This window comes from Poecilia reticulata, chromosome 18 (genome assembly GCF_904066995.2).
Source record: "Poecilia reticulata chromosome 18, P_reticulata-male-v2, whole genome shotgun sequence".
Taxonomy (NCBI): domain Eukaryota; kingdom Metazoa; phylum Chordata; class Actinopteri; order Cyprinodontiformes; family Poeciliidae; genus Poecilia; species Poecilia reticulata.
Window position 1 is genome coordinate 11572549 of NC_088847.1, and position 105432 is coordinate 11677980.

Sequence of the window (105432 nt, forward strand, 5' to 3'; positions counted from 1 at the left end):
TTGTTTTGTTTTGTTGATGTCATAAGCAAATTAGGTTTATGTAATGCAAAACTTTACTTTTACTGTAGAGGACAAGATCATACAAAACCTCACTTAAATCAGAACTTAACCTGACTTTGGAAACAACTGTCTTCCTCTAGATCAGTGAAAAATAAAGACACATTGTTTTCAAACTGTGAAGCATTAATACAGCAGAAAACAGCCAACATTTTTCATAATCATAATGTGTGTAAGAAAAAAATAATTTAGCATTTATGACAGAGAAACAGAAAAACACAATACAATGTATAATGTCTTATTCACATGTAAACAAAAGATACAAATCTTTTGTATAAAAGCCAAAATATTTGTTTCTGTCCTTAAACATGATGTTGCCCCCTTATGCAACATCATAAGGGGGCAAAGTGATTACTTGGATCTGTTGATTCTACATACAGTCAAACAAGAAGAAATTAGAAGAAACAACAGCAGTCATAACTTAGAGGAGCAGTATTGTGTATTTTCCAGGCACATAGTGTCATTTCATAGCACAATCAAATAACTATGTTACCTTTAGTTGTTAAACATGCTATAAATATAAATATGACTTAAAAGAAAACAAACTTTTCAATTCAATGCCTTGAAATTGCGTTTCTGTTTCTCTAGAAAGTGATCACAACACTCTATTAAGGTTGTGAAAGTGATCATAACCTCTATTAACCATTTAACAATGTTTTTAAAAGTGTTTTTCTGAGAAGAGGCTCATATAATGAGCTCAGCTGATGCTCATTATGAGATGCTTGCTAATTACTGCTAGCTAGTTTGAAGGAGCTGACTGAGGGGAGTGAGAGGAAAGAGTTTCTCTGTGAGGTGGAAACTCAGAAACTGCAGCTCAAAGGTGGAGCTGCACCTTAATGGCGGTGCTCGATCCAACCAGGTGTTTTGCAAAGCTGAAAGGTTGCCATGGAGATTAAAGGATTCCCAAAATGAAGAAAGACTCCAGGCATGTTTTGATGAAGGAATGACATTATAACACGATGTAAAGTTCAAAAAAGTCCATTCTACATAATGTTGCACTTTAAATTTTTGTTCTGTTAAAATGTAACATTTTTTAATGGATTTGTTCTCAGGTGTTTGTGAGCTAATTAAATTTGATATTCATTAACTTGATAGATTAATTCTATGACGAATCATGATTTAGTCATTTCTGACTAGCAAGTGGGCAAACATGGTGGCCACATTGTGACAAAACGAATCTTTTGTCTTTTTTCATACATTTCCACCAAAGTAAGAAGGCTAACCCTAAAAGAAAGATTAAACCAAAGAGAATAAATTCATTCGGAAGGACCTTCATGGCAATAATGACAATCCAGAGAATTGCAAATACAAAAAGTAACAGAGCTAACAAAGGAAAATACAAATGATTGTGATTTTTATCACAGTCTGAAGTCATTTTCCCTGTATTGTCGTTTTCTCTCTCGTTTTCTCTCTCGTTTTCTCTCTCGTTTTCTCTTTCGTCATCGTCTCTCAGTATTTTCTGGTCGTCTTCTCCGTCTGTTCCTTCATCTTCCTCTTCAGTATCTGAAATTTATATTAGAAAATTATGACCAAATGAACTTAATATAAATTATTGTAAAATGCATTTCATCTCACTTCTCTTTCTGTAAAACAGGAGATGGGCGCTTCGGGATCTGGTGTATAAAGAACATAAATTTTGGTTATGATAAACAGTAAATATAAACAGACGAACAAAACGAAGGACAATTACTTACCTCTCAAACTTTTTCTGGAATCTCTGGTTACCAACCTGTTAATAAAAGGAACAATGTCAAACTTGCCCTGCGCTATAAAAAGGTGAAATATTGATTGTTAATGTCAAAACCATCCATGGTTGTAGGATAATCATCTCACCAGCGTCACACTGGAGTCATTGAACTCGTACCATCTGTCTTCATCCTCAGGTTTGATTGTTGCTGTGTAATGCCCACCTCTCAGAGTCTCAAAGTGATCCACCAAGGCGTACAGTTCATAAGTCTGGTTCTGATCAACAAAACACACATTAATCTGGACACTGGAAAGAAAATGTACAACAATCACAATATACTGAAATATACCTCAGGTAAGTTGATGGTGTAACAAACATCCACAGCACGGATGTCTTTAGTGTACGACATGCGGTTGTAGTTGTATTCAAATCTCTTCAGCAGCAAAATCAAAACCTCTGGATGACGCTTTAGTTCATATTTCTACATAAAAAAACAACATTATCAATGCAGTTAAAAGCTGATATCTATATTAACTGTATATAAAGACACACAACCTTTTTTACTGCCTGATATTAACTCAAACTAAGACTTTCTGTTCCAGGTGTGCTAGGATCACTAATATTTATTTACTTATTTTTAATTTTTGGATTAGCGTCATATTGTTGCACTTTAAAAGACTGATGGCATCATGAGGAGAGAACATATAATGGAAATATTTAAGCAACATCCTAAGAAATCGGCCTGGTAGTTATAGCTTTAGCATAGATTAGTCTTCCAAAATGGACAATAACTCTAATTATCCTGTCCAATTAATTAGGAATAACAAAGTCAGTATTTTGAGAGGTCATCACAAACTCTTGAGCAAGGCAGCCTGCAAAAAAACTGATTTAAAAGACAGTTCTTTCAGGAGAAATGGGTCAAAAATTTGATAAATTAATATGAGAAACTTGTGGATCCAAAACATTTGACTCAGGTCATGACGTCTTAAATGCTGCCAAACTCTAATAAAATATAAACTTCAGAACTTTTATTTTAGCTTCTTTTTCATTATTTGCGTCTTTAGCTAACAGCTAATCAGTGCATTCTTAGTACTGTTAAAATATCTGTTTTGTTTTTGTTGTTGTTTAATCACACACTTAAAACAAGTTTCCCTTTACTTACAACAATAGTGTCCCGTTTGTCTTCACACTCATCACAGTACATCTGGTCTTCTCCATAAAACTCTACGTCCTTTAAAAACTCCTGAATCCCGTCCTCCTGGAAACACACTTTGTGTTACTTGCACAAACCTTCACTAGGTACTTTCCAGCACTCTGCCAACACAGTAATAAGTAATAATCGTAAATCATTGACTATTCCAGATGACTTTTATGAATTTTGTGTGGCACACACAATGGTTTCCATTTTGCAGGTTGTTTCTTACCACATTGTAGTTTCCATTTTTAGAATCCATCAGTGGGAGAGAAAGAAAGAAAAATGGCACTTTGTCTTCAGTGTGTGAGCCACATTCAACACAAACAGTCCTGTGAATCAGCTCTCCTTTGAATATCTGAAAATACAATCTGATTTAAAATCTAGCAGCTTTTATTTTTCATTCACACTCTGTAGCTCCCTCTCCATACCGATCCCAAAGTGATTTCATGTAATTTACCTCTGACGCTTCAACACTGACATCAGATCAAATCTTCTCCAGGTACTGACCAGCATCCTGCTGTTCATACACTGGGACAATGAAGGAGGAATGATACATAAAATTATGTATTTTTATGTTTACATTTAATGCTTAAGCTCATATTTCATGTTCATCCATGTTTCTTCTAAAGTTTGTCAAGACTTATGTTGAAGATAAAGCATTCACAACATCTTCCTTTATTCAGAAACAAGCTAACAGTTGATAAATGCATCTGATTACGTACCGTTTTCAATTCTCAGCGTCTTTGTAACTTCTGTGGTTTCTGGTGTTTTTTCTTTTAAACTCTCAAACAAAGTATGGAGTTGAACATTGATGTTGTCTTCATGGTGTTTTGGACAACTGTTTATAGGATATTGTCAGAGATACAGAATATATATTGAAAAAAAACACACCAAATATTCTTCCTACACAAAAAATGCTTTTTGATTTACTCACTAACCTTTTAACAGCCTCTCTGAACTCTCTGGTCATGAACAGAGCCTGCAGAATGCTGTTCAGGTAACATGTTGCTCCTTGGTTTCTCAACCCGTGGTACTTAATGTCTGTGGGACGATTTGTTATGGAACAACATTAATAAAAGACATTTAAACAAATAAATATTAGCAGCTCAGCATGGAGGCCTTACCTTCCTTCATAATGAATCACTAACGACTGATACGGCTTTTCTTCACCTTGCCGTCGTAGAAATGATTGCTGAGCCATCGCTGAAATAAACAAACAGTTAGAGGCACTCCTATGAGCGCAGAGAGAGGGAGTCAGAAAACAGCAGCTTTCTCTTTCACTTTGCAACTAAAACATTTCATTCAGCTGATAAACACTGATAAAGTCATGAATGTTCACAAGTTAGAATCCAGTTCATATTCTCTTAAATGAGTTATGACAGCTACAAGGTTTGGGGATGTTGGGATTTCAGGGGGACGAATGACCAGACAATTTTTTCTTCCATAAGAAATTGTCAAAATTTGCTGTTAACAAAACTGAGATTAATTATCTATTGTTCTTTCTTTTCTCTTCTTTTTTTACATTAGTGTTTCAAGAAGAGTCTGTCAGAGTCTTGAATATCTCTTTTTTAAAACCCACCTGTTTAGAGTTGCTTATGGAACATAAACAATAATACTGTTTAGCCAATGTTGCATGACTCTGTGTTTTTGTGTTTAATGATTTAAAGTACTTTGAAGTGCCTTGCTGCTGAAATGTGTTATACAAATAAAATTTAATTTGATTTTGATTTGATTCAAGAGTTTGTGAAAGAGATATTCAAGGATGTCTCTTTGAGGGCAAAAGAAAGAGAAAAACTAAAATGCACATTAAAACTGCAATGACACACACAAATAGAGATTTCAAATGCCAAGAGATTTACAACCCCTGTCGTAACAGTGAAGGCAAAAGAAAGAAAAAGAATGAGATACAAATGTTTTTACAACAAACAAACAAAATTAAAGCTGGAAAGTACCTGAAAATACTTGACCCTTGTCTCTACTGGGGTCAGGACCGTTGCTGGTGCTTATCGCCACAATTCGGGCGAGAGGCGGGGTCACCCTGGACAGGTCGCTGGTCTGTTGTAGGACAACACAGAGACACACAGGACAAACAACCATGCACACACACTCATAGGGAGAATTTAGGTAGACCAATTAACCTGACAATCATGTTTTATACATAATGTAACCATTATTAGTAACCCACACATGCACAGGGAGAACATGCAAACGTCATGCAGAAAGACCACAGGCTGGGAATCAAACCCGGAACCTGAAGGAAACACTTGGTTCGGTGCAAATCTTTGAAAAATAAGATGGTTTATTACACACAGATGAATGTCCAAAAGCCTACATTTCTGTTAATTATGATAATTTTCCACTTCCAGGTGACAAAAAAATTACATTTAAAATTTGAATATTACACCAGACCTTAAAAAAAATTACTAAACATAACACAAAAATGTTGGCTTGATGAAAAGTATGTTTAATACCTACTTAATGGTTATTTTTAAAAGGTACTTTCAGTCTCACAAAGAGTCCTCATCTGTACACAGGTTATAATTTAATGAATATGACTATAAATAAGAGTAGAGTCAATCAATAACGTGGCAGCAGCTTTGTATGAAACAGTGACCTGGGTGCATTTAAGGTGAACTGATAAAGTTCCCAGTCATCATCAGAATGAGGAAGAGTTATTTTCAGCGACCTTGAACATGGCTTCTTGATGCCAGACTGACTGGAACGAGTATTTCAAAAGCTACTGAGGTTTTCATGCACACTTTCCTCCCTGTTTAGAGAGAATGACTTCAAATAAGAGAACAGCAGCTGTGGATAAAAAAGCCTCAATGATGTTAGAAGAGAGTGCACAGACTGGTTTCAGATTTAAAAACGGAAACAGCAGCTCACGTCAAATTTGTGCAGAACATCGTCTTAGAATGCACTAGATGTTGAAGCAGAAAAAAATCACATGGAGGTTTTACTACAATCAGGAAGGTTTGACCAGTTTACAGTTTTGGTTCTCCAAAATTAAACATTGACAGATCTGAAGAATGTTACCTGTATCCTCTAGTGACCTTCACTTCAGAAGAATCAGAGTTTGACATAAATAATATTAAAAGCATGGCGGCATCTTTGTCTTCTTTAGTGGTTCAAACTAAATGTTGAGTGATGATTATGCTTCCTTCCACATCATTAGCTTTTGCCAGTAGAATGAAGAAAAGCAGGTTCAGGGGAGACTGTGGAGTCAGTGCTTATTAATCTGATTACTTTAATTAAGTTGGACCCAAAACCAAATCTGTGTGATGTAAAGAAAATATATTCTCACTCCATCTTATCAAAATCTTTTTCCCTGCTCAGTGATGTGGTTGTTTCTGGGACCTTTTTGTCCAGTTGGGTGTAAGTTATACTAAACAAACATATCAAGGACAATTAATTTTGAACATATTGATTGTTGCAATTTATCAAACTGATTACCAAGTTTGTATAACGGCATTCTGGTCTTTTAAGTTGTTGGATCTGGTGACGTTTTTTCTCGACTACCATAAATTTGCTATCAAGTTTAGGTCAGGTCAGTTATCTAACCACTCCAGAACAGTGATACTATTGTATCACTGTTACCAGAACCGTTATACTACGGTAATTAAAACCAGTAGGTTTTATTTTGACAGCGTGGGCAGGTGCCAGGTCCTGCTGGGAAATTAAATAATCAGCATCTCCATAAAGTTTATCACCAGAGAGTCCTCTAAAAATTCCTGTTAGAAGATTGAACTGAATTTGAACTTGATATAACACAGATAAACACCGGTAGGCAGGGGCGCTGCCAGGAATCTTGGGCCCCCTGACAAAAAATTTGTTTGGGCCCCCCTGCGCAGCTGCTGTTACAATTTTTTGAGTCTATTTGTGAAGCGTCACAATTGTAAAGGTTGGCAACTGCCTTGCTATCTTTGGTCCAATATTTACTGCTCATGAATTTACATCCAACAGTCCACATTCAGTATGCAAGTAGGTTGCTTAAATTTTTTCTTAATGTCTCTCCCCAGGAGCAACAGTCAAAAGCAATGTGCAAAATATGCATAAAGCAATCCAAACTTCTTAAAAATGCTATGTAGTTGCATTTTATTCAAGCTGCAGTACATAACTTTAATAAAAAATATATTTTCTCCATATTTGTTAAAGCTGTCACCATCTCGTAGCAGTTTGTTATGAGACAGATAATCTGTGAAAACAATCAATCTCCTCCATCTCCTTCCTGAACTACTATTGCTAGCTAAAGTAATGCAACATTCTGTTTGTGATTGACAGCACTAAAACTCTCCTGCCTCTGATTGGTTGTTTTTACAGAGCACTGGGAGAAGGCAGAGGAAATAGATTTTTCACAGATTACTTCTCATGCCATACTGTCACAACATGACAGTTTTAAAAAAATATGTGAAAAAAATATGTTTATAAAAGTTACATACTTTACAGCTTTAATTTCACTCAGGAGAGGACGGGTCAGGAGGGACGTGGGTTAGAGCTGCTGACTGACTCGTCTGTTGTTAAGTGGTAAAAGGTACAAGGGACAAGTTGAATATGCTGGTAATTTTTTTTCCTTAATTCATTATATGCTAGCCTTTTTCTCTCCCTCTGTCTCTCTCTTTTTTGAAAACCTGATTTTATAACTTTTCTTAGCAGCATAGTAACTGCCACAATCGTTCGTGTCTTCCACTGTCTGCTGCTAACAGTGTCACAGTGAAGCGCTCCAAGCAGGAACGAACCATTTAATGCGGACGGTTAAACAATATTTGAAAATACAATATGATTAATTTTGTAATTGACAGGGCCCGATTTTTTTTTCTATGAACAAAAAGTAAATAATTAAATTGTGGAGGGCCCTGTTGGTCAGGGCCCCTAGAATTGTCATCACTTTCCCCCCCTATACCCCACCCCTGCCAGTAGTTCACGATCACTGACTGTGGAAACGTCACAATTCATGTCAAGAAACTTATCGACTTCCTCAGTACCTTGATTTCCAAATGAAATGCAAAATTTGCTTCATGTGAAAACAAGACTTTAAGCCTATAAGTGAGCCCCTATAAGCCACTGAATAATATTCTAGTTGTCTTTTCCCTTCACCCATGTAAGACATGTCTGCAGTTTTCTTTGGTGCAGAAGTCACAAGGAACACAACAGTTGTGGCCCATGTCCTGGATACATTTTGTGTTATGGCTCTTTGAACACTGACTTGGACTTCACTCTACATCCTGTGAATCTGTTGTTATCCCTGCTGCTTGTGTGTGTTTTTTTCTATCACTCTTTATCTGTCCACTAAACTTCCCATCAAAATACTTGAACATAGCAGTCTGTGAACAGCCAGCCTCTTTAGTAAAAACCTTTCGTGGCACTCTTCGCTGACAGCCAAGTGAAGGCTGCCACAACTCAGAATACTTCCCCATAGCAGTGTACCATAACATGACCATACCATAATATTTCTCAATTAAAATATATTCCTGAGGTCTCATTTAAAAATTTCAAGTGATTTTCAAGTGATTTTTAAATCTACAAAATTACCAAAAAAATAAAGGTTTCTGCATGTAATAAAACTATGTATGTAGAGAATTTCAGATTTAGGACTAATTTACTGAAATAATTTATGTGGTAATAAAATTAAATGCATGTGTGGTCTGCTTTGATATCATGTGGCGATCAGAGAGTGAAACCTGAGAAAGGGGAAGCCGAGAGGAGAGACAAGTCATCAATACAGAAATTAAACTTCGCTTATAACCACATAAACACAAGATATTCTTAAGATTATAACTTAAATTTGTTTGAGTTTGCTAGTGTCACGAATTGGTTGGTTGCGGTGATGAAGTGGACGCAGGTAGACCCAGGATGTAGTGAAAAATGATAAATTTAATGATAAGCCACACGAGGAACAACAGGGAACAACAAGGGGAAACAGGCAACATAGTATGACGAGGATCCGACGAAGAACAGAGACAACAGGTGAGACTAAATACACACGGGGTAATCAAGGGAACGAGACACACCTGGGAGACAATCAACGGGGGAAGACGCAGAGACGGGACTCACAGGGAACAGGATCACACAGAAACGCAAAAATAAACACATAGAAACACGGATCACGACAGCTAGACCAAATGAAGTCTTAGATTATCACTTCTTACACATCAATATACATAATTTATGCAATAACCTTTGACACTTCTTTACATTTATTTTTCAAACATTTATTATTCAAACTGAATAATTGAAAATGATTTAACCAACCTGTTTAGAGTTGCTTATGGCTAAATTAGGGTTAGAGTGCGGGTTTTTGATGTCTTTGATGTTTTTAATGTTTTTCTTTACTTTTTATCTATTTATGTAAAAGTGGCGAGTGATTGAGGGTCATCGATCGCACAGAAAAACCCTGTAAATTTTAGACTAACAAAATCAGTGCACAAAAATCCGTGTAGGACAGCAAAGTCCTAGCGCAAAAATTCGCGTGACAGGTGGACGGAGCCTGGTGCTGCAAGTTTGGAGACCTTGTCCTGTTAGGCGACGGGGGCCTGGATAATACACGGACGGCGGAGTCCGGTGACAACAGGCGCTTAAATTCCGTAACAAAAGTCTGTTTTTATCTCTTTTTAAAAATCTTTTTTTTTTTTTTTCAAAAATCTCTTTCTCTTTCTTACTGTTTATTCAATGTCACATGCTGTTTTTATTTTGTTTTTTAATTACGTAAAGCATCTTGAAATGCCTTGCTGCTGAAATGTACTATACAAATAAAATTTGTTTGATTGATTGATTTGGATTAAGTTTAACTCTTTATTTAGCCAAACAATAGCAAAATTTTTATTTGTTCAACAATTCCTGATTTTGAGTTTGCACTATCGCAAAAATACAATCAAATGACAAAGATTGCTTAATGAAGAATACATAAGAGTCATACAATGTGATATGATTACTTGATGCAAATACAATAATAGAGACGTCAAACAGCACAAAAAGCTACATATTCTTGTGGACATCCTTTAATGGGTGTTTCATCTGTTGTAGTTTCATAATAATACATTTCACAACATGACAAGATTTATTTGGAAGCTACTTTGTAGTAAGCAGAGTACAAAGATTGTTCAAATTGTTGCAAATGTTGGATTTTAAAGAATATACATGAGTAGCAAGAACAACCAGGTAAATAACAAACAGTGGTAGCTTATGAATCACATCATTTCCTCTGCCACACAGGAATAAACGTCTGCCTAGGAGTAATGCCACCGGAACAAATATCAGAAATACCACAGTAACCACTCTTTAGGCAGCCAAAACAAAACGACATCTTACATCGGGGACATATAACGGTTTTGCATCCTATCCCAGTGTGTTGGATCAGTGAGCCGCAGGTGGGGCAGGCACGGACCGACGGACAGCCTTTGACTTTGTCAATTTTAACTTCTGGACACTCTCTCAGCGTCTTCAGGGCAGAATTGTGGCAGTCGTCGTTTTCGCAGCGGTCGGATCGAGGCTGTTGACCTTTCCACTCCCTCAGACACTGCCAGCAGAACCCAAAGCTGTGTCCGGTCTTTGCTGAGCACACTTGGCAGCAGACATAGAGGTTTGAGCTGCTCCCTCTGGTCACAGGAGTCATGCAGCCTGGACACTGTCAGGAGTGTGATGAGAGAGGGGGGACAGAAGGATTTGAGTCAGATTCAAGCCTGTGTGCAGTTATCAAAACGTCATTAATAAAATACTTACAAACTTTGTGTTAGGATTTCCAGCGGCAGCATTCAGGGCCATCAGCGTCTCAAAGTTCTTCATTTCTTCAGGGGTCAGCAGGGCCATTTTGCAAACCTCCTGATAAGACCACTCAGCATTACAGCCAGACTGACCGCACACAAATCTGGATTTTCCCTTTATTTACACAATCACAGAAATAATCAGGATTAAAGGTAAAAACACTGTAAGTTCAACAATAAGTGATAAGCATATTCTTCACTTCCTTTTAACCAGTTGTCAATATTCTGCCAATGTTACTCCATCAAAACACACTGCTAAAATGTTTTATGTCAACACAGAAAATACTGTGATAATTAATGGCACGGTGTTTTAAATTTCACAAATCATAACTTGTTTTTGGAAAGTTAACTTTCATTTTTTTAACAGTGAATCTGTTGAAGATAAATAAGCTAAACATATTTTGACTGATTTACACATCAGAGTAAAATATTTCACATTTTACATTCACAATAAAAGCAAAAATTATGAATTTTATTAGAATTACAGTCCTAAATATATGTCAAAATATATAATTAAAAGATTTGCGCAGGTTTTGTTTTTGGTTATTCTCTGTTTTTGTACGTTGGACGTCGGGTATCTACAACTCAAATAAAGCAAACAATATCTTAATGAAGAAAATTTAAAAAGAGGATATATACATTTTCTTCAATAAGATTTTAATATTTGTGGAAAATTAGATTTAAAAAGGATTTAATGACCAGAAAACTAGATCCGAAAAAAAATAGCTGCCGGCATCATTCTGTTCTGGAATATATATGTGGAAAATAAACATCAGGAAACACGAAACCTAATTACTTTTCATCTGACTCAGAATAAGATAGTTCCACGAAACTGGCTTACAACTGTCTCTCTCTCTTTTTTTTTTTTTTTCTATTTTCGGGCTGAATGTGAGGTCACGGTCATATTCCACCTGTTTGAGCAACTGTTGGCACCACTTCATGAGAGACATCGGGGTCACCACATGTCCGCAGGACATCCGGGCTCTCGGGGAATCAAAACCTTCACACAGAACTGCAGAAACACATGAGATCCTCCGGCATATTTAAATACAAACTATGCATACTGTAAACAATATTACAAATTCAATGAAAACTTATAGCTACAGCGTTGATGAAACAAAACGAGCCACACACAGTCAAACTGATCCTCTTCTTCCACAAGTCGGATGGTAGAGTCGCTCAGGTTGTAGCGCTTAGTTTTAGAGTTCATCTTGAAAGATTTCTTTACTTCTCCTGCGATGCAGAAAACAATCTGCTTTATATTGTATTTGGTCTAATAGAAGGAAACTCTTTCGATTTTGACCCCGGTTATTCTTTACAAGTCATGTGACTTTCGCTTTGCAGCTGATCGCTGAAGATACGCCTACAGAGAAGAGCAGGTTAATGGATAGATGGATGGATGATATTTAATGAACAGTGGAAAAATCACTACCATAAATAGGGTAAATATTAGGTAATAACTTTTATTGATCATGCCTTAACTTCATAAAAACTAAGTAATACACAGTTTATGAAGAAGAATGAATAATCTGACAATGATCGTAATATTTGGTACAACCTTCATTTTTGAGCATCAAACATATGCAGACAAAAGCAAGCGCAAAAGCATTCAAACTGATTTACAGTTTACATGTATCATCACTTTTTATTTTACATTGAATTGATCAAAGGTTTATCTACAATAAAGGCGTGTGAAAAAAAAGTCACCAAACCTCAGTAATTATTCACTTGAGGGAATAATAGATTTATTTTCGACCAAATATCATTACGATTAATTCATTTATTCCAATAGCTTTACAAACACGCACGCACACACATAACCAAGAACAATAAGAAACAATTCAATAATGACAGATGATTATGAATAAATAAAAATAAAGGGACAAATGGTTGATGCGGGAATGCTGTGATCAGACTTCTATTGATGAGATTTTCTTCTAAGGGCTTTAGGGTGAAAAACAACAATAATGCATAAGAATGACTGGGCGTATTCATTTTTGTTTTCACTTTACAGATTTTATTTTATTTTATATTTTTTCACATTTTCACAAATAGAGATATATTATCTTTGTCTTGTCTCTGTGGTTGTAGACAGCAGCTTTCTAAACGGGTTTAACAGCGCAGAGTAACATCAAAACACTTCAAACTGATGGAAGATTTTGATAATTATTATAATCTTCACGACCATACTTCACTTATGTATTATAATGACGCATTATCTTTTCAAGAAACAGGAGGAAATTTATGCAGTGGAGGCAGATGTCCGGTTTGAGTGAATCAGAGTGGAGCTGAGTCGGGGAAGATGAGCTCCAGGCCTCCGTCACAGCGAATCACTGCGTGGATCTCAGACTTGTGCTTGATTCCGTATTCAGCCAACTTGTGCTCGTCTTCCAGGGTTTTGGTTTTGTAGATCAGACCCATTTTGTCCTTTTCTGCAAAGAAACACATGCGCACATATTAGTGGAAATTTAAAATGAAATAAATCACGTTCATTTTAAAGAAGGACCTTGGCGTAAAACAAAACCGAAAGACACAGTAAGATGATGTCCAAAACAAACAAGAGTGGATTTTGTTTCCTAAGAAAATGCCCTATAAAACCTAAAATAAATCAAATCGTTCATATTTGATGCAATCACAGCTCAAGTTACTTATACAGCCTGTCATCTCATCAGACAAATTGCACACACCTAGTATCTTAAATTGTTTAAAACTGTTTAGAACAAATAGCATCTAATGTCTCACATAAGTCATAATTGTGGATTTTAAAACTGAAAATCGTTTTTTTAAACTTCATCTCGTCACTTAATCTGCTCCACGTATCAATAAATTTGAAATGATAATTTCTCAGCAGGTGTATTTACCTGCTTCTGGGCGTCGCTCCTGTATTTTTTCCTTCAGTTTGCTCACAGGAGTGATAGCCAGATCCGCTTCTTGTTTACACACCTCAATCGGTAGTTTCCTGTTCTGTTCAAAACAGATGAGGACCTGGCAAACCATGGCTTCTTCTTTTGATGTCTTTAATCTCTACTCAGGGATTAAAGCTGTAACGTGAAGTGACTGAGCGGCAGGGAGAGCTTTTATTTATGACGACAGAGGCGTGGCTTAAAATTGCTAAACAAAAAAGTGAATGGATCTGAGCAGATATATTTTGGTAATTTAAAATTGTCTGGTTTATGACTGTATATTTTCTGATGATGATGTAATCCGTGACTGCAAAATGTTGCATATGGCTATGAGATGAGCCAGCCTGTCTTTGGCCTGATTGTTTTTTATGATTTATTTGGAATATGCAAATGAGACTCAGCTTCCCACTTATTCCAAAATAGCACAAGATTCACAATGTCAAACAAAACTCTAAATAAATGAATAAGGTATAGAAAGTCATGTAAAGAGTCCTAAATTTACGCAAGAATATAAATAATATTTTATTTATTATGTAAAAGCATGAGAGTATCATCAGCCAGTATTGACATATTGCCAAAATCATAGGAACAGATTATTGTTGCCTTTTCTGATAGAAAAGGGCAAAAAAAAATTTCCATCAGAAATGATAATATAAAATATTAAGTTAATTATTTAAATCGTTATTTAATTCAAGGCAGCAGCTAACAAGAAGACAAGATTCCTCCAGATAAATCTTGGTGTCAACATTTCAGGAAATAAGAGCTGGAATAATTAAAATGAAATTAATTTAATATTTCCTCATAAATAGGGTTTCCTCTAATGTTCTCCAGTTTAAATAGATGCATTGTTAAAGTCTTTGTCAAGATCATGTGGCAGTAAATGACTTGAAAAAACTTCCAGGTACTTTCCAGATTCACCAGGCCCAACCTCTCAGAGTATCGATCTAGTTTATTATAAACCTGGTAAAAGGATCTGCGATGTAACTTTCATTTTCACTCTGTAACATTTCCAATGTGCATTAAGATACAAGACAGACCTTTAGGAAGAAGCTCCAAGTCATCAGACATGATCATTAATGGTTTAATCCAAGTAATTAATTCTGTACTTTTTTCTTTATTAAATCAGTTTGATGAATGCAGATTAATGCATATTCCTTATCTGTCAGCACAAACAAACAGAGTAATCCTAAAACAATAAACAGTTTTAGTTATACAGAGCCTGTTAACCATTTCTAAACACTAATTTCACATGTGAATGATGTTCAGACCAATAACTTCTCGTCTCTTCTTGGAATTACAGTGTTTATAGTAATTCAGCAGAGCGCCACCCAGTGGGCTACAGTATTTAGCAATTCATCATCACTCATGGAAGGCAAACATTTTATGGTGTTGTGTGGAAAAGACTCAAATACAGACTAAATAGCTGAATTTTGTTTTAAAGGTAAGAAGAGATGCTGAGTTCAGGTAATCCAGATCAAACTTTAAAAATAAAACCCAAACTTAGAATATGAAAATAAAAACCAAAGAAACATGAGCTAAGACAGATTTTGCACAATCATCTTCAAGAACATATATTAAGAATACAAAGAGCATCCCACTACAGATATGACAGAGATTAACTGATTGAACTGTGGACTCACTTTTGGACTCCCACCTTAATCCAGCTAAGAAGAATGTTGTTTTATCTGCCACATTTCTCTGTTTTACATTTCTGTGTATTGACATTTGACTTTAAAACAATGAAAAGCCTCCTAACTTTCGGTTTCAAATATAACAGATTATACTTTTCCAAAACATTTTAACACAATGATTTTAGAGAAGCAAATTCCACATTAAGTATTTGTGCTAAAAAACAATGAATCTAAATTTAAGATGGATGCCCTTCTTTGAGACAAACACGTTTATTTAAAAAATGCATTAGTTTTATTAGGTAAAAGAAGAAAGAAAGAAGGCCAAAGAAGAAATTATTGTCAACGTCAAATATAACATGATAATAAAAATGTTGCAGATATCATTTGATGCTTAACAGATTAAAGAAGTTTCACAGTTGATGAACATGGACAAAAGGAACTGCAACATTTTTGAGATTATTTCATCTAGGTTTCAGTATAAAGAGCTCAACAGGAAGCATCTGTTTCACTTCCTGTGCCACACAGGTATGGCTGTCTGTCTGGGAGCCATACCAGCACTGCAAGGCCTAAAGTGAGTACTGGTCTTTAGACACTCAGGAGTCAGCTTCAGACACACGAAGCAGAACTCCACCTGGCAGCGAGGACAGGTGATGTTCTTGCAGCCTGTCTTGTCGTGCTCCACTCTCTGTCCACAGGTGGGACAGGCCCGGATGGAGGGACAGTTCTCGACCCCCGGGACCTCAGGGAAGGAGGTGGTCTTGCAGGTCCTGAGCAGCTCCAGGTCGTGATTTTTACAGTCATCATTGTCACAGCGATTGGAGCGTGGAGCCGGACCTTTCCACGGCTTCAAGCACTGCCAGCAGAACTGGACCTGTTTCTTCTGGTCTGCAACGCAAACTAAGCACTGAACGCAGAGATTAGTCAGGTCCTTTCTTTCAACGTAGCTCTTACACCCAGGGCACTGTAAGAGGAAGACATGATGGTTTAAGAACAGTTAAAGTCAAGACTGACCTGAAGTTAGAGACACTTACTTCTCTAAACTCCTGGTACTCTGCAGCAGCCAGGCGAGCGATGGTCTCCTCAAAGTGTTCCATTTCTTCAACGCTCAGGTCCGCCAGGCGACGCACCTCTCGATACGGCCACACAGCACCACATATCTCATGGGTGTCTTCGTCTATAGCAGGACACTTGAACTTGTATTGACCCTAAGATGGTCAGACAAAAACAACATGTAACCATAAAGACGAAGAACAACTTTGAGTGTTTGGTGTTTGAACAAATGGGTTAAACCCTGGGAATGGGGGTTTATGTCATTGTCCCATTTTAAACACATCATATGTACTTTTTAAAAAAATACTGAACTAATGTCTGGTTTTACGGAAGCAGGTCAAAAAGCCTCCAGTCTACTGATGACTCTGATGTCGGTCAACATCTGAACCTGTTTGCAGCCATTGACACCTGGTGCTTTTTTAAAGGAAGAAAGACAAAGAAATGAAAATGTACTACAAAATGAAAAACATGATGCCTTCAAGAAAGGCCAACACTTATGTATCCCTGGCTTACACCAGTACATGAGCACTGTTCACCTAAATGCATCACGGTTGCTACTGCATCCCAGATGGACACAGATAGAAAACAAGCCAACACCAAATGAAATGAAGTTCACTCTATTATTATCCTTTTATTTCCTTGTAAATTATACAGGATGGATGGATGGATGAAATAATAATAATAATAATAATAATAATAATAATAATAATAATAATAATAATAATAATAATAATAATAATAATAATAATAATAATAAATCCCAATGTTTGGACTAAATTTGACTTTGATAAGATAAGAGGAAATTTTCTCCTCTTATCTACAATGTATTTAGCTGTGCATAGGAACTATTTAAATTTCAAAATAAAAGCATGTTAGAAGGTATAACAGTGAAAAAAAATGACCAAAGAAAGAAAATGTTTCATATAAAACATATGTGGTGTCATTACGTACCTGATCCAGCAGGCTGCGACACCAGCCAGTCAGAGATTGTGGAGTGACAGCGTGACCGCAGGACATTTCAGCTCTAAGACCCTGGTCTTCATCATCATCACTGACTAATAGAGCAGACAGTAAGTTGGACACTATAATAGTGGAGATTATACTAAAAAAAGTACAAGTAAAACTTGATTCAGAAGCAGAAGCACATAAATAAATACAACAAATACTGATAAAACAGCAGCTTAGTTTTTAGTCCTTACATGGAGGGTCCAGGTCATCAGGTCTGTCCACAAAGCTCAGTGTTGTGTCGAGGGGGTCAAATCTTTTCTCGTCCTGATCTGAGCTGTTCATTTCAGACCTGCTTAGTTCTTCCAATTTGTCGGCTAAAAGTGTCTGACTTCAACCAGGAAATAATCTGAGTCTGCAGGCTGTTACGACACTCCTAAAGCAAGCTTGGTTTTTACTTTCAGTTTCTTCTTCTACAAATTTAAATGTACAGCATTCACATGAAGTCAAACTCTTTGGCTGAATCCATTCATTTTTACTCTCATATTAATGTAATGAAACTTAGAGCAAAGGGAATAAAATGAAAACATAATGTTTCAGAAAGTTATAGAGGTTTTTGGTGAAGCAGTCCTAGTGGAAAACAAAACACACCCTGGTTACAAGATCACTGCCAGAAAATACAGTTAGATCCTGTAGATGTCACTAAAGGCAAAACTATTTAAATCCTTTTTGCTTCCATTGGATTTCATGCAGAAGTGTTCAGTTTATAATCAATTTACCCTCAGTAGTTATCAAAACTCAGATTAGTCTGTCTCAATTTATGAAATTAATTCAATCTGAAACATGAAAGCTCTTCATCTTGTTAACAACTGGATTCAAAAGAAAGAGTGGACATTTATTTGATGTTCATTGTAGGAGTCATCAGTCATCATGGAATAATCTGTTTATCAAGGAACAAAATAACCTTTATTATTAACATAGACTACTGTGATTTGCACCACTGTGCTGAGACAGCAGGATGGAAGAATACCAGCAATCTTAGTAAAGCAGTTGTTACTGCCCATCAACCTGGAAAAGTTCAACCAGTTCAAACTGTTTGAGGTCTAAAAATGAGGAAGATTATTCACAAATCAAAACACTTCAAAGGTTATGAGCCTTAAACAGAAAGGGGTCTCAGGTATGTCAAGGTCAAACTAGTTCAACTGGACCCAGTCCCCAACTGGAGTCAAAGTGAAACCGAAAGTGAAAATATTCTCCCATACATGGAGATGAAAATGTTTACCAGTTAGAGGAGTTTTCATTTAAATAACTCAGTTCAGCACATCATCAACATTCAACACTGTAGATGTGTGAATGATAAACAGACACATTGAACTACTTGAGATTATTTAGTCCTGTACACTAATAAAACAATGAAACTTATCCGTAATTATAGGAACCTTTCATCATCATGTAAATATAATGCAACAGTTGTTAATGTTACACGTTAACAACCATTTTTAGATATTCTGAATAACAACTACTGGGCTTTGCCTGCTTAAAGATTAGTTTTACACCCAACTGCACTCAACAGACCAGGCGTTAAACAAAATCTGTTTAATATGAACTTTATTTGTTTTACAAAATCAGGTCACTAACATATTTGAAAGGCAAGTTGTCAGGTTGAAAACGAACAAAACCCAACTGTTAAAGGTGATGAACATGAACAAGAAGACCTGGAACATTTTTAATATTACAAAATTAACTTTGTCAAGAAACAACAACTTTTAGTTCCTGTGCCATACAGGTATGGCTGTCTGTCTGGGAGCAACACCAGCACTGCAGGGGATGAAGTAGGAGCTGGTCTTCAGACACTCAGGAGTCAGCTTCAGACACACAAAGCAGAACTCCACCTGGCACCGAGGACAGATGATGTTCTTGCAGCCCGTCTTGTCGTGCTCCACCTTATGTCCACAGGTGGGACAGGCCCTGATGGAGGGACAGTTCTCGACCCCGTCCACCTCGGGGAAGGAGGTGGTCTTGCAGGACCTGAGCAGCTGCAGGTCATGGTTGATGCAACCGTTGTTGTCACAGCGATCGGAGCGTGGAGCCGCACCTTTCCACGGCTTCAAGCACTGCCAGCAGAACTGGACCTCTGCATTCTTATCTGCTGTGCAAACTAAGCACTGAACACAGAGGTTAGTCAGGTCCTCTCTCTCAATGTAGGAGCTGCAGCCAGGACACTGCAGGGAGAAAAAGAATACAAAAGAAAAGGAAAGAAGTTATCGCATTGCAGAACATCTGTTGATGAATTCGTCTTGAGTTAACACAATACTTACGGTTTTAAAGTCACAGTACTCTGTAGCAGCCAGGCGGGCCATGTTCTCTTCAAAATGCTGCATTTCTGCAGCGGTCAGGACGGCCAGGCGACGGACCTCTTGATACGACCACAGAGCGTCACACTTGTGCAGGGTGCCGTCCTTTAGGGCTGGACACTTAAATTTATACTGGCCCTGAAATTTTATAATATTTAGAGAACGATATTATTAACTTGGAGTATATTCTTGCTATCAAGCATCATTTACATGCACGTCGCACAGCAGAACATCCTGAAAGATTAAATTGATAAGTGAAGAGTTCACAGTCCCACTGAGCAGCTCTCTGATTTTTAAGTTTATAAATTTGATTTGTGTTGTACTCAGTGACATTTGACAAAATTTACTATAAAACTATTTAAATTTACACCTGAGGTTAAAATATATTTTAATGCTGGTTGTCAAGAGCTTGCCAAGCATTCCTGTCCTGATGAGAACCTACAAAATGATGTGTGGGCATCTCTCTGGTCTTCTACAGCAGTTCTAGATTCAATTTGGGTCTCTGGCTAGTCCACTACAAAACATATTACAGTAAGAAACATGTTAAAATAAAAAACAACAACTCTATTATTATGGAATATGACTAACTTGGATTTTAACTGTAGGTTCTTCAGCACCAGCTTCTAATTCAAGGCACTATAGTTCTGCTGTTATTTATTGTTTGTTTTTACTATTTGAAATCTTCTCTCTTGTATTGTTTGCCACCAACATTAAACCACAAGCTGAATTTGATAATTAATATGAAGGTTAAGAAGAGAATTGGATTGAAGTAAATTAAGATAAAGCACTGCATTAAATTGCTGGATAATTTCAGTGGACATTTTACTTGCATTGCATCTTTCTTAGCTTTATAACATTAAATATGAGCATCCCTACTGTGTTTTGTATCGGTTATATTGTAATCAATGATGGATCATATGAACTGATTATTGTTGAAAAAACAAAGAAATGCCTAATTAAAATCATTATTTTAACGGTAAACCATACTGTCAAAATATGGTTTACTGGCCCTGTTTATACCCCACAACATAAAACTGAGCCAGATGTGTCATCTTGGACTTTATGCTGGATCTTTGCACAGAGTCTTCACTTCAACCTGATAAATGTGCTAGTGAGAAAACAAAAGTAAACGTTTAACTTTTGGAAAGTACCTGATCCAGAAGGCTGCGACACCATCCAGTGAGGGACTGCGGGGTAACAGCGTGACCGCAGGACATTTCCGCCCGAAGACCCTCATCTCCCTCGTCTGGGGCTAGAAGAGAACAGACTCAGATATTAATAATAATAATAATAAAAACATATGCCATCTTGTTTTTTTAACTGTCACGACGACACATGGTGTCCTTATGAACCCACTGACTTGCATGTACGTTTTTTTAAGGTCTCTAAAACAAAACGCTTCTTCCATTTCACTGGAAATGGAAGGAGTTATTGTGCTTCAACACCAACACAATAACAGTTTACAGTTTCTTACGCATCGGATCCAGAGCATCAGGTCTGTTGACGAACTTCAGCGTCGTGTCTCTTCGGTCGTATCTTTTCTCTTCGTGGCCCTGCGTGGTCATCTTGTTTCTGCTCTGCTCCTCGACTTGAACCAACTTCTGTCCGTCTGCAGCCAAAAGATGTGCTCTAATAGAGCTGCTGCTGCTGCGTCACTTTTAGAGCCAATAGCTGTTGTTTACTTTCAGTTTCTCCCTTTTTTTTCTTAGTGCATTTTATTTGGCACTGAAGACTAACTAGTGATGATGAAGAACAACACACAAGAAAGTTAAAACCTTTTATTAACCGAATTCATTTTATATTAACTTGTCAATACAATTTTAACATTATTGAGTTTTGTTTACCATATTTGCAGTGATTTCAGTTAAAAGTGACACATGCGGCTCAGATAACTTAAAACATCTGCTGCTTTTTCCATGTACCATAGTCGAAATTACTGTACAATATATTTTTTTTCATAGTTTGAGAAGCAACCATGTAAACCGTTTGCAAATAACCACAGCAACATCACGTGACCTCTGCCGGAAAACAAGGTGATTTCCTGCAATTAATCGTCCCTATAAAATCTGCGATGTATAATCGCAAAACATCATCACATAACACAATTATTAAGGTGTATCAATAGAAAATTTCCTGTAACTTATTTATTTATTTATTTATTTATTTATTTATTTATTTATTTATTTATTTATTTATTTATTTATCCAGATGTACGTATTTGATTTATTCAATTGTTATTATCGTGTAAATATATAGGAGATCAAAGTGCAGCACTGTGATGAATGTGCTTATTAAAATATGCCATAAACAGCCTGTTGATACCAGCAGGTCATGTGAGAGAAGATAATTATCAGAAAACTGAAAGAATAAGAACAGCAAGAGCCCTGCTTTGTGCAAAACAGAAAATAGAAAGTAAAGACTGCTCTGACGTCAGATCCTGTTGCTGTTTGCCCGCATTTCTATCAGCTGGTGGGACGGAGCGCCAGAAAGGAGTTTAGCGCAGCGCAGATTGCAGGAAGATGGGGAAAATCTACCAGGTCGTGGTTCATGGACTGAGAGGGGAGAAGCTGATGATTGACCTCTGCAACACCGAGGAGCAGATGCAGAAAATGACGGTGCGACAGCTGAAGGAAAAGATCGCCGAGAAACTTCCTCAGACTGCAGGTAACTAAAGAGAAGCTCAAAAGGCAACTTGACTCAGTAATGGCAGGAGTAATTTGGGAGGTGGAAAGCTGTTCAATATATTTGGTGTAATTTTCTCTACGTCTATCTGTCTGCCAGCAGGACGAAAGCTATTTCTTTTCAACTTCATCGACTTTTTTGATCGACAGGTTGGGTTAAGTGGCCATGAAGACAGATTAATGCTCGTTTTTGTAAAATAAAGTAGCTTGTTAAGTAAGAATATGTTTACCCAATTCAGAAGTACCTGACACTTCAATAACAAACATGTTTTTCAAGACCAAAATGTGCTTGCAAATCAAAATTGAAAGTAAATTTCATGGTGACTCATGTTTTCCCTTATTGACTTATCAGTGCTGTAATGGTAGAGATCAGTATTAACTCTACCATTAATACCCAGCAGTTCAAGACTTTCTGGTTTGTTTCAGGTAAATTAATTAATTAATTAAATAAATAAGCCAACTGATGTGTTTAAAGTGCATCTGCATTGTGTGTAATTTACTAAACCTATGTTCTATAGACAAAATCTGAACTGCTTGTGGTGACATAACAGGTTCATCTCGAGCAGGACCATTGAGCACCATTAGGTCAAAAATTAGGAGCATTGCAGCACTTGAATATTCAGACAATCAAACTAGCTGATTTTTTGAATGTAATAATTTAAAACATGAATGTAGGTCAGTAACAATATAGTCTGAGGATCAAGGTGATTTTCTATCTGACTTAAATTTCAAGTTTAAGTCAATGCTAAATGCTAGCATTTAGCATTGGTGTGTCGTCCCAAGATTATAAGCAGCCACTCATTACAAAAATATCTGTCAGGTGTTTTTTTTTAGGTAATGTGGCTTTGGAGAGATGAAAAGTAAAATATGCTGAGTCATTAACAATGTTACCATCTCAACTCTGTTGGTCCTCAGGTGTCAATACAAAGAAAAAAAAACTACAGAAGTAACTTTTTACATCAGTAACTTGATTCTTTTGAGAACGAAGATCCAGATTAATTGTTTAATAGTAAACTTTTAGGGTCCAGAAATGTGCAAACACCTGTTACGACAACAAAACAAAGATCTAAAAATCTTGCCGTCTGTTCTTCTTTCTGACCTTTTAAATTACCTTTTGATTTGAGTTTGGAAATAATGTCTCCTCTGCATATTTACTTTGTTCTTCAAACAACTGTCCAAAAATGTAGGGATTCATTTTGACTACATTATATATATATATATATATATATATATATATATATATATATATATATATATATATATATATATATATATATATATATATTTTACTGATGTAAAATATATATATATTACATCAGTAATATATATATATATATATATATATATATATATATATATATATATATATATATATATATATATATATATATATATATATATAAAGTCTATTTTGAAACCTTGTTTATATCTGGGTATTCTTTCTTTGTGTTTTTGCAGGAGAGGAAAACCTGCGGCTGATCTTTACGGACAAGCACCTGGAAGGAGACACTACGCTGCTGTCTGAGTACGGGATCCAGCACATGTCCGTCGTCCAGCTGGTGCTGAAGGTTCCTGGAGGGCAGATGGCGTAACTGGGACCTTCTGGATCTTCATCTTTCACTGTCGTTGTTGCCACAAACTGCAGGGAATCCTGTTCACTCCTGACTCTTGTTTACAAATAAAGCCATAATCACTGATGAAAAAAAAAATACTGATAATGTTTTTTGTGTATTCACTTGTAATAATCTTCAGGTGTTCAAATGTTTTCAACTGTTGCATTAAATAAACATTTTATGAAATTTTATGTCATTTTTCTTGTGCTGGTGATAGGACTCTAAACCAAACATAAGCATAGCTAAGGAAGTATTTACTGCAAGAAAACAGACTTGAGCAAGATTATCAAAATTTAGCTTTCAGTTTTATGCTGACAATATTCTGACATTCAGTGTTGGATCCAAATCTTATCAGGTGCTTTTTGAGCTCCAACATTGTGTTGAAACAGTCCAGCAGACTTTTAGTGATTTTAAATCAGTGTTCAGAAGTAAAAAACAAACCAAACTACTGAAAACAGATTTTCTTTGAGAAAACTACATGTTTCATAGATAGAACTTTGTTTATGGATGCACTTAACTAAAATAAAATGAAGTCTTTCTCTACATGCAAAAAAAGTCTTGTATCATCTATTGAGTACCACTGAGATTCATCAGAAAATCTGACCTATGACCCATGTTGCATTTTAACATTATTAGATCAAATCACTGTGATATCCACATGTTAAAATCTTTCATGCATTCAAAAACCTATGCATTGCATATTCCTCAGAAAAGTACAGGAAGTTACAATAATCTAAATATCATGTCCATCATTTAAGGATTTCCAGCAGACTCTGAATAAACTTGAGTCTTTAAGGGAGTGTAAACCAATTTTGTGATTTAACACGGTTAATATGCAATTATTCAGATGTCGATATTCTGATTTCTAAAAATGCTAAAGAGGCTAAGCTTATAAAGCATCTTAACAAACAAAATATACAGGCAGACAGTGTCTTACTCAAAGGTGCAAGAGGAGGCGTTATAAGCGAAATGCCGCTATATTACACTTGATATTTTGACTGAAATTAAAATAAAACTTGTGTTTTGCTGTAATTTTCACGTCTTTCAGTAAATGTTTATTTAGGCTGTAGCATAATCGGTGTATCAGAGCTTTAACATGAAATCAAGAAGGTTTGATAATTTTCTTTTTTTGAATTAAAAAAAAAAAGCTAAATGTCCGACTGTCCCTGAATGCAACGTCGTCCAGGCGTAATGAGAAGAGAAACAGAAAGTATTCAGAGCTTTATTTACACATTAACGTGTAAGAAATGTCCGACAGCGTCTAAAAGAAGTTGGGTTTTTTATATCCAGTGGATGTCAACAAAAGTGTGAAAATCAGGGTAAGTTCGTTGTTTTCTTCTGCGTTTGAGTTTTTGCTACCCCAAATTTGAACTGCGTTTGACTCATCGATTTTGTTGTAGCCTCCAATGCCGATGGGAGGGATCACCAGCGAGAAGAAAAAATGAGTGGCTGGTGGAATAAACCTGCAGGTAAAACCTTGATAATATCCTGAGTAATTATGACAATTACACAGGATATTGGTGAGGCTACAATATACCTCACCACTATCAGCTTATGAATGTGTGAATGACTGAATGCAGTGTGAAGCTAGATAGATAGATAGATAGATAGATAGATAGATAGATAGATAGATAGATAGATAGATAGATAGATAGATAGATAGATAGATAGATAGATAGATAGATAGATAGATAGATAGATAGATAGACAGTCTTTCATTGGAGAAATTTATCCTGGAAGCAGGGGCAAAACCAGCAGTACAGCAATAAAACATATGTGGTGCATTGTTTAAACTGGCAAACCACCAGTTAGAAATGACATTAGACTTATAGACTTAGACATATTTTATTGTCATTGGACAAAGACGCAACAGTGAAATTGGAAACTATACATACACACTTATGGAGCGCTTTTCAAGTCCCTGAGAGACGCTTTTATATGAAATCATTGCCATTCATGCACACATGCTGTATGTGGCGTCTACTATAAGCCACAGAGATAATGCTGCCATGCCACTGGGTCCTCTGACCACTACTAGCAGACAAGGTGGGTGAAGAGTCTTCCTCAAGGACACAACGACAGAGATGGATAGGGGCTCAAGCTGATGACTCACCGATTGCAGGACAAAATCCTACCATCACCAGAAGATGAATCCCAAGGTCCTGAGTTGATACCGCTCCAATTTCTGAGGTTCTCTCCTAGCAGCTGGATCTATATTAAAGTGATACAAAACTATTTGTAAGCTGGGTTACTTCTCAAGGCAGATGGTGGCACTGGATTTTATTTCTGGGTTTAAGAGTAAATATATATGCGAAATATTCTTTTCAGATTTGTAAAAAAACAAAAAAACATGCTTCATTTTAACCATTATTTCAAAACTGCTCTTTACTTAAGTAAGAGCTGGACTTCAGCTCTTACTTAAGTAAAGATAGGTCATCAGTGTGGTTATTTCTGGACGACAAGCAGTAAATCTTTTTTCATTTTTTTAATATGAAAAACATAACTGAGAATTGACCTCATTCCGATATCAAAGAGTTGTTTCACTGAAAAAAGACTGTTTTATTAACATTTAATGCAACAGAACACCTTTGAGTAATTTCTGATTATGAATTCTGACATTTCATTTACATTTTCAATCTAAATCCTCCAGATGTTAAGTACCGCGGTTTGGTCAACCATGGAGCAACATGCTACCTGAACAGTGTGCTGCAGGTTCTGTTCATGACCGAAGAATTCAGAGAGGCTGTGATCAGGTTTTTTTTTGTTTTTTTTTTTTACAGATTTGTGTATTTACAATATGCCACAGGGAAATCTTGAAGGACTCTTGTGTATTTTATATTAATTTGTATTTTTTAGACTTACCAGTCCCAGTGAGGAATACATTGATCATCTTCTAAAAGGATTATTTGGAGAATTATTGAAACGGACAGAACTGCTGTCAGTAGATCCATATAGTATATTGAAAGCTCTGGGAGTCAACAACGGTACAGTATGAGATTAATCATGATGATCCCTTTTTACATTTCATTGTAAAATTATCTGGATGTTAATTGTAGTAATTATGTAATTATGCTATTTTCAGCTGATCACAATTAATGATTATGAATTAAAAATAGAACATTGTTTTATAATTTGTGGCTTTTTTTATTACACTCAAAAACATTTTGAATGTCTTGACTTCTCCCAGTGTGTGAACAACAAGATGCAGCAGAATACTTTGAGAGGATCTTAAGGAAAACTGGTGAAAATGCAGCAAAGGTACATTACATTTACCATTTCCAAATACTGTTTATAAGGCATAAGTATTAATTTATATGCATGGTTCTAAATACATACGTATGTGGTTTCTTTGTGTTTAAGATCTTTCATGGACGGCTGAGTCACAGGACTGAGTGTTTAAACTGTAAGAAAGTGACTGACAGTGAAGGTCCATTCTGGCATCTTCCTCTTGAACTGGAGGATTCATTTGGTGGAAACTACAGCGTGGTGAGAATCTGACAAGTTAATATTTTACTGTTGCAAGGGGTTAAAGTTCAAAGAAACTGACACTGTTTTTCACAAGAACAACATAAAACAGAGGATCCTTAATTGAGTAATTTTAACACTTGAAATAGTTATAACTACTCAAACTATTGTTGAAATAATTCTGTAAGAGTTAAATTAATAAATTAATGCCAATTCTGAAAAGGACCAACTAGACTTGGCATAGTGTTGATTTAACTCTGCAGAATTTGTTGTGTCCAAAGATAAAGGAACAAATGGATTTAACTGCAAGGAAAGTACATCTGCAGTAATGTGGTGCAATGTTTCCTTATCACAAAGTTTATTATAAATCAGGGCGTTATTTTTAAACTTCCTTATTGGCTGAATAACTGAACAAAGAACAGCAGTAAATGCACCACTTTACCATCCAAATACTGGAAATCCATAAAGATGGTTTTAATGGCTATTTAGTACTGAGCTGTCATTTTTCCTATTTAGCTTACAAATCTAAGTTGAAATTAAACTTTTTTAATCCAGCCTGGCAAAATCGGTCTCTTATGAAACTTTTTAACATTTTGAGACTTTGTGAGACAGCCCATAAAAACAATGCATAACTCTGTCATGAAAAGAACATGTTTTACACAGGTTTGCATGCAGATTGTTTTGTTTCAAATACTTGTTATATTATTACAAGTTTAATGAACAAATGCTCCATGGTCTGCTTTTGAGAGAGGGTTACTGAATTTGTGTGTCTAAGAAAATAAACTACAAACTGGATTCCAAAAAAGTTGGGACACTAAACAAATTGTGAATAAAAACTGAATGCAATGATGTGGAGATGGCAAATGTCAATATTTTATTCATAATGGAACATAGATGGCAGATCAAAAGTTTAATCTGAGTAAATGTAACATTTTAAAGAAAAAATATGTTGATTCAAAATGTTACTGTGTCTACAAAGTTGGGACAAGTAGCAATAAGTGGCTGGAAAAAGGAAATGAATATATAACAAACAGCTGGAAGACCAATTAACACTAATTAGGTCAATTGACAACATGATTGGGTATAAAAAAGAGCTTCTTAGAGTGTCAGTGTCTCTCTGAAGCTAAGATGGTAAGAGCATCACCAATTCCAACATTGTTGCGCAGAAAGATGGTGCAGCAATACCAGAATGGTGTTACCCAGTGTAAAATAGCAAAGACTTTTAAGTTATCATCATTAGCCATGTATAACATCATCAAAATATTCAGAGAATCTGGAACAATCGCTGCGCGTAAGGGTCATGGCCGTAAAACTCTACTGGATGCTTGTGATCTCTGGGCCCTTAAACGTCACTGCACCTCAAACAGGAATGCCACTGTCAAGGACATAACAGCCTGGGCTCAGGAATACTTCCAGAAAGCATCGTCAGTGAACACAATCCATCCGTCGCTGCCAGCTGAAACTCTACAGTGCAAAGAGGAAGCCATTTCTAAGCTCCACCAGCTCAGCCGTTTGCACTGGTCCAGGAGACATTTAAAATGGAGTGAGGCAAAATGGACAACTGTTCTGTGGTCAAATGAGTCACGATTTGAAGTTCTTTATGGAACACTGGGACGCCATGTCATCCGGACCAGAGAGGACAAGAATAACCCAAGTTGTTATCAACGCTCCATTCAGAAGTTTCATCACTGATGGTCTGGGGTTGCATGAGTGCTTGTGGCCTGGGCAGCTTGCATGTCTGGAAAGGTTCTAGAACAACATATGCTCCCATCTAGACGTCGTCTCTTTCAGGGAAGACCCTGCATTTTTCAACAAGATGATGCCAGACCATATTCTGCAGCAATCACAACATCATGGCTACGTAGGAGAAGGATCCGGGTATGAAATGTCCAGCCTCCTGTCCAGATCTTTCAACTATAGAGAACATTTAGCGCATCATAAAGAGGAATGTGCGACAAAGAAGGCCCAAGACGATTGAACAATTAGAGGCATGTATTAGACGTGAATGGGAGAGCATTCCTATTTCTAAACCGGAGAAACTGGTCTCTGTCCCCAGACGTCTGAAGAAGAAGGGCAGATGCCACACAGTGGTAAAAATGGTCTTGTCCCAACTTTTTTGGGATTTGTTGTCATAAAATTTTGAAACAGCACATTTTTCCTTTAAAATTATACATTCTCTCAGTTTAAACTTTTTATCTGTGATTTCTGTTCTATTGTGAATAAAATATTGACATTTGCCATAACCAATCGCTTTGACTCCTTCCAGTCTGGTTTTTGTGCTCACCACAGCATGGAGACTGGCCTTGTAAAAGTGTTCAATGACATCCATATAAATACAGACTGTGGAAGAACCACAGTGCTGGTTCTGTTGGACCTCAGTGCAACTTTTGACACTGTTGACCACGACATTTTACTGAATCGACTGGAGAGTTGTGTCGGACTCTCCGGTCCAGTGCTCAACTGGTTCAAGTCTTACATAAAGAACAGGGATTTCTTTGTTTCAATTGGAAACTTATCATCAGAGAGGTCAAAGGTCAGATGTGGGGTACCCCAAGGTTCAATCCTAGGACCCCTTATATTCAATATTTATATGCTCTCACTGGCTCAGATCCCTCAAGTCTTCTGGTTCTGCTCTGCATCCTCAGAACCAGAACCAAAACGAGGAGAAGCAGCATTCAGCTTCTATTCACCACAAATTTGGAACAAACTTCCAGAAAACTGTAAAACAGTTGAAATACTGAGGGCCTTTAAATCTCGACTTAAAACCCACCTGTTCAGAGTTGTATTTGAAACATAATAAGTTACAGATTTAATGATGGCTTTTGACTTAATGTAATGTTTTTATTGTTAATTGTATGTTGATGACTTTGTATTTTTGTTTTTGTTATGATGTAGAGCACTTTGAAATGCCTTTCTGCTAAAATATGCTAGACAAATAAAATTTGATTTGATTTTGATTCATATGTAGTATAAACATAATTTCTGTTCTGTGGGTAAAATCTAGACTACATGTACATTTTACATTAAGGCTATTTTTCTGTTTTTGACAGAGGTATTAAATATTGCCATATGTGATAGATGATTGTCTCAACATATAACTTGGTGAAATCAGTTAAAAGCTATTTTTCTTGTTGAGAGTTTTGTTCTAGACATAAATTCAGTTTCATTTTTTAGGAGAACGGCATCAAGATGTTTTTTACACCAACAATATTTGATGGAGATAACCAGATGTACTGTGACAGATGTGATGATAAAGTTGATGCTGCCAGAGTGAGTGAATATTCCAAATGATCAAATTACTCAATAGATGGTGAAATAATTAAAAACAGCAATATTTTAGGAATATTTTTAATAACTATGGACATCTGTGTTGTCCTTCAGAAATATGTAATAACTCGTCATCCAGATGTTTTGCTTCTGATGCTGAAGAGGTTTGACTTCAGCTATCAGTACATGTCTTACATCAAGATCAACCATATTGCTGAGGTTCCTCACACCATAGAGATACCAGAAGTAAAAATATCCAATATATTTTATTTAGTACTAGTCATAATGAGGAATTGTTGTTTTTTCTTTATTTTGACTAATATTCTTACTTGTTTATCAGAATCAGTCATATGAGCTCTATGCAGTTGTGGAGCATTTTGGTGATCTGAGAGGAGGACATTATCAGGCAGTGATCAAGTCTAAGGATGAAGGAGGCGAATGGTTCGTCTTTAATGACAGTTCAGTCACACAGGTAAAACTAATTAAAGTTGTTCTTTTAATCAAAGAATTATGTTCAACATTCAAGTTGTCAAAAATTTATTAAAGGAAAAGTTAAAGCCATATAAATCCTTTGTTTTTTTCCTTCTATCAGCTTGGCATGAATCCTTTCCCTGACAATGTCAGCGTTGTACCGTAAGTGTTCAATAGAGATGACTGTTGTTTTTATTATACTGCAAAAAAGAGCGCATCACAGATTTTCACCTTTTCATTTTCTTGGCATTGCAACCCCTTTACAAGAAGTAAATTAAAGATCACCTGAGATCAAATTCGACTTCAACACAATTTAACTCAAGCTTCTTTCACCAACAAAATATCAAAATCTTCACAGATATTTCTTAAAAATCTCAAATACACTCAGTTATTTAAGTATGTTGTTTCTTTGACACATTTCATATTTGCTTCATTTCTTGTTTAGAGATAAAATAAGACATTGGGAAGGTCTAGAGATAAAGATTACTCTCTGTGCTGTTGACCAAAGATAGATATAAGCTACTATAATGTCCTTTCTAAAGCCACCAGGCAGCTGTCTTATCTCTCCATGACCTTCTCTTAGCACACCACACTTAATGTTTGAGGTGCTGAATAAAGCAGCACCCCAAGGTGCTGAGCAATTTTGCTCTAATCATGTGTATGGTGTCCTAATTTGTTCCTCACCTGAAATTGCCTTTTCATTTTCTGTGGTTTTGATGTCTTGTTGCTCGGATTGCTTTATAACACAGTAATAACATTTGATGCAAGATAAAGCAAAAATACTACTCCATTACACTGTGCTGCAAACACGGAGTTATTTTTGTTTATGATGAAATTGTCAAAATGTTTAATGGGATTATTACTAGGGTTGCGGGTGGATGGTTGCAATTTATTGGTTTAGTTAATTGGTTGTATATAACAGTTGTCCTTAATTTATTTTTTCTTCTAGGTCCAGCACTGCCTATCTTCTATTTTACAGAAAGAAAGGTGAGAATCAACATATTGAATAAAATTGTTCCACTTTTTAAAAAGTATATTGGATTAATTCACAAAATGTCTCAATTTAAAATGTTTTGTGTTATAGTTGCAGATTGTGTCATCAGTGGCCTGTGCTCAGTCAGAGATTCCAACCCAAACATCTTTCAGGACCAAAGTCAAAAGGAGAATCTGCAGCTGGATAACAGCACAAAAACACTTGATGAGAATATTTCTGATAAGGAGGGAAAAATTGTTCACATGTCCACTGAAGCTGAGCCTGAGGTCAGGAATCCTGAAAAGAGAGAAATAAATGAGTCAGAGGAGATCAATCCATATGAACAGAGATTACCTGAAGAACAAACAGGCAGAGAGAGACAGAGTGAAAGGTTCAGTCAGGATGAGACAAAATATCCTCCAGACATAACAATGGAGGATGCAGAGGAGCAGGAGGAAAACAGAAATCAGCTCAATAGAGAAGATCAAATTCAGGGTCTAGTTGCTGGAGAAACAGAACCAACAAAGTTTGGAAATATGCAGACAGACAATAATTATGATGATCATGTAGAAAGTGCGGAACCTGTAGCATTACAGGAAAACCTCTGGGAACATCAGATATTACCAGAGGAGGTGAAGAGGAAACACGAGACAGAAAACAGCAACACACTGATCACAACATCAGAGGAAGCAGGCACTGCTGATGAGGCAGAATACAACAAACTGTTGGCAACCAAACATTTGAGATATAATTATAATCAAGCAGAAAATGCTGCACTTAATAAACTAGAAAAAACAGAAGAAAATGAACAGATTGGTGAGGAGGCCAGTGATTTGAAAGAAAACCTTTCTACACAAGATAATGACAATATACCACAAAGTTTACTGAATCCAGATGAGAACCATCCTGATAATAAACACCAAAGGAGAAAGGAAATGACAGTCGATGTTTCTAAAACACAACCACAAGAAACAGAGGGCATTGATAAAACTCATTTTCATAAAGACAGGCCAAAGGTAGATAAAAGTGGAAAAAGCAAACAAAAGGATGAACAGAGTCAGATAAGAGGAAAGAGAAATAGATCAGATCAGGGAAAGAGAGAGAATCAAGATCACACTGACAGGACAGGAGAGAATCAAGTGGAAGCGTATTCTGACAGTCCTCAGCCTTACCATGATGAAGGTGCAGAAGTCATAAAGAAGAAACACACTAAAAAAGTCCAAACTAGTCATGATGCACAAAATGAACTTGATTTGAAAAAAAACAGAAAAAATAAAAATTATAAGATGGCAGCAACACTGATAGGAAACCAGGAGGCTGATGGAGACGAAGAAACAAGACAAGAAAACTTTCAGAGTTACAGAAATAAAGGATCAGAGGACGCTGAGGTCAGGAGACCAGGTTCAAATCAGGCTGCACTTGAGCGCAAAACCATAGAAGAAGATATTAGGGAGTTTTCTCCTAGTGGTAAAGATAAAACTAAATTAATGATAAAAACAATTACTGAGGAAACCAGAACTGTTAACAACAGCAATAACAGAAAGCAAATTAAAAATAAAAATGAAGGAAATGTTGACTTGGAGCGTGGTAATTTGCCTTCTGCAAAAGAAGAGACAACAATCCTCTCTGAGCCTCTTTTACTTGAGCAACAAAATCCCACATCAAAGAAAACCACCAGAGGGGCAAAAGAAGACGAATACAGGCTGAACATTTCCTCTGATACTGATCTTGAAGCACAACAAAAAAGGCATGACATAAAGAAGAAACGTTCATGTAGGTGCACCTGTGTACTTTTCTGAACGCAAAGCAAGGAAGCAACAAAAAAGTGACACTGTTTTTTTTTTTTTTTTTCATTCCTAGGACATGGAAAATGCAGATCAGGACTCAAATGAAAAAACATCAGAAACGTTTTAATAGCAGTCAGTATTTTCTGGTCCTTAAGTTGTGCTGTAGGCCTTTATAAGTCTGGATACATGGAATTACAAAGATTTGGTGAAAGATTGTTGTTTTTCTTACCAAATAAAAAATTAACATATCTTAAAAATAATATCAGCTAAATTTGATGTTTTTCATAAATTATTCGTTGTTGGTTTTATTTGTCAATGTTAACATCTGTGCACCATTTCCATTTTAACTTTTATTTCTAACATTGTGTTCTGTAATAAATTGTGTAACAAATGTAACAGATTACTTTCTTTTTTTTATTAACTTCCCATATTGTTTCCTACACAACAGCTACATGAGATTATTCAAAGCAATAAAAAGCATAGTAGTACAGACTACTGTTTTGATTAGCCCTTACATTTGAATAGTTGTGGACAGAAATTTTGCATTTGATGCAACACCTGCAATAATTATTTGAAAACTGATATATTGATACTATGACAACTGATAATGAACTGATAATATTTTATATTTATATTTTATTTTATTTTTTTTTCCAGTGGTGGACAAAGTACTCAGCAATAATACTTGAGTAAAAATATGGATACTTATGGTCAAATATTACTCAACTACAAGTAATAGTTGCTCATTCAAAAGTTTAATTACTTTTCAAAATACTTAAGTAGTGAAAGGTACACCCAACCAGGGTGGGGGGAGGTGCATCGAAAGGAGAGCAAAAGTTCAACGGGAACAAAACTGTATAACTCAGTCCAAAACACAAATAGTCCAAAAGGACGACCAGGGTGGAACCTGCCCCAAACAGTCTGGGAGCCAGCCACGGCGCAGCAGGCAGACCCCTAGAGGTGGGTCCGGGGGGTTCTGGTTCTGGGGATGCAGACAGTACACTTTAAATTGTGCTTTAATACAATTTAAATTAAAATACACTAAGCACAACATTTGTTGTTCCAAAATGTCACACTTTAAGTTAACTAATCCTAAGTGGACTTTAAGTATACTTATGATAGGTAGTATACTTGCTACAATTTGACAAACTTAGTATACATTTTTCACCAGGGTAGTCTTAGTTTGGGTTTTATTTTTAAAGTTTGTTCTGGATTACCTGAACTCAGCTTCTCTTCTTAGCTTTTATACAATATTCAGCTACTAAGTCTGAATTTGAGTGTTTTACACACAACATCATAAAATGTTTGTCCTCCATCGGCAATGATAAACTGCTACATATTGTTAGCCCTCTGGGTGGCGCTCTGACTCACATTGCTGAATTAATGTAAACACTAATTCCAAGGAGAGACGACATGTTTTTGGTCTCAACATCATTAACATGTACAATTACTGTTAAGAAATGGTTTAGAGGTTCTGTATGACTAAAAATTGTTTATTGTTTTAGAGTTACTTTCTTTGTTTGTGCTGACATGAGGAATATTCAATAATCTGCATTCATCAAACTGATTTTATAAATAAAAGTACAGAATTATTTACTTGGACTAAACCATAAATGATTGTGTCTGATGACTTGGAGGCTCTTTCCAAAAGCTCTATCTTGTATCAGTGTTGCAGAGTGAAAGTGAAAGTTATTCTATTTTAATTATTTCAGCTCTTATTTCCTGAATTGTTGACAGGATTATCTCAAGGAATCTTATCTTCTCATTAGCTGCTGTCTCTCTTCCAAAATCCCAAGCCTGAATTAAATAATGTTTTAAACTTTATATTTTTTATTATCATCTCTGATAGAAAGAAATGTTGTCCTGTAAGCCTATATTGTAAAGAGTCTGTTCTTAAGTGTTTTGGCAACATATTTCAGCATATCAACATACACTGACCAGATAATTAGAAATTACCATATAATTTTTAATCATACCCTGCTAAGATCCAGCAACTTTTACTTTTTTTCTTTCATTTTTAAGCCACGCCTTTAACAAAAATGAAAGTAAATAGGTTCTGTCATATATAAGTCCAGCTCCCGGCTCCTAGGTCACTTCACATTACAGCTTTAATCCCAGAGCAGAGTTTAAAGTCATCAAAAGAAGAAGCCATGGTTTGCCAGGTCATCTTATGTTTTGAACAGAACTTTAAAAAACCGATCGACGTGTGTAAAGAAGAAAAGAAACCTAAGCAAATTTTTGTGAAGTTTCTAATGGACAAAAAAGAGCAGCTACGCCGTGACAAATCCATCCATCCAGGTCGTCAGTCTGTCGCAGGGCAATACAGAGACACACAACCATGCACGCACACACACAGGGGTGTGTTTTTTCAGGTCATTTACCGCCAAGTGATCTTGACAAAGACCTTAACAATGTATCTATTTAAACTGGGGAACATTTAGGGAAAACCCTATTTATGTGGAAAGATGAAATTAGTTTTATTTTAATTCTTCCTGCTCTTATTTCCTGAAATGTTGACAGGATCATCTGGAGGAATCTGCTGCCTGTCTCCCAAAACTTCAACCCTGAATTAAATAACGTTTCAAAGAATTTACTTAATATTTGTTCCTACGTTTTTGGCAACATATTACAGTATTTCAACACACACTGACTGATGATACCTTCATACTTTTCACATTCACAGCTCAGTAGACAAATTGGGGTTAAGTACACAGGGGTACATCGACATGTGGCAGGAGGAAGCTGGAATCGAACCTACAACCTTCCAATAACAAAACAACTACTCTACCCACAGAGCCCCACAGTAGCCCCAACTGATGTGTGTATATTTCATTCAGAGACATTATAAGAGGCATTGGAAACAATGTGGTCAAATGAATTTGATAAACTACTGAATGTTGAATGAGCAACATTTTCACATTTTATAACTTAGTAGATTCTGAGGTATTTGGGCCGCGTTTTTATTGAAAGGGGTTCAGCTTTACATGTGTTATTCAAAGACGGACTCTGATGTGATAACGGCATCTGTTTGGATTTTCCATCTAGTTGGTTTCTGTGAATATTTATATTCAATAGAATGAACATAAAATAAATGCATCAGTGTGATTGGATCATGATATCCCAGCAGAGTTTGTTTACATCAGTATATGTATTTCATGTTCAGGGTCAGTTTAAGCTCCTCTTTTTCTTGGTGCTTCATCACTGGGTCTTTTTTCATTCTTCTCCTCTGTTGTTAACTAGTGTCATGGTGATGGTACAAGCAGCACTACATGTGTATGCATGGTGGGACTAACTTCTAGAAATATAAGCATCTGTCTGGTGACTGATAAAAATAGCTGGTTGTGCAACATTTTTGATCATCTTAATTAACATCTGTGAAGAATACATATGAAGACATTTAAAGGAAGAATTTAAGAAAAATATAAATGTGTTGAATTAGGGATATTTTTTTGTTTATTATTAAATAATAATTCAATACGTGATTAAATGCAGTGAATTGCAAAAAGTAAAGGTTTGCACTAATTTTACATTTTAATTATAATTTTTAGTTTTCTGATTACCAGTAATAAACTTGAATTATCAACCAAATATTTTCGAGATACGTTTCTTTTTCATTGTTTCTGGAATTGCTTTCCGAGTCATTTTCCACTACGTTTATCCAAACAGCAATTTGTGTATTCATCTGTGGTTTTATCATTTTAGACTGGATCTAATTGTTAATTTGAACACATTACATATCTGAGTTGATCTTAGTATCCATTTGCAAATAATGTGTTGGAAGTGAGCAGCACACAGAAGCTAAAGAACCTGGAGAAGTTCATTTAAAAAGATGTACTGCAAAACGAGCTTATTTACAATACTTATATGTTTTCTAACTGCGTCTATAAATATCCTGGATCACCCACAGAAGATTCTGACTGATATCTCCAGGTCCAGTGTAATAAATCTCACACCATTAAGGCAGCCGAATAATAATTATGCTATTTGTTATTATAGCAGCCTAATAACATGGCTGCTTTGCAGTAAGGCACGTTTTTATCAAAAGGACACATGTACTGTGTCACTCTGACCTGGAAAGTCAGGAAAGAATTCAGATTTGCAGAGACGTGGAAATAATAATCTAAATGTTCCAGCTCTGGACGATTCCAGCCAGGAGATCAGACAAAGAGCAAACTGGATTGTTTGAGAACTCCACACATGGGAGGTAATGAATAACTGGCTGGAAAATAATAAAACTAACTTTCAATAAAGTTATGAAATAATGTTTTGTAACATAAAATGGACTCTAACTACAAATGTATGCAGCTTCCCAAGCTAACTACATGTGAAAACAATTCCCTGTTTTCAAATAATATGTTGAATCCCCAGCAGTTTCCAGATTTTTATTATGAAAATCCAGTATATATTTTAAATGTAATTCAATCACAAAAATAGTACACTCAAACTGTAATGATAAAGACTGCACTGATACGGCTTTTCTTCACAGCAGCGTTGCAGAAACGATTTCTGCTGCTTAGCCACTGCTGAAATAAACAGACAGTAAGAGACACTTCCATGACTGCAGAGAGAGGGAGTCAGACAACAGCAGCTTTCTCTTTCACTTTGCAACTAAAACATTTCATTCAGCTGATAAACAACACTGCATAAAGTCATGAAAGCTCACAAGTTGGAATTTAGTTCATATCAATTCTCTTAAATCAGTTATGACAGCTGCAAGTTTTGGAGATGTTGGGATTTCAGAGGGACTAGTGACCAGATACCCTGCCAGCATGCCTAGGTGGGCCCCATGTGGGGAAAAGGAGGGCAGACCAGATGGGCCCCATATGCGTCCCATATGGGTTTGTCCGCGGGTTCCACGGTGGCCCCACATGGGTTTGTTTACCCATGTAGGGCCACAGCCCACATGGGCCCTACATGGTGTTGGGCCCACATGGGTTTGACCATTAAGGGCCCACATAGGGCCCTCGTAGGCTATGGCCCTACATGGGCAAACCCATGTGGGGCCACCGTGGAACCCACGGACAAACCCATATGGGACCCATATATCAGCCCTCTTTTTCCCCACATGGGGCCCATCTGCTGCTTTTCTTTTCTTTTACAATGTTATTTCAAATATCCAAACTAAAATGCATTTTAAACTGCAATTACAGACACAGATAGATATTTCAAATGCCATAGAGATTTACAACCCCTGTCCTCTCTAACAGTGAGGGCAACAGAAAGCAAAAGAATGTGATATAAATGTTTTTCTTATGCTTGGTGTCCCATAACAGGAAGAAAGATCAAAATGCGAGCTTAGGGGAATTCAGGTGTCACTAAAGAAAACATTATCGGCTTCAGGTTTTCAACAGGCAAACAAAATGAAACAAAAACTAAGTGAGGAGCTGGAAAGTACCTAAAACTACTTGACTCATCATGTTTAGTTTCTGTTAGTCTCCTATGGAAGGAAATACTAGTCTAGGTTCAGTGCAAATCTTTGAAAAATAAGATAGTTTGTTAATTATGACAATTTTCCAGTTACAATTAAGTGACAAAAATTACATTTAAAATTTGAATATTATACCAGAACTTAAAAAAATACTAAACATAACACAAAAATGTTGGCTTGATAAAAAGATTAATAAGCACTGACTCCACCATCTCCCCGAAACCTGCTTTTCTTCATTCTACTGGCAATAGCTAATGATGTGGAAGGAAACATAATTATCACCCAACATTTAGTTTGAACCACTGAAGAAGACAAAGATACGTCTATGTTTTTAATGTTTTTTATGTCAAACTCTGACTCTCCTGATGTGAAGGTGAGAGCAGAAATAGAGACTTGAGGAACAGGTGACATTCTTCAAATCTGTCAATTTTTATTTTTGAGAACAAAAACTGTAAACCGTAGTCAAAACTTCCTGGTTGTAGTAAAACCTCCATGTGGTTTTCTGCTGCTGTAGCTCATCTCCTTCAACATCTAGTTCATTCTGAGATTATGTTCTGCACAAATTTTATGTGAGCTACTGTGTTTCCATTTTTAAATCTAAAACCGGTCTGTGCACTCTCTTCTAACACCACTGAGGTACTTTTATCCACAGCTGCTGTTCTCTTATTTGAACTCATTTTCTCTAAACAGAGAGGAAAGTGTGCATGAAAACCTCAGTAGTTTCTAAAATACTCTTTCCAATCAGTCTGGCAACAAGAAGCCATGATCCAAGGTCGCTGAAAATAACTTTTCCTCATTCTGACGATGACTTTGAACTTTATCAGTTCACCTTAAATGCAAACAGGTGAGTGTTTCATACAGAGCTGCTGCCAAGTTATTGACTCTTCAGTAGGAAAATAACAGAAACTAAACATCATCAGCCAAGTATTTTAGGTACTTTCCAGCTCCTCATTCAGTTTTTGTTTCATTTTGTTAGTTGAAAACCTGAAGCCAACATTGTTTTCTTTAGTGACACCTGAATTCCCCTGAGCTCACATTTTGTCCTTTCTTCCTGTTATGGGACACCGAGCACTAGCAAAACTTTAGTATCTCGTTCTTTTGCTTTCTGTTGTCCTCACTGTTAGAGATGACAGGGGTTGTAAATCTCTTTGGCATTTGAAATCTATATTGTGCCTGTCATTGCAGTTTAAAGTGTATTTTAGTTTGGATTTAGACTTTTTTTACATTTACAGCTACATTTAAGAAGATTCTTGACAGATTCTTTTTTGAAATAATATTGTAGAAGAAAAAAAAAGACAGTGGATGTTTATCTCAGTTTTGATAATAGATTTTTACAATTTCTTTGTAAAAGAAAAAAATGTCTGGTCACTAGTCCCTCTGAAACCCCAACATCCCCAAAACTTGCAGCTGTCATAAATGAATTAAGAGAATAGATATTAGATTAATCATAATTTGTGAGCTTTCATGACTTTATGCAGTGTTGTTTAACAGCTGCTGTTTTCTGACTCCCTCCACTGAGCTTAAAAGAAATCCAGCTGCACAGGACTTCTGGGGAATGTTCTTTACAAATCCCAAGCTAATGATTTAAATGTAAAACCCGTTTTAGAAAAGCAACTGAAACCATCAACTGCCTTTGTTTTGCCAGTGCTTGCCCTGGCTTGATAAACTTGTTTAACTGCATAAAAAGCAGTAAAGAGGGTGTTTTTTCTTCAATGCAAATGTTGGCTTTGTGATGCCAGGACTGATGTTCGACAATTCTGAAAGGGTTTATTGGGTTAGGGCAGAAACTACAAAGAAACTGCAAAGTACCCAATCTCTTTTAAACCAAATCTCTAGTTAGGTTGTTTTCAACTAAACAACCTAATAAGATTTCACTAAACCTTTAAACTGTTCTGGGTTCGATTCCCAGCCCCGGTCTTTCTGCATGGAGTTTGCATGTTCTCCCTGTGCATGTGTGGGTTTTCCCTGGGTACTCTGATTTCCTCCCACAGTCCAAAAACATGGCTGTGAGGTTAATTGGCCTCTCCAAATTGCCCATAGGTGTGTGTGTGTGTATGTGCATTGTTGTGTGTCCTGTGTGTCTCTGTGTTGCCCTGCGACAGACTGGCGACCTGTCCAGGGTGACCCCGCCTCTCGCCCGGTACGCTAGCTGGAGATAGACACCAGCAACCCTCCTGACCCCACTGAGGGACAAGGGTGTAAGAAAATGGATGGATGGATGGATGGATGGATGGATGGATGGATGGATGGATGGATGGATGGATGGATGGATGGATGGATGGATGGATGGATGGATGGATGGATTAAATGAGGGTCTCAAGGAAAGTGAGATTACTTGGTGCAGCAATAAGAGCAATAAGTTAGAAAATTGAACTCTGTGTTAGGATTTAATTCATGTTGATCATTTATTAATTTGTTCAGAGCAGCTGCTGTTCAGGAAGATCTACTTTCTACCTCTCAGAGTGCAATAAAACCCCCTCCTACTCTGAGATGTTGAGTGTAAATAAGTTAATATGAGTTTCTGTTTTCAGGTGCTATAATTTGATCAACATGAATTTAATAGCATTTACTACAGATCAGTTCACTAACTGAAGCCGCTCTCTGCAGCAACAGTCTGGTCTGGATGTTTTGTGTATGTTTGTTTTGTTCAACATGAACCATTTTCTCTGACCTCATCAACGTTAACATGTTGATGTGTTGAAATTGGTCTAATTATTCTGCCACTTTATTATTCTTTTGATATTAAAATATTTTATCCAGACATGTTTTGAGTTCTGGGGGGTGTTTTTATATATATTTTTTATTTCTTGCTATGAAAATTATTGCAGCTCAAAAAGTAACAATTTCTAGTGAGTGAAATGCATCAGAAACAAATATAACAATTAAGTTAATCATCTCACAGTAGATTCTGAACAACAGTAGCGATCATAGAAGCACAGAGGATTGAGTTATAGGTCATTATTTCATCCTCATATTCTTGGATTCCCTGACACATTCTGTATTACTGGATTAAACAGGAAACATAGTCACTGCAGACATGAAGACTTTCAGACTCAAAGAGCAACAGCGCCTCCCAGTGGTCAGTAAAACTAAGGGTTTCTGCAACTTGGACCTTTTGTGGACCATTATTGTTGAAGTAAACCAGTGGAAATACAAAAAATGAGTTGTTACCTTGTGTGATTATTTATGTTTGACTTCAATATTTTAACCAAGTTAAATATGTCTGTTCAAGTTTGTGTTTTCATTATGACCTATGACTCCTGTCCTTTCACAGCTACAGGTTTCCTAACTTCAAACACAACAGACCACATTCTGTGGTGTTGAGACAAGAACATGTATTCATACAAGTTTTCATTTACAATAAACTGAAAACCTGCACATAATAAGTGATAAAATAAAATATTAAAAAACTGTAAACTAAAACAGCTAACTTTCAGTGAATATTTTATTCAGCTAAATGTATTCTTAGACAGTAAATGCTGCTATAATCTATTAATATAACACCGCAAGCATTCAGATGAGTTGGTTTTACATAATTATAACTCAGAACCACGCGCGGAGCTATAGGGGGCTGGGACGGGGCAGTTGGCCCAGATGGGTGCCTATGGGGGCCCCGGGTCTGGAAGTGCCAGGGAGGGAGGAATTGTTTCAAGTCGCTTTAATGTCTAATTATAAACGGAGAAAGTGCGCCCTCGCCTGTTCAGAAAGGTGTATGTAATGTTAAAGTTACTCTCCCTCAATGGAATATTCAGTCCCGGTCATTGGGCCTGTCCGACGCTGACTTGTTCCGCTAGTGCTCAGAATATCAAACTGTTCTGTCAGGTTTCCTTCAGTCGCTGCAGAAGAAGAAGAAGTGCTGTTTATATTCAGTACTTAAATTATTGAGCAAAACAGCCTCAGCTGTTTGATCGCAACAAGAACACATCTAGAACACATAAACTCCATGATAACCAAATAATACACATCAGTCATGGTTCAGACTTACCTTTAAAACCTTTGTTGTCCTTTCTGAAAACTTATCAAGCTAACGATTAAATAATAATTATCTTAGATATAATAAAATCATGACATTAGTCAAATAAATAAATTGCAAAACTCAAAATTTTTAGAGCAGCATCTCTCAGATGCTCAGCAAACAGGAATATTTCAACTACTTAGGACCAAACACTACATAGTTAAAAATAAAAGCAGAAATATATATATATTGTTTTTCCTTTATCTTACACATGAATTTTCCACAAGAAATGTATATATTGTGTTTTGCCTTTTCCTCAAAACATGGAAAATCCAGAAGTGTGACTCCATATGAAACACATGTTCTGTATGAGTGTTTACACGAAAAATAATAAAGCCAGGAGTTTATTTCCTGATAAATTTGCTAAGCTTCAGCTCATTGATACACTGATCATAAGTCACCATCTTTGTTGAAGCCATTAGAGTGGCATCAACATATATATTTCTGCTTTTACTTTTAAAGATGTTTTGGTCCTCCAAGCATATTATGATTTTCCCTATTTTGAATATAAATGATATAAGCTGAAGCTTTTTATTATGAAGTTCTTATTTATTAAGATCTACCTGTACAGCTTGCACATACAGTCAAAAGTACAAATTTGTAGAACTAAATCAGGTTCCCACATTAACATGCAACCCCAAACCTACAGGAACTGCTGATTGTGAACCTTTTAACATCTGAAATCTACAGCAGATTTCAGATATTAGACCTGTGACCTTTTGCAAATGTCACAGAAAATTTTGAACATCTATAATTGGCAACAATAACACCGAATTATCCGAACCAACTATTTTTGTAATTATTTGAAATATTTGATTCTGTTCATGGTCATTTAGGTTTGGAATTTATGAAATTCTGTTTCTTAGATGATTAGAAAGTAACATGAGACTCAATAAAAATGTTATTATCAAATTAGATATTTCCTTTGTCATAATATTGATTAATCTGGTGTTTATCAAATAGTGATTTAACACTAGTATTTTTCATTTAAAATAAAGTTTGGTTCATAACTGTAAACAGTAAAATGTTTTAACTTAAACAGCCACCTCAGATGCAATCTTATTTTGACTGAACCTGTCACTGACTGGCTGACTGTTTCAGTAGACACCATCTTTAGAGCTGGTGTCTATGTATGTGGCAACATGTTTTGCTGTGTGGTGATGCCGTAAGCTTGATGTTCTGTGGTACACCACAATCTCTCCTTTCTTGCAGCTGAAAAATGGAAGATGAAGTTCTCATGCATTTCTATTGGGCCACCTATTGGGCTTGTAAGTGTGCATCAGGTTTACTGGTAAGTCGGAAATGAGAGATATTAGAATATAATTTTCTTTAAAATCTTCTTGTTGTTAGTTCATTGTACCTTTACACTTTGGGATATTTTGTGTTGTAAAATGTATCTGCAGAACTTTCAGACTAATATTTTCCATTAACATATCTTATCCATGACGGTAAATACCAATCCTGCATATCACACCACCTTCAGGGAAATCACCATAAATTTCCATTGCTTTATCTGCTAAGTTTCTCCTGGCAACTGAAGGAAGCTAGATTATTAAATAATGATGATATGCTTAACAGGTCTAATTATGGCTGTTGGTTTCTATTGCTCTCACTCTACCTGCTTCAGATGTGATCCGACAAGCAAACAGAAACCATGACGGTTACACAACAACAAAGCCAGGTAAGTTAGGTAGTTTCCAGTAATCGTTTGGTTGGTGCCAAATGGGAACATTTACAATAAGGAAATACATGTTAGGGGAAGTAAAGCAGGCTGCTTGTGCCAAATTTAACATTTTCTTACCCGTAAGGAAGTATTGTCTTCCAATTTTCCAACTTAGGGAAGTGTTCTTCTTTGTGAATTTCCAACTTATAACATTCAAGATGTTTAGGTCAAATTTTATTATTATTATTTTTTTTTTTTATATATATGTAATTTAGGTTGGAGCAGCCCATATTTGTTATAGAACTGAATCAGTAAAGATCTCAGTAATAAAAACAAAAGAAAGAACACGAATACCTGTCAGTGCAGAGATTCATTCATATGAGTCATTTTGATATGAGATGTTATAATAATGTAAAAAGGAGAACAAATAAAATTGAACTTTGGTTCACTACACGTGGCTGTATAATGAAAACATCAGGATTAAATAAAGTTGATGAATATAAAAGAAATAAAGACTTATTTGAAATGGGAACAGTGTGACTGAAAGCTAACTTTGAAAGACAATTAATCAATTCGAATCGATTGTGAGTGGATCAATCAATCCCTTTTTATTTCTGTTCATTTATTCATTTTTGAAATAGATATTTGTATGATTTGTGCTATTCAATTTAACATCTATCTGTTCTTCTTTTCTCACTTTCTGTGTTATTTCTGTGTAGGATTCTCCAGTTGTGTCTCAGGATTCTGCTGCGCTAATGTTTATTTTAATGCTCTAATAAGACGAAAAGATTATTAACAGACAAACATTTGGAGAAAATAAATTTTGAAAATATTTCTCAACTAGTTAAAAACAAAATCCTCTTTACAAGATGCATAAAAGCCACGAGATTCAAATAAGGTCACATGTTTTTTTCTTTTTACAAAAATAAAATAAAAGTCTGGAAATCCCGCACACTTTGGTTTCACTTTGCTTTTTGAAAGGCTGCAGTGCAACGAATGAAAATAAGACAGCCCACTTGTCATTCAAACACCTGAGCGTTCAAATAAGTCACAGCAAACGAAGCATCAAGCAGCAGCTGAGACAAAGCCAACATGTGCAGAACAGACCAGATCGTCATTTGCTCCAACAATGGAGAGGTCAGCTACCTGAACACTAAAGGTCCTTTGGGGCAGATGACCGTCCTCGAGCTGAAGAAATACGTGGTGAAGACTTTCCCTAAATCAGGTAAATACTTGACTGGAAACTTATAAGATTTGCAAAACGTTATTATAGAATGGCTTAGATGCATATCCAGACTGAAACACAGTTTACATTAAATGCGTAAGGGATTCCTGATTACTTATTTCTTTTTAATATTTACACACAATATCCATATTTTTGTGTGCAAAAATGCAGTGAAGCTTCAAGTGTATCTCCTGTTAGATTCCTCTGATAAACTAATCAAACTTTTGTTGACATTTCTGCAGCTTCCTCTGTGGGGAACATCCGGCTGATAGTGGAGGACAAACCTCTGGACAATGACTCTGCTTCCCTGTCTGACTATGACGTTAAGGCCAACAGCAAAGTCCAGATGGTAAAGAAGGTGAGCGGAGGCTGAGAGACGGAGGACGGAGACGCCTGCAGACGGGAGTTGACAGCGGTGCTGGACAAGGAAGAGAACAGCGGGGAAACCCAGGACTATTTATAGCACATCAAAGATCCAGTCTTTAGTCTTCTGCACTTTGTGACTCATGTTTCTGATTTCTCTTTGGAACCAACTTGCCATTTCCCAGAAGCATCAAATCAATTTTCTGATGCATTCAATACAATAACTAAACTTTGCTAATTACACTTTTTGTATAAAATCAGTTCATTGTAAAGTTGTTTGTATGTTTCAAGCTGCAGATGTTGTATTAAGTTATATTGTAAATAACGCAAAAAGTTCACATCATTGTTTTACGTTATTGTTTTCAGTCTGAAGACCTGAGCAAACCATAAACATGATGCAGCCTGATCTGTTCCCACACCTGAGTTGAAAAATCATGTTTTCTTGTAACATTTATTCCATAAATAAATGTGTTACTAAGCTTTAGATCAGTAATATCTAAAGCTTAGTAACAGAAGAAGTTATGAATAAGGACAGATCTAATAAAGTTTCTATATTTTCCTTATTTTACTGTATTTATTCAGTTAATTTACTTACTTTGTTTTAACTAACATATTGCTTATTATGTATGTTTTTATTTACTTACCTAGTTTAATTTATTTGTATAATAATGAGCCTACATTTATAACTGTAGTTTGGATTTATTTTATCACTCATTTAATGTCTCTCAACAGAAGGTTTTCAGCATAGTGAAGGGCAAAAGGATGCAACTAAAAACATTGACTAAAGCTTATTGAGTTCTGTGACAAAAATGAAATAGAATAGAAAATGAATTAGAATAGAATAGAATAGAATAGAATAGAATAGAATAGAATAGAATAGAGGGGATTTCAGTCTACAGCTGTACTGTGACAGGCAAATTGAAACATAAAAATATAAAAACAGAAAGTAAAAGTAAGTGACCTTACAGTAAGGGATACATTTACAGCTTAAGAAAAATACCACTTTTTATAACAAAATAGCACACTTCATTAAAAAAAATTGCAACTGAGTGGAGTAATAAAAAAAAGTCAATATTTTTGGAGCAAACTGAGAAAATGTGGTGCAGAAGATGGGGTGAAGTTTCAGTCCCAGAGCAAAGAAATCTTTTATAAGCCTTCTTTAGTGAGTTGGTCATGTTTTTAAAAAATACATACATTAAAATCTTTGGATGTGGAAAGCTGCATAAAGGCAATTAGGAGGAAAAAGTAGTGTCGGTAGACAATGGAGCGCCACAAGGAAGCCTAATAAGTCCTTTATTGTTCTTTATTGTCATAAATAATATATCTAAAGATTAGTTTTTTGGTTTTTTGAAGATGAAGGAAGCTTGTGAGAAATGTAGGTCAAATTATTAAGGAGACAGTTTATAAGGTTTAGAAAAGTGTCAAAGTTTCAAATTTTCTGTCAATTTAATGACAGTAAGAAATCAGGAAGCATAACAATAATTAAATAATTTATTGTGTCATATTTTGGACGTGTAAAAGCATGAAAATAAATTCCAATAATTTACAAACTTATAGAGAAAAAACAAAATGTTAACGTTGTAGAGTTCTGTTTTGTTTGAATAATAAAAAAAAAAGACTAAATCATTTATCATTTCTCTTCCACAACACATTTATGGGTACATTTTGTTGGTTTATGACATAAAATGCCACAAAAATACATTGCAGTGACTGTGGAAGTGACAAAAGTGGAAAGATTTGTAGAGTGAATCCATCGTGATTCTGAAACAAACGATTCCAGGTTTTGGTTTTATCTTTTAAATTGTTTATGCTCAATATTTCCAATGTTCTGACATTCCTGAGCAGAAACACTGTCTGTCTCCAAGAGACGGTTCTGAAAACACAGTTGGTCGCATTGGTGTTGATTAATCCCAGACAAACAGAAGTGCTGGACTCTGTGGATGAAGCGTTAGGTTTTTCTCCATACAGGGATCTCCGTCTGTCTGGGAGCGACGCCGCTGGAGCACGGCCCTGATATCTGACTTGTTTTCGAACATTCAGCAAAAGTCTTCAGACACACAAAGCAGAACTTGACCTCGCATCGAGCGCAGTACAGGTGTTTGCAGTGGTTTCGCTTGTGCTCCAGCAGTGACCCGCAGGTGGGGCAGGCCCGGATGGAGGGACACCCGCTGATTCCCCACACCGTGTCGAAGACGATTTCTGGGCAGATCCTCAGGGTTTGCAGCGCCGTGTTGCTGCAGCCGTCGTTCTCACAGCGGTCCGAACGCGGTTTCGGACCTTTCCACTTCCTCTGACACTGCCAGCAGAATTCATACGGGCGTCCTCTCTTCTTTGTACAGGCTGTGCAGCCGACGCAGAGGTTCAGTTCATCCTGTTTAACAACAGACGACTTGCATCCAGGACACTGGAGGAGGAAGATGGAGATGTAGAATAAATTGTCGACTAAGGCACTTTTAACAAATAAACCTCAAAGTAATGCAGAGAAGACATACTTTTCTGCTAACAGCGCCATTGATCTTCATCATTTTCTTCAAGTTCTTCATTTCTTCAGGGGTCAGGAGAGCCATCTTGCAGACCTCCTCATAAGGCCATGCAGCTTTACAGACACCACACGAAAACTTGCTTTTTCCCTTTAAAACAATGAGAAAAGATTCATCAGTGAGTGAGGCCTGAGATACAAGCAAACTGTGGGAGGTTATGTCTCCTGACCGGTTTGGGCGTTCAAATAAAATTTGGGACATGTTGACATCAGTATGAAAATAGACAGTTACAGAAAATGTCACTTGGCATAGAGAGAAGGGATGGCAACACACTCAGCATTTTAAGAGCTTATACTAATATCAATGAGTTTAAAAAATGTATCTTAAATTGACTACACATTTTCACAAATACATATGCTGGCAGAAAGTAAACATTTTTGAAGTTTAACATCTTTTGTTAGTCAGGTTGTTTAAATATTATTAATGGGTATTGAAAACTTTTTAGGGGGCCAAGGCACCGTACTGTCTCTGATTATATGAATTAAACAAAGCAAAGAATGTTTTCAATAATTTATTTTATTATTGTAACTTTTACAACTATGACGCACATCTAATGAAAATCCAGGATTCATTTTAGGCAATAAGAATTTTATGGAAGAGCAACAATAATAATAATAATAATAATAATAATAATAATAATAATAATAATAATAATAATAATAATAATAATAAAAAGCTGTGCTTACACCTGTTGCGTTTGCACCTTTATCTAACTGTTTTCCATCCACTCAATTTTCTATACCGTGCTTGGATAACACTGTCTGAACATAGTATTTCATACTAACTACAACTATACTAATTGTTAAAAAAGAGGGGTGGGGGGAGATTAACATTCCCCCCCACCCGTTAAATCCCCTCATTCCCCTAATTTAATGGGTGGTCGGTGGCGAAGTGTTGACTGTATGTTGGTTTAGTCTCCAAGATAAGGTTTTGTTTATATGCCTACAGGCTGTGACGATTATACAAAACTGAATACAAATTCTCTATTATTTGTGGTTTCATTTTTTTTTCTTACCTCTTCCAGCTGCTGCAGACACCATTTAGTGAGAGACATCGGGGTCACCGTGTGACCGCAGGACATCTGCGCTCTTCGCGATTTAAAGCCTTCGCACAAAACTATAGACAATAAAGCAAACAAAGTCACTCAGTAGATGCATTTTAAATGGATTTCCAGCATTAATCCACAGATTAGCTAAAACAAGTGAAGAGCAGCAGCAGCAGCAGCCTACTTACAGTCCATATCATCATCTCCATCGACAAATTTCAGCGTCGAGTCTTTGGGATCGTAGCACTTCTCCTTCGATGCAGATGAACCCATTTTCTTTCGCAGCAAAGACCTGAAGCGAAATAATACAAATGAAGTAAAAACTTTCGCTTTCCTTCTCATGTGCACAGACTGCTTGGTATCCAGCTTTTTCATGTGTAATTAGTCCTCAATAAAACGGAGGGAAAAAAGTGAAACTGTGTCTTTACGCAGCAGTTTGAACGCACTAGTCTTGACTTGAGCATATTCAGCATAAAAAAAAAAAAAAACAAATTAAAATGCGCCCCGTAGATTCTGTGATTGAATAAAAATGCGGTTTACCTGTCCAGCGCTGCGTATGGAGAGGGATCGATGGACATCTTTCCTTTTCCGACTCGACACGTTCACAACCCAAACAAAGACGCACTTTGACGTCAGCTCCGACTAGAAGTCATGACCTGAGTTTTCGCCAAGGACTCTATTTTTAATTTTTTTTATATATATGTATGTTTTTTCCTCCTTAATGTTCAAAGTCGGAAGAATACAGTGAAAAACGTTACACGCAGTCAGCAAAAGAAAACTGCGTCTTACCAGACATTTTATTACGTCGATCCCAGAAAATAGTGCAGGACAGATTTGAATGTTTGATATCACGCATTGTACTTTGCTGCTGTGCTTCAATTCAGCCTATTTTCTTCATATCTTATTAATTCAAATAAATTGCTTCTAAACGAAAATGAAAGTTAAAGTATGCAAAGCGGGGATTTCCCAGAGTCAAAATGCCCCTAAAACACCAGGTGATCTGAACAGCAAAGGGGGAGACAGGAGGAGTTATCTCGTTCAGAAGAAAAGGGTGTGGATTTCCCCTAAGCCAGTTACCAAAGTCTCATTAAGTCACAAGATTAATTTACTATTTCTAAAAAGAAAATTAATATGTATAACATACGTATAAAAGGAAATGCAAGCAAGTTTATTTGAATGAGCTACTTTTAATTGAAAATTCAGTATTTACTTTACTCACTGACTAACTGCAGGCAATTATAAGACATTCATTTTGCAACCCCGTTCAGAAAAGGTAAAAAACCAAAAACGTTTTGCGATAATTATTTTGTAGTGTAATAAAAAGGAAAGCATAATTTCAGTCCATGATCAACCCAACAGGTGAGTTGTTGCCGTAAGCAAACAAAGAACCACAACAACAAACCCTGTTGACGTCATATCCGTTTTGAAGTGAAAGTAAATTTGGAGCTAAGCATATAGCAATTTAAAGGAAAGGTTAAAATGTATTTTTTTTAATTTAAAACATGTGTTTGTTGATTTTGTACGACAGCATAATTATTTTCAGAGATGTTACTAATAAAAAAATAAATTCCGAATTTGGAGAGGAATTTTTGGTCCAGATCTGGTGTCCCAATTTGGTTCCATCTGTAACAAGACAAGGCATTTATTATGTCTACGATAAATGAGGTTTCTAAAAAGTACGAATGTGGTAAAAATGGTAATTTAAATACATTGCACTTCTTACGCATAGAAAAACACGATCGCGGTTTGGCAGGGTGTCCTTTCCCACGCTCCGTAGCACTATCTCCTCCCTCCCAACATGGCGGCCTTCAGGAGAGGGGTGACTCCGAGTTGCTTGGCAAGATGTTTCCTGAGACAGACTGGGAAACCGAGCCGGGGCAGCCCCGTTCTTCCAAGCATTCAGAACCAAGTATGTTCAGTTCACAGTTCTGCTGGTGAAGTTCTGTTCCTGCTTCTAAAACAGAGGCAGAACCCACAGCTTTCAGCGGCTAGCATGCTAGCCGGTTAGCCTCCTCACTGCGTTATGAGTGTGACTTTGACAGAGTGTGCAGAGACGTCAATAAAAGTCAATTAAATGCTGCAAATAATGGATTTTCCACTTTGTTGTAGTTTAGTCGGTTGTTCCAAACTTCGTTGTTGGAAGGTTTATAAACCTTATTTAAATTATTTTATCGCACTTTCAGGGTAGCTTCAGACATTATCCGTAGATTTTCAGTGTCAGAACTGCTTTGTTGACCAAAATAGTGTGCACAAACCAGGAATACGACTTCGGTTTAGCGTACAGACATAAAGTATAAATGGATGTATGTAACTTAACTAAAAAAAGAAAACGCTGTTTAGCTTCTAGTAGAATTGGATGAAAACCTGCCTTCCATTTTGTGCTGAATCTCTTGTTTCTGTCCGTACAGCTGATGCTCCAGAGCTCCAGCCTCCACACACTGTTCGGCTGCAGCGGTCCTTTCAGCAGGTCTCAGATCAGCCGCAGGCACCGTGGAAAGTTCGTCTGGGTCAGTGCTGTGGCAGTCAGACAGAACAGCTCACAGGTCAGTTAACACGTGTTAGTAAAATATTAAAAAACATATTGTAGCGAGTTAAAGTGGCATTGATTACCTCCATGTTTAATAAAACTGTCGTAGTAACCAGCGTCAATAATTAGAAAGTTTGAAACAGCTGGAACTGCAGCTGGCATCATGGAGTCTCCAGGTCTCCGTAGCAACCATTTCTTTTTAGATTTTAAATATGTTTGATTAAAAAAAAATCTCACAACATTTGCATGTTGACCTCTTTCCTGCCACATAAATTCACGATTGTTAATTTTTTATTCATATTTTAGTCTTTAAATAAACTGTGTTCAGTCACATATGAGTTGAATTTCTGATGGTTTCCTCCAGATCCAGCCCATTGATGGATCGACATCAGCTGCTGTCCTGCAGTCCTCTGCTCCCTCCCTCCCTGCTGATCCAGCCCCCGCTCTCACACAAACAGCCTCCCAGCAGGTCACTGAATAATAAAGCAGCTCTCTCTCTTATCTTTCATCTGGTTTTCCATCCTAACTCTTCATAACTCCCACCTCCAGATCCCTGCTGAAGGTGTTTCTGCAGCCGCCTCTGTAGCGGACAGCTCTGCCTCTCTGCCCGCCGACGCCTTGCCTGTTCTGGCGCAGCAGGCGGCCGACGCCGCTCCAGTCGCCGCAGACGTCCTGCAGGCCGTGGCTGCAGAGCCCAGGCTGGCGGAGCTGGGCCTGGCCGCCCACACTCCGGTGGGTCTGATCCAGAGTCTGCTGGAATTCTTCCACATGGACCTGGGCCTGCCCTGGTGGGGCGCTATCGTCGTCGGTGAGCAAAAGAACCTTTATGTATCTTCAGTTCTGCTTTCAGAATATTAAGGTGTCTGTTCTGAAGTCCTGATCCGATAATGTGTGTTTTGCTGTTTATATGTTGTTCTGTTGTTGGTTCCAGGAACGGTTCTGGCCCGTTTGGCTGTGTTTCCCGTCATTGTGAAGGGTCAGAGAGAGGCGGCCAAACTGAACAACGTCCTGCCTGAGATGACCAAGCTAACCGAAAAAATGAACGAGGCCAAGCAGAGCGGAAATAAATACGAATGTACGTCTCCTCACTCTCTGCTGTGTTCGCCATCTTTCTGCTCTTCAGTCGTCTCTCTCTCTCTCATTCTGACCTGCCGATTAATTGTTTCGCAGTCTCCAAGGCGTACTCTGATCTGAACCTGTTCCAGAAGAAACATGACGTAAATCCTCTACGAGGCTTCCTGATTCCTCTGGTCCAGGTCAGTTTATATTGTTTAGGTGCATCAGGATTTATAGTTTAGTGTTTATGTCAACATGAACCTGCCCTGGTGATCCTGATCCTGAACTATTTTCTAGTTTCTAGTGCAAATGCCTTAGTACACTTGAAATAAGACAAAACAAACTTACAAGTAGCTTTTCTGACAGATATAGCAGCTTGTTTTGAGTCAGTAATTTGTTATTATTGATAAATAAAGTTCTAGTTGTGTTGATCTCCACCAGGCGCCGGTCTTCATCTCGTTCTTCATCGCCCTGAGGAAGATGGCGTATCTGCCGGTGCCCAGCTTACAGACGGGAGGCGTCCTCTGGTTCACTGACCTGAGTGCGGCTGATCCGTTTTACATCCTTCCTTTCGTTGTCACCGGGACCATGTTCTTCATCCTGGAGGTGAGATGAACCTTTACTGCTCCTCAGATTCAGTTTTTCTGTCCCGTCAACAGAATCAGAGCAACGTTTTCCTAAATCTCTGATTTAAATGTTTCAGCTGGGAGCAGAGTCTGGTATCGACAATCCAAACCTGCGAACCATGAAGACCGTCTTCAGAATCATGCCTTTGATCATCCTACCTCTCACTATCAACTTCCCCACGGTTGGTGTGGATTTACCCCAGAACTCAACCCTGATGCCCCAGGAAGCCATAAAGCTCTGCTGCTTACGCTGTGTGTGTGTGTGTGTGTGTGTGTGTGTGTGTGTGTGTGTGTGTGTGTGTGTGTGTGTGTGTGTGTGTGTGTGTGTGTGTGTGTGTGTGTTCCCAGGCGGTGTTCACCTACTGGCTCACCTCCAACTGCTTCTCCCTGGGCCAAGTGGCTCTGCTCAGGCATCCTGCAGTCAGACGGAGGTTCAACATCCCAGAGAGGGTCAAACACCCGACCGCAGCGCTGCCTCAGACCGATGGACTTATTGAGAGCATGAAGAAGGGTCAGTGCTGCAGAAATGAACCGGTTGATGCTTAATTTGGGCCCAGATTTACTAAAGCGTAGCTTGGTTTCGTCTGGCCTCCAGGATGGAAGAACGCTCAGCTGGCTCACCAGATGGAGGAGAGAGAGAGAAGGATAAAGAATCATCTGGACATCGCAGCTAAAGGTCTGAGCCGCCACGCTTTAATACTTTTAAAACCAGCTTTCTGTGAAGGATTACATTAACGTTACAGGTGGATGAGATGAGATTATGAAAGACACACAAAGGCCTCTTATTTTTTAAACAGTTTTAGATGAATTTGTACCTAAATATTGCTTAACTCAACAGAAAAGAAAAAAATTAGTTAAAAGTATTTCTGCTTTAAAATTGCAAACTGTTCCTTTAAAAAGGTAAATTAATCAAATTAAATCTGAATTTTCATAAGTAAGCAAGTCTTTAACATCCTGAAGTTAAAATATAATCTATATTATATTTAATGGGTCTGCAGGATTAAGCCACGCCTCCTGAATCAAAGCAAAAGTGTAGCCTGTCCAAGATTATGTGTGAAGATTATAGAACATTATAAAAGTATATTTTTTAAGTTATTCAAACAGTGGAAACCACTGTCCTGATGTAAACTTTGCAGGAAATGGCTCCCTCTTGTGGGTAGTTTGACGTCCTACAGACAAATAAAAGATGCAACATTTCAAGGCTCCTACAGATAATTTTTTATTTTATAGCTAATATTTTACATCTAAAGCTGTTGTCTTTTTTTCCTTTTTGTGATGCATGGTCAGTATAAAGTATCTTTTAAAATGTGTCATGCTGTTAGCGGTCAGCACTGTATAAATGTAGTCAATTCATAGTTCTCATATAATCCAAATAAATTAAACCAATAAGTTGAGTTTTAGCAAGAAAAATTTCATGTGCAACATTCTGAAATCACTTTAGAGCTGAAATCATTTTAGAACATCTTGTGCATTTCAGCTCCCAGTCATTCTGCTCTTGACTTGAAAATGGTGAATGATTCATTTGAAGATGTTGTATTAAAGAGATGCTTTACTTTGCGTTATTTTTTCTGATCTTTTATCGTCTTTTCCGAGGGTTGCCTAACATGTTAACACCAGACCTAAGAGATGAGAATTTTTCAAGCATAGATGTTTTTCTCCAAGTATTTCTAAACCTCTTCTGTTTGCCCTTGCAGGTCCACTAAGGCAGACTTTTACCCACAATCCTCTGCAGCAAACAGCTCAAGCCGCTAAGCAACAGGAAATCAAAGCAAAGCCGTGGAAGGACACGATCGGATGAATCCAGCCGGGTTTTTGCTCCTCTGTAGAGAATTATGTACATATTTATAGAGAGAAGAGAGAGACGATGTGTTGGGATGTGATTATGTGTTTTAAGCAAATATAAACTCTGCTTTAAAACTTCACAGTGTTTGATAATGTTTTATTGTGCTCACAAACAAATCTCTGCTCATTACGTACAAACCTGAGTCGTTTAAAGTTTTTAAGTCATTTTTATTATAAATAGACTTTTGCAGCTGAACATGATCAAACTCTACAGTTTTTATGTAAAAATAGCCCTTGGCAAACCTCACAGCTGAGAATATAAAACATTTTCACAAACATGAAGTCGCACACTTTATTTAATTTCTCTTCCTTCTGTGTGCAAATAACATTGAGGCTGTTTGTACGGTCAGCAGTGTTTTCAGTTTCAAAAATCCAAACTTAAAAACAAATTCATCAATAATCTGTAGCCTTTTCAGTAAAATCAAACATTTCCATGATTTCACACACAAAATACTTGGTTTAGTTAAATGTTTCTTCACTGAGATGCTCAGGAGCATCCGGACTTCTTCTGGAGTTCACGTCAGTGTTCTTCCTGAAGTTGCTCCGGCCAACGTGAGAAACGAATAACGTGGAGATGACTGACGAGGCAGAGCGCTGCGTCCAGCTCAGGCCCAGATGTTTGTCCTGCAAGGCCTTTGAGCAGCAGCAGAGGTCAGACTCCGTCTTCAGTCTGTCAGGGTGTGGAAGGCAAACGTCTCTACTCTGATTTGTCGTCCATCTCGGTCAAAACCGAGTAGCACACTTTCTGAATCAGGATGCCACACTTAGCTGAAAGAAACACACAAGAGGGAGATTTAAGATTTAACATCCAATTGGGAAGGTTTGGTCAGTAAAATAATTTAAATGAACTACAAATATGGCTGATAAGAAAATGATCCATTCAGATAGTTTTACCAAACTACTAAGTGGAGAACTAATGGGTATAAATCTGATAAATGTGGCCTTTATGAAGGTGTGGCAAGAAGAGAGACATTAAATACGGCAAGTTAGGAAAACTAACACCACACATGAACCTGAACACACCATCCCCACAGTAAAACATGGTGATGGCAGCAGCATGATATATGTTTGGTGGCTCTGGAGTTCTAGAAAATAAACTTTACCAAAAAACCTGCATAAATAAATCCTTGAGGCAATGAAATGACTCCTTTGTACCCTAACAGACCCACCAAGCAGACTGCAACTAATTTATGACAAAAACTTCCTGCAATCCTTCGCTGAATTGTTCTTAATTCAATCTGGGTTTGCCTTACCGATGAAGCTGCGCAGCCACAGCGGCCTCTTGGTGGCCGGAGTGTAGCAGCAGAGGAAGTAGACAGGAACTCCTGACAGGGCGATTCCAATGCCGATCAGAGAGTTGATGGTGTCGCTGTAGAGGGGCACCACCACCAGGAAGATGGTGAGGAGGCAGAAAATGATGGGGTAGATCAGGCTGAGCTGTGAGAGGGAAAGACGACAGATGAAGGCTCGAGTCTGGAAACCGAAACTACGTCTGGACTGGGGCTGATCTACCTTTAGCGGTCTCTCTCTGTCGGGCTGCTTCCAGCGAAGGTAGAGCTGCCCCAAGATAGACAAGCCAACGAAGAACCAGTAGCTGAAGCTGTAGTAGTTGATCAGCCTGAAGACGTCTTCCACGCACAGATAGATGAGAGCCATGAAGCCCTGGAGGAGGGAGAAATGAAACTGGTTACATGAGGAAACCTGGTGATGAACAGATATCAATATCTGTATCTGTCCTGGTATTGAAAAAAAATTCTAGGTGACAAACCTGATCCATGGGGGCAAATCTATTCAGTCTAATTCTATGGTTTATGCTCTGAGCAATGTCATGCTGTATTACATTTATAATGCCTAATTGCACTTTCTGAACCATTTGGAAGAAAGTTTCTTGCAGTTTATATATACAAGTTTGACCAAAGTTGTCAACCTGTTGTTTTTGTCTGTTTCAGTTTATTTATTATCTATTTTACATCAGCTGTTATACTCCTAAGTTGTGCTGTTTTTATATATTTGACCAAACTTGTGAAGCTATTGGTGTATTTAAGTGTGCTGTACTGGTACAGATAAATTTATAATTCAGTTCAATTCATGTATGCGTTTCAAAAAACCAAAGTTTTAAATCAATTCAATACTGTTTTTCTGTATTGGATTGGTCAAATCTCAGATATTGGTATCCGAAGTGATTAAAGTGGATCGGCGCATCCCTAGTGATACATTTAAAATTAGGTGAAAAGATCTTGTAGATGACTGACGTTGAAGAGGAGGGCAGGAATGGGAGTGTAGCGATGGACGTGGATCATGCACAGGAAGTCAGGCAGGTGTCCCTCTCTGGAGCCCACGAAGAACAGCCTGTTCATGAAAGAACACAGAAAGTGGGTTAGTATGGGTTTGGCTCCATGACATTTACCGAGGTCCTGTTGATCTGAACGCCTCACCTGGAGGCCGCCACGATGGAGGCGTTCAGCCCGCCGAAGCAGGAGAGAGCCACCGCTAGGGGAATGGTCCAGTTCATCACGCCAAACACCTGATCTGCGAAGGTCTGCAGCGAAACAACAGCAGGTTTTTAAACCACAGTCCCTCCGTCACAAAGGTCAAGACTTACCGAAAACAGCCAGGAACTCACCACGGCGACGGCATCGCTGTCTAAGATGGCGTTGATGGGGAGGACAGTGTAGTAAGCCACGTTGGTCAGGATGTAGATCACCGTCACGATGGGCATGGAGATGGCAATGGCCAGGGGAAGATTCCTGCAGTTCACAGAGACGACCAGCAGGGGGAAGCAAAGCAGAAGAGATGCACATCAAGTTCAGCTCAGAGAGAGAGAGAGACAGAGAGAAAGAGAGAGGAGCTGAGATGAGGATGTTTGACACCTAATCTGCCTGGGAGAGTCTGGAGATCCAGACGTAATCAGATTGGCCTTTGTCCGAATTAAAGCAACGACTCTCTTCTGATAGGTTTCTTTGAATTTGATTTAAAAGGCTGGCTCTTCTTCACAAATGTTAAACAAAACAGAGGAAAAGATTTAGATTAAAAGCATCAGTGCAGAACAAAGTACTATTAACGAGGCACTAAAACAATGCATTTAGGACCTTATGAGAGAAACAAAGGTAAAAATGATATGTTGAAGGACTAGTATCAGCAGGTATTGATTTGAATTTTTAAATTAGATTTACTGACTGTATGTGACTTTCTTTATTCAGTCAATGATTTAACAATGTACCGATTTAGACTAAGAAGTTAACTCTTCCTGAGTTCATGCAGCCTGACTCCATGCCAAATCTGCCACCAAGACAACTTCCAATGACAAAAGGCAAAAGCTGAAAATCCCATTTCGCTCCACAGCTCAAAGCTTTTTTGATGCTATTAAGAAACTCAATTAATCTGACTGAGAGCAGTTTGAAAATGATCAGTTTACTAGTTTGCTAATCAGGAAAGTTAATTGAAATGTCATCAAAACTGGAATTGACATTGATAAGGTCCCGACCTAAACCTGATTGAATCATCTATGTTTATTAGGGTGAGTTTAATCTTATCTAAATAGGCTCTGATAGTTCGGTCAGGAGGAGGGGTCAACACTTCCGTAAAAGCTGCTTGTTACATGTGCATAATAAATTATTTGGGGTGCTACAGAGGGGGTTTTCCTGGCCTGCCCACCTCTCTGGGTTTTTGATCTCCTCTGTGACAAAGTTGAGCGTGTCCCATCCGGAGTAGGAGAACAGAGCGGAGTACAGAGCCAGAGCGATGTGTCCCGGGTCCCGAGAGGAGCCGTCAAACATGCCATCAAAGTTCTGGGTGTAACCTGGAAGATGACAATATATTAAACACTTTCAGTAATCATTAAGCTGTTTTTAATGAGAAAACAGCAGAGTATCCTGCCAATCATCTAATCATTGACAATTATTGTCGGCTCGGCGACTCGCTGAGCTGACCTTGTCCGATCTTCACCAGGCCGGTGATGATGACGGCGATGAGAGCGATGACCTTGGCGTAGGTGAAGAAGTCCTGCACCCTGGTGCCCCACTTCACGTAGGCGCAGTTCACGAAGGTCAGCAGACCTGTGAGGGGAGCCGCCAGACAGACAGAAAGACAGTCAGTCAGAGAGAGGAGAGCAGAGGAGTCCGTGGAGACGTGTGGTCTGCAAACTCCAGCGTGTGCCAGCATGTTTCCGTGTGGCTGATCTAAGGAAACGCTGCTGCTGACTCAAGCGGAGCGGCCTGTTGTTTGTCAGGCGAGGAAACAGCTGAGAGCAGCACATACAGGCGGACACTCGCACACTGAGACACACACACAGCCCGTGGATTCAGGACCTTAAACCTAAAGAACTGATGCAGGGTTTTACATTTTGTCCCGTGTAAGAGACACGTCTGAAAAGTGCGGCTCGAATTTGAATTTACAAGACGGCTTAAGCTGAGTCAGCTTGAATTGAAAGCATCTGTGAACCTCAAGATTAATATTTTTCTACAAATTGTAAACTGGATGTAGATCTGGACTTTGTCTGGACCACTAATGAATGTGCATACTTTGATCTAAACAAATCTTCTGCCCAAGTCTTAAGTCTTTTTGTAGCTTGTAGCAGTTAAACGTCTGGCATTATAAATATTCACATTAACTGTCTCCAGTTTCCCTGTCACAACTGAAAAAAATGCATTCCCATTGCATAATGCTGCCACCACCATGCATCACCCTGGAAATTTTCTGTTCAGAAGGAAACACATAATGAATGAGTCACAGACAGAACAGAAAGTTTCCTTTTGCTAACATCTGACTAGAGCATCTTTGTCACACTTCAGCTACTTGCCCAACATGGTTTGAGTCAAACAGAAAACTAAATTCAGTGAGTTTCAAAAGGTTGAGAGGAAGATTTGTAATCCCAAACTGACCTCATGAGTTTACACTTGAGCTCAGTATTTAAATGTGTAACTATTTACGCTCCTAACAAACCAGCGACAGAAGAAATTGATCTGAGCTGCTTTCCTTTGACATGTTGTCCACCTTCACCTTGAGCAGCGTCACAGTTTGTCTTCTTATCAGCGGCTCATCCATACAGACAGAAACTTGAAGATCTCCACATAGTTGCACTTTTTGCAAATGTCCTTTTTAATCTCACTCCCTCCCCAGAGGGAGTATTAGTCGTTGTGCAAGTTTTATGAATGCTGATAGAATTAGTTGCCCTCCAAAGCAGCTGACAGAGCAGGCTGAGTCTTAGCATTTTCACTTATCACGCCTCAACGTTTGAGTAAAGTGTTTTTGGACGAGTCTGAGACATCATTTAATTGTGGATCTCTCTAGTTTAACAAACTTATTGGAAAAATTTTTGTTTTTTAAACACTTAGAGAATCACAACAGGTCTGAGATCAACAGGAAGTTCATTCAAACACAATTTAAAAAAAACAAGCATCACATATTTCTGAGTCAGGTTTTAAGTGTATGATTAAAAGTCAAGATCCTGAAAACATTGTGATATTTAGAAAAAAATCCAAAGCAATCAGATATAAACTATGTAAAATGAACACAAATAAGAATGTTATTTGTTCAATTTTATTCAAATGTATCAAAAGGTTTAGAAGAAATAAATATTTAACTTTCTAGATTACTAAAGATTACTACAATAATCAAAAATTCAGTCGATTATCCTGATGATTAAGCGATTAATCTAAAAACATTCTGGCTGATTATGCAGATTTGTCTTAAGCTTTTATTACACAATATTAGAAATACATTAATAAATGCAAATAAACAATTATTTTTTAAAAATGCAAGAACATAGCATTTGGGCTGATCTGGAGATTACTTTCTGGATCAACTAATTAATAATTCTGGACAGCAAAAGCTGCTTAATAGGAGACTTTTTTTGTTACTGAATTTGATGACGGTGAAGCTAAAACAACTTGAGAAGTTCTGGATGGAGCATTTTTACAAAGTTTTTATTTGATCTTAAATGTAAAATGTATATATTTTTGTACAGATTTAGCTTAATGTCTGATCTGAGTGTGTTGTTCTTTCACCAAATGGCCTTCTTTTGAGCGTGTTTACTCTAGTTAATTAAATCAATTGCTGACTTAATTATTTCAATAATCGATTCATCACGATTATTTGTTTCAGTCCTAATCTTGTGCTAACTTTGCCTTTATCATTAAGAGACTCAAGCCACTGGCAGCTCTTGGTGCCGAAGGCCCCGACATCGGCCCTCTGTCTGATATGAAAAGACCTTCAGCTTATTGGATTCAGGTGCTTCAGTTCACACCAGGCAGAAGCCACAGAAAGGGATTCAAGGCCAAGTGAGGAGGAGTCGTGTGGCGATGGACGGAGGAGCTTCCCACAAGTATCCAAGGAGACGGGTGAAACTGAGATACGGACAGAAAGCAACTCTATAAAAGGCATCAACAGATTCTCCCTCTGCTCAGAGACTCTGCTCTCACTTTCTCATGTTTCTCCGTAAGCCCTCCTGATATGTTAATCACACATATTCACTCATATAAAAGCTTAGAGCACTAATGTTGCTCAGGAGTTTTTAGTTTTGCAAAAGAGTTTTTGTTTGGGGAATTTTGATTTAGCATTTTGAGGCTGGGTGGGCTTCACTTCGGTTAGAGGATTTTCAGGATGTGAAGGAAGGATTTTATTTTTTTTTAGGATGTACTTTTGTTTTGAAAATGCAAACCCATAACTGCTTTTTGCTTGAATAAATCTTCCTTCATTTTTCTTTGTTTTACCACAAATCCTCGCATCTGAGAGTTTTTGTTTGGCAAGTGTCCTGCGATTTATAGTACAAGCTTCTGCTTCCTGAATGGGTAATTACTAAAGAGCACTTGCTGAGGTTTAACAGTGATTTAGTTTAACCCCTGTGGGGTTAAACTGGTGTGACTGCAGAGAGACAGTCAGGAAAGTCCTAAATAATTCGATATCAAGGTCACTTTACTAGAGTTAAAATGAGCTCTTTTAAGGCCTCTTGTCATTTTAAATCCAAATGAGCTGCAGCTGGATATGAACTTCCACTTCAATGTTTACAATGGCACGTAAAAATACGCTATTATACAACCGTAAAATTACTAGGTGACATCAATGAAAAGCAGAAGTGGAACCTCCTGCGGAACCAATAAGAATGCTAACTGGTTTCTGGATGGTAAGTCAACAACATCAAAAGCAAAACTTTTTTTTTTTTCAGCAGCCATTGTACGGCTGTAAAACCAGCTGACCAAACGTGCTGGAGCTCAGTGTGGGTTGCTAGGTGACAAACTGGGCTTCGCTGGGGTTGCTAGGTAACAGCACAGTACCCGTTGAATGTCGCTTCACAATCGGCTGGTTTTTGAAACGGCTCATTTTCCAGACACCAAAAAACATTAACTTATTGACTTGGCGGGTCCCATTTAAAGTCCCATTTAATGGCACTTGACCAAATTCCTCACACTTCACACACGTCAAACTTCTAGACCCAGTTTCAGCAGTTTCAGAAATCTCCTTAGATGTGTTTTTTGCATGACAGCAGCTCATCATCTTTTCCATGGTTACGGTATCTGTCTTCCAACATGACTGTTTAAGAAATGAGAAACAATTAACTGAATCAGTTAGAGTTAAATATAATTTGCTGCCAGCAGAAACAGTAATTATCCAATGGGAGGCCCTTATGTGTTTGCTTAGTTAAATCCCGGTAAGGAACTTTCTAAACCCAGTGGCAAAATGAAAAGCAATATGTTTGAGGCTAACTGGAAAAGACTGGACAGATTTCAAGTATTTGATTTAAAAGAATCTGAGTTTTAGCAGGTTGAAAATATCAATTACTGATCATCAATAGAACCAGATTATATTGTTTGTAAAAAAAATAGTGTGGAGTTAAATTAAAACTTTGAATCATCTGTTTTATAACAGATTAAGTTGATACAGCTGATCTACTCAACCCACAATCAGCTGCATAAGTCAAAATTATTTTCACCTTAAATGTGACATAAATCCTGTACTAGTCAACCGAAAAATAAACAACAATATCAGCAACTTTAAGCCAACCCTTTACTGAAGCAAAACATTAATAAACATTTATGTAGCTGCATCTAAATACAGTTTTCAAATGCTGGTTGGCTTCAGTATCATCCTGTCGCACAAGGTTGATGAACATTTATCATCAACCAGAGTTGCTATGTGTTGGAGGTTGTAGGCTGAAGAAGGCTGAATTTTAAAATTAACCAATAAGTTTAATTTTAAAGAAAATGCTAGCTTTACAGCTGTTTTTGTTTTTCCAGTTGAATTCTGCAAGATATATGTCGCACTAAAGTTATTTTTTAAAGGTTTATTTTATTTTTATTACAGGCTGATCATAAAACCTGGCATTTAACCAGGGGTGTAAATATTTTGTGGATGCCCAGAGTTGATCATGTTGTTTTCGGCGGAACCAACAGGAAATGGGTTTTTATGGTTTGCTGTTGTGCTGAGCTGTCAGCTGCCTGTTAGCCTCTCAGGTCAGAGTCTCCCTGCAGCGAGGACTTTACCTCACCGCTATCGGCTCTGCCTTTAAGTGCTGCTTATCGCTGAATGGACCATGCGTGTGTGTGTGTGTGTGTGTGTGTGTGTGTGTGTGTGTGTGTGTGTGTGCGTGCGTGCGTGCGTGTTTGTGCTCGTATTTAAAGTGTGCGTTTGTTAAAGCATTCCTAGGAAGGAGTAATTCTGACAGCTATTGAGCACAACGTGAACGCATTTTATCTCGAATCCAACGTCTTATCTGTCAGGCAATGTTTTAATAAGCTCTGAATCCAGCTCCCTCTCTACTAATCCTCCCAGGTGAGCAGTCTGATGAGTTATTGATTGTTTTATTAACTGTTTGGCTCTAGTTACCTGAACAAACATCTGTAAGGAACCAGGTAGTGTTTCCGACTCAGTAAAAAAGGCCCACCTGTGAACGTGGTTTCTAAGTTTCTTAAATTGAGTAAAATAACTTTTTCCCTGGCTGGTTACTCCTGACTGAGGTTTCAAGGCGGCTCAGTTCCCCTTTTCATCTAAACTCAGCAATTATTTCTGCTGCAGACTTGCTGACTCCAGCCGTGGTGTCACCATCTTTCACTTCTCCACTCCCTAAAGTTCACATGACTTCTCTCCGATGTGCAACCAGAGTGATAAAATCAAAACTTTATTCTCCTGTTTGCTTCTACTTACATATACAAGCGGCAGCCAGGAGCCTGTTGGCCACGTACGGCGCAATGCAGGTGGGGAAGATGGGCTGCACCATGTAGTTGGAGAACGTGATGGCGATCACTGCCTGGCTGGTCGGCTCGATGATCAGCAGGGACGTCCAGAGACGGATGAAGGCCAGGAACCCGCCGAAGGCCTCCAGGATGTAGGCGTAGGAGGCCCCCGACTTGGTGATGGTGGTCCCCAGCTCGGCGTAGCACAGGGCCCCGAAGATGGAGAAGATCCCCCCGATGGTCCACACCACCAGGGAGAGGCCGTAGGAGGCGCTGTGGATGAGGACGCCCTTGGGCGAGACGAAGATCCCCGAGCCGATCATGTTCCCCACGATGAGGCAGACCCCGTTCAGGAGGGAGATCTCCTTCTTCAGCTTCATGGACTCCTCGGAGCTCTCAGCTTTAGTAGACGTCGGGCCGCCGTTGGTCCCTTCCTCCGTGGGAGATGGGGTGTAGGACGCCATTGTTCAAGTTCAAGCTAGCAGTTTTTCTTAGGCTGGTGTTGGAGTCCCAGAGGTAACTTGTTTTCACCCAAAAATGGGGCTGAAGATGTAATTACTCCCCTCGGTTATCTTCGTTTATCTCCCACCATCTGCAAAGGAAACACGCAAGAAGGTATCAGTGAGGATGCAACCATAAAAACCGATTTCCGGCAACAAAAACACCCAACAAACTCTAAAACCTCACGAAGGCCAGCCAAATAAAAACATATTTCCCACACCCGGGGACGCCAAACGAAGAACAAACATACATGAAAACATATTACACCACCGCTGTGGACACTGCTGGATTGGAGAGCAGTTTTGTGGATTGGAGAGCCATTAGGGGCCAGCTGCAAATGGCCTTTTAAGGTTGAGTGTATTTACAGAGAGACGGGGAGGGGAAGCAAACACGCTCCTCGTTGGTAACCAAAAGCTGAGGAAGGAAAACTGACCGAGACGCACGTTTGAGCCTCAGAGCCGCCCACGCACTGAGGGTGTCGGCACAGGGGACACAGGTCACATGATTTCCAAAGTTCATCATCCTCAGCAGGCAAAGTCTGATGATGATAATGATGATGAGGAAGACGTCGCAAGAAGCAAATCCTTTCACGTTTCTGATTGGGTAATCAGCTCTGACCTCCAACAAGTGATTAGCTTAATGCGTTTGATTGATGAAAGAAGTGAATGAAACAGGGTAAATACATTTGCATTCAGCCTCTTTTACGCCAATACTGCTTAATATAATCCAGTGAGAACATCCTCCTTCCGATGTAGTCCATGTGTGTATTTTACCTCAGTATAAATGCAGCTGCACTGTCAAGTCTCACCAATGTTAGAGGACGTTGATGAGCAAAACAGCATCACAAAGACCAAATAACCCAGCAGACGGGACAGGGGAGAAAGCTGTGGAAAAGTTGAATTGTGAAACATTCATCTTCACATTGATCGTCTCACAGAGCTGCGTTCAATTCATAACCAAAAAATGTTAATATTACAGTCCAGACGAGTGACCAGCCTTCAGACAATGGCTGGACGGACTGAAGGATGATGGGTACAACAGCAAACCTAGCCAAGCATGGCCACCCAAACTGGGCAAGCGGAACATTAATCAGAGAAGCAGAAAAGAGGCCCTCTGAAATTCTGGAGGAGCTGCAGATATCCACAGCTCAGGTGTAAAAATTAATTACAACTATTACTAGTGTACTTTTTAAATTTGTTCTTTATGGAACAGTGGAAAGAAAACTCTCTTGAGTATGAAAGGGACACAGAAAAAAAGTGTTCAGGTCAAAACTGAACTTTGTGGCATGGAAAACTAACACTTCTCTGTACCCAGAAAACACCATCCACACTGTGAGACACAGTGGAGGCAGCATCATCCTGTGGTGATGCTTTTCTTCTGTGGACACACAGAAGCTCTTCAAAGCTCCTTGGCAAATGGATGAAGATAAATATAGGCCCAGCGCTGAAAGACAATCTGTTAGAAGCTGCACAGACTTGAGTCTGGAGCTTCCAGCAGGTCAGTGACCCCTAAGACACAACCAGAGCAACAAGGGAACGGCTTACATCCAAGCATATCCATGTGGTACAATGGTTCAGTCAGCTTAAATCTAAATCCCACTGGGAATCTGTGGCAACACTTGAAAATAGTCATTTACAGATGCTCTTCATTCAGTCGTTAACTCATCTTAAGACGTTTTGCAAAGAATAATAGGCAAAAATGTAGGTATCTAGATTTGCAGCTGGTAGAGACAAACAACGACATACTGTGCCAGGTGGTTCCACAAAGTGTTGACACAGACTCAGACCAGGTTTTATTCTAAGTTTCAAAAACATAATTTTTCTTCCACTTCACAATCAAGTGCTTTTGCTGGTCTACCTCACAAAATCCCATTAAAATACATTCAAGTTTGCGGTTACAAAGTGGTCACATTTGGAAACACTCAACACTTTGGTAGGGCGCTACATGTCCGGAATTTGATCACTTCTTATCCACATTTTAGCCTTTATTTCCTCTTGGTGAAAAGAATCAATAGGAAAGAGATCCTCAAATGGACAGATTAAGAGTCATTCAAATACAATAAACACAAAATAAGGGAATCATTTGACAAAACATTGAAGAGGGTAATCAGACCTGGTTTGAGCGTTGACAATGACAAGATACCTTACTCGACACCAGAAACTGAGAGTGAAAATGAAAAACAGCTGAAAGAGAATCTCAGAAGGAGACAGTAAAAGCCCTGGATGGCTCGGATACCTCGAGGGAGCAGCAGACCAGCAGCACGTGGCTTCATGAAGGAGTCTCTGCGAAGAAGGACAGTGCACTGAGTGCCCATTCATGTGCCAAAGACACAGAGAGGTGAGGCTCTCACAGAAACAGAGAGCAAGGTCCAAAAGCTGCTGATAAGTACGTGAAGGTTACATCCTGGATCCAGATTAATTCCTCTTCACTCAACCATTCAAAAACACACTATAGATCGGTTGCACTGACATTATGTTACTATCATCCCTTTATTTCCTACATGGCAGCTCAGCTGTGACAGATGGACCTAAGGTAGCAACACATAACACCTGGCTGTCCAAATCCAACAAATCTGCACATCTCAAGTCTTTACACCTTAAAAACAACACAAATCCAAACACAATCCCTATCATTCTTAGCAACACATGCAGAAAACAATCAAACATGTGTGCAATGAATGACACTACAAGTTAATAAATGATGGGCTAAATGGAGCCAGTGGTGTAATCTACTATCCTCTATCAGCGTCTCCTGTTTGAATCATTAGGAAAAAGGTTTGATATGTCAGATTGCAGGCAGCTGTTAGAGGAGGACTCACCTTGTGCCTTTAGGACCAGTCCTGCTGATGTCCTGGAGGCTGGGGCAGCAGCGTGGCTACAAATGAGGTGAAGTCCTGCTTCTGTTCAGTAATGGGAGCCAGCTTGAGATATCATTGTTCCTCCCCAGTGTTACAGTCAATAATAAGCCCCCCTCCTGTGTGTTCCTCCTCTCTTCTGCCTTTGTGCTGCTGTTTCCTCTTGTTTTGACTCTGCTCACAGCCGCTCCTCTGCCCAGCTGATGATGATGCACTTGTGGCTTTTATTTGCGCTTCTGCTTTCTGACGCGTTAGCAGGAGGAAGAGTGAGACACTGTGTCTTGTTTCGGTGAGTTTCGGTTGGACATTAAAAGGCCTGCAATGAGATTATTATTATTTAATACAAGTGTTTTAATTAAAATCAGGGAGGAAACTTATCAACGAAAGCCAAGCAAGGTGCTACGTCAGGTGAGCGACTGGTACACCCAGGCGGGGTCCCTTTAATAATGACGTCCTGAGATTTAAAACAAACAAAAAAAAAAGGTTTAAGAAACTAATGGAGACGTTTTTAAAGAAAGCATCTTATAAATTACTTTAGAAAGATAAACCTACCATAGAAACTTTAAAATAGCCCTAATATTAGCTAAAAGCATGTTAAATACTGGACAGTAGGCCTGTACAAAAACGACAAAAACCAGAATAAAAGCCTCAAAATATTTATTGTTTAATCTGGGTTCATAAAAATAACACAATTCAAAAGTTTTTACCCACTGACAGTAAGTTTTATGACGTAGCTAAAGTGGCGTCACGTTTTACTCAAACCTTTCCCTGTTATAGCAAAAGGACCATAAAGAGTTGGTGTACTATGGCTCCCTCTTGTGGCTTTAAAGTGAAGCTGAATACCTTGACGCTGCTTCTAGTTCTTTTGGTAATAGTGTAGATACAGAATATTTATTTTATTTTCTAACATAACATGGTGTTTAAACTTTTACTGTACATTTATTCACGGGGTAAATACTAAGATTTCCAAGTTCCACGACACAGTTTAAATCAGCAGAGTGATGGGATTTGGACCTATACCAGACTGACTAAGTCAAAGTAAATAAATAAACTAAATATTTGTCAAATACCACTGCATGATTGGTCAAGGGATAATGTGTAACTATGTCTCCTATAGATATTGTAAAGATGGAATTTCTTGGTTTGAAATAGTAAAAATGACAAGAAATCAGAAACTGGGATTCTGATTTGGAGAGGAGGATTTTCTCACTAACCCAGATGCCAGAATCCAAGATGGCAGCATTGCATCTTAAATCGTGACTTTTTACAGCCTGCTTTAGTTGTCACAGTGTTGAAAGTGACAGGGATGGAAATAAGTACATTGCCATTAGCTTGTATGGTTAATGAGAGTTAATTTTGTTGTTGGACGTATCATATAACCTTTGAAGCAAAAATCAAGACTCAAATAGATGAAAACATTAGCTGAAGTAGTTCCTCTTTGTCCATAATGCGTGATCCTTTTGTGGTTTACAATAGTACGCAGTAGCATTAAGTGACAGAAATTTTGCTACAACATCTGGAGCTCCATTTTTTTCTCAAAAAATAGAGCACTCACCCTCTTCCTTATCCGCAAATGATCTGAGGGTGTGCTTAAGTCTTGCTTGAACGGCAGCTTTAATTACTGTAATCAAATGAATTAGAGGCCAATGAAGAGATAGCAGCCGCTTTGTCTTCTAAATTGGGGTTGATTCAGCATTAATGGGCTCTACATGTATCCTTAAAGACCTTTAATAAGTTTTTACGGTGAATGGCCGATGGCTGTAGGCCGGTGATTAATGTGTGCTGATGAGTCACGAGCAGGTTACATGTGATCAAAGCTGGGACACCAGAGGGCCTTCACGGTCACCTTCTCTGGGATTCTCAAAACCTCTGACTTTCTCACTCTTTGCCGTTTGATTGAGACACGTCTCTTGTCACTCTTGAACGCATGTGGACAAACTTCTCACACATGGCTCCTTTCACAGCTTTTGTCCTTCTCTCTGCTCTTGGCCATTCTTTCCCCCTGGTTACCGGTCGTCATGGTTTCTGGATCCCCTACAGGCTCAAAAAAAAGAAGAAGAAGAAGAAAAAAAAGCTACTACGGAGGGGGTTGCGGATTAAAGGCGGCCATTTTGGGGACAGCTGGACCAGGTTGGTCCCTGTTGCCCCCTGTCCCGTTTCCAGTCACTTTTTTTTTTGATGGGGGAGAGGGGGAGGCATTGTGAGAGGATTAGAGCTTCCTGTGTGTCAGCTCATTACATGGGGTGGGAAGGAGGGGATGATGGGGTGAATGCAGAGAGCGATGGAGGGAAATGAAAGAGAAAATGAAAGAGACTGCGTATGAAAGAGAGAATGACACGGGGAGAGGGAGGGAGGGAGGTGGCTGCCTCTACAGCTGCACCCTCAATAACACTCATACAGGCTCTGATTATTCTTTTCACACATACACACACACACGCACACAGCGCTGGGGAACTGAAACATATTATAAGACATTGAGGGCTTAAAAGACAGAATTAGGAGACAGCCAGCCCAGCTCCTCAGACAAAGGAGACCCCCTCAACCAGCCTCCCTCCTCCAATCCAGACACACAGAGAACTGGAACAAACAAGAGAAAACTGACCAACAGAGTGCATACAGGCTCACAGAGAACAAGAGTCATGCAACCAGAATGCTTAAACAGATAAATGAATTCACAGAGACAGAGGCTTAAACATGAACATACAAAAAAAAGCAACAAACCAGTCTCCACTTCACATTGCCATTGTTTTATTAACTTTTTTTTTTAACATCACATGGGAAGCGTGGGAACACATTCTGTCATTGCTACAAGAAAGAGAGAGGGGAGGAGGGGCAGCAGGGAGAAGGCAACGCATACAAATACTAAACTGAGCAAAGCAGAGATTCCAGTGAGTGCGTACGATTTGCGAAGCAGTGAAGCACCCTCAAGTGCGCTGAGAGAGAGCAGCGGATCGAGTGGAGGGAGCAGTAAGAGGATGGGGCTCATCCTCGTTGGAGGTTTCAGAATTGCAGATAGCACCAGAAAAAAAAGAACGAAAAAAAGAGAAAAACGGGGAAGACATTCACCATCATCAAAAAGGTTTTACTGTAACCACCCGGAGTTGATAATACAATCATCGTGGTTCCAGCCATTGCAGGGGCGAGTTTGTTCAGCAGATGTTTCGGCAGCGTGGGACACAGTGCAACTCACAGTGCAACTCAGTACATCAGAAAACACTCATTAAGCAGCATTAAAACAAAGGAAAGGAAACAGTAGCAATAAAAAAAAGGCAACCGCAGTTTTTATGTACAGTTCAGTGGCCATTATAAACATGGCCTGTTTTGGTATGAAACTTCTGGACACTCCTTTTCAAAACAAACAAAAAACATAATCAACGTATACTACTTGTAAGAAAGATATTATACAGTACGTGCTGAAATGTGTCAGCAAAGTACAAGTGGACAATGCGTTGAAGGGCGTAGGATAAGGCCTCACTGTGGTCTTTGAAGTACAAAAATAGACAGCAGAAATACTACATTCAACATTTATTTTGTCATAGTACTAAAAATAAACTATACCTATTTTTCTTTTTCAAATACTAATTATGAGTTAGAATTACAGACTCTACAAAACAATTCTCGTTCTATTAAAAATACATTCCCTTTGTCAGGATCTATTGAAACACATCCTATGTTGTAGCGTCCATGGTGTCAGTGGTCACAGCGGAGCCACCACTGGTTGGGAGCAGATCTGCGCTGTCACCTTTCTCAGGGGCCAGTCCCTGCTTTTCCTCCTGTTGTGCGGAGATTTTATTTGAAGTACTGCGGTCCTCTGAAGGGTCACTTTCATTGGTTTGAGCCTTGCTAGGGGTAGTCGTCAACACTCCAGGGTGCATTTTCATGTGACCCTGTTGATGAGAAGAAACACAGCAACTAGTTACCAATAGGTTTGAATGTATTACTTTAAAGACATTTCAGCAAATGTTTATTTGTTTAACTATACCTTAAGTCCACTTCGGCTGGCATACGCCTTTCCACAGTGGGAGCAGCTGTAGGGCTTGTCGGGTCGAGCAGGTTGGGCGTGTGGTGTTGATGCCCCTGCAGGAGTCTCTGGGTTATCCGACAGCTTCTTCAGGGCAGCTGAATCCTCCTTCACTGGTGCTTCTTTACCCAGTTCTGGCACAGGAATAGGAAGAGGCTCTCTGGATGTAGTAGCATCGCTTTTCCCTTTACTACTGGAAGTGTTTCTTCCTCGCAGCTCGTGTTTAACACCACTACCAGTCTCCTCTGCCTCTAGGGTAGCTCCAGGGCTGGTGGGCCGTGAAAGTGAAGGTACAGGATCCGCAGATGGGGGGTCTGCAGTGTGACTGGGACTCGGTGAGCGCTCACTTGGGGAATGTTGTGCATCACTGTTGACTAGCCTGGGTGTAGTATTATCAACACCAGGTTTTGAAACACATAGGGAAAGAGGAGTATCATCAGAAACAGATTGTACCTTGTCTTCAACTGAATGAGAGCTAGGTAAGGGTGCTTTGAAAGGACTGGCCGAGCCCAGGTCAGTCTGGGTTTTCTCCTCTGTGGGGCTTTCAGCTGAGGCAATTACTGCAAGCTGCAGAGTTTTATCAGCACCTGCTGAGGGGGGATTACAGCTTAAAGATGGACTAACACTTGGAGTTGAACGCTCCGATTCCTCATTCTTGACAGAATCTGAATCAGTAGCTTTGGACTGCTTAAAACTGGATCCTGAGCCGAGAGCATCCACTGGAGACTTGGACCCTGTTGTTAAGGCAAGTGGAAAGATTTGCACTTTTGATAGGGCACTAATAGGCTCGCTGTGACTGTCTTTAAAGGTAGCGCCTTCTGTTTCTGCTCCATCATCAGGAGGAATCTCCTCATCAGGTGGTATTTGCCCTCCAAGGTGCAAACGAATGTGGTGTTGTAGAACTAAGGCATTAGTGAACTTACGAGGACAGAGTGGGCAAGAATTCATGGCACGGGCATTCGGGGGCCTGGCACGGTGAGTGGCCAGGTGTGCCCTGAGGCTGCCCTTTGTGGAGAAAGAGCGGCCGCAAAGCTTACAGGGAAAGGGGCGCTCTCCCAGATGTGTGGCCTGGTGCAACCGAAGAGCTCTGGGGCAGCTGAGAACACGCATACACACTCCACACTGATTAGCAACCGGGGCTGTGGGCAGGCCTGAAGTGGTAGTTGTAGGACCTGAACCTGAGACTCCCTGACCAGTCACTGCAGCACTGACACTTGGGCTCAGTCCGAGAGCAGCCAACATCTCTCTGCGATAGGCACTTGAGGTGGTAGTCAGATCACGTATATTTGTATCACCATTAATGTCAGCAGAGGTTTGTGAGGAGGTGGAAGGAGAGGAGGCAGAAGAGCAGGAGGAGGCACCGCCTTGTGGCTGCTTTTCTAGCTTCTGCACCAGCCGCTGCAACTTGGAAGTGTCTGAGGTCTGCGTGGAGGTGGTGGGAGAGGAGGAGGAGGGGGAAGAGGTGGGCGGCTTTGGGAAAGGAGGGAATGGGAATGGTAGCTGATGAGATAAGGAGAGGTGGGAAGTGGATGGGTGACCTGGAGGCCTGAGAAGTGCAAGGTGGTGGGGGGATGCACCTCCTGGAAAAAGTATCTTGGGGAGGTGGGCAAGTTGGGAGTATGGGGAAGTTGCGTGGAGAGTAGAATGAGGAGGAGTGTTTTCATCAAACCGCTGTTGTTTAGCTCCTTTATACTGACTAGAAGTAGAAGAGGAAGATGGAGATGATGAAGGCAGAGCAGTGCTAGATGTGCTAGAAACAGCTGCTGATGCTCTGTTTAACTGTAACAGTGAATGGGCTGTGGACAGAAGAGCCATGTCCACTGAGGGAGGCAGAGGTAGAGAGGAAGGCGAGGGCCTAGTCGAACCACCAGACAGTAATCCTAAAGCCATGCTCTCTGTTATACTGGGAACACTTCCTTTCACTCCATTATATGCTTCGTCATCATCAGCCCGCCGTTTTCTTCTCCTTTGAACTGAACCTGGGGCCGATCCACTCTGTGTTTGCTCTGAAAGTGCAGGGGGTAGCAGAGAAAGGGACAGCTCTGGGTTCTGCTCTCTGTGTCTCAGGAAATGGGCTTTGAGGTTTCCTCTGGTTGTAAAACGGCTCAGGCACACCGGACACTGATAGGGCCTTTCACCTGTATGTGACCTCAGATGAATCTGGAGGGAGGAATCACTGCTCAAGACTTTCCCACAGAACCTGCAGACATGTTGAGGGCGTCCTGATGGGGAGGCAGCGATAAGAGATGAGCTTGACTGAATATCTTGTGAGTGGCTGGTCGTGGGAAGAGAAGGAGTTTGGAAACTGATGCCATTGCTGTGACCAAACGAAGAGGTGTTGGATGATTTCTCATGGAGGTAGCGTGGTGACAGGCCCAGGGACAAGGACAGAGGGTGCAGGGAGGCAACAGATGAATTGATGCTGGAAGAAATAGCTAAGGAAGAGGATGATGAAAATGAGCTAGAAGTTGAGGAGGATTGGGGTCTATCTCCATTGATTAGTGAAGTACCTGATTTGGAGATGGCTGGCTGAGGAAAGAGGGAAGAAGGAAGTCCACTCAAAAGGGATGAAGCTGTGGTTACTGGAGTATTGGTTGAAGGATGTGTAGGTGATGAAGATGCTGTTCCAGTGGACTTCTGGTTGCAGTCTGCACCGCTAGCTTGTGCATTGTTATCTTGGCCAAAGACAGCTCCTCCAAGCCTGAGGACGTGCCGACAGATCTCTTCTGTAATCTGCATCTGGTGGATTTGCCGCTGCTGCAGGACCCGCAGTTCTTCTAAAAGCACCGCCAGGGTCGGAGGCACCTGGATCTGCCCCTGCTCCCCTGATGAGGTGGATGACTGCTGCTGACCAGGACTGGAGCTGTCTGGTTGAGGTTGCTGAGCGGAGGAGGAAGAAGAAGATGAGGAAGAGGTAGTAGTGGTGGCAGAGCTGCCCATTGGGGGAGAGGTCATGACGGAGAGAGTGTTAACTTGATGGTTCAGGCTGTGGGTACCAGAGGATTGATCCAGGGGAGGAGGTGAGTGTGTCTGGGAAGACAATGATGGGTGAGGAAAGTCAGGGGAGAGGGAGGAGTGGGTGTTGGGGAGGGAGGTGGTAAAGGGAGCGATGTGACTGGGCCAGTGGGGAGGAGGTGAGCTCTCACTGGGCAAGGAAGGCGCGTGGAGCCCTCCAGGAGACGGGCGAGTGGCCAGGGGCGGCTGGCAGTCTTGTAGTGAGGTGGGGGATGAGGAGGAAGAACCTGATGAGGTTAGGTCTGATCCCAGAGATGTGGATGGTGACTTTAAGCTCAGGTGGTCATCTGAGGATCGGTTAGAAAGAAATAACACTTATTAAAGAACCAGAAAATGGGAATTTGTTCACAAGGAACAACTGTGTAAAACTCTGTTCCCAATATCAACCCACATATCCAGTTACGTTCCAAGACTGTTTATCTCAGTGACTTTAGTTATTGTTTACAAAATTTAGTTTGCAAACTTGTCTGCATACCGCAAGATACAGTTACAGCTTCAAAAGAAAACGCTCGCCTGGAAATGACCTCCAACAAGCAAATAAACAAGTGGAAGAAACTCACAGTCCACCAGTCTTTGAAATGTCTTGTCTCAATCTGTGCTCCCTGGAGCAAAACTCTTCAAACATCTTGCGCACACAAAAAAGCTCACAGACCACCTTGTTGCTATGGCAGCACATTTTAAAGGACAATGGACATCACCTAGACAACCCATAACCCCTCTTAACCCAGCCCCCCTCCCTGCGGCAGTTACGTCTTTCATCTCCTCATTCACCCTCCCCCCTTACGTCACAGTGGAGGTCGAGGGTCAGGCCATGCTAAGGGTTCTGGGTACTGTCCACATGCTCTGATTGGTCAACTAATCTGACCTCTGCCGCCCAGGGGTCAAATTCTTTCAGAATCTTGAGCACAGAGTGAGAAAGAGTAAAAAGAAAAAAAAGAAGGGGGAGGGTAACAACAAAGGAGAGACAAACTAACTACTCCCTCCTGGAGAGGTATAGTGATGGAATGAAAGACTGTACCTCGCAGAAATTCCCTCCTTGTTATTTAGAAACAAACCTGCACCTGCTGGAAACCTATCACAAACTATAAATCTAAACTTGCACTTCTGATTTAGAAAGTTTTACCTGCAAAGCATTGTGCACGCGAGGTATAAGGGACATCCTAAATTAACTTGGCAATAATGCGTGAAACCTTTTCTTATCCATCTCAACCCCCCCAGCTGTGCAGAAGTATACAGTCAATAGAGCTGGGAAAGAAAAGGGGAGGGAGGAGGCATTGTGAGGGTTGAAAATGGGAAAAGAGGGGTGCATGAGGAAGAAAAGTATAGATGGACTGCAAAGAATGAAGACAATTCAGGAGTGGAAGATTAATCTTTACCTCAAAAAAAAAAAACAGCACTGCCTTCCCTTCCCCCTGACCATGCAGGTTATTGTGAGTGCTTCATGCTAATAAAAGAGCTCCAGCAGTCAGCCTGAAGCAGCCTGTTAGTTTCCTAAAGGATGGGCAGCTCGTGAAAATGACCACAGATGTATGTTGGCTAATCCTGCTCTATTCACTTCACAGAGAGGAAATTTGTAGGCATCCACCAAAGTGACTGTGGCTTCTTTTAGTGGGAGTGGGTGCACTAAATAATTAGATAGACAGTCTGCCTAATTTAAACCTAAGACAAACTTTTCTTGGACCATCAACTCAGATGGATTGTTTGTAATATGATCACGCGAACATCGGTGCGCTTCAGTTTCTCTCTAGTTTTGTTGCCAACTCTAAAAGTGAATCGCTCACCTCTAGCTTCATTTTCTCTGAAATAAAACAACATTTAAACGACAAAAAGAAAGATAAAGGTAGTCTCTCACCTTGCAGCAACTTCGGGCCCCCCGGATCTGAATTGACGAGTTGCTGGGGTCTCTTCTGTTTCCGGCGTGACATGATTCACGGCGAGTCAGACAGAGAGGGGGGCATCAGTCGCTCGAATGGCACCAGACACGTTTCAGGTTTTTTTTTTTTTTTTCTTTTTACGCACTTGAACGAGCTCCTGCGCGCATTCAATCTCCCAAATGAGCACAGTTCTCACAAATTCTTAAGTAAAACCTCAGAGGAGGAAAAAGGAGAAATCTCTGCATAGAAGAAAGTTAAAAACAACAACAACAAAAAGAGTCGCTGTATGGAAATCCGCCTGGCCGCACCGTGTCATATGGAGCGGCGGTGTGTGTGTGGCTGTTTTCTAAAGTCCCTTCTCTCTTCCCCCCCCCCAGCTTCAAAAAGAAAAAAAAAACTTGTCCAATTTGTGCCCCTCCTCTCCTACTGCTGCTCCGCTGCATGCATACACACACACACACACACACACACACACTGAACCACTCCTTGTTCTATGATATTTGCATTTCAATAGCGTGTAACTCACAACCTCCCTGGGTTCTCTCTTCCCTTCCCTCTCAGCTTTATTTATTTATTTATTGCCCTTTTTTGCACTCACGCCGAACCTATAAACTATAAATAAAAAGTAACAATAGGCTACTGGACGCCGTAATAAAAAATAAAAATAAAAATCTAAGAGGGCATAAGTGCTGACTTTTTAACTGGAGGGGGATGGGGGCGAGGGGGGGGGGGGGGGGGCGCTGTGATCATTCCATAATGGTAATTATCTCATATTTGATCAAACTACAATAAAAAGTAAAACAAATCTAACAGGTGACTCCTGGCTTCCGCAGTTATTAAAGAAAGTGAGTCTCGTTATAAGCATGGCAGGTCGCCTGACAACCTGATCTCTATAAAAATTCTGCCTTTGTAGTGTTGTTATTGTGCCACTGTCAATATTTCTAACCTTTTGATTTCCATAGGGCCAATTATCAACAGCAGCGTGGTGCGCAAAAGTGGGGCCATTCCACATCCACGTATGTAATTCGTGTGTTATCACCGAGCCCATAATACAACCCCCCCCACCCCCCACCCCCCACCACTACTACAAAAAAAAGCCCGCATCTTACACTGGAGCTCTATTTAAAAGGAAGAGAATAGACGGGGAATCATCGACAATGGCGAGCTGGACACAGTTGAGTGAGCATCTCCCCTCTCTCACTATGAACCCCCGGATCCACTGCTGCACAGCACAATGCCCCTCTTTCACCCCCTGCCTTTACTCCTGTACCACGTGGAGAGATGGATAAAAAAGCTACAGAGGGGGGAGAGAGAGAGGAGGAGGTGGAGGTACCATGTTTTAAGTAACATTTAAAACACGCAGAGCAACTAGTGTAACCTGGCCTTTACTTCAAAACACAGCTGCTGATTTATTTATGTAATTCAGTTCCAAAAGGGAAATCCCTCTAAATTATCACCAGGTATTTACAGCATTTAAGAAACAACAGGTCTTTCTCTCATTGACTATTAAATCAGACCTTTCATGTTTAGGTCTATTAGAATCCCCAGAATTATTTTTTTTTTCCTGAATGCCATCAAAAGAGAGAGATTGTTGTTACTCTTCAAAGTCAAGATTACAATACCCTGTACAATTTGGGAAACTGCAGACAATTATGCAAGCTTATCACAATTAGTTGAGTTAATTGGAGACAGGTCTATGGATCTAGCGCATTAAAACACGTTGCTTCCTTGAGTGAAGTCATGGAAAATCAAATTAAATCAGGCTATTGTGAACCTCAATGAGTTTGTGACACCTTCTAGCATTTTGAACAATTATGTGAATAAACATCATGGGAATGTCGAGCCATTATACCGTTAACGAAGAAGACGGATGCTGTGCCCCAGACATGAATGGATTTTGGTGCAAAACATGAAAATCAACCTCAGAACAAAAGCCACAGACCTTGTGACAAATTTGGATAAAGCTGGTAAGAAATTGTCATTATCCACTCAGAGACGAAGAAGCCAAAACAACATAGAAAAGTCCAACTAACTAACTAACTTTCTTATTTATATTTTAAACATCTTCAGAGCAAAGTTGCAACAATTTGAAATGTCCACAAACCTGTCAAATAAGGTTGATATATAGTCGTCAGAAGAATGTCATTTTCTTAGTCCACCAAGAATATTTACATACATTCTGTACAACTTAAAATGACCCAGCTGTAGGTCAGTAACTTATACAAAGGGTTCCCAAACGTTTCCATGCCATGACCAAACAACAAACAGCACTAGCTTCTGGGTGGAAACGCCATCATTTCTTCAGTCTTTCTTGTCAGAAACTTGTCCATTTCACACTTCTACATTAGCTTGAGGAGCAAAGCAGCTTAATAAATTTGACTGGCAGCCAATCAGAAAGAGGAGCATGGTAAATAACATTTCAATAAATTACTTTAACTTAGATTTTATTAATGGTTAAAAAACATATTGGATTTTATGATTTTAAAATATATGATTAAAAATGTATGGTTTTTCTGGCCCCCCTTACTCCCTCTTGTGGCCCTCCATGGGCCGCGGCACCTACTTTGAAAGCCACTCATTCACACTATTAATTCTTGTAATTAGTAATAGGTCACATAGTCCGACTTGCTTATGGTACATAAGATCAACGTTAGTCGTTTGAAGGTTGTAATACTGAGGTATATTAGTTATATATATATATATATTAGTTATATTTATATAACTAATATAATCTTTAGTATTATTAACAGTCAGATTCAATCTTTAGTATAGCGCCACTTGATGCTAACAGCTAGAGGAAGAATTAACTGGTAAGAGTTAGCCGTTGGATGATAAAAAAAGTTTTATGCCTGTTTTATGTTTTTTAGTTTAGCATTTTAATGTAAAGCGCTGTAAGAGGTTGTTTTAAAAATATGGATAGTACATAAATAGTAGAAAACGCCTTAATAAACACAGAAGTGACACGACAACAACCAACCCTAATTAGCTTTAGTTAGTGGGCAAGCTAAACCACTATTAGCTTTCTAGCTAATTTTAGCATTTAATTGCTGGAAACATAGCTTAATTTTAAATGTATAAATATTGTTATTTACTTTTTAAAAATATAATGTCAATGTATATTGTAGCTTTCCTGCCTTAAAAATATTAAAAGTTGGTAAAAAGAAGCTGAAAATGTAATAACTTACAAAGTTAGCATTAGCAGCCAAAGTAGTAGTTGAAACGTAGTCTAAGCACTCAAAGGTCCTTATTATTTGATGAGAAATACTGTGGAAAAAGTACTTAATAAGAAAAATTTTAGTACTTTATAAATTACGTACTAACTTAAAATAAATTATTTTCACTTTAAATTTCTTCTTTTTTAAATTTGAAAGGAACAGACATTTTGGCCAATTTGGAAGAATTGGTAGGGTTATATATTTTTTAAACTGGGCAAAATTGAGACAACTTGTTTTTCAAGACTCTACATATTGATACTGATGACATACCAAAAAATATTAAAATCTACATTTGACTTCTTTAATACATTTTTTAAGTTGTTGATATTGAGCTGTCAACTTTCATGTATTGCCCAGAATGTTTTGGCTTATCTACTCTAGATGTATTTTCCCAGTATTAATATTTTGGACTCTGAGAAAGTTTGCTCTATTTTTCCCCAGAATGATGGCCATGTCTCTCGGTGACGACACGCTGCTGTGCAATTACCCAAAGTGTCGTGCAAAGCTGAGCGGCTTCGCCTGGGTCACATCCTGCTCCCACGTGTTCTGTGATCAGCACGGGTCCGGTGAGTTCAGCCGCTCTCCTGCCATCTGCCCGGCGTGCTCCACTGCCCTGTCCGGGAAGCTGGACATTGTGAGGACAGAGCTGTCGCCCTGTGAGGAGTATAAAGCCATGGTCCTGGCAGGTCTGCGACCAGACATAGTCCTGGACATCAGTTCTCGTGCTCTTGCCTTCTGGAGCTACCAGGTCAAGTATCTCATTATTTGCACGTAAAACCTGCTCCGTTTTCTCCCTTAAAGCAAAACCGAAGTAGTCAAATTTTGTGTGTGCAGGTCCATCAGGAGCGTATGTACCAAGAATACAGTCTCTCCCGTGCTGACACACAGCTGAAGCAGATGGAGAAAGTTCTGAACCAGCAGAACCAGAGCAGAGAAATAGAACTCACCGCCATGAGGGGGGAGATCGCCTCGCTGAAGAAAGTAAGCTGCAAATCTTCTAGCTGCAACTTACTTTAAGAAACAACGTCTTCATCACATCCTCCAATTTCTGTCTAATTGAAAAAAAAAATTACAGTATTTGTGATGCAGTTTGCACAAAATGCTCAGAGATCGATAGAGATCATCGTATCTCCAGCTTTTGAAAATTATACAACTCTTTAATAGTTTTTTTTTTTCCCTCAGGTGATGGAGGAGTACAAGAGAAAGTACAGTGAGGTGTCAGAGAGGCTGATGGAGAGGAACAGGCAGTACCAGAAGCTGCAGGGCTTGTACGACTCCCTGAGGCTGCGTAACATGGTGGTGGGAGCCGGGGAGCGAGAGATGCCGCTACTACATGGAAATCGAGACTTGAACATCGGTACTGCAAACACACTGTCCTGTTTTTTATGTTTTTAAACCAGGTTCTCTAAATGATAGTTTGCAAGTACCTGTGGAAAACCCCCCCCCAAAAACAAAGATATTAGTCACTATATCACCAGGTAAAACTGGAATCAGCACTTTCAGACGATGTGGTTTAGGTGTGTGAGTGTGTAGAGTTTTACCTGAACGTATAGCTTCACATCCTTCCTGGCGTCATCAAAGTGTGCTGCTTCCAGACCATTAGGCCAGAGCCAATAAATTGTTTTTTTGGCCCCTTTAAAGAATGATCTATGAAAATAACACCTTACCATTATGTGTTACAGGTGTTAATTCACCCAAATCTTGAATAATTCTGATGATTGTGCATAGTGTTAAAGTTATCTTTATGTTTTTCTCCAGAACAGAACAGAAGTAGCATGTTTTTGACAGCTTTTGCTCTATAATACCTAAGCGGTTTATTTATGCTGTTAGATGCAGGTCAGGGTCAGAGGTGAAACACCTTTAAGCAAAAGAAGCTATAACAAAATAAACTCATAATGCAAGGCAAAGTTCAGAAGGCACATTTATAAACTCTGTTGTTTAACACAAGTTGTCTTCGTTCATCGGAGCAACGATAAATGCTATCCGTCTATTTCCTGGGTTTCACTTAGCGATGGCCCGGCAGGCGACCCCTCAGAGAAGCCCTCAGTTCCTCTCTGCTGCCCCCATCGGCGATTCTCGTTTCTTCTCCTGCCTGGAGGGCGACGGAGCCAAGACCTTCTTCCAGTTCAGCTCTCCGGCCAGAGACAAGAACTAGTCCTTCATCAATAAGCACTGAAAGCAAATCTTTACTTTTATGCTTGCTGTCAAAAATTTACAGATGTTTTTCCTGGTGTGTTCCGATGACTTCTGAATACTATAAGTGTATTTCTTGCATTAATTGACTATATTATATTCTTATGTAATAGTAGAATGTTTGTTATTGGTGACTTTCATTTTCATCTGTGTAGATCATCTAGTTCACATTGACTAAGATAATTCAGTAGTTATTATTGATATTTTTTTATCTTTATTTAACTGATAGACTTATTATTGAAGGTATAAATTGTAAACATGTTTACCAGTGCACCATAATAAACAACCAAAGCTGGTGGTTATGTGAAATCCAGGCCTGGGACTGAATGTTTGAGAAAATTAAAGAAAATGTTCTGGAAATAGTTTTACAAAATCAAACATGAATTGCACTTAGTTTTGTAATTTATTTACCTATTGAAAATCTGCAAACGGCTGTGCCACATGTAGAGCTGTCTTTAAGATGTCCAGCTTTGTGCTGATTCGACCATAAGGATTATTTTTTTAAGATACCACACAAACAAAAACTTCACAGAAAAAAAAATTTATTCTTTACGTCAAGTAAACAGAATTCAGGACTCCACATTACAAGCTTATTCATTTATAAAATAACCCTGTTTTGAAAAAAACAACCAAGTACGATCATAAATATAAACAACCAAAAAAGTGAGGGGTATTTACAGAAAAAAAGGTGAAAAATCAGGCACGGAATTGGAAAATTTGAAAAACCTAACCGATCGACTCACTCCAGCCGAAGGTTTCAGTGGTAGCTGACAGAGACCGGGATCTGACTTTGGGCGTTCTGTAACTTCCCGTTGACGATGAGGAGCAGCGGTGAATCCACACGTATGCTTTTAAAGTCATACGACTGTTGCAAAGAAGACACGAGGAGGTTAGACCCGCAGGCCCTAAAGTGAAATCTGACAAAACGACGCAGGAAATGCTGACCTTGTCTTTATGTGTGATGCTGTGACGCTTGACGTTGGGTTCAGGGACGACCACGGAGTCGCCGATCAGGACGCCCCAGTTGTCCGCCGTGTTGTAAACCATCACCACCAAACACGTCTCCTCGCTGTCGACCATCCCAAACGTACTGCAGAGAACGAACAAGGTGATAACAAAAACCAGAATCTCACAAAGTGTAACAGCAGTGGTCCTCATTTGTAAGTACATGATGATTAGACAGCACTCAGGAAAGTATTGACTGAGAGATCAAACTACAAAGCCTAAAGTTTGAGAGTAGTTCACTTACAAGGCCATGCGACCCTGAGAGGCCAGGCTGAACACCACCTTCCCCAGGGCGGCCACCCCGTCATTGTGGCCATGCGTGAGGGAGGAGAGGGGCCGCGGCTCGAGGCTGCCCACTCGACCGGACGGAGAGCGGAACTGCGGGGACGAGCACGGCCCCAAAGCGGACGTGTTGAGGTTTGACAACATCGTCTTCAGCCGACGGGTTTTCACCTTGCCCTGCACGCGCACACACACACACACACACACACACACACACACACACACACACACACACACACACACACACACACACACACACACGCACGCACACACATACAAAAAACAAAATCTTGGGCAAAGAAGGGATGAAAAAGAACAACCATAGCTGCACTTTGCTGCCACCTTGTGGTCAAAACGTGGATTGTGCACTTTTTCCACAGTAAAATTCAAGCACTTTTCAAGCATTCTCAATGAAAATTTTCATATAAAAATACAAACGAACTAAAGAAGACAGGTTCAACTCACTATAGTATTACATCATTTAGCAATGTTAATAATGTTTTATGGTTGCATTCTACATAGCAAACTTTCTGATGTTTTAGAAAAATAACTTAAAAACAACACTATGGAGCCACTTAAAACTCTTTGTTGTAGAACTACTGGACGACAACAACAAAACATAGGGTAGTGGTGGGACAGAGCAGCATGTTCGCCACACCTTGTTCTGGATGAGTTCTGTCACTTTCTCCAGATACTCCAGCAGCTGCTTCTCCTTCTCCAGTGGCTCCTCCCAGTTTGGGTCCAGCGCCGCCGCTCGGCTGTAGCCTTCGAGCGCGCAGCCGAACATCTCCTCGTAGTAGAAGAGGTTGGCTCTGTTGAAGTGCAGATCTGGCATGCTACTGGCAATCCTGTCCGCCGCCTCCATCGGAAGGAAACCATATTAGCGAATTTTTCAGTTTTAACAGCAGGAATAACGAGGGTATCCTTGTGTAAACTCACAGATTTTGCATAGGCGCTTAGAGCTTGTTGGGAGAATTGTGGGTTCTGACCGCAGTTGAAAAACAGAGACAAGTAGGCGTTTCCAAGAATGCCTGAAAAACATGAAACAGTGAATTAAAAGTAAAGTATTTAAAGAAGCATCTAGAGCTCCTTCACCATAATTCTACTTACACCATGAAGTCCCATCACCAGGATCCAGCTGCACCGCTTCCCGGGCCAGGTCCACGCTCTCCAGCACATGCTTCCCGTGTTGATCTTTGTTGGGTGTTGGCAGTTGCCTCAGCACCATGGAGAGGTTGCGTAGCGATACCTTATTCTTCTCCTACAATAAGTAAAAAGATAATGAAGTGATTAGGGTGATTAGATTACAGAGAAAACAATCAGTGCTCCTTGTCTAAGTGACGTACATGCTGCAGGGCACCAGTGAAGCAGTTCTTGGATGCAACCAGGTCTCCCTTTTTCCAGTACTGGTCCCCCAGTACGTTCCAGGCCTCGACCAGGCAGGGATCCAGCTTCACCGCTCGGGACAAGCACTCCTCGGCTGCAGCGCTGAAGTCCGGGGTCACGTTCAGACACCTGCCTTTCTGCAGCAGAAACTCTGCGTTGTGCTTTAAGATGTCTGACAGAAACAAACAAAATAAAAAAAAATTAGTTTGTGAATGATATTTTACAGTATTAATGTTATGAACATTTTGATTATGAAAATCTAGAGCCACCTTCTTTCTCCTCCAGCCTCATCAGTGTTTCCTCCATCTTCTGTTTGACGTCACCGTCTCTCCGACCGGCCTCCTCCACGCCGTGTGTCTCAAAGTAGCAATCTCTGAAGTTATGCAGTTCGTCCACCAGCTCCTGTGTTGGTAGAGGACAAGTGGTGAGAGCAATTCAGGCCACTGCTACAAAAAACATACAATGACAGAAAAACCAAAACAAGACAAGACCTTTGAGGACACAATTGCAGTAATCAATGTTACTAGAGATAGTCATTTAATCCTGGAAATGTTCTGCAGGTGATAGAAGGCTGGCTTTGTAACTGTCTTTATATGTCTGAGGAAGTCTGAGTGAATCACTCTATCCTGATTTCAGGCCTGATCATTAGTTTCTAGCTGTAATAACTGAAGCTGTGTGCTAACTCTAGATAGTAACATCTTATTTGTTTCTGTTCAGCTGAAGAAAACTATGGCACAACCATGAACGAATTGTTCTATGGATCTGCTCGACATTTGAACAGATTCATAGTTACCTGGTGACATTGTTTCAAATATCTCTTTCTTTGCATTTTTTAAGCGAACACCAGTGACATAAAATGTAAGAAAAGCGGCATGAAATAGAGCTCTAAATTGAGTGTGACTTACTTGATGATAAAGCTGTCTGTTATGATGCCTACAATTATACTAGCCTTTAGAGTTCACTTTACCTTTCCGCAATTCAAGACTTTCTTATGAATGTTATTTAAGCGTGTATTTGAAGTGAGACAGTATAACAACAGCTGACTGAAAATAACAAACTAGGACTCCATATCATTCCAATGACCTGCAGTGGTCAGAGGCTATGTTTGCTTATATCAAACTGAGTGACGGTGATCCAGAATAACCTACCTTGATGATCTGCAGCTCAGTTTTATCTTCTCCAGCTCCACTACTCTCCTCTTTCTCCGCCATCTTTGCTACGGTTTCGCTTGAAAAACAGCCTCGGAGGAACCCAACGAGTAACGGAAAAAAAATTCTCAGATGTTTTTTGAACAAATTCTACATTTAAACATAAAACCTGGCTGTATGGAGCGCTGCTAATGTTTCTTTATTATTATTATTTCAATACTGCAGAGCAATTTTTTCACAAAGGAAAAGAGCTTTTACTTTTAGGGACACCGGAAGTTGTCGTTGATAAGTTTCTTCTTCTTGCTTGTTTGCAGATTGTTGGCAAACAGCATTTGGTGCATTACCGCCACCAACCGAGAAGGAGTGTAAATAAGGACATCCAATCTAAAAGTGTTTTATCTTAAGCGTAACTGTTATATTTTTAATGAATGTTAACAAAGAAAAGTTATTCTTAAAATTACAAAATAACAACCCGGGCTTTTCGGAATTGAGGGCCTTTTTTGACACAACGGAACGGTTTTTTGGCCAAACAGAATTTCATTCCGGCGTTTTTTTCCCTATGCACCACGCATACTTCACTCTCGGGAGCGCGGATTATTTTCACCAAGTGTTTTGGTCCACTGTGACCAATTTCTGTGATCGCACAGCTCGGTGATCGAGCTCATCATGTCGGACACATGGAGTAACATTCAGGCCCATAAGAAGCAGCTGGACTCGCTGCGGGAAAGGCTGAAGCGACGGCGGAAGGACCCGGCGCAGCTGTCCGGGACGGGTACGTGAAGTTCGGGATGTGCACGGCGGCGGGAGCGGAGTCTGCAGCTTGCGGACATCGTTGCTGTTCCGGTTAATACTATGTTAAAATAATAGAAACTATCACTGGAAAACTTGATTAAAGTGAGATTGCCTGCGCGCAAGGGTTAATTGAAAGCATTAGATATTGAAAGAGCCTTTTCTTTTATTATAGGTCTGTTAAAATATTTGTTACTGCCATATAACTAATGTATGCCTTCTACATTTTGAATATTTAAAAATTATGCAACCCGTTTAGGAGTCCACTGATCGGATGGCTGACTTTGTATTAGGATAATAAAGTTGATATGAACGACCGATGGTAAAACGGGCAATTTAAATATTATTAGGATCTCACATTTATTAGAGATAATAAGTAAAACGAAAACTAACAAAGAAGTAACCTTTTGTTTTAACATATGACGATCAAATCCATTCATCAATCGAAGCATGAAGCCACTGTTAATTCCTCAATTGTCCATCCATTACGTATCGATCCTCTGATCAGCCGATCATCCACCAATCTACTATCCACGTATTCATCGATCTCCATCCAGATTTTGTATTACAAAATACCGACCTACAAAACACTGACCAACACAGTAGGCAAAAATGTACATTTAGATTCAAATATTTCCATTCAAACATAGCAAATAGTTATGCAGTAAATATGAATCAAAGTTATGGAATAAACCCATTGCCCTGGGTGTTCTCCCTGTGATTCCTTTCCAAATGGAAACATAACATTTCATCAGTTTTGTTCTCCACTCAGACGGCGGGCTCAGCGCTGAGGGTTCCACAGCCAGGAGCGACAGCCCAGCTCCATCAGCTCCCTCTACTTCTAAGGGGGAGACGGAGCAGCCACCGGACCCTGAGCTGGAGAAGAGGCTGCTGGGATATCTCTCCGATCTGAGCCTCTCGCTGCCCACAGACTCGCTGGCCATCACAAATCAGCTCAACAGTGTAAATCTCCCAACAGCGACGTGAGGCTATTTAACTGCATCTTTCGTCCCTTTATTTAGTGTGTCCATGTTGTATTTATCAACACAGGCGGAAGGTACGGTTACTCACGGATGCATCCAGAGTCTGCTGCTCAAGTTCTCCGCCCAGGAGCTCATCGAGGTCCGGCAGCCTACCTCCATCTCCTCCTCTTCCACGACTTCTTCTCCGCCCACCACCGTCGTCGTAGCCGTGGACCACACAAAGCTGTGGGCCATGATCGGCTCTGTGTCCGGAGCCCAAAGAGCCGGGGTCAAGAGAAAAGCCGAAGACCAGACCCTCGGCGGCTTTTCGCCTAAACTTCAGAGCTCCGCGTCTCCTCCTCACGCGTCCTCCTCCTCCATTACGCCGGCTTCCTCCCTGCAGCTGGCGGGATCTTCAGCGGCAGGAAGCGCTGCCGAGAAGAAAGGCCGCAGCAGCAAGAGCCAGTCGTCTCACGTGGACATGGAGATCGAGAGTCTCCTGAACCAGCAGTCCACCAAGGAGCAGCAGAGCAAGAAGGTTAGGAGTCGTTTTAGATATTTCAGGAAGCACCTTAATAGCCAGGAGAGTGACCAGAGGAGTCTCATTTTCAGTGCTTTTATTTTATTTTTGTCTTAAAGATGAGTCAGGAGATCCTGGAGCTCCTTAATGCCAGCACAGCCAAGGAGCAGTCCATCGTGGAGAAGTTCAGGTCTCGTGGTCGAGCTCAGGTCCAGGAGTTCTGCGATCACGGGACAAAAGAGGAGTGCGTCCGCTCAGGAGACACACCACAGCCCTGCACTAAGCTCCATTTCCGGTAGGTTGTTTACGCCTTCTGCTTAACAAACATTTTCATTTATTAAAGGTTTTCCAACTTGTTTTAATTATTTTATTCTGAATATATTGATTTTCTCTTACAAAATTTAGTGCAAACATATACCGTATTTTCCGGACTATAGAGCGCACCACACTATAAACCGCACCTACAAAAAAAAAAAAAAAACTGGAAACGTACATATATAAGCCGCACCGGGCTATAAGCCGCTGGTATCTCGCCGCTCTCAAGGACACCACGGAGGGCTGCGTCCTTAATAAACCTGCTACGCAGCCCTGCGTCTCCAACGCCGAACCATGGATTCGTTTGCCGAGCTTACCTGCAGCGGCTCTGATGGATGGCCTTCAACTTAAGCTGCATCATATGAGTTTGAATAAATTTCTTCGTCGTGCCAGCTGCTAGCATGTGCTTGTTCTAAATGAAAATCAGCGCTTTCTTCTTTGATTTCCAATTTGTCAAAATAGGAAATTTTGATTGACATTCCAATGATTCACATCCTGCTATAGAACCTCCTGGTGGTTGAATAAAAATCCACAGAAAAGCCACACCGGGCAGTAAGCCGCGTGAGAAAAAGTAGCGGTTTATAGTCCGAAAAATACGGTGTACGCTTTTAAAAAGTATATGGAAATGAGAGATTAAACACCACATCTTCACAGTGCAATATAAATGTAAAATGCCCTTTTCAGTCAGAAGATGGAGCTGTAATTGCTCTTTAAATATATATTTATTCTACACCAGGATCAGAACGACCAGTGTAGATTTTCACTCAGTTATTGAAGTAGGAGGACGTTTTTGCTGTCAAACATCTGTGTAAACAATCTTTAGCTGCTTAAAAATCTTCATTTGAAAAGTTTTGTGGTTTAAAAATAATTATAATCAAATGTAAAATCAAAACAAACTCCAAAATAAAGTTGTTGGGGTTTTTTTTTTTTACAGTTAAAGGCATCTCTAGAAACTCCTGCCATCAACTGATAGGACAAATCTTTACTAGTGTCGTTTTTTTTTTGTGCTTTTATTTATTATTTACTTCTTTATTTATGGGAAATCTGTAGAAGAATCAATAGTGAGTTCAGCAAAGAAAATAATTCAGGAAAAACATGCCTCCCTCTGACACAGTGTGGTGTTTTCTATGAGTTTATCTACATGATTTTGGTCATCTAGGAAGTTGTGAGTAAGAAAATAGTTTTAATTTAAATTCTTAAACGAGGTTCATTTTAGAAAGGACAACTAATGAGAAACTGTTACCATTGGTTTGAATATTAAAACACATTATATACTGTATGTTGAGCTGAGCTGCTTCTGAGAGCGAATTTAATATATTTAAATGTCAAATTCATCATCAAAGGAAAAGGTTTATATCTTGCTTTATTTTTGCTAGCACTTAAAGTGATCATTTAAATAAAAATTTTTAAATACATGGCAAAGATTTACAGCACCAAGCATTTTGTCAAGCAGCTTCCAACTTCTGTCTTTCAGCCGCATCATCAACAAGCACACGGACGAGAGCCTCGGCGACTGCTCCTTCCTCAACACCTGTTTCCACATGGACACCTGCAAGTACGTGCACTACGAGATCGACAGCCCCCCCGAGGCCGAGAGCAGCCTGATGGGGCCCCAGTCGGGGACCCCAGAGATCGGGCTGCACGCCGAAGATGCCGACAGCAACGTGGGCAAACTCTTCCCGTCGCAGGTGAGAGAAACGAGGAAAAACCCGCCGCCGAGAAGGACGAGGGGATTTTTTTTCCTCCACGGGTTGTAAAGCTGCTGTTTGGTCCTCAGTGGATCTGCTGCGACATCCGCTTCCTGGACATGTCCATCCTGGGGAAGTTCTCCGTGGTGATGGCCGACCCTCCGTGGGACATCCACATGGAGCTGCCGTACGGGACGCTGACCGACGACGAGATGAGGAAACTCAGCATTCCCGCCCTGCAGGATGACGGTTTCCTCTTCCTCTGGGTCACTGGGAGGTAAACAAAGCAACCCCCGACACTCGGTTTACCGGTAAAACACACTCTGTCCGTTGCAAGTCTGCTCCTGCATTGATACCCATCAAATCTATATTTAATCTCAATTTAAGGCAAGTTAATCATACCAAATTTAACAGATGGATCTTGTCCTTTCACAGGGCCATGGAGCTGGGCCGGGAGTGTCTCAGCCAATGGGGGTAGGTGCTGCTTTTTTGTCATGTTTTATTACCCGCTCTTTATTCTTCCCCTCCTCATTGTTTCAACATGGCGTCCCCTCAGCTACGAGCGCGTCGACGAGATCATTTGGGTGAAAACCAACCAGCTGCAGCGAATCATTCGCACCGGCAGGACGGGCCACTGGCTGAACCACGGGAAGGAGCACTGCCTGGTAAATTAAAGTCCAATCAGTCGTTCTTCCTGCTGCTGCAGAAGGCGAACGCCTGAAAACCACGTGGGCATCATATTTTGGTTTGTCTTCAGGTGGGGGTGAAGGGAAGCACGCAGGGGTTCAACCGAGGTTTGGACTGCGACGTCATCGTGGCTGAAGTAAAGCACCAGTCATCTTCAGACAACGGGTTATTATTTCCAGTTCCTGTCCGCTCGTAATCGTCTGCGCTCTCTGACTCAGGTCCGCTCCACCAGCCACAAACCAGATGAGATCTACGGCATGATCGAGCGGCTGTCGCCCGGCACCAGGAAGATCGAGCTCTTCGGACGACCTCACAACGTCCAGCCCAACTGGTAACCCTTTACTTGTTTAGGAGGTTCCCTGTGGGATCGATAAAGTGTTTTTGAATTTGAATTTCTTGTTGCGTCACCTGACAGATTCTGTTTTTAGATTCATTCAAGTCTTTTTTTTTTCTTTTTCTTGCTCATGGTTTTTTGTCGCCTCACCAATAATTTTTATGTCTTCTTTCACTGATCTTTTTTATTTTACTGAAAGAATCCACGGATAAATGTAATCTTAAACCGGGGCCATTTTACTCTATGCTACCTTAAATCAGGGTTTAAATCAAGACATTAAAACTCTATGCTCATTTTTTATGAAAAAAAAAATCGAAAATTACTAACGATGCTGCACAGAATCCTTAGATGTTTTAAATGTTAAAATAAATCTTGTAAAAGTCAGACTAGAGGCCTTAAAGCGGTGTCATAACCTCTCGCCGTAGCGCCCGGTCAGACTCGAGTTTCAGCGTTGTGGTTTCTGGTAAGTGTTTTCCACTCATAGGTCAAGAATGCTCCAAAAAATATGAGGAAATGTGAGTGTGGAGTTTTGAAATATCAATCTTTAACCTGTTTTGAGGACTAAATGTTGGCGTTCTCACGCTCTGTCCAGGATAACCCTGGGGAACCAGCTGGACGGCATTCATCTCTTGGACCCGGAGGTCGTGGCCCGCTTTAAGGAGCGATACCCAGACGGAGTCATCTCCAAGCCACACACACAGTGAGGATGTCACTGTGTGTGTGTGTGTGTGTGTATGTGCGGAGTTTGATTTAGGACTGATTTCTTTTTTAACTTTTATTTTTTTTATAACTGTGAATACTCTTTAATAAATATTTCAGGACAAGATGCATCGTCTGTGTTGTGTTTTAGATGAATGTGGACTTTTTGCTACTTGGTTGGGTGGAAAATGTTATATTCATTCTGGGTTATTTAATGACAGATTTGAGTTTATTTTACACCGCGGAACGATTTAGCAACAAACAACTCTGGGGAATTCTAAAAGCAAGATTTGGTAGGACAAGTTTAAATTTACTTTGGATTTTTCTCTAATCCACGCAAGGCGAAAGTGATCCACAAAAGCCCAAATGTATACATACACACTCTTTTAAGTTGTGTTCATTTGTTCACACATCAGTTTGTGTCATTTGTCTCCATCAATAATCTTTTGTCTTAGTTCTGGTTGGATTCTTGAACTCTGTTTGTGGCTTAATTTGTTGCTCTTTCCCAGGAGATTATTTTCAGTTTTTCCATTTCCTGGTGCAGGTGAGAAACAGAGAAATTGATTTTGACCACATTTTTAGGCAATTTCTTAATATTAGGTCCTCACTTAATAGAAAAAAAGAAAAGAAATCAATTATATTATTGCCTGTGATGAGTAATTGCAAATTTCTAACTGAAAATGTAAAATAAACCATAACATCAGAGTCACTTGATAAAAACAGGTTTTATTACAAATGTTGTTAGCAGACCACTGCAGCTCAGAATATATTAGTTTAGGTTGTCAGTGAGGAAATTATCCCCACATATGTCAACATGTAAGGTAAGCACATTAAAGTAGTTTTAAAACATTTCATATTTCAGAGTTTGGAAAAGAGTGAAAATTAAATAACAGCAGAGAAATGGAAAAGTCGCAGTATGGCTCAGTTTACTTTGTCCTTTTCAAAACATTACATAAAACAGCTGGAGTGACGTTTTCATGTGCGATCTCTGGGATATTTGACCTTTAACAAAAGATAATAAAAATCATGTTTTGCTTTTTAGTAATTCACTACAAGCTCGTGATTTTAGAAAGTCAAATATACTTGAACAAGTTAATATTAGTTATGTGCTTCAGATTGAGTTAGTCATGATAAATCTCTACAACTAAAAAAATGATCAATTTAAAATCAGCTGTGATGATCTGATGAACAAAGCGAAAAAAAAGCATTTTGTTTATATCACAAATATAAAAACAGAAAGAGCAGAATAGAAAACTTGCAAAATGAAAAAAATTATAATAATGCACTTGTTGGTGAAGAAACCTGTAAACGAACGTCCTTTGCGCTCCCATCAGTTTCTATAACGAGTCCTCTTTTTTTAATTTTTTTTAGAGCTGAGCTGACACATCCAGTCTGTTTTCCTCTCACTGAAAACCTCCCAAGAGTTCTCAGTATTTCAGGGCAAAGCTCTAGCTTGAAGACTCCCAGTCCGTTTGCCTCCCCTGCAGTTCTCCGCTCTGCTCAGTAGGTGGCGTCCACGGCGTTGATGTTGCTGTCCAGCTGGTGTCTGAAGGACAGCCGGGCCTTGGTGGAGAAGTAGATCTGGGATCCCCGGCTGAGGCTCCCCGCTCCTTCGCCCTCGCTGCCCCAAGACGTCGTGGAGGACAGACGAGGCTTCGTCTCCTCTGTGGGAACTGTGAGCGAAAAACACAAAACAGTTAAGCTAACTTTACTCATTTTTTTCTTAGTGTAAAAGACAAAACAAATAAGCTAACTTTACTCTCATTTTTGTTTTCATACTCATATAGTGTTTTGGTTTGAGCACCTTGCACTGACATTGCCTTGCAAAACTATTCATAGGTTTTAATTTTTGTTTTTGTTGTCATTTGACAGCCGCTGACTTTATTGTTTTCTATTGGAATTGTCCATGTATTATATATGTGACAAAAAAAAATGCTACGATGCTTTGAAACGACTCTATCAATGATTTGAAAACGTTGCATACATTTTTAAACTTTGTAGAAGCGCCTCTGTCTTACAGACGGAAACTTTTGCCCATTCCTAGCGAAATAGCTGAAGCTCAGTCAAACTGAATGGACAACATCAGTGATCATTTTTCAAATATTTTCACATGTTCTTTTTGACTAATGTCTGAACTTCAACCAGCCCATTTTAATCCATTAATATGTTTTTAATACGCATGTAAACCCATTCTATTGTAGCTCTTTCTCAGCTAAAAAAAGTATTTGTTTACAAGTCTTTTGCTGCTTCTAATAGGATTGTCCTCCATTCATCTTCTGGTCAACTCTGGCTAGCTTTTGCTTCCCTGCTCATGGTAATCATCCCCATTTCATGATGGGGATGAAATGGTGCATGCAATTGTAAATGGTGTAGATACTATTTACAATTTAGCAGTAAATGGCATCTACACAATTCCCTGAAAAAGTTGCAATAAATAATTCTTATCTTCACTCTTATAGTCACTACAATAGTACCACAAAATATCGCGATAAAACTTAAAGTCCATATCCTCGCCCCTACTTAACAACACTACTATTTAACTTGTGGTAGCCATGTGAAATCCCTACAAAGAAGTTTGCATTAACTTAAAATGTGAACAGTGTTCCCACCTGCTGCCTGGGGAGCCTCCCTGCTCTTGCAGCGCTCTTTGCACCGTCTGTAGAAAGGAAAACACTGCAGCATCTTCACACCCATGACCGCGCCGTCTGAAGGCAGAGAGGAATAAACAAACGTAAATATATAAAATGAATAACCAGAACTCAACAGTGACTGTCACTTCCTCTCCAGCTCTCAATAAAGCAGGTTTATCCGCCTGCAGCTCGGCTCGCAGTTCCCCCCGTCTCGTCACCTGGTCACAGTTTAATGGGATTATGATGCTGCACTTCAGAGCCACGGCAGCTTAATGTGGGTTGACAGTATCACTGAATGGCAGTGTGGCCCAGCAACCCGCCACTCAGTCGCTATTTACTGTGCCATCACCACCGCCGTCCCTCCCGCTCCCTAATCCTGGCCAATGGACGTCAGCGCTCTAATGCACTTCAAGGAACGGATCAGCTACCCAGTAACAGTCGGCAGTGGATTTGCACCGAGGTGACGTGATGCAAACATGTCCCAGCTAAAACAGGCGAACAGGTCCAGATATCTGCAGGGAAACACCAGCTTCCCAACCATCTTATTTTATTCATACAAGCTTCTTTTTTTAGCATTTAGTTTTACACCATTCAGTCAGGATAGTTTCTTTTCCAGACCAAAACAAGTCAGACCAATTCTGAACAATTCATCTGACCGAAGACGATGGGGTCCTTCGCTTGGAGACACAAAGTGTCTTTTTTTAATTTGAGTCTAATTGGGTTAACAAATGGGTCATTAAAAATGGAGCACAGGGACCAGAGAGACTATAATAGCTTCTTTTTACGGTCTGCAAGGACTGGATGATTGTCAGAGTTATGAATACTCTTAGGATAAATCACTGTTAACTGTTTGATGATGGCAACAAGCTGCAAGTGTTTGATACAGAATGTGTCCTAGTGATCCATAACTTAAATACAAACAGATCCAGTCTATATTTTTAGATTTATTTTTCTAGGAGCTCCTATCACATATTTTTCAAAACGATTTCATGTGGTTGTATGTGATATTGATGAGCAGTCAGCATCTTAAAAAGCCCAGAGTACTTTAGCATTTTTAACATTGGCAAAGTGCCTTGCCTACAAACTCATCATCCCTGTTCAAAACACTAATTTTCAGCTATTATTTTCAGCTACTATTTCACCAATATTAAAAGTTCAGCTTATTAACAACAAAGAAGCCTAATCTGAGTATTGGAGACATAAGGTAACAAAGGCGTTAAGGAAGTTGTCTAATTATGTCCTTTTGTAGTGTGAGCGACGCTTCTAGGTTACAGGTTACAAAAATTAAAAGCAACACTTCGTGAAGTTTTCTCACCAACTCCAAACTCAAAAATCCAACGAGGTTTCAAAGTGCATAAAACATCGTGAAAGATACGGTTTGTTTGTGCTTCTGATGGTTTTTGTCTGATTTAATCTTTCTGCACTCATATTTTCCACATTTATTAACAGAGTCGCCTCTCTGGAAGGGTCCATTGGTTGCCATATTGCTGCCAACAATGTCACGATCTCCTGAGACGATGCACTCGGTCCCAGTTTTTATCCTACTGCTTGTTCCACTGCCTCATAGTTTATCCGTTTAGCTGCTCCACCGACGAAGCTACTGCTGCTCTCAACCATGTGGACACAGAAAGGTGTTTGTGTGGCTCTCTTCTTCCTGTTAAAGGATGAACTTGCCTTCACATGGCTGCTCTGTACGAGGAATTGCTGCAAAGTCAAAGACTCCCTGCAATCAGCTAACTTTTACCCATTTAACTTATAACTCGGAGCAATCTGAGATCTGAATTTCAGTCCGTCTTTAAAATGTGTTAGACTATCGTAGACGATTATATGTTACTAATCCAAACTGCATGTTTGACATGAGGTTTTTTTTTGTGAACTTGCTGCTGTTTACACATCACCTGAACAATCAATGTGAGCGAATTACGTTGATTTTCCGACTCGAAGCAGGAATACGGTTCAGAGAGTTGTGTTGCCAAGGTGCGATTTCTTAAGACATTTCACACCACAGACACCTCGTGATCTAGGGGAATTGCAAATAAACCCTTCACGTCTTTTTAAAGTCAGAAAACATTTTAGAAAGCATAAAGATGGATGCAGATGCCTGGAGGATTCATTCGAGCTCTCCCAGGCCTTGCTGAAATAAAACGCCCACCTTGGCGCCGTACTGTGGGAAAACCTTCGAGTGTGTTAATCCCCTGAGCCCCATTGTTCACAGAGGGACAGATTTGGATATCTAATGACAAACACTAAAGTGTGATTGCAACATGAAGGAAAGTGGTGTGCTTTTTTTTTTTTTTTTGCTGGTGCTTGACTCAGTGGGGCGGTTCCATTGGAGACGTGACAGCGTGCGTACACAGACTCTGCTGCTGCTGGGACATTACAGACTTTTTTTCCAATAAGCATAAGAAACTTATGTCATCTTCAGCTGTAAAAAGCTGCATTTTGTCCTCACTTCCTCGTCCCTCCTCTCTGTTTCACACAGGTGTGGCTCTGTAATGTTAGACGTCTTACGGACAGCAAGTCTTTTTTGTTTAGCTGGATTTATACATGCTACCCGAGAAACAAGGGGTTAAGAAAGTATAGCACTTAAAAGATGAAAGAAAACAAAAAAAAAAGAAGGGGCAATACTGAGTATGTATTGTCCTGCACACAAACACCCAGAACATTAAGGCCCTGGTCAGTGGTGAGGAATTTTTGGGCGCAGATCTGGATTGGCTGTCAGGGTCTGGCAGCAAACGCAGAGCTGGGATGTTAGAGAGGAAAAACAACCTCACATGGCAAACACGTAGACCTACACACTGGCTGCAGAGGGGGACAGGGGGAAAAGAAAAGTTTTGAAGAAAACACAAAAAAGGCCAGTGGTACAGGATGGGAGAGATCAGAGTGAAGAATATTAATGCTTAGACATGAAATGTTGTTTTACGTTTTCATTCAACGCTCGATGCCAGAGGCCCGATTATGATCTGTGCTAATGTATCGTAACAGGTCTTCATCGTTTTAATGACATGTTTATGCATGTCTGTGGAGGTATTCACTTTCAGTTCAACCTGTCTGCAACAATTGCCGTCCAACCATTTCAAAATGTCACACCGAGGGGTGTGTCTGTTCAAAGATATTCCTATTAAATTTTTGATTTTGTCGATTTTGATTTCCCTTTAACAACTATAAGGAAATTAAGATATAACTTAATTCAAACTATGTATTTAAAACCTTTTTTGCTGTTAGCATGAATTATTTAGCTAATTTTTCAGTTTCTGAAAGACATTCAGAAACTGAAAAACTGAATACATTCAGTCTTTTGGTTATGTGCTTGGAAGTGTTGCTCTCTCTCACTCTTTTGCAGCCAAAGCAAACCATGTGGAGAAATACCTTCAGTTTTTCCTCTGACTGCATTTTGATACAGTCGAAGTTTGATAAATTAGTCTTTTTCACCTTGTGACCAGCGAGTGCTGTTCTTCATGGCACATTTACTATAAATTACCCAAGCTTAAACATAAGAGCTTTGTGCCTTAAATACATGCTTAGTTAATTAGTGAATCCTTAAATTCACATTAAATTCAAAGTTGTTGTAGATATCAATTATCTGCAGCTAAAATGAGATAAAGGTAAGCATTTTCTATTCTTTTATGACTGTATTGTTCATAAAAGCAATAGAAAACCTGTTTGTGCCACAAATTACTGTTTGAATATATTTGTTCATTTATTTTTTACCCCTTATTCATGCTGACTTGGGCAATTGCCCAAAAGCTTTTGCATGTAACAAAATCCACCACTGCGTGTAAATTTTAATACCGTTTTTAGCAGCAGCAGTTTCATTGTGGAAAACACACGACAGACGCACGCAAAAATAAATTATTGAACTACTTGAAAATAATTTTGACTCTCAACGTCAATTTTACGCTGTAAATATATACATTTGTATGATAGCAGGTGATTCATTTCTCAAGTTTTTAAAAGTAAAGCAAATTACAAAAGTGAAGAGCAGCATTATCTAAAAAAAATGTGATATTTATGATAGACTGGAAAAGCAGGATTTTCAAATTCCAGTTGAAGGAAGAAGTTGCTGCTTATTTGCATTTTGTTTGTTGGCATCACACTAAATCGTTTGACGCTCACGATATCTACTTATGACCAGCCATGGTAAATATGAAAATAACAACAACAAAAAAAAATTATTATTATTATCTAGTTCTGGTAATGGTAAACACCTCAACGATTAGCAAATCCTTTGGGATTTGAGGCTCGTTTAGGCCCCCTGCTGGCCTGGAGGCCTCAGGCAGAACCTTCATTTGCTTCTGCTTCAGACCAACTGTCCTGGTTTCTTAGGTATTTACATTAATATCATCTAAAAACCATATAAACTATCATTTCTACCGAAGAGGTAAATTTTGAACAAGAGATTTGCAAATGTTTTGTAAGTGAAAGAAAGTATTTGATGAATATAAAACAATGCCTAGATGGAGCACATCTTTCTGACATAGTCAAAAGAAGGAAATTATTCCTGTTTCCAAATCCCTCCTTTCTAATCTGCATACAGTTTCTTTTAGTAAGTACTTACTCATAGTGATGTAACACATGTACTTAAGCGACACAAGTAAAACAGCAACAAAGCGTCATAAGTTGCATCAAAAATCACCTTCTCAAACATGTAAGGTTGTCTTTAATGAAATCATTCTGGTCCATTTTGATGGACTTTAAGAGGCCGTTCTCTGCTCTGGGTAAAACTTGGGAGAGTGTGAGCTCTCGTTCATCTAACACTGTTTCAGTAATCTCGTCATCTGCATGAATAAACACTGTCTGTGTTTGCATTTTTAGCTTTCATGTTTGCTTGTCTAAGAGAGAGAGGTGCTGCCTCACTGTGACAGCGGAGGGAGGGCTGAACATCTATGAAAAAGGTCAGTATTGCCTGCAGACAGTTAACTGGAATAATAAGTGACTGATTCAGGCGTAAAGAATGAAGTTTGACAAGACAGTTTTCGATGAAAGAGTTGTCAGATCAAAACCAGGAACGTCTTACTGACACACCATAGATTAGTTTCATAGAAACTAATCAATGCATAACCTCGTATTGCAACAAGCACAACATCGGTTTTGTAACAATCGATGCCACTACTATTGTACTAATTTTACTTTTTTAATTACAAATCCAAAGAAAGTTGCTTTTCCTACCTGGCCCGTTTTATGTGTGGAGGAAAAAAACCGTATTAAGTGGTTTTCCAGCCGAAGCGCCTCTGATCAGTCCGTCTCCTCTGCTGCTTCCCTGTCGCTGCACACTCTAAATTAAAAACCCTTAAAGCAGCTCTGCTTCGTCCTGCACGTCCCGGGGATCTGCCTCCTGTCCTCTTGACATGGGGGGAAGCTTCCGTGGCGCTGAACTTTAAATAGGTTTCTGTAATCCCCGGAGCATGCTGAATGGGCACGCCTGCTTTCTCTCCCTCCCTTCTTCCCTCCATTCAGCTTTCGCCGTGTGCCGCCGACCTGCATGCTTCCTCCTGCATGCTCCGCATTGTTTTGCCTCCATGTGATCTGAAATAGCATTATAAATAGCTACAACTGTGTGAACTTTCCTATAGTTTTTTTTTCTTCATAAATATCCAGACATGTTGTTTTGAAGAGCTTGATTATCAAAGTTGTACCTGGTGATCTTTTAGTGAGGGCAAAGGTCCAAATTAAGTGCAATAACTTGACCCTGATCAGGTTTTTAACGTGTGGAAGCTCTGAAATAAACTAGGGCAGCAAATCAGGTAGATATTTAAACATTTTTCACAAACCTGATAATAATGAAATATATGAAGAAGATGTCTGTAAGAATCAGTGAAAGCCCAACCTCCTTAGGATGACACTTTCAATGCTGGGAAGTTTTTTTTGCTTCTTTTCTATTTAACCACAAACAGAACGTCAGCATGACTTTCATTGTAACGATTAACTAGTGGTCTGAACCATGGTGTGTGTCCATAACACATATTGTGCATTATATATTTATAATCATCCTGTTGATTACAGGAGAACAATGTTTCTGACTTTATATGAACATATTTCTCGTCAATGTGCAAAACTTACTAAAGTTGCACCAGGAGGTTAGTCAGGTACTGATTGTCGCTTAAGGGGAAACTAGTTTTAAGTTTCATGAAAAGGTAGGAGCACGTCGTGAACTTTACGGTTTCAAGAAATAAATTAGTCAGATCCTGCTTCTCTGAATCTCGTCAGAACAGCCCAGCAGGTTACTGCCGAGTACAAGCAGGAGGAACTGTGTGAAATTATGCAAACTTCCTCGGCATCAACTTTCTGTGGATTCGCTGAAGCTCCTGAATGTGGGCTGACGGATGCGGGTCATTTCGCTCCGTCTCTGTTCTGTGCTTCAGCAGATTTTGTGTTTGCTTCCCGCCGGTCTGCTTGGGGTAGGAAATGACAGCAAATTATTCAATCCCTCTTTGCATAATCTATTTAAAGTCGACTAGAACCGACTGTGAGATTCCAGCAAATTATAAGAGATACATTGGTTTGTAAAGTTGTAGAGAAAGAAAATGTAAAACGTCTTCAGAAAGTGTTATACGGTTAAAATGTACAAGATAATTTTTATTTGCAACTACGGTTATTATAATTATCATAATATCAGCAGAAATAAAATGAAAAGTAGAAAAACAACTAATTAGTGAAAGAAAAGCGATCCTTAATGCGTGCGAACAGGAGTTTGAACAGTAAACGAGTCCAGGCGTTGAAGGAGAAGGATTTTAAGTAACCTGCCATCGATCATCAAGAGGCGGAGAGGAGAGCAGAGTGTTTGGAGACGAGCGTCAGCAGACACTTCTGATAAAAGCATGGCTGCCATAGTGAATATTTCTGTCATGGTTATTCTTTGAAAGACCATAGAAACTATCAAGAGACACCAGACTCTGACTGAGGAACCGTTTACTCGAACTTGAGTTGAACATCAGCAGCAAATGTCCAAGTTGTTCAGTTCTGATGTTATAACCTAACAGACAAATCTGTTTCTATACCTATCTACATCAACCAATACTGTAGAGTCACTATCAGCTCCAGCAAAGGGTCTGCAGCCTGTCAAAACAGCTCTTAATAACTTTAGGTAAAAATTAGGAGAAAAAAACCCCCAAAGCAACTAATGTTTTAAATATAGATATAACAAATGCAGTTCTTTCCTGGAATATTTGTATTGAATTTCTTTAACTAAAATATACTAAATAACCAGAAAAATTTTGAGGTTGTCTTTTTTCAAAATGTTATGTTTGTATCCTTAAGCAAGTTTTAGCATATTTAGCTGAACTGAGGGCAAAAATGACTCTCTGGATTATACAAATCAATAAAATGAAACCAGACGTTTACATACACCGGATAAAAAGATGAAAACACTTTTTATTTTCACTGTCTGAAGTTAAATCAGACCAAACTTTTCTTGCTTTAGTTTAGTTAGAATTATGAACATTATTTCTATTTGTTAAATAACAGAAAACTTGGCGAGAACATTTTTTAATTGTTTTTTTTTTATTTTCCACAAATTCAAAAGTTTACATACAGTCAGTATGTAAACTTTAAGACTATGTCGAATTATGAACTCATAGGTTAGGACAACATGTAGCCTTAGTGTAATAACCCACCATTATCCACCATGTTATTTATTTGTCTGGGTTTTTATTTTTTATATAATTTCACATGTGACAATATTATTGTGTACCATATAAGGAAAACAAAACTTTTCAGTAAAATCCTTTTTTTTAAATGAGTGAAATCACCAGCAGAAGCTCATCTCTAGCACATTCAGTGCTCGCAGATCAAGGCTTAACATTTGATTGAAACTTATTGATCTCTTCAAAAAAATACTCTACTAAGTTTTCTAATTAGGAAACCCTAATGTCATTCTGCTGGGGGGGTTTTTTTGCATTTATTGAGTCTCCGACAAGCACAGACAGCCCAGTGGCCTGTATTAGAAAAATATTGAGGGCAGGCGAGTTAGTAGTTCATTCCAGTGGAAATTTACCCGAATGATGTCTTGAGACCGAGTCTGATCCCGCTGGTCTGAAATCAAAGGAATCGGTTTGAGAGAAAACAGGCAGAAAGCCGCTCCTGCACTGCGACCTGAAAAAGCTTTTAATCTGTGTGTAGACGTTCGTTTTCACAGCTTTGTTCACCCCGACCCAAACATGTTCACATAGATATTGTGCAATTATGACAAGAACTCCTATTTGGAAAACAGTGTGATGAGAGCGTGTTGTAACAAAGAGCTTTTATTCTCAAAATCACAAAGACGCTTAAAAAAATTTTTTTTTTCATTTGTTCAACATTTATGCTGCTTTGTTATTATCTTGTGTATGATTGTAGTTGATTATTGTTGTTTTTTTATTTAGTCTAAAAAATAACAGTATTAAGGCAGGAATTTGTCAGATTTAAAGTACATTAACAGAGACACAAAAACTAAATCTGTAATTTGGGATAACAGCGATATAGTGCCTTGCTAAATTGTTTACGTTTCATAAAACTTTTTCACGTGTTTTGGCATTAAATCCAAAAGCTTCAGCACATTCAATGGATGGATGTTTTACCTCTTGGTGCTCTCCACCCTCCAGGTCTACAGCTGTGGGTGAAGGACAGGCGTGATCCAGTGGAATATTGTGTCTAATTTTAAATCTGCTGTCTGATGATTAATTGCAGGCCGGTCAGGATTCAAAATTAACTAAACTCATCATGACCTCTAAAAGGAAAAAGCTAAAATTATTAGACAATCTCAAATAAATGCTTAAATTACCAACTAAAATCAAGGATTTTCTCTTCTTCTTTTCATTTGTTGTTGTTCACATTGTCACCAAGATTTTGACCAGGTGATTTCCTAGTAACTTTGCTTTCTTGATGCATTCATGCAGCTCCTTCCTGTCCTTCTAAGGTGATACGTGCTGCTGCCAGTCTGCCGGAGGCTGAGGTATTGCTGTGAGGCAACAGCATGTAGCTTCACGTGAGTCGACAGTTCAGGTATCGGGATCTAATAAAGCCTGAACCACTTGCCTCAGGCACCCTGGTGATATCAGACACTGTGAGCTAAAAGTGGAAACTAGCATTGTCACATTTCTGGGCCCACAACCTGAGGGAGTTATTGGCCCTCTGCTAATTAAATCTCCATGGCTTCTGCTCTACTGACCAAGAGGCTGCAATATAAGACAAAAGCTTAAATATCGATCCAAACAGCTCACACCAAGATGAAACAATTCAGGTTAGTTGAATATTTAGTCGTTATAACCCTTATTATCACCTTTTTATGCACTAAATGCGCATGAATAGTGTCAGTTTTGGACAAAAACATTTGATGTAATTATGAAGTAATAATAATCAGTCACCTCTAGTGTTGTTTGTGCAGCTGCAGGTGTTCCCCAGGGATCAGTTCTGGGGCTCCTCTTTGTATTTTCTACGTCAGCGTTCTTAATATGCACCAGTTTCCATCTTTATGCTGACAATACTGATATATCTGCTCCTTATGCTTCAATGCTCCAGCATTTTATTAATGTTCAGCAGACTTTGTGCTATTCTAAGCTAGTTTTGAATGAAAAAAAGCAAAAATAATGCTGTTTTTCAAGTCAAAATCAAAACAGGTGCTTCAGAGATTGAGTTGGTGTTTACACAGAAATAGGAATGGTCATTGAACAACTGGTAGAAATACACTGATTAATTGTATTTGATATTATCATTTTGTGACTCATGAGTAAAGATTGAACCACTTTATGAAGCCATTCTTGACATTCTACCTGCATATCTAACAATAAAAATAACATAAACTTACAAAATGTGTTAATGCCACCCGCTCATACCAAGAGAAGTGTAAACAAACATTTAAATATTCTGCTCCACATTCTTGAAATTGGCACAAAAATCTGATAAATCTGAAGGAACTTGTTCTGTTGGGTGAGTTTAAGTCTGTTTTAGACGTTTAAACATCTGGATTTAAAAGTTTTGATGGATGATTTTGCTCAGACATTTTCT

General features: G+C 39.2%; 14 protein-coding genes and 3 long non-coding RNA genes across 20 annotated transcripts; 7 read left to right on the top strand and 10 right to left on the bottom strand.

Moving 5' to 3' along the window:
* Positions 1 to 1313: 1313 nt before the first annotated feature.
* On the bottom strand, positions 1314 to 2219 carry LOC145548889 (ubiquitin carboxyl-terminal hydrolase 43-like). The gene is made up of 6 exons (XM_081599966.1): positions 2094 to 2219; positions 1891 to 2019; positions 1752 to 1786; positions 1633 to 1670; positions 1420 to 1560; positions 1314 to 1327 (listed from the first exon to the last, which is right to left on the bottom strand). The coding sequence occupies exons 1-6, from the start codon at positions 2151 to 2153 to the stop codon at positions 1314 to 1316; spliced, it is 417 nt and encodes a 138-aa protein (XP_081456092.1). The 5' UTR covers positions 2154 to 2219.
* Positions 2220 to 2906: 687 nt separating this feature from the next.
* On the bottom strand, positions 2907 to 4083 carry LOC145548583 (uncharacterized). Its single transcript, XR_014084581.1, has 5 exons — positions 3878 to 4083; positions 3662 to 3777; positions 3397 to 3467; positions 3169 to 3294; positions 2907 to 3002 (listed from the first exon to the last, which is right to left on the bottom strand). It is a non-coding gene; the product is annotated as an uncharacterized LOC145548583 (long non-coding RNA).
* Positions 4084 to 9829: 5746 nt separating this feature from the next.
* LOC103476170 (putative E3 ubiquitin-protein ligase RNF144A-A) lies at positions 9830 to 11989 on the bottom strand. Its single transcript, XM_017308523.2, has 4 exons — positions 11831 to 11989; positions 11608 to 11708; positions 10656 to 10811; positions 9830 to 10560 (listed from the first exon to the last, which is right to left on the bottom strand). Exons 1-4 carry the CDS (start codon positions 11904 to 11906, stop codon positions 10129 to 10131), a joined length of 765 nt encoding a protein of 254 aa, XP_017164012.2. The 5' UTR covers positions 11907 to 11989; the 3' UTR covers positions 9830 to 10128.
* A 3545-nt stretch (positions 11990 to 15534) lies between these two features.
* LOC103475997 (E3 ubiquitin-protein ligase RNF19B-like) lies at positions 15535 to 17846 on the bottom strand. Its single transcript, XM_008428011.3, has 4 exons — positions 17480 to 17846; positions 17232 to 17335; positions 16262 to 16435; positions 15535 to 16191 (listed from the first exon to the last, which is right to left on the bottom strand). The coding sequence occupies exons 1-4, from the start codon at positions 17568 to 17570 to the stop codon at positions 15736 to 15738; spliced, it is 825 nt and encodes a 274-aa protein (XP_008426233.1). The 5' UTR covers positions 17571 to 17846; the 3' UTR covers positions 15535 to 15735.
* On the top strand, positions 17269 to 20459 carry LOC145548773 (uncharacterized). Its single transcript, XR_014084764.1, has 2 exons — positions 17269 to 17350; positions 19012 to 20459. It is a non-coding gene; the product is annotated as an uncharacterized LOC145548773 (long non-coding RNA).
* On the bottom strand, positions 18837 to 21247 carry LOC103475998 (putative E3 ubiquitin-protein ligase RNF144A-A). The gene is made up of 4 exons (XM_008428012.2): positions 21054 to 21247; positions 20731 to 20831; positions 19544 to 19717; positions 18837 to 19447 (listed from the first exon to the last, which is right to left on the bottom strand). The coding sequence occupies exons 1-4, from the start codon at positions 21142 to 21144 to the stop codon at positions 18992 to 18994; spliced, it is 822 nt and encodes a 273-aa protein (XP_008426234.1). The 5' UTR covers positions 21145 to 21247; the 3' UTR covers positions 18837 to 18991.
* Positions 21248 to 22015: 768 nt separating this feature from the next.
* On the top strand, positions 22016 to 24064 carry LOC145548772 (uncharacterized). The gene is made up of 2 exons (XM_081599712.1): positions 22016 to 22243; positions 23719 to 24064. Exons 1-2 carry the CDS (start codon positions 22099 to 22101, stop codon positions 23850 to 23852), a joined length of 279 nt encoding a protein of 92 aa, XP_081455838.1. The 5' UTR covers positions 22016 to 22098; the 3' UTR covers positions 23853 to 24064.
* A 1007-nt stretch (positions 24065 to 25071) lies between these two features.
* Positions 25072 to 34163, top strand: LOC103476000 (uncharacterized). Of its 2 annotated transcripts, XM_008428014.3 has the most exons (13): positions 25072 to 25192; positions 25274 to 25342; positions 26524 to 26626; positions 26730 to 26857; positions 27061 to 27131; positions 27234 to 27359; positions 30513 to 30608; positions 30720 to 30851; positions 30946 to 31077; positions 31198 to 31238; positions 32026 to 32063; positions 32161 to 33822; positions 33910 to 34163. In XM_008428014.3, coding segments are annotated over exons 2-13 (2559 nt in total). In that variant the 5' UTR covers positions 25072 to 25192; positions 25274 to 25314; the 3' UTR covers positions 33912 to 34163. The 2 variants fall into 2 exon arrangements, with proteins under 2 accessions (XP_008426236.2, XP_081456188.1); XM_081600062.1 differs by having other exon boundaries at positions 32161 to 34163.
* An 11805-nt stretch (positions 34164 to 45968) lies between these two features.
* On the top strand, positions 45969 to 47093 carry LOC145548853 (uncharacterized). The gene is made up of 2 exons (XR_014084843.1): positions 45969 to 46167; positions 46410 to 47093. It is a non-coding gene; the product is annotated as an uncharacterized LOC145548853 (long non-coding RNA).
* Positions 47094 to 48007: 914 nt separating this feature from the next.
* LOC103476002 (E3 ubiquitin-protein ligase RNF19A-like) lies at positions 48008 to 51940 on the bottom strand. Its single transcript, XM_008428016.3, has 6 exons — positions 51839 to 51940; positions 50656 to 51738; positions 50304 to 50407; positions 50086 to 50186; positions 49023 to 49160; positions 48008 to 48934 (listed from the first exon to the last, which is right to left on the bottom strand). Exons 2-6 carry the CDS (start codon positions 50691 to 50693, stop codon positions 48479 to 48481), a joined length of 837 nt encoding a protein of 278 aa, XP_008426238.1. The 5' UTR covers positions 50694 to 51738; positions 51839 to 51940; the 3' UTR covers positions 48008 to 48478.
* oxa1l (OXA1L mitochondrial inner membrane protein) lies at positions 51873 to 56246 on the top strand. The gene is made up of 11 exons (XM_008428017.2): positions 51873 to 52024; positions 52524 to 52658; positions 53007 to 53111; positions 53192 to 53450; positions 53574 to 53717; positions 53813 to 53898; positions 54140 to 54304; positions 54402 to 54506; positions 54673 to 54835; positions 54920 to 55000; positions 56019 to 56246. Exons 1-11 carry the CDS (start codon positions 51914 to 51916, stop codon positions 56120 to 56122), a joined length of 1458 nt encoding a protein of 485 aa, XP_008426239.1. The 5' UTR covers positions 51873 to 51913; the 3' UTR covers positions 56123 to 56246.
* slc7a7 (solute carrier family 7 member 7) lies at positions 56247 to 80844 on the bottom strand. 2 transcript variants are annotated; one of them, XM_008428023.2, is made up of 11 exons: positions 80784 to 80844; positions 68653 to 69004; positions 65305 to 65925; positions 60096 to 60221; positions 59821 to 59965; positions 58790 to 58913; positions 58602 to 58705; positions 58419 to 58515; positions 57679 to 57828; positions 57420 to 57603; positions 56247 to 56934 (listed from the first exon to the last, which is right to left on the bottom strand). In XM_008428023.2, exons 3-11 carry the CDS (start codon positions 65795 to 65797, stop codon positions 56864 to 56866), a joined length of 1494 nt encoding a protein of 497 aa, XP_008426245.1. In that variant the 5' UTR covers positions 65798 to 65925; positions 68653 to 69004; positions 80784 to 80844; the 3' UTR covers positions 56247 to 56863. The 2 variants fall into 2 exon arrangements, with proteins under 2 accessions (XP_008426245.1, XP_008426246.1); XM_008428024.3 differs by lacking the exons at positions 68653 to 69004; positions 80784 to 80844 and adding an exon at positions 68070 to 68256.
* Positions 71420 to 77976, bottom strand: si:ch211-212k18.5 (uncharacterized). Of its 2 annotated transcripts, XM_008428022.3 has the most exons (4): positions 77577 to 77976; positions 75220 to 76011; positions 72671 to 75144; positions 71420 to 72575 (listed from the first exon to the last, which is right to left on the bottom strand). In XM_008428022.3, exons 1-4 carry the CDS (start codon positions 77647 to 77649, stop codon positions 72357 to 72359), a joined length of 3558 nt encoding a protein of 1185 aa, XP_008426244.2. In that variant the 5' UTR covers positions 77650 to 77976; the 3' UTR covers positions 71420 to 72356. The 2 variants fall into 2 exon arrangements, with proteins under 2 accessions (XP_008426244.2, XP_008426243.2); XM_008428021.3 differs by having other exon boundaries at positions 72671 to 76011.
* ccnb1ip1 (cyclin B1 interacting protein 1) lies at positions 80181 to 83319 on the top strand. The gene is made up of 5 exons (XM_008428019.3): positions 80181 to 80408; positions 81255 to 81561; positions 81648 to 81794; positions 81996 to 82170; positions 82823 to 83319. Exons 2-5 carry the CDS (start codon positions 81256 to 81258, stop codon positions 82966 to 82968), a joined length of 774 nt encoding a protein of 257 aa, XP_008426241.2. The 5' UTR covers positions 80181 to 80408; position 81255; the 3' UTR covers positions 82969 to 83319.
* A 212-nt stretch (positions 83320 to 83531) lies between these two features.
* On the bottom strand, positions 83532 to 87097 carry ttc5 (tetratricopeptide repeat domain 5). The gene is made up of 9 exons (XM_008428026.3): positions 86828 to 87097; positions 85949 to 86081; positions 85640 to 85851; positions 85404 to 85554; positions 85233 to 85324; positions 84952 to 85152; positions 84256 to 84470; positions 83952 to 84096; positions 83532 to 83871 (listed from the first exon to the last, which is right to left on the bottom strand). Exons 1-9 carry the CDS (start codon positions 86888 to 86890, stop codon positions 83764 to 83766), a joined length of 1320 nt encoding a protein of 439 aa, XP_008426248.2. The 5' UTR covers positions 86891 to 87097; the 3' UTR covers positions 83532 to 83763.
* A 120-nt stretch (positions 87098 to 87217) lies between these two features.
* Positions 87218 to 92948, top strand: mettl3 (methyltransferase like 3). The gene is made up of 11 exons (XM_081599057.1): positions 87218 to 87599; positions 88389 to 88579; positions 88667 to 89116; positions 89218 to 89393; positions 90888 to 91101; positions 91191 to 91378; positions 91537 to 91575; positions 91658 to 91766; positions 91859 to 91924; positions 92007 to 92119; positions 92715 to 92948. Exons 1-11 carry the CDS (start codon positions 87494 to 87496, stop codon positions 92824 to 92826), a joined length of 1764 nt encoding a protein of 587 aa, XP_081455183.1. The 5' UTR covers positions 87218 to 87493; the 3' UTR covers positions 92827 to 92948.
* Positions 92949 to 93527: 579 nt separating this feature from the next.
* Positions 93528 to 100820, bottom strand: LOC145548532 (uncharacterized protein C17orf114). Its single transcript, XM_081599059.1, has 3 exons — positions 100621 to 100820; positions 95431 to 95526; positions 93528 to 94494 (listed from the first exon to the last, which is right to left on the bottom strand). Exons 2-3 carry the CDS (start codon positions 95513 to 95515, stop codon positions 94322 to 94324), a joined length of 258 nt encoding a protein of 85 aa, XP_081455185.1. The 5' UTR covers positions 95516 to 95526; positions 100621 to 100820; the 3' UTR covers positions 93528 to 94321.
* Positions 100821 to 105432: the final 4612 nt, after the last annotated feature.

Coding starts and splice junctions, on each gene's coding strand:
- LOC103476170 (XM_017308523.2), bottom strand. CDS start 11,906: ATGAACTCTAAAACTAAGCGCTACAACCTGAGCGACTCTACCATCCGA. Junction 10,812..11,607: donor GCCAACAGTTGCTCAAACAG/GTGGAATATGAC, acceptor GTGTAAATAAAG/GGAAAATCCAGATTTGTGTG. Junction 10,561..10,655: donor GAAATCCTAACACAAAGTTT/GTAAGTATTTTA, acceptor CACTCCTGACAG/TGTCCAGGCTGCATGACTCC.
- LOC103475997 (XM_008428011.3), bottom strand. CDS start 17,570: ATGAACAGCTCAGATCAGGACGAGAAAAGATTTGACCCCCTCGACACA. Junction 16,436..17,231: donor GTCGCAGCCTGCTGGATCAG/GTACGTAATGAC, acceptor TGACCATCTTAG/GGTCAATACAAGTTCAAGTG. Junction 16,192..16,261: donor AGTACCAGGAGTTTAGAGAA/GTAAGTGTCTCT, acceptor TTCCTCTTACAG/TGCCCTGGGTGTAAGAGCTA.
- si:ch211-212k18.5 (XM_008428021.3), bottom strand. CDS start 77,649: ATGTCACGCCGGAAACAGAAGAGACCCCAGCAACTCGTCAATTCAGAT. Junction 76,012..77,576: donor GGGCCCGAAGTTGCTGCAAG/GTGAGAGACTAC, acceptor ACCGATCCTCAG/ATGACCACCTGAGCTTAAAG. Junction 72,576..72,670: donor CCAGCCGAAGTGGACTTAAG/GTATAGTTAAAC, acceptor TCTCATCAACAG/GGTCACATGAAAATGCACCC.
- LOC103476000 (XM_081600062.1), top strand. CDS start 25,315: ATGAGTGGCTGGTGGAATAAACCTGCAG. Junction 31,078..31,197: donor ATGACAGTTCAGTCACACAG/GTAAAACTAATT, acceptor TCCTTCTATCAG/CTTGGCATGAATCCTTTCCC. Junction 31,239..32,025: donor GACAATGTCAGCGTTGTACC/GTAAGTGTTCAA, acceptor TTTTTCTTCTAG/GTCCAGCACTGCCTATCTTC.
- LOC103475998 (XM_008428012.2), bottom strand. CDS start 21,144: ATGACCACGCAGGGCCACGAAGAGAAAAGATACGACCGAAGAGACACG. Junction 20,832..21,053: donor TGATGCTCTGGATCCGATGC/GTAAGAAACTGT, acceptor GTTCTCTTCTAG/CCCCAGACGAGGGAGATGAG. Junction 19,448..19,543: donor AGTACTGTGACTTTAAAACC/GTAAGTATTGTG, acceptor TTCTCCCTGCAG/TGTCCTGGCTGCAGCTCCTA.
- ccnb1ip1 (XM_008428019.3), top strand. CDS start 81,256: ATGATGGCCATGTCTCTCGGTGACGACACGCTGCTGTGCAATTACCCA. Junction 81,562..81,647: donor TTGCCTTCTGGAGCTACCAG/GTCAAGTATCTC, acceptor TTGTGTGTGCAG/GTCCATCAGGAGCGTATGTA. Junction 81,795..81,995: donor AGATCGCCTCGCTGAAGAAA/GTAAGCTGCAAA, acceptor TTTTTCCCTCAG/GTGATGGAGGAGTACAAGAG.
- ttc5 (XM_008428026.3), bottom strand. CDS start 86,890: ATGGCGGAGAAAGAGGAGAGTAGTGGAGCTGGAGAAGATAAAACTGAG. Junction 84,471..84,951: donor CAGAACTCATCCAGAACAAG/GTGTGGCGAACA, acceptor GTGCGCGTGCAG/GGCAAGGTGAAAACCCGTCG. Junction 84,097..84,255: donor TCTCAGGGTCGCATGGCCTT/GTAAGTGAACTA, acceptor CGTTCTCTGCAG/TACGTTTGGGATGGTCGACA.
- mettl3 (XM_081599057.1), top strand. CDS start 87,494: ATGTCGGACACATGGAGTAACATTCAGGCCCATAAGAAGCAGCTGGAC. Junction 89,117..89,217: donor AGGAGCAGCAGAGCAAGAAG/GTTAGGAGTCGT, acceptor TTTGTCTTAAAG/ATGAGTCAGGAGATCCTGGA. Junction 91,767..91,858: donor ACGGGAAGGAGCACTGCCTG/GTAAATTAAAGT, acceptor GTTTGTCTTCAG/GTGGGGGTGAAGGGAAGCAC.
- slc7a7 (XM_008428023.2), bottom strand. CDS start 65,797: ATGGCGTCCTACACCCCATCTCCCACGGAGGAAGGGACCAACGGCGGC. Junction 58,516..58,601: donor TCCATCGTGGCGGCCTCCAG/GTGAGGCGTTCA, acceptor TTTCATGAACAG/GCTGTTCTTCGTGGGCTCCA. Junction 57,829..58,418: donor TTCCTGCCCTCCTCTTCAAC/GTCAGTCATCTA, acceptor TCCCTCCTCCAG/GGCTTCATGGCTCTCATCTA.
- oxa1l (XM_008428017.2), top strand. CDS start 51,914: ATGGCGGCCTTCAGGAGAGGGGTGACTCCGAGTTGCTTGGCAAGATGT. Junction 52,025..52,523: donor TTCCAAGCATTCAGAACCAA/GTATGTTCAGTT, acceptor CTGTCCGTACAG/CTGATGCTCCAGAGCTCCAG. Junction 53,718..53,812: donor GAGCGGAAATAAATACGAAT/GTACGTCTCCTC, acceptor ATTGTTTCGCAG/TCTCCAAGGCGTACTCTGAT.
- LOC145548532 (XM_081599059.1), bottom strand. CDS start 95,515: ATGGGTGTGAAGATGCTGCAGTGTTTTCCTTTCTACAGACGGTGCAAA. Junction 94,495..95,430: donor GGAGGCTCCCCAGGCAGCAG/GTGGGAACACTG, acceptor TTTCGCTCACAG/TTCCCACAGAGGAGACGAAG.
- LOC145548772 (XM_081599712.1), top strand. CDS start 22,099: ATGGGGAAAATCTACCAGGTCGTGGTTCATGGACTGAGAGGGGAGAAG. Junction 22,244..23,718: donor GAAACTTCCTCAGACTGCAG/GTAACTAAAGAG, acceptor GTGTTTTTGCAG/GAGAGGAAAACCTGCGGCTG.
- LOC145548889 (XM_081599966.1), bottom strand. CDS start 2,153: ATGTCGTACACTAAAGACATCCGTGCTGTGGATGTTTGTTACACCATC. Junction 1,671..1,751: donor TTCCAGAAAAAGTTTGAGAG/GTAAGTAATTGT, acceptor TTTATACACCAG/ATCCCGAAGCGCCCATCTCC. Junction 1,561..1,632: donor CCTGTTTTACAGAAAGAGAA/GTGAGATGAAAT, acceptor TATAAATTTCAG/ATACTGAAGAGGAAGATGAA.
- LOC103476002 (XM_008428016.3), bottom strand. CDS start 50,693: ATGTCCATCGATCCCTCTCCATACGCAGCGCTGGACAG. Junction 50,408..50,655: donor CCATACGCAGCGCTGGACAG/GTAAACCGCATT, acceptor ATTTCGCTTCAG/GTCTTTGCTGCGAAAGAAAA. Junction 50,187..50,303: donor TGGAGATGATGATATGGACT/GTAAGTAGGCTG, acceptor TATTGTCTATAG/TTTTGTGCGAAGGCTTTAAA.